The sequence below is a fragment of the Hydra vulgaris genome, chromosome 13 (assembly GCF_038396675.1).
Source record: "Hydra vulgaris chromosome 13, alternate assembly HydraT2T_AEP".
Lineage (NCBI taxonomy): Eukaryota > Metazoa > Cnidaria > Hydrozoa > Anthoathecata > Hydridae > Hydra > Hydra vulgaris.
This window is the reverse complement of record NC_088932.1, coordinates 31671531-31815709: the sequence shown is the minus strand read 5'-3', so window position 1 is coordinate 31815709 and position 144179 is coordinate 31671531. Positions and strand designations below refer to the sequence as shown.

Below are 144179 nucleotides of genomic sequence, written 5' to 3'. Positions count from 1 at the left end.
GCAAAGTTAACTTTTTAATATTCTCTTGAGTACCCTTTTCAATAATAATCATATGGTTAAATCATTTATTAGTATTTTGATATTATTGAGCCAAGTTCAGCTCAATAGTGATGTGTTTTTTGGGGTGCATTAAGCAAATAAACTCAAATAGCACAACCAGAATAATGTTTATTATAACATGAAATTACAAATGAAGCATTATATTTTAAAAGAATGTTTTAGTTATACATAAACGCAATGTTTATAAATTCTTGATTGCTCTCTAAATCACTCTCTTTATTGAATAAGCTATTACTATCTGTATTGAATAAGCTATTTTTTGATTTGTTGCTGTTCTTTGCAAAGCTCATACATTTGTCTTTACATTTGATAAAGACTTTTTTTTCCTCTTTTTTTTCTGCATTTTGCTTTTGTTTTCGAACTTTTGTTCTTTCTTTTCATTCATGCTTTTAACTAAATTCAAAACATCTTTAGCTTTCATGGATCCATGCACTTGTGTTATTCGTCTTGAATTGGTTGAAAGATTTGACTTTACTTTTTTAATGGTTATAAAACCTCGTATCTCCTCTAATTGGATGCTCTTCTCGTGCAACTCTTTAATCGAAGTTTGAGCACCTTCAAACTTTTCTTTCCAATACAATGCTGATCTTTATCAGGGGAGATAACGAAAGAGGAATCAGCGGTCACGATTAATTGTGTGGATGATTTGGGTTGTGTTGATGTGGATAAAACTAATGGCTCTTCAAGAGTCTCCATACAATTATTTGCTCTATAAAATTTGTCCTGTTGCATGAATTCAATGCTCAAAGCTTCATAATCTTTAAAAACCATTTGAAACATACAAACCTCTCCTGGAATTGTATCTATATTAGTAATACCACCATGATAGGTTGAAATTTGGACGGTTTTAAATTTAGAGTTTTCTCAAAAACTACTTAATTAATTAGTATGATTTTTTTATATAATGATGCTAACATAATTAGTTTAACTTGTGTGTGAGTGTAGTTTTGTTTACTCCTCATTAGCTTATGCAATGTTGAGTAAAGAGTCAGAAAATCAAAAAAAAAAATTTGAAATTTTACACAGAAATTCCATCGTTCTCATATTCCATGATTTCAAAAACATGTAAAGTTCCAAAATCAACTGTTGGAATTATCATAAAATGTTAAAACTGTAAAATAAATTTGAGAAGTTTTGGAAAATCAAGATTTTTTTTCATAAAGAAGGCAAAATTAATAGTCGACTCAATTCATCAAAAACCGACTCAGTCGCAACAAGATTTAGCTACGAAGTTTAAATGCAATAAAGCGTTCGTTCAAAGAGTGTTCAAAAAAGAAAATCTGAAAGAATATTACAAGAAAAAAATACCAAAAATGGTCGCTTGATGGAGAAAGCAAGGCAATTGGATTAGCTAAAAATTTGTTTAAACTATTTACGAAAAAAAATTATGCTTTTTAGAAGACGATGAAACTTACTGTAAAAAAGATCACTCAATGCTCTCAGGTAATCAATACTATTATCAGTCAAAACGTTATAAAGCTTCTGACAAACTTAAGTACATTTGAGTAAGAAAATCGCTTTCGAGTTCCTTGTATGACAGGCAATTTGCAGTTGAGGTTTTAAAAGCTCTCCTTTCATAACAAATTAATCTTTGACACCAATTCTATATGTAAGTGAATGCTTGAAAAAACAACTTCTTCCTCTAATTAAAAAGTACAAATAATCATCCTTATTTTAATCAGATCAGGCATCGATCCGCTATTCCAAAAAAGGAATTCAGTGGTATAAGAAAAAAAGAGTCAATTTTGTTCCAAAGGATGCTATTCCGCCAAACTGTCATGAGCAGCGAGTTATCGAATCTTACTGGGAAATTGTGAAGAGAGTATTGAGGAAAAGAGACAAATGTGAAAACATTATTAAAAATTTCCGAGATTTATGTATTAATGCTTCAAAATAAGTGGCGCAAAATAAAATTTTGGAGATGATGGCGGGTACTTTACAAAAAATTAAATTACTTGCACGTCGTAAATTTAAGGCTATGTTTATTTTTATTGAAATAAAAATTATTTATGTAAGCATCATTAATTATGTAAACATCAATAATTTTTTTTTTTTTTTTTTTGCTGTTTAACAATAAATAATCAACATATATATACAAGAAAAAAATAAAAATATGTGCGTAGATACAAAGAAGAAAGTAAAATTTTGTCAACCGTTTTTGTATATACAATAAGAGATAAAAACTGTTCTTTTTTATAAGGATCTTTATAAAATAAAGAGTTAAACAGACAGGGCTCAAAGAAGAGGAAAATGACAATACGTCATCGCAATCTTTTCATAGAGCCCCTTAATACATTTTTAATAGAATATAGATATTAAATTAAAAAACCCTAATGGGCATAAAACTGCTGCGCTAATCAGTAAATCAAAAAAAGATCAAATAAAATAAATACTAAAATAATTGAAATTACTTGGTGATCCCTTTAATCACAAATGATTCTCAAATTTTAAAAATTTCCTTTTTTATTAGAAACTTAAATGAACTTAATGATTTTGCCATACATTTGAATCCTTTTTGATAACTATTCCATATATTTGGTCCTCGATATGCAATGCTATATTCAGCATATTTATTGAAGTTTTGAGGCAGTTTATATGAGTGACTAATATTTGCTCTTAGATAATAGTTTTCATTTATGTTTATTTCAAACTTGTTATTAAAGTTTGCAGGAGAGAGATTATTATTGAATCGATACATAAAAATTAAGTTCTGATAGATATTTATTTCATAAACATCCATCATTTTCATATCTTTCATTATAGGTTTTCACGCTAATTTTTAGAGTAAATGATTCTGCTAGCATGTTTTTGTAGACTATACATTTTTTAAAGTTTTGATGGTTGCGTACTTGCCCATGTTATGTTTGCATAGCTGATGAAGCAATGAATTAGTCCAAAATATATTAGTTTGAGACTTTGTTTATTGATATATATATATATATATATATATATATATATATATATATATATATATATATATATATATATATATATATATTAGAGTGTATCGAAAAACAACTTTTTTTGAGTTTCAAATTGTAATAGAGCGGAAAAGTTGCATTTGGATCTGTTCAAGCTGTCTTTTTGTGTTGAATAAAGGCATTATTTTTCGCAACGCAAGTCTTTTACGAATGAAGCGGTCTCTAATAGTCAAACCACAAACTTGATCTGAAGCTTCGGTTACAAGTTTGATGCACCTCTCTACTCCTTGAGTATGGCATGGAAAATGCTGCCCATCTTTCATTTATTTTTAGAGTAAATGATTCTTCTAGCATGATTTTGTAGACTATAAATATTTTTAAGTTTTGATGGTTGCGTACTTGCCCATGTTATGTTTGCATAGCTGATGAAGCAATGAATTAGTCCAAAATATATTAGTTTGAGACTTTGTTTATTGATATATATATATATATATATATATATATATATATATATATATATATATATATATATATATATATATATATATATATATATATTAGAGTGTATCGAAAAACAACTTTTTTTGAATTTCAAATTGTAATAGAGCGGAAAAGTTGCATTTGGATCTGCTCAAGCTGTCTTTTTGTGTTGAATAAAGGCATTATTTTTCGCAACGCAAGTCTTTTACGAATGAAGCCGTCTCTACTAGTCAAACCACAAACTTGATCTGAAGCTTCGGTTACAAGTTTGATGCATCTCTCTACTCCTTGAGTATGGCATGGAAAATGCTGCCCATCTGGAAAATAAACATTTGTTAACATTTACTGGCATACTGGATAAATTGATGGTTAGCCATAAATGTCTAGCACCTTCCGTGCGTAAGGGATTAGATCTTACATTGAACCACATTTGGCAGTAAACTTTAATAACGAACTCAACTATTTCTCTCAATCGGTGTGACGGTTCGCTACATCCAACATAATACCTTAACATTCTGTTTGCAGTGGTCACCCACCTGGCATGGTTAAGCTTTCCAGGATTTCGGTTAGCCAAAGTGTTTGGATAATAGCCTGTAGATATTGCTTTGCAAATATCAAGTTAGTATTTTTGGTCAGAACTAAGAGATTTTTTTTTATTTTTGGCAATGTGACACTGACAGGAATGTAGTTGAATGTTGGCAAGGTATCACACAATTCAATTTGTCTTCCGATTGGTCCAGACCATCCGTTAGGTCCTGATGTAGGTCCATCTAGTTTTTGAATTAGATGCCGTAGAGGCAATTAATTAGCATGTATTTGACAGATAATCCAATGGACAGGTCTTTTTAATTCTAATTTGAACAAAGTAATAACACCATTAAATAACCCGGTATTGACAACTGTTCCGTCACAGCCCATGGCAACTAATATGGATGTATCAATGTTGTTTTAAGTTGAATAAATGTTTTTATACTTATCTTAATGCTGTATCCATGTCCTGATGTAGTCTTTACATGTCCAAAATACTTTGACCCTGGTTCTTGTACTAAAACAACATGTTCTTCTTTGATAGTTTTTCGTATATTTTTCTCATTGTTTGTATCAATAACTAATGTTGTATCTTTTCTTTCATCAAAATACAAACCTTCTAACATTTGAATTTTTTCATGGTCTAAATATTGCATTTTAAGTCTGTTTTTCTTTCGTACTCTCTAAATCTTATTTTTATCATTTACTTTAGATTGGTCTCCTTTTGAAATTATTTTCATATCTCCCAGCACAGCACATGCTATAAATGCAGCACCTTTGCTTGAAACACCTACTCTATCGCAGGCTTGTACTAAGAATAGTAACGGTTATCTCATTTTTTTAGTTTTATTTTTTCTGTTACATTTTCGTTTGCGGCTTTCAGCTGTGTCTAAATAATCAGCATCTGATTCTGAGTCAGTATTCCAAATCACAGTGTTATCAGAGTCAGAATCTTGAGATATAGAATAAAAACCTTGAATTCTGAATGCGACTTGATGATATTGCTTAAGCTTCAATACCTGTAATAGCACAAGACTGCGTTGATGGGTTAGGCAGTAAGGGGCTATTTACTCTGTTTTTTCTTGCTTCTTTTCGCCGCAATCTTAAAGTAGTTTGAATATCGAGTCTTTTCATATACATAATCCTCATAAATTTCTGATCGCTGAGAACATCATGTTCTTCTTTACTTTTTCACTGATGCATTTAGGAAAAATGAAGGCATTTGCATGCTGCAACGTCAAAGTATTTTCTGCATGCTTTTGAAATGTTATTATTTTGGACTTAAATTTGTCTGTATGTTTCTTTTTTTAACGGACTTCATAATATTTCTATACTTTTGATTGTAATCAAAAAACATTTTTACAATGCGTTTATGAGACGCAGTAGGAATCGAAGCATTTTCCCGCAGATTTTCTATTTTGTGCGTTAAATTTTCAGATATTTCTTTCAAAAAAGGTTGTTTTCCACCACTTTCCACTCTCATTTTCTGTATCGAGAAAAGATAACTTAGCATGACATGTTTGTATGTTGGCAAGACAGTTTCACGTAAGTCTGCTGGGATACCGAAGATAGACAAGTAGACTTTTTACTTGTTGTCACTGCATCAGAAGATTTTGCCATTAAAATTTTGCCATTAAATTTGCCATTAAAATTTTGCCATTAAAATTTTCTTTGATTTCAATTTAATTTATTAATAAATAGATGTAAACCAGAACTAATAAATTATAACCTGTGCTTTTTTCTACTTATCTAAATATTTATTAAATAAATGTTTTGATTATAGACATAAGTTGTGGTAAATAATGCTGATGGTTATGCTAATAAATGACGTAATTAGTGACATTTTACATACTTCAATGTCATTTAAAAATCACCACTGTAACCATTGGCATAGAATGTCTGGTTTATTACATTTTAATTACTTTTATTCCATTATCTCAAAAGTTACGTCAAGCAAAAGCATCAATCATTATTAAAATTTATTTGTTTTAATAAAAATTGTGTTATTTCGTAAAAACTCAGTCTTCTTGCGGCAACTGAAGACTTTAAAATATTTTCTAAAAATTGAAACCATTTCTAACTTAGTCATTGTGTAATGTTTAAACTCTATTACAACTCTAGTATATGCATAGAGTTTGTTATTTTTATTTTGTAAAAAAGGTCAGAAAACGTGTTTTTGTATGAAAATCAAAACCATAGCGCAAACTGAACACATAAAAAAAATTCGGCACAATTACTTTTTTTATAGCATAAAGCAACTTTTTCGCTCTATTACAATTTAAAAATTCAAAAAAAAGCTGTTTTTCGATATTATATATATATATATATATATATATATATATATATATATATATATATATATATATATATATATATATATATATATATATATATATATATATATATATATATATATATATATATATATATATAATATAAAATAACAATTATTTTATAAAAAAATTATTATTTAAGGTTTTTTTAAAATTATAATTAAAAAAAATAAACTTTTTTCATTTTTAGTTTAAAAGGTCATTTTTTCTGCAATAAACTATAAAATAACAATTATTTTTTTTAAATAATTGTTATTTTTGAAATTTTTATAAAATTTTGCTTCTTTTGAGACCCAACATGACATACTTTTGAAAAACTTTTTTTTACATAATATTAGGGACCCATTAAAATTTTAAAGGTCTTGAGGAACCTCAAGATAATTTCCTAGAGCATTGATATTTTTCCAGAGTATTTCTGAAATGAATAGACAACTTTTGCACACCCAGGCTAAACGAATTGTAAAAAAACTAAAATTCACTCCACCCTAATATACATATATACTAGTGGGTTAGTTATTAAGGGTAAACCGTATAATTTAATTTGCATAGTTTTAGTTGTGATGTTCCGGCACATGCATTTTTTAGATGTTACTCAGTTCACACATCAAAAAATGGATGTAATTGGTATACTTCTGTGGCAGATTAAAAAAAGGAGTATTTATACAAATGATAACTGAATTTCGCTAGCGTGTTGTTGAAACATATCTGGCTATGAAAATAGCCGTTTTTCAAACAGGATATTGACGGCTAAGGCAAAAAATAAATGCTCCAAATAAAGAGAAATTTTTAAAACGTTGACATTTTTAAAAATTTCTCTTTATTTGGACGTTGACAAATAAACTCTGGAGATAAAATATAAATAGTAAATAAATCTTCTGATGTACCAAACTGTCGTCGCAATTTACGTTAAACACACCTCGTTAGATTTTTTACATTTTGGGTATGAACTTCATCATCCAGGGAATCAACTAAATGACGCTTATGAATAAAAACTGCATGAGAGTAGATTTCTGTTTTCGATTCCCCCTTACAAGTATATGCACCGTAAAAACTACATCAATAATGTCATACTCATATTTTTTTCTGGATAGGATAAAGACAAAATTTTTTTATATGTTTCATTACTATTACTAAAACTAACTTTTTCCTGGGGGTTGCTAAAATTATTTATAAATGGATACTATTTTTTACTCTGTCAAGAAGTCATTGTTTTTTTACTGCGAACCTCGAAACCACATCGGCAAAAATACAACATGTTCTAAACAAATTTAAGCTTTAGGATTTGATTTTTATTAGTTTTATGATATTCTGAGTGGATTGTCTTTTTTTTGGTTAGAAGAAACAGTAAATTACAAGTTTTTCACTACAAAAACCACATAAGTGTTTCTTTGATATCCAATAATACATCTTGAAATTGCATAAAACTATTTTTCTTTTTATTATTATTATTATTTTTTTTGTTCTTTACTACATGATTTAAAATACAAACGCTTAAGATACCCATTTAAAAGAGAAAATTTCACTTGAAAAAGTTAAGGATAAATATAAAGAAAGTGTATACTCTAAGAAGACCTTAAGGTCATGTCACAGAGAACCGCTGTTGAAACTTAGACATTTCTTTCGTTATAGTTTTAAGTTGTTTGATTAAAGGTGCTTCCAACGAAATAACGTAGCCTTCCCAACGACTCTCTCGTGCGACTTTTGTCTGTGATTTTTAGATAAATTTCACTTTCTCAAAATTAAAATAAATGGTCAAGTAATCTTCATTCAATGAATTTTATTTGATATTTCATTTGAGTTTTTCTACTTCATTTTCTATATTTACAACTAATTTCTCAATGAGTTGCATATTTTGTTTTTTCTTCTTTAAAGTATATGAACAAAGTCGGTAATAAAGTATAAATAATTAGGATGTTACTTTTTTTGTTTTGTAGTATTGATCTTTACTGTATTGATAAATATTGATCTTGATCTTTATTGTATTGACAAATATTGATCAAATACTTGTAATGTAATTTCATGTTTTTTCTTCGTCTGTAATAATGTTACCTCTTTTGTGATACATCTGTACAATGCTACTCTTCTGGTATAAAGGTTTATGAATATGCACATACACATACAAACGCACACATCTATACACATACACACATATACATTTACACATATCCAGATACATACATACATACATACATACATACATACATACATACATACATACATACATACATACATACATACATACATACATACATACATACATACATACATACATACATACATACATACATAAATACATACATACATACATACATACATACATACATACATATATACATACATACATAAAATGCATACATACATACATACATTCATACATACATACATACATACATACATACATACATACATACATACATACATACATACATACATACATACATACATACATACATACATACATACATACATACATACATACATACATACATACATACATACATACATACATACATACATACATACATACATACATACATACATACATAAATACATACATGTAATAATGTTACCTCTTTTGTGAAACATCTGTACAATGCTACTCATCTGGTATAAAGGTTTATGAACATGCACATACACATACAAACGCACACACATATACACATACACACATATACACGTACACATATCCAGATACATACATACATACATACATATATACATACATACATACATACATACATACATACATACATACATACATACATACATACATACATACATACATACATACATACATACATACATACATACATACATACATACATACATACATACATACATATATACATACATACATACATACATACATACATACATATATACATACATACATAAAATGCATACATACATACATTCATACATACATACATACATACATACATACATACATACATACATACATACATACATACATACATACATACATACATACATACATACATACATACATACATACATACATACATACATACATACATACATACATACATACATACATACATACATACATACATACATACATACATACACTTATGTATATATATCCATATACATATAAACATGCATGTATATCCATATACATATAAACTCATACACATAAAAACACATACATATACATTCACACACATATACATACGTATTCATATACTTTTTTATTTTTTTTTACAAGTTAGAGAGTTTGTAGTACATATATAAAATAAGAAATATTTATACATAGATAACAATATAAGTTTAAATAAAGATCAAAAACTAGCGCAGCAGTTGTATTTACATTTAAAGTCGTTCAGTATAATAGTGTAAATAAAATAAAAAATATATATAAATCAAATATCGTAGTCACTGCAACCTTCAATTATATTCAAATAAATGTATATAAATAGTAAATTTAAATTAATATTGAATAAAATAAATCAATATTTAGGTATTTAAGAGCTAAGTATAATTTAAAAGTATGTAAGTATAATATCAATTGAAAAAATTACTTCTTTAAGTTTTCATTTAAATAAAAAATAACTCCACTCATGAGAAAAATCAAAATTATTTAACACAATATTGTTCCATAAGAAAGCTCCACGAAATGAAATACAGGTTTTACCAAAGTTTGTTATATATAGTTTTTGTTTTTACCAGTAATTTGACTTATAATTTGCCACGTACGCTTTGAACTAGATTTATGCTTCTCTAGTAAATCGCAGTAATATGTTTTTTTCGCCTTTTTTATTTGGCTTTCAAATAGTTTAGAGTAATTTTTATAAATTAATTTATTTTCAGATGTTGGTTTTTTTTAAGTATTTTATATATAGTTTTTGCTTTTTTTTTGAGGATTTCTTAAGATCTGTATTGACCCAAGGTGACTTGAAGCTTTTATCGGTTTTTACAAATTGACGTTTTGGAAAATTTACATCGTAAATTTCATAAATGGTTTGAAAGAATCTGTCGTACATTATACTTGCTTCGAATGAACTGTTTACATGCTTTCAATTTATTAGAGAGAGCCGATCTTTAAATGATGCCATATTTTTATCATTGAAAGAGCGCCTGTAAAAGACTTTGTTATACATATACATCTATGCCATGATGACTAAATTAACTACTTTCATCTTTTCCTTGTTTTGAATTATATTGTAGTAACTTGTAAACATATTTTTATTTGTTAGACATGAATAAATATTAAAATCTTCAAAAAATGACAACAAATTTTACCTTACGTTTTGGAACAAGGTCTATCAATCCATATTGTAAAGCAGAAGCAGAAAATGCAAGAAAGTTCACTAGTGCAAAAAACAAACAGTTGATAGCAGTTGTGGCGTGGTGCAAAGGTAAGGGTGTAAAAAGACACTAAGCATTTAAATCAGGACTTTTCCCCTTGATTAAAGATTGAGAAACAATAAACTGAAGCGTGGATGGTAAAATACAGATGAGAAAAGAATATAAATACTGCTAAATATTATTAGAAGAAGAAGAGAATTCAATTTTACGCTTTGTGAAAAGTAAAAATAGATCCTTGCAAGGTATCAATAAAGCACAATAAACCAAATAATGATAGATACATTAAAAATAAGAGATTACACTAACAAGAACATAAAAGGAGGTCAAAAATATCAACCACTATCATCTTCTACAAAATTGGCATTAAAGAATCAACGATATGTTTACAAATGGCTTTAATTTTAAGCACTCGTATAGATAAATTGTATTTATGCAAATTTAAAAAAAAACTTTTTAAAAAAATATTTAGATCTGTTTGCATAATTTTTTTCAGACTTGGCAGTTTATTTCGACCAAGATTTCATGCAAAACATGATAGTTTAACAATCAAACGTCAGGGGCAAGTGTTTTAAATTGTACTAGAAAAATAGCCCACAATCATTTAGGTTTGTTTCTTATTGAAACAATATTATGTCATGTTTCTAGAGAATACATATTTACCTAAAAATTTGTATTATAATAATGCGTCTCCATTTAAAGCTCTTTTCTTCCTTTTAAGTGCAAATAGATATAACTGATTTAATCAGTTATATTGTAGATGTACTAGCAGAGGAACTTATTGCAGCTGGAATTATGACAGAAGCAGAGCAAACTATAGAAGGAATTTTGAAAGGAAACATTGAAACCACAAAAGTTTTTAATAATGGTGAAACTCCTTAATTCACTCATTATGATGTTGATAGAACTTCTTCTGGTTTGGTCTATGCTGCAAAAGAATATCAATGTAAAAAAAATGCGGAAAAAAAAGAGAGAATGTGTTACCATCCATCTCTTCGTGTCATTCACAGGTTTGTTTTTATTTTAGTACTTAATTTAGTACAAAATGGTTCATGATCTTGGACTTGATCCAGCATAGCCAGCGGTAAAACTAGTGTTTTCTTGAGAAAATTTATTTTCATTGAGACTTGATTTAACTTGGATTCACTATTATTTAGTTACATTAAAAGTAAAAGTAACAAAACTGTGTTGCTTAAAAAAATTTTCAACTAACTTATATTAAAATAAGATCACAATGATCGATTGAAATTTGGATGATTTTAAATTGAGTTTTCTCAAAGAACGCTTAACCAATTGTAATGGTTTTCTTTTTATAATGATGCTTACATAATTACATAAAAGGATCTATCCTTGGTCCATTCCTATTTTTAATTTATATAAATGATTTTTGCAATGCATCTTTAAAACTTAATTCAGTCATGTTTGCTGATGATACAAATATCTTTCTTACTAACAATGACATCAAGAAATTATACTTAGATATGAATATTGAACTAAATAAAGTAAGTAATTGGTTTAGGGCTAACAAACTCTCAATTAACTCAGAGAAAACAAACTATATATTATTCCATAAAAAAACACAAGAAGAAAACCTTCCTCTTAAGTTGCCTGACCTTATCTTAAATGATAACTTAATTAAAAAACAAGTCAGTATCAGATTCTTAGGAGTTTTTGTTTATGAGAATTTATCCTGGCTTCCTCAAATAAGATATATTCAATCTAAAATCAATAATATAATTGGTATGATGTATCGAGTTCGCTCATATATCAATAAACAAAGTCACAAACTAATATATTTTGGACTAATTCATTGCTTCATCAGCTATGCAAACATAACATGGGCAAGTACGCAACCATCAAAACTTAAAAATATTTATAGTCTACAAAATCATGCTAGAAGAATCATTTACTCTAAAAATAAATGAAAGATGGGCAGCATTTTCCATGCCATACTCAAGGAGTAGAGAGGTGCATCAAACTTGTAACCGAAGCTTCGGATCAAGTTTGTGGTTTGACTATTAGAGACCGCTTCATTCGTAAAAGACTTGCGTTGCGAAAAATAATGCCTTTATTCAACACAAAAAGACAGCTTGAACAGATCCAAATGCAACTTTTCCGCTCTATTACAATTTGAAACTCAAAAAAAGTTGTTTTTCGATACACTCTAATATATATATATATATATATATATATATATTAGGGATATGACTTTTTTGCAACCTACTAGGCCTGTATCGTAATTCAATGAACTTTTATGTAAAAAGAACGAATAGATGTTTCATTTTGACATATTTTGAAAAAAGGTCACCCCAAAACCAAAAAATCGAATTTTCAATAGGTACACTTTTGTACAGTAAATGAATATTAAAGGCTGAAGATGTTGTAAGAGTCATACTCCTGTTGTTATTTTATTTATTTATGCAACATGTACTGTGATATAACAAAAAACATTATGTGATATATAATTATACAAGTATTACAAAATTAACAGTATCAAAGCGTCTAGTACAACAATATACATAACTGTCTGTGTCTATAGGCCTACTGTGTTTAGTACATGGGTCACATGATGCTCACGTCTCATAAAGAGTCTAGCGCTTATTACTTAGAATGAATCGAAGTTACAGTTTGTCTTTCTTTCTGCAGGAAGCATACAGGTCTTGCATCACCTTGATTGCACGTTCAGCTATCTGATTACTTCGTGGTATGTCGATGACGGATGGCTCTTTCTTCCAGTGACTGCATGCAAGGCTCTTTCTTCCAGTGAATGACTGCAATGCCTTTTTGTAAGGCTTCAATACATCAGATAAATTCTTGAAGTCATTGTCATTGTACTTTTGACTACTAAACCAATGTTCTGCCCACTCATATGAAATGAACCTGCAAACCTTCTCCAAATTCTTTCTCGCTTCAGGCATAAGAATGAACGCCAGAATGGCGAGAATGGCTCTTGAGTTCCATCTGGCATTGCTCATATTAGGAATGTTCTGAAAGTGAATCAGAGGGAAGTTTCTTTGTTAAATGGTACAAAAACTTCATATCGTCTCTCCACCCTGATTTATCAAGAATTTCTACAGTTCCATTCACAAACTTATCCTTCAGTTCATCATACTTATTCAACAGTTCAGACACAAATGGGTATTCAATGTTTGGAGATTTGGTATCACCCCCAAGTTCTTCGTCCATCACCAGACGGAGAATCCTGTCTAGTACGTGATGCTGACAACCGATAAATTGTGGTATTGTGACACCCTTTAATTTAAACATACGTTGCAACTTCACAACAACTCCATTTCTCTTCCCAGTATTGACGTTTGTTGTATCAGTAATGATCATCTTAATTGAATTCCACAAATTGTATTCATCAATAAGTTTGGCAATTTTTTCAGCAACAGTTTCAGCTTTGCCATCTTTTAAACGCAGTGCATCAAGTTTCACGTCAGTTCTTTCATTCTGAAGTACAACTACCTGATATTCCTTATCATCTATTCGTTTGCCGTCAAAGTGTAAGGACCACTGTTCCATTTTAAGTTGTTGTATCATTTCTTTTTTTAATTTACCTGCCTCTTTGAATATGGACTTGTAAATTGCTGATTGACTTGGAGTTGGAATATCAATACCTTGTTGTGATAATACATTGCATATTTTAGCAGCTTTCTTTGTGGAAACTCCACTTGATGTAACCATACTTACAGCAAATTTACTTTTGTAGTGCTTTCTAGTTTTTTTCTGAGTGTCCTCATCATCGTCTTTATCACCGTCGTCGTCTTCATCATCTTCACTCTTACTTTTGCAGTTTTCAGATTCAGTACCACTGTCTGTGGTAGACAGGACTTGTGATGTGGAAGGTATTGCTGTTCCAGACTGGACTTTCCTTCTCTTGGAAGGGTGAATGGTTTCTTTACTTGCCACTTGTCCTGTTGAGTACCCCACCTGTCCTTTACTTTCTTTTTGTAGGTGGTATAGACGTTTATCTTCCGAGGATAACAACTGGCCATTCACTTTCGTAATGTCAAATAATGCATTGAGAACATCATATTTTCCACACTTGACACATTCATCATAGACCTTCAGCACCTTCATAAGCTTTGCTCTTATCACTTGATCAGACACACGTGGAAAATTCAGTTTATTGTCCCACAATTTTGTAATTTCCTTAGAAATTTGGTCTATTCGTTCTTTTCTTCCTTTAACATATGCTCCGAGAAACTGGTATCTTCCTACGATCTGCAATTGAAGTGGTATTCTGGATTTTTCATCGAGTGAATGTTCTTCTACAGCCACGCTTCCTCTTCTTCTGTGTGACTCTTGAAATCTCACCAAATTTTTAGTCCAAGTCTTCTTGTTCTTTGTTACTGTGGTATGACTTTTCTTGTGAGACATCATATAATATTGTTACGACTTTACGGATAGCTGAGCGTAAATATCCGTTTAATAAAGTCGTTTAATTAATAAAATACTTTAACTGTATAGTAATCCAATTATAGTTCGATAATCCAGTCAATGTTGATAACAGTTCGATAATCCAGTCCGTATCCTAACGATAATGCTACAACTACTTATACTTCGTACACTTACAGCGTCTTTAGTTCGCTACAGTAGTTCCTTATTAGCTCAGTTACACGCAGAGTACTTCATAGAACTATTCACATTATCAACACTGAGCTCTGACAGCAGCTCGCTTATATAATTATTTAGAGCTTCCAGAATGTTCTACTAAGTTCTATAATCTTCTACAGTCTGTTACAGTCGTCTATATCACCGTGGTAACACAATGACGTCATCACATAACAATTCCAAGTATTTGCCGGCACACGGCCGTTTCGTTGCCATGGTAACGTGTGGCGTTATATTTATAAATTCATAACAAAATAATGAAATAAATAGAATTAAGCTGAGAATTAAGCTTAAGATTAAAACGGTCAAAAATGAATGTATAAAAATGGTAAATCAAATTTTTATTTTGGGGGTGACCTTTTTTTGTTGCAGAAAGCTATTTGGGCCTTTTTTCATGATTTTAGGTAAAAGTTCATCGATTTATGATACAGGAAACATTTTATTTGAAAAAAAATTAAAAAGTCATATCCCTAATATATATATATATATATATATATATATATATATATATATATATATATATATATATATATATATATATATATATATATATATATATATACTAGCATGAGTTACCCGGCGTTGCCCGGGCCAATATTTAAACTGGCTTACCTGATATCTGTACACAAAAATGGGCCTAAAAAATTGGCCCAAAAAATGGTCCCCCCTGACCCCGGGGTCATGGGGCCCATTTTTGGGCCCCCATGACCCCGGGGATCGGGGTACGGGGTCAAAACCCAGCTAAGAACCTTCTCCCCCTCGAGGACTACCCCCATGCCAAATTTCATCGAGATCGGTCCGGCGGTTTGGATTTCTATAGAGAACAAACACACACACACACATTGCCTTTTATATATATAGAAGATATATATATATATATATATATATATACATATATATATATATATATATATATATATATATATATATATATATATATATGTATATATATATATATATATATATATATATATATATATATATATATATATATATATATATATATATATATATCAATAAACAAAGTCTCAAACTAATATATTTTGGACTAATTCATTGCTTCATCAGCTATGCAAACATAACATGGGCAAGTACGCAACCATCAAAACTTTAAAAAATGTATAGTCTACAAAAACATGCTAGCAGAATCATTTACTCTAAAAATTAGCGTGAAAACCTATAATGAAAGATATGAAAATGATGGATGTTTATGAAATAAATATCTATCAGAACTTAATTTTTATGTATCGATTCAATAATAATCTCTCTCCTGCAAACTTTAATAACAAGTTTGAAATAAACATAAATGAAAACTATTATCTAAGAGCAAATATTAGTCACTCATATAAACTGCCTCAAAACTTCAATAAATATGCTGAATATAGCATTGCATATCGAGGACCAAATATATGGAATAGTTATCAAAAAGGATTCAAATGTATGGCAAAATCATTAAGTTCATTTAAGTTTCTAATAAAAAAGGAAATTTTTAAAATTTGAGAATCATTTGTGATTAAAGGGATCACCAAGTAATTTCAATTATTTTAGTATTTATTTTATTTGATCTTTTTTTGATTTACTGATTAGCGCAGCAGTTTTATGCCCATTAGGGTTTTTTAATTTAATATCTATATTCTATTAAAAATGTATTAAGGGGCTCTATGAAAAGATTGCGATGACGTATTGTCATTTTCATCTTCTTTGAGCCCCTGTCTGTTTTTATATGTTGATTATTTATTGTTAAAAAATATATATATATAATTTTTTTTCCATTGATTTAACATTAAACTTTGCCCTACTGAACCCCAAAAATGGTGGCTTTTTTATATCTGCAATTAGATAGTTCGACATGACATAAAAATGATGTTGTACTAAGTTATAGTAAATCTTATCCTGTTATTACCTTTAGAAATAGAATTAGATTTGGTATGAAAGGCATAAAAGAAATCATAAATATTAAAACATTATTATATAAAACACACCTACTTAGCTAAATATGAAATATGAAATTATAGTATGCCACGGTTTCAAATATATTTAACAAATATTTCTATTTGTAAAAAACAATAATTTTTTAAATATATTTGACAAAATAAGTTTAACAAATAAAAAGTACAAAATAAAACTATATCATCAAAATGTGCCTATGGTGATTTTATTTACTTGTCTATTGCTAATCCCTTCTTTATTGATAATGTGAGAGGAGATAATGTTTCTAATCTTATTAATAATACTCTTAATATCATTAAAAGCTTTGGATAAGCACTTTGTACCCACCGTGTTTTGTAGATTATAATATGCAATGTATTTATGATAATAATTGAACTTATAATATTGCTTTTTTATTACGACATATCACTATCTAGATACAAGGGCGTTTACAATAAATTTTTTGGGTACGTCCAAAAAAAACTATGCTCCCTCCCCCTCCCTATTTTTTTTAGTTTTGACCGGATTGAGTGTATTTTATAAAAATGTTTTTATAATTTTTTAAATGACTTTGCTAAAATGGTCACTAAAGCTGAAAATATGATTTTTGCAAACTAAATAAATTATTTTTTGAAAATACTCAGTTGACATAATGTATAATATATACAGGTTATAATTTTTTAAATACAAGATTTTGTTGTGTAAACTTTTTTATATAACTTTATGAATAACTTTTAATTGTAAAAATACTTCCCAAAAGTCAAAAAACTAATTGTAAAAACTAAACAATGCTAAGTTATGTTTTTACAAAGATGTCTGGCTATGAAAATAGCTGTTTAACTTAAGGTAGCTAAAAGGTAGCTAAAAAGTAACTAAGACATTTTTTGAAATTATACTTTTATAATATTTGAATGATATTTAAAACACAACTCATAAGTATTTATAACACACTAGTTAAAATTTTGTTTACTATCTATGGGCAACTCTGTGTGAAAAGCTAAACTAGATCATTTAGACTTTCTCAACCATTTTGCTTTGCGAATTCTTCTGACAATAGTATTTATAACCTTTTAAACGCCTCAGAAAAGTCATTTAAAATTCTTTCATAAATTAAGAAATAAGACTCTTTGAAAACATAGGGAATCCCCTTTGTCATGATTCTAATAAAGGATAAACAATATGGCAAAATAATATTTTATACTTAATAAGTCTAAAATCTGGATATAGCCATTTTAATTTTTTGCCACAAATGATTGATTATCAAAAAAAACCAAGAAACAAAGACTAGTTTTTATCGATGCAATTATAAACAGCTTTTTCTTGTAATAACTCTCTGTTTTCCTTTCTTTTATCTAAAGGATATCGTGATATCAAAAATCCTACATAATTAATATACTATTTGGTCGCCTAACTTTGAAGGAAATTATGTTTTTCTCCAACGCACTAACTTTTTCTTTGAAATGCTATATAGGCTATATGTGCTACTTGTGAATTAAGCGACATTTTGAACTACTCAACGATTTTATGTTAATAACTTAATAAATTTAATAAAATACAAATTAAGCAGGGTGTATGACAAAAGAAGAATTTTATTTTCCATACTTGAAACTTTTTCTCTCCTTATTTTTTATTTAAAATGCAAGTTATTAAAATGATACTCAGTCTAGTTTAATAAAACTGGGGATGCCCATTGATATATTTTAGTGTATACTCGGGGTTAAAGTAGAATAGTAAATCAAGTGGAACGGTGTTAAAAAGTTCAAATTATTTGTTCAAAGGGATGTGGAACAACCTATTTGGGTGCGGAGTCATTCCTTGCTGTAAGTGTATTTTTGTTAGGTGCACTTTTGCTGTATTTCAAGGTCTCGCGTTATGACCAATACTTCTATCCACAATTATTTGCTTACGTCAACAAAAATTATTTGCTTATGTCAAATGTTTAAATTAAATGGTTATATTAGGAAAAAAACTTTAAAATGAGCTATTTTCTGGTGTTCAAACAGAAATGTAATAGCATAAACAAGGAATAGTTATGTTTATGCAATTTTCTTTAGTAAATTTACAATTTATTAATGAATATTAAGTTAAGGAAAGTAAAAAAATTTTTTTTTATCAACTTGTTGCTTCACATTTGGGGCACAGGCGTCTCAAGTTTTACGGCTTTTTTAGTTCCCAGACTTTAATTATCACAATTTATTGAAAAACATTTTTATTTAACATAAGTATAAACATATAAATATTTGGAGTTTTCTCCATGTTAGCAGCTCATACGAAAAGTTAGCTAAATCAAACACAGAAAAATGCGAATTTTCTTAATTAAAATCTCAACGAAATGTTTTATATTATTACAAGTTCTTTTAAATCATTCATAAATTTAAATTTAATTGTAAGCAAGAAATAAAAAGTTTTTCCTCTCAGAGTCATAAATTTTAGCAAAAATTAAAATAGCTGTTTATCTTCAATAAAAATCAGCGCGCAAATTGAAAATGGCCTACTACCTTAAAGAGATAAATTAGGCGTTGCGTAGTTTATGGACAATCCCATTGTCAAAAAAAAAAAAAAAACTCAAAAACGAGATGGAATGGTTGCAAAGAAATGTTGAGCGAAGCGAAACGGTTTCTTGATTTGTCGGCTTAGCAGGAACGGTGCTCCCCTGCGTTTCCCCCTTCTTTAACCCCTGTGTATACTTGTTGTTACTAACTATTTTTGCCTCCTGATGGTAGTTAAACAATAAAAGTTGATAAAACTATACTTAGGGTGTACGTAAAAAGGGAAGTCCAAAATTTGTTCCAACTAAAATAATCATTTTTGATTTTTTTTAAACTAATGAAAAAAATTATCTAAAAAATTAGGTTCTACATAACGAAATTAAATAAGGTATGTCAATTCAAGTTTTTAATTAGGTTATTTAACTCAAAAGTTAGTTAAACCTCCATCAAAATGTTGTAGTTATTATTTTTTAATAATTGCAAAATTATGAATCCGAAAAACTATTATGTTTTCCGGTTTTTAATTTTTTTTCACCCGTTTTAAAATAACTAACCATGCATAATTTAATTAGTTTTTGCTGTAGTTTCGTTTACTATTTATATATAGTAAAAATTTTTTTTTCAACAATATGATCAAGTTAAAAAACTTTCATTTAATTTTTTCGAGTATGTCCAACAACATAGCAGACATCCTTTAGACACGCCCCTGAGATATCCCAAAATTGCAGTTATTGATATTGTTACGATATAATGTTAGCCACATATTGTAACATTATAGCTAGTTACAAAAAAACGAACATTCTGTAGCTTGCTGATGGCTATATTTCGCAGCTTCGTAGCTAGCAATATTATTACGATAATTCGATGGCCACAGATTGTAAGTAAGTAGCTACCTACATCATAATGCTTAAATGTAACTATAAATCTATAGACATTGCCGTGGTTATTGGGTCGGCAGCCCCTCCCAAAAAAAACAAAAAACAAACTTCCATTAAAAAACATTCCACTTAAAATATTCCATTCCAATTTTTCCATTAGGTATTATCAAAAAATAAAAAAAGCTCCTTAAATTTGCAAAAGGGCTCTAAATTTCCAGATGGGGCTAAAGTTTCCCCTGAAGTTTCTGGCCCCTCCCCCAATTGGGAGGTATGGGGAGCCTAGCTATGGCTCTGTCTATAGGTAGTTGCTATTGCTTGCTAACACAGGTTTTTAGCTATCAATTATTATCATACTATTATAGCTAACTATGACATAATGATATCTATTCGATCAACATGGTTGTTTTAAATAAAACTACTAAAAAAAATAAAAAGCAGAAATTGAAATATGTTTGGGTGGTATTAATAGATATCAAGCGATTTCATATATGAACACGCGTTGTGTAAAGTTGGTTTACGAAGCACAATGGGACGCAGGGTGGCCAAAAATTAAAAAAACATTGGCTTCAATTTGGATAAAACAGCCCAGATTAATTTCTTACACTATAGATTATAAAATTCCAAAATAATATTACATATTTAGATTTGGTTTTGCCTCATTAAAGATGTTTTTTTTATACGTTCTTCTATGGTCATATGATGAAATATGAATATGGTTATGGTAAAGTGATGAGTGGGTTTTATATATATTTTAAAAGCTAATCTACTTTTCAAATCCAATAAAAATAAATTTTAACAAATCTTATAAAAATTTTGAAAATCAGCCATTTGATAAAAATTTTTGTCAACTTTGATGGAGCAACTAAAAGTCAACTTTGATGGAGCCGGTAAAAAACTCTGCCATTCTGCAAAAAATAAAGTTAAATATGTCCTTAATTAACTTAAAAAAAACTTAAACAAAAAAAAAAAAAAAAAAAAAATTTGCTGCCCCGATAAAATATATAGAGGTTTAAAAATGTCTCGTTATACTAAAAATGCAATTTGATAAACTTTTAATACATTAAATAAATGGTCATGACCTTGGAAAATAGGTTGCAAATTATTATGATACTTAAATTCACCGCGTGAAAGATTGTCTATGCACCAAATTTTAAGTCGTTATCAAAAGCTCATTTATAAAAATTAAGTAAAAAAATACGAAAATCAAAAATTTTATACGAAATGTAAAAATTCAAGTGTTTACATGTATTCAAGTGTGACGATTGTAATTATCGTTATTCGTAATTACCTAACTTTGATAAATATCAAAAGTATGTGGTTATGCCTCCTGTGCGTCTATGCAGTTCTGTCCCAGAGGTCAGTTTTTAGAAAGAAAACAGTTTTATAGCTTGCTTATTAGGTTATGCTAATATCAAAAATGGTTTTCAATTGATGAAATAATGCTGATAACGAATATCTTTAACACTAAAATCAAATATTGCTTAATCCTCAACAAAAAGGTCTGGAAAAATATGATGTAAATAAAATATTTTTTATCAAAATAAACATTATTATGCACAACTTCTCAGAAACGTTACAGGCACTCTTTTTGACATAAGCGAAATGAAGGAAACTATTTTACAAACGCATGGTATGTTTTTTGCCAAATTAGATAACATTTTTCAAAGGCAAATGTTAAAAAATGGTTGTGCATCCATATGCGGTTATGCCCCCACTTCCCCTAGTTATTTTTAACTAACTCTGGAAAGCAGGTTACGGTGTTGCGCAATCAGTTGAAATTAGAGAAAGCGTAATTGGATACATGAAGAAGAGCTCGAAACAAAAATTTTCTTGAACTTATCATAAGTAGCATTTTAAATAGTTTTAAAACATATTTAAGATGCTTAAAATTAATTGCTAGTTTTATATAAATTATTCTAATTTACTGAAAATATGACGAATGAATAAATAAAAGCAAACCTGTAACCGGTGCTCTAAAAAAAAAAAGAGGGAGGATTCGTTTTTAACAATAAAATAGCTAATTCTTGAAGATATAAAATAGTTTTTAAAATGATTGCCATCCTAAACCCAAATTCTCATTCGATGCATGTACACTACATGCATTGAAAGAGAGTTTGACTTTGGGCAGTCGTCAATTCCCTGATAGCCAGCCGATATATATACTCGTGACATAAAAAGTTTTGCGTTTAAAAACAAATCTTACCGAATTTGGGTTGCACCGTGTATAAATTTGCCTTTATAAAATACTTTTTCAAGTATGGAGACTACCCAACATGGCCTCTAAGAGGTCATCCTTTAACTACGTTGCGCTCTAAAAGGGGGCAGGGGTGTGTAGTTTTGTGATGACTTGTACGGGCTTCTTTCCTAAAAAGTTACGTTGTTGCTACAAGGGGATCAAAAACGGTCAAAAGTTGCGTGACGCAGTTTGTGAATGAATCCCGACTTGTTTTTCGACTTCAATTTCGAAATTAGAGATGAGCCATCAGTGGTACAGACGGCTATAATTTAAACATAAAAATTGGAACTTCGGCTGCGAAACAAACTGAAATTACTGCCAAATATATCAAAAAATGTGGTTCAAGATTTCGGCCAAAACCGCTGCTCTACTAAATGTTGGGTTTTGATTACGCCTACAACATATAATTTTGACAATTAATATACTTAAAAATATCTTTTATAAAAAGTAAAAAACAATCACGTTTTCCTAAATACGAGAGAGACGACGCTGCCGATGATTTCGTAACTAATGTAATTAACATCAACATAGAAATTTTAAAAAAACACTCCAACTTTTAATAATTTATAGACAATGCTTTTGTCGAAGAAGGGTATAATTTTCATGACTCAAAACGTTTCCTTAAACTTGGACCTGAAATTAGTATAACAAAATATAATTATATATATTTCTTAAAGAACACAATTATTATGATATTTATGTTTGAACTTATTTTATTAATGGTTGTATTGGTTTAGCTAAATCCCCCTTGTACAATGTTAAATTTTTGTATAAAATAAGAAAAAAAAGAAAAGAAAAAAAAAAACAAGAACAAAAAAAAAACAAAATAAAACAAGAACAACAAAACAACAACAACAACAACAAATAAATGATCTATTAAATTGTAGAGAGTTTTTACTTTCCATGTTTTATAAATGTTTATAAATATTAATTTATAATCGTATAAAAACACTCATAAGATTTTGTAAACTTGTGTAAGCTAGTTTATATATATATATATATATATATATATATATATATATATATATATATATATATATATATATATATATATATATATATATATATATATATATATATATATATTGATATATATTTATATATATATATATATATATATATATTTATATATATATTTATATATATATATATATATTTATATATATATATATATATATATATATATATATATATATATATATATATATATATATGTATTGATATTTTAACTATTACTTATTTAAATTGTTATACACTAATTGTTTCTTTATCATTACTTACTTATTTAATTTTTATTTGTTTTCTTAAATTAAGAGTTTGCCTAAAAACATTTTTTTAAATATTTTATTTTTGTGTTTACAAAAAATTTCAATTTGAATTAATAGCAACTATAAAAATTTTGAAAATTTAAATATCAATAGTTTTTGTTAAATAAATTTTCTCTAAAAATGATCAGTTTTGTATTTTTTATTATAATACATTTGAATTTTATATATTATAAATCATAGAATTTCATATTTAAAAATTTCCATCTTAAGTTTATGCTCTTATTATCTTTGGCTTCCTTTGCTGGTGATGCAACTATATATAACAGTCTTGAATTAGAACAATATTATCTTTTTTGGTGTCTGCTTGGGACTTTTAATAGTTGGTTAATTTTGACTCAGATAAGACTCAGTAGTTTTAAAGTTAGTAATCTTATTTTACGAGCTTTCTTCACTTATGTCTTCTCTGATTATCTTTTATCTCTGATTTTCATTGGAAACTATTTATCAAACTTGACTCACTAAACAGAAATAATTTCATCTCTGTTTATTGAGCTTTTCATTTTCTTACTTCTAATTTTATTCTCTATAAATTTCTTTATAAATTATTATTTTTTATATGGAATACTGTTATTTTAATCCATGTTGGTTTCTGATGACTACCCTTCAAAGCTTTTCTGACACTCTTCTGCTTTTCTGAAACTCTGTTTACTAGTTAAGCTTTACTAGTTGTTTGTTTTCTAGTTTTATTTTCTCTTATCAGTACTCTTTTTTGTGCATAATTGGGATGCCAAGTTATCCTATTAAGTTATCTTTTCACAGTGATTTTTAGATTAGAGTTTAAAAAATTGTTTATCTAGCTTTAAACAACACCAGTGCTTTGGAATTCATTATTTTTTCTTACTTTCTATAATCTGCAGCTTTTAAAGTGTTTTAAGCTGTTGACCATTTTTTTCTTTTCAGCTATTTTAGAAGAAACTAAAAATAGAAAATAATGAGATCTTAGAACCTGTTTAAAAATTAAAAAAGATTTGTTTGATTTTTTTTAAACCTTTTTACAACACCATTTTTACAACATCATTTAACTGTAAAAATATCAGTAAACTAGTTTGAATCTGATCTTCCTTATAGATTCAAATCAAGTTGTTAAAATTAGTAAATTTTTTTGATCTAGAACCAGTTTTCTCTGCTTTAGTGTTAAGTTGTTTAACTTGGTGTTAAATTGTTAACTTTAGTGTTATGTTAATTATTAACTTGGTGTTAAATTGGTAACTTTGGTGTTAGGTTAGTTATCTAACTTAACTGCTATTTTAACATTTTGAAAATTAAATGTCTGATTAATAAATAAGTTTGTGAAAATATTTCAGTTAAAGTTTTTATATACAAAACAATTGAAAGTTTGATTTTTTTTTCCTGTAAATAACTTATTTGACCATAGTATATATTTGAATTATTGTTAACATTTAAACATAAATTTAAGCAATTTAATTTTGAGTAGATTAACAATAAAAGACTAAAAACTGATAGAACACTTTACTTTTGATTTTAACTATAAATGTTGTTGAAATAAGTTTTTGTGAAGATTTTGTGCTTTTTAGTTCATTATTAATAGTAAATACTTGAAAGATGATTAGTTATAGCAAGTATTTATGCTTGATTATGGTGGTTATGATGTTTTTTTAAAACAATAATTTTTTTTTGTCAAATTAAAAAAAAAAAAATTGCTTTTTAAATAGATTGAAAAACATCTTGTAATAGTTTATTAAATCTGTTTATATATTATATTACATTGTAAAAATTATCTGCTTTACTTTTTAATAGATTGAAAAATAGTAAATCTAGTAACAATATTTTATCTGGATTCTATGAAGAAACCAAATCAGTATCAATAGTTGTTTTAAAGAAATAAAAAATGGTAAGTTATTTATGCTGATTTATGCTTAGTTATTTATACTCTAATGATTATATATATATATATATATATATATATATATATATATATATATATATATATATATATATATATATATATATATATATATATATATATATACATACATATATATACATATATATATATATATATATATATATATATATATATATATATATATATATATATATATATATATATATATATATATATATATATATATATACATACATATATATACATATATATATATATATATATATATATATATATATATATATATATATATATATATATATATATATATATATTATATATTATACAGCTGATTTAAGTGAGCAGTATGATGTCGTACTGAAACAGCCTGCTGCTGGGGGCTTCAGTACATACAATAACTAACAAATAGCCTGTCTTGCAGTGAAGTGCTGCTACATCGACTGAGGGTTGCAATCTTTTCATTCATTATTCTTTGTTTCTTTTTCTAAAAATGCTGTATCGATTTAGAAAAAAAAAAGTGAGCAAATGCTCACATAAATATGCAAAAGTAGATTTAGATAGTATAGTAGTGCAATTACTATAAAAGTGATCTTAATTCTATGATTAAATATTTTCAAAATTTTGATTGAGTTTAGTAAGTTAAATATAAATGACAGTTACAACTTATTCTTTAATTGTTAAAAACTGGTACAAACAAATTTGTTTGTACCAAAAATGATCCAAAAACCTCGATCGTACACTTTTGATGCTCATAAATAAAAAAATAGATTATGGCATTAGAACTAATCTTTAAGGTAGAAAATACCAGAGCTTGTCAAAGTTTCCAAAAAAATCAAATCTTCTTTACAAATCTAAAAAAGATTAACAATTAAAAAGTTTGAGCATAGTTTAGCTTTCAATACAAAAAATCCCAAACGTTTGTTAAGTTATGTTAATAGTTCATGCAAAATCAAACAAGTTCAAAATAAATTTGAAGTTATTGGGACAGATGTCGGATTTGTTGCTGATGCATTAAATAATCAATTCAAATCATTCTTCAATAATTATTCAGTTAGTAAAGACTTTCCACTACTTCCAGATTGTACAACTGAGCGTTTATCAAGTCTTCATTTTTCAACAGATGACATCAAAAGTAAATTAAAAAAATTTTAACCCAAATTAAACAATTGGATCCGACAATGTCCAACCACTGATATTAAAACAATGTGCTTATATTAGGGTGGAGCTTATAATAAAAAAAATAAAAAACAAGTATTTTTGAAAGTCTTACCCTCCTAAACTGTTCCTTATAATATAGAAACACCACAAAAAAAGTTTGAACAATAAATTCTTGTGTTTAGGGGTAGCTCAAGAGCTTCAAAATTTACGAAAATTATGAAAATTACATGAATTCTTAATTTATTTTTAACAATTCAGTTATTATTTTTCAACACAATTACATTGCAATCTCAGTTCAGTTTTAGACAGACTTCATACTGTCAGTTCAATAATTTCCAAATTTATTGTTTATATGGTACTCCAGACATAGTTTGTTTTCTGCTGTCAGGGTACATTCGACGATGATCTTCGACAACTTGCAGGAGGAATTGTAACTGCAATTTATCACGAGTTAACAAGACGCTGTATTCCTGAATTAATGCAACTCCACGTTCAGCGTGATCATTTACTACTTTCAGTGACTTGACTGTTTCTTTAGCTTGCCTGAAATCATCTCTGTCCTCCCACAAATCCGGATCAACTTCGAGGAACCCATGTGGAAGTTACATCATTTGAAGCAGAGTCATCGACTTAGCTGTGACAAAATCTTCCAAGTTCTTGTCTTTAAAGGAATCGAGAGTTACTGTAATTCTCTTGGAATGGTCCTTATCTTGCTCCTCTTCATTCTGCATTGCACTCACCATCAGTCTCTTGGTTGACGAACTAACCCGATCGTCGAAGAAAGCCAGCGTAACAAGTTCCTCCGACAGGTACCACAAATGGTTGGAAAACTTCTTTGATGTTTGCTTTGAGATTGCAGAATGGATAGAGGAGTATTCAAGCAGAGACTTGAGCAGCAGAAAGTCGCTATAAGGAGCATCGGATGCTTGAGGTGCACAGATCCACCCTTTCAAGTAGATGCGTACTGCAAACACACACACATCGCAAAATCCTCTTTCTTCTGCAGGAGTCAGTTTGAATTGAGCCTTGAACATCCAGATCTTGAGACTGTATATGACCTTACTCATCCAGTGAGCATGATGCATTGCTCTAGGCAACATAAATCGCACTCCTCTGGTAGGAGCAGCGCCGAGAAAAACAATCACGAGTTCCAAGAATTCTTTATAATCATCTCTCGGCTGGTTCTGTTCAAGATGCTTGATGGCAAAATTGATGGTGCTTTGCCTAATGTCTTCCACTAGATTTGGCACATTTTCTGCTGCAATCCCTGGTTCATATTTGGCCGTGTCTTTGAATGCCCAGTATTCCTGGAAGCGCTTGAAGAGTTGAACAACGGGTGAGGAGGTGGCTCCCATACAAACTTGGAAGACTGCACCAGTAATCAGTTCCATAATGTGATTCCTGCAAGCCAGCAACAACAACTCCTTCTTAAGTTTCTGCTCAAGGAGGACATAGGCACCAGCTATCCGGCTAGTGTTAGAGCTGGTTGTGTCAAAACACTTAGCTTGGATACTATCCTGAAACCAACACTGGCAGGCGATCGACTTTCTCTTTTCCAATAAGATCAGGGATAAGCTTCCCGTCCCAGTGAACAACAAGGGGAACGTTGCCCTGAAACTCAGCCTTTATGTTTGCTGATCGCTAGACTCTGTGTCGTCATATCGAATCTCTGTTTAGAGCAAGTTTGTCAATGTTATGTCCCAAGCTTTTGGCAGTCTCTGCTATAACGAAAACAGCCTTGCGGTCTGAAACTTTTGTTCGATCCAGTGCTGCTGCAAATTCAGGAGTGACAACCTTTTATTCGCCCTCTTTTTCTCTTCAGTGTCCTAAATGCTATGTCTCCAACAGCCTCCTCACATGCATTATTCTCAGTTTCCATTTTCTCTGTGTCTTCTGTTGAAATGTTTTCCGAACCAGGTGAAAACAGTTCCACTGAGGAATCTTCAAACTGTTTCATTTGTTGTCGCCTGGCAAGCATTTTCTTTTCTCTGTCTGACACTATTTTCTCCTTTGCAGCAAGCTTTTCATCTACCCCAGCCATCGACTCTCTCCTTCCTTTTTCTCGCTGCGCTGATAAGAAATCTTTATCTTCTAGCAAAACTGATTTCATGTTCAGAGTATCAGCATGAGCGACATCAAAAAGATCATCGAGTGTGGAAACAAAAGCTGACTCTCTTGTGAGTTGAGTTGGTGAAACTCGTGCTTTGTTCTTCTTGATTAGACGCCATTCCTCAAATGACTTCTCTAGCTTGGTTTGACAGTTTTGATGGTTATGTAGGAAGAACCCCAGAGCCATACGCAATGACGGCAACTTGCTGCCTGTTAATACGGTCACAGTGTCCCCAAGAAGATACAAATGGTTTTGAGATCTTGTTGCTTTTGCCACAGACGACATTTTAGAAATTAATCTGGAAAAAAATTAGAAAAGGCATTTTTATCATTTGGCTTTTGGAATCACAAATTTTACTATTTTTAAACTTGAAACATTAAAAATAGTTACTTAGCACTGTTAATTCAGCAACAATTGTACTAAAAAATTAGAGCAATGCCTCAATTAATCAAGCAAATATTTTGAATTTGCCATACTGCCGCAACAATTTTAAAAATATTTAGGCTCAACTAGTCAACCTAAGATAAACCTGTAACCTGTGATACTACTACATTATATAAATTTCAAATTAATTTTATATAAATTTAAAAATAATTTTAAATACCTTGTTTGTTGTAGTCAAGTGTTGATGAAAAAATAATCAAATTTACAAAAATTATCAATATTTCAATCATTAATAAGCAGTATAAACAAAAATTTTATTTCTTATGCTTAAAAGCAAATGGCGGTCAGCTTTGGTAGTCTGTTGCACTGCCTCTGACCTGTGAGTCTGTTGCACTGCTTCTAACCTGTGAGTAAGTAAGCTAACCTTCAGTGTCATGTTAGTTAATTTTATTAGAAAAATAAAAGACACTAAACTGATGAATATTATGATTTTAATGATAATTATGTCACAAGTTTAGTTTATTTTTGTTTGAATGAACGATTCCAGCTATAATTGATTGTTATGATGGAAAGACTAATAAAGGATTAAAACCACACAGCTTGTAAAATAAATTTTAAACTGAAAGAATACAATTATGGCCCATCTGAGTCTCCAAGACTCCGCGAGTCTGATGGCAGAGTGCTGGAAACTTCACCATCATTGAGCTACCTCTAAATATTGTTCAATTGTGCTCATATTTTGTCTGAATTATTATTTCATAAATAGGAACATAATTAAAGGGTAAGAAGATCATATTTCAAAAGTTAAAAAATAAGCTCCACCCTAGCTTATATATTAGCTGAACCTTTAATTTTATTTAATAAATCACTATCAGTAAGATCAATTCCTCATGTATAGCATAATGCAAATGTAACTCCATTATTTAAAAAAGGTGATACTACTGAACAAAGTAATATCTGGACTTTTTAAAAGCATTTGATGCAATCTCTCACACCTTAGTAATCCTCAAGCTGAAAGGTTATGGTATTGTTAAACATTGATTGGATCATAGACTTTCTTACTAATAGAAAACAGAGAGTAGTACTTGAAGAGCGTATATCTGAGGCTCATATATCTGATTGCATATATATCATATATGAGCACATATGAGAACATATATCTGACTGGGCTCATAATACTAGTGGTGTCCCACAAGGCTCTGCTTGTAAAATGTATCCGTAAGCTATATGCAGATGATTTTAAGTTAATGAATGAGCTAAAAAGTATTCTTAATGATACTACTAAAAAGTTATTCATACTAGTAATAAAGCTAACAGAATGCTTAATATGTTAAAAAAAAAACATTTACATAAAGGAATTTAGTGTTATGAATCAAGTTATACAAATAATATGTCAGACCTAACCTGGAATATGCAATCAGTGCTTTGTCTCCTTACACAATGAAAGATATAAAAATTATTGAGAAAATACAAAGATGATCTACAAAAGTATAGACCATATGGAAACATCTTAGTTAACAGAAAGATGTATCTTGTTTCAAATTCAAAAACTGGAGAATCATAGAATGAGAGGAGACTTAATTCAAAAGTTTAAAATCTATAAATCTCATCCTGCATTGGTTAGTGTGAATAAAAAGTGCAAACGCATATACCATAGTACCAGAATCTGAAGGTATCCTTAACAGGCCTAATATTGGTAGGATGAGTGACTGCATCTTTACCGAATATAATGTAAGGAAAAATTTGTCTAAATTAGAATAGATAAAGTAGCTGGAGCTGATGATATAGGGCCAAGGCTACTTTACAATATTCAAAAAAAAAATTTATGTTCCACTTTATTTGTTTCATAAATCACTTGATAATGGGGTGGTACCAGATGATTGGAAAAGTGCTGTTATTCTACTATCAAAAAGCAGAAATAGATCAAATGTAGAAAATTACAGGCCTGTTACCTTGAAATAAATCTAGCAATAGTAGACTCGCAACACGGATTTAGGAAATTGAGATAGTGTAGATGTGATATATTTAGATTTCCCAAAAGCCTTTGACAAGGTTCCTTATCAAAGATTGCTAAAAAAATTGTATAATCATGGAATTGAAGGTAATCTTTTTCAATGGATAAATTCTTAGTTGATCAAATGGGTTCAACAAGTAGTTTTGAATAGAAAAAAACTCTTCTTTTAGGAGAGTACTTGGTGGCATACTACAAGAATCAGTATTAGGTATAATCCTATTTTTGATATATATTAATGATATGGATACCAGTGTGACAAACCATATATTAAAATTTGCTGACATTACCAAAATATTCTCTTAAGTTAATGTCAGAAGTGATGGTTTGTAACTTCATAAAGTTCTGCAAAAGTTTGTTGGCTATTGAATGGCAAATGCAATTTAATGTTATGAAATGCAAAGTTATGCACATTGGAAAAAAGAACATTGGTTATGAATACAGTATAACGAGGTTATTTTATATTTGAGACTAAAAAAATGACCTTGGGATATTGATATCACATCAACCAGTGTATTAGGACAAACAAAACAACCAGTGTATTAGGGCTTATGGCAATGTAAACAAAATTCTGGGAAAGATAAATCGCTCAATTTCCTATAAACAATCTGATATTATGTTAAAACTGTATTAATTGTTAGTTCATCCACACATAAAATATTGTACATCTGTTTGTTCACTTTTTTATGTCAAAGATAAAGAACTAATTGAAAAAATACAACATCGTTTTAGTAAAATGATAATAGAAGTGGAACATCTATTGTATGCAGACAGAATATTTAAACTAAGTCTACAGATACTTGAGGAACGAAAAAACATATTGGATTTAATAGAAGTGTACAAGATATTGCATGGGTTTTCTACTATTTCATTAAAAAAATTTTTGAATTAGCTACAAACAAAAGTACAAGAGGTCACCCACTTACACTGGTTAAGCATAGATTACAACTGTGGTCAGACAATATTTCTTCTCAGAATGATACGCAACAGTCGCTTCCCTAAATTGTTTCAAATCAAAACTTAATAAGTTACGCACAACAAGGATGGGCTTCTTTATGGAATAATGTCTACATAGCTCAATTGGATCATAACTGGATTGCTTTAGCAATACTGGTATGGCCATACCAGGTAAATAACCAGATAAATAAAGGTCTTGCTATCATTAATTGGTACACTAAACCTATTATTCATCCAGCTCAATGTGGTAAAAGAGAACAGTTTGTATGAGAATTCAATTGAGTTGGAACATTGGAATTAAGTTGAAATATTGGAATGCACTCAGTGATGGAATTGTAAACTGTTTGATAATGGACAATATTTCTCTCTCTCTCTCTCTCTCTCTCTCTCTCTCTTTATATATATATATATATATATATATATATATATATATATATATATATATATATATATATATATATATATATATATATATATATATGTATATATACAAAATAAATATATATACAAAAAAAAAAATGAGTAGCCTCCTCGACTGTAGTGGCCCCCTCGGGCCTTGGGGAGGTGAATAATCTGAAAAAAAATTTAAAATATATATATATATATATATATATATATATATATATTTATATATATATATATATATATATATATATATATATATATATATATATATATATATATATACAGGGGCTATTCTAGGAAAATAATTTGAGCAGCTGCACCCCCCGTGCTATAGCCTGCTGTAAAAAAGTTTGGTGGAAACATTGCCGAATTTAGGCATTTTTTCAGGAGAAACGCAATATATATATAATATATATATAGAGGCTATTCAGGTAAAAAATGTGGGCAACAGTACCCCCTGTCCCGGAAAAGTTTACCAAAAAAAAAACAATATTCAGCCTTAAAAATGTCAAAAAAAAAAAGTCCTCAAATTTTAATTTGGGCGGCGCCTAAATATGGTTGGCACTGTCGAAAATGGTCTAGAATAGCCCCTGATATATATATATATATATAAATAAATATATATAAATATATATATATTATATATATATGTTATATATATATAATATATATATTATATATATATTGTATATATAATATATATATATATATACGAATATATATTATATATATACATATATATATATATTATATATATATATATATATTATATATATATATTATATATATATATTTTATATATATATATATATATATATATATATATATGTATATATATATATATATATATATATATATATATATATATGTATATATATATATATATATATATATATATATATATATATATATACACTAATAAATAAGACAATTTTTTAAATTTTTGCTAAAATCATTTATTTTATAAATAGATGTTTCAACTATATCATAGCCATCATCAGTTAAAATATATTAAAATGGTTAAATCAAATTCGTAAAATTAAGTTGAATTAATAGAGACCTTATAATAAAAAATACAATAAAAATGCAATTAAATAATGTAACAAATGATTTGAAAAGACAAAAAACCGGTAATGTTAAAAGGAACTAGATTGAAATTGTCATTTTTACATGGTTCATTTGTTTATTAATAGTGAGTTTTTCCCACTCAATGTACATGCTTTCTTTGAGTTTTAATATAAATTTGTTGGAGGCTGAATCCAAAATTGAAAAATTAGCATGATTAAAACTATGTTATAATATAAATATAATATAAAGCAGCTTTCATTTGAATGAATATGTTTATAAATGTGTGAGTTTTTATCCTTTTTTTGGTGCTCGATTATTTGTGTCTTTAAATGGAGAGTATTTTCGCCAATATAACAGGCATGTATGCATACAGGCCTCAGCAGGAGTAAATGAGCATGAGAGCGGAGAAAAGCTCTCCCTAAAATGAGTATAAACAACTTCTGCTCCTCTAAACAACTTCTTTTTTATTAACTTAAGTTTGTTAGCAAAAGAGTTTTTAAAAACAAAACAAAGCAATAAACTTACAACTAGAAAAATAATATTACTCTAGTCACAAACTGCATTACAAAATTAATAACACTATAATAATGTTATTATAGGAATAGGCTATATAATAGGAAAGGCTATTATAGGAATGGCGGGCGATTTCCCGCCATTCCTATAATAGCCTGTATATATATATATATATCTTATACTGTTGATTTAAGTGAGCAGTATGATGTCATACTGAAATAGCCTGCTGCCGGGGGTTTCAGTACATACATCGACGACAAATAGCCTGCGAAGTGCTGCTACATTGACTGAGGTTTTGGCATGGGGCAGCAGTCTTTTCATTCATTTTTTATTTTTTTTCTTGTTTTTCTAAAAAAGTGAGCAAATGCTCACATAAGTATGCTACAGTAGATACATATATATATATATATATATATATATATATATATATATATATATATATATATATATATATATATATATATATATATATATATATATATATATATATATATGTATATATATATAAATATATATATATATGTATATATATATAAATATATATATATATATAAGTATATATATATATATATATATATATATATATATATATATATAAATATGCTAAAGTATATATAAATTAAGTATGCTATAGTAGATATATATATATATATATATATATATATATATATATATATATATATATATATATATATATATCAGTACAGAGGCTTCCGGAATGGAACGCTTTTTTATAATGAATTTTATAAATAAATTAAAAACAACAAAAAATTGAAAACTAAATCAAACAAATTAACAAAAGAAAAAAAAATGAAAAAAGAAACGAATAAAGAAAAAAGAAAGACAAAATACCAAAGTTAAAAGAAAAAAACATTCAAAAATAGATAGTAGTTAAAAAGAATAAAAATAAAATATAAAGATTGCTCCGTTTTTGAAGAAACAAAAAAGTATAATTTTTAAATTTTATTAATTTTGAGGATATGTGTTTGCTGGGTATTATGATATAATTTCCTTTTTTATTTGAATATTTTCATTTTTTATGAAAACTCTATAATTTTCATGACTAAATGTTTGTATGTGTGTGTTTGTGTGTGACACGTTTTTATTTATGAGTGTTATTGAAATTTTTTTTTTATCTATTTATTGTTATTTTTTAATGAAATATTTATATTACTTTTATTGTTTTTATTATAAATATTGATATTAAGATTATTATATTTATTAAATCGTTATTTTTTTTGCAGTAGTTGTTTTAGTTGCATGTAAGTTGTTAACTTTTGTCAACTGTTTGAAACTTTCCTGTCTGTGCATAATATTCAATTGTTGTTTTAAAATTGATATTGGTTTATTATTATATAATTTTCTTATTATTCTTACATTTGTTAATTTATCATTATCATTATTATCATTATTATTTGTATTATTAATATGATTTGATACTATATGATCTTCTATTGAAATATATATATATATATATATATATATATATATATATATATATATATATACACATATATATATATATATAGAGGCCTCGGCGGTAGTAAATGAGTGCAAGAGCGGAATAAAGCTCTCCTAAAACGAATATGGCAAGCCAAGCAAGCTGCTCCTCTAAACTACTTTTTACAAGAGCTTTTGGTTTTTGCACAAGCTATCTGTTTATTTATATAAAAATTGCTTATTAAATACGAAATTTGGTTTTATACTTGTTACAAGCATATGTTTGTAACATTAATGTTACAATAATATACACATAACAAGCATCATTTATTGCGCCATAAAAAAATTCTAGACTTTTTGCAAAAACCGTGCTTGTTTATTATTGAATGAATTAAATTGATAAAACTTTTGAGAAAAAAAACTTTGGCGAGAGCTGTAAATTTCTCCCGTTTTAGAGAAGTGTAGGCGATAGCTAAAGCTCTCGCTTCCAGCTGAGACCTGTATATACATATATCAGCCCTCGGAATTAGGGTCGGCATTCGGCAATGCTGACCTAACTGCTGACCTTAAAGTGTTTGAGGTCAACAAAAAATTGCAGACCTCGTTTCTATGATTTATGGTAAGACATTTGTATTAAATTTTATTTGCCGACCTCTAAAAAATTAAGGTCCTCAAATAACGACCTCAATTTTCCTAATTTCGAGGGTTGATATATATATATATATATATATATATATATATATATATATATATATATATATATATATATATATATATATATATATATATATATATATATATATATATATATATATATATATATATATATATATAAATTAGAAAAAAACACTTATCTAACTTTTTTTCTAATTTATCATTGCTCGTATTTTTTTCTAATTTATTATTGCTCTGTTCTTTAAGAACATGTATATATATATTTATGAAGTTATTATTTAGTTATATGTTGCTTTAGGTCATATACTAAATTAAGTGCTACTAAACTCCTTAATTTGTTTTTTAAAAGAGGGCTAATTGTAAATTAATGTAGTATTTCTAATAGTTTCTTTTTAAACAATGACCATGTTAGGAATTGTTATGAAATTAAGTATTAAAATATCTTTTGTGTATAATATGTTTTTAGCCAGCATATCATTGGCAAAGTAAGACTGATGTTAAAACAAGTGGTGTTGAGGATATGGTCCTCTTGACCAAGATTCAGGAGCTGACCATTGTTGATAATATAAAAAAACGATATATGGATGATCTTATATATGTATCTTTTCTCATTTTCTTAAATACTATATATTTGTATATTTATGATTATATTGTTATTAAAGTATAATTATTATATTGTATAATATTTATATTAACAACACAATCAACTTCCTTATCATTTGGTTAAAAAAATGTGCCTAAAAGCTAGCGATCTTTTACTAAGAAATTTATTATAACTAGAAAATATTTGCTTTTTTAACAGTATTTTATTATGATTTACTTTGAAACTGTTTTATTATAACATTTTATGTCTGATCAATATTACAACAACAAAAAAATCAAATCAAATGCAACAAAAAAAAAAAGAAGAAAATATTAGGCTGCTGTTATTTATGTCTGGTTTATCAAATGTATCAAATCTGTCTGGTTTATCAAATGTATTAGTTAGTGTTTGTTCATATGCATACAAATCCGCTTTTAGAAAATCAATAATAGATTTAATATCCCGACGGTTTATAATTAATTTTAGCTCTTCTGGTCTAAAGTTTTATGTTATGTAAACTTCAAGTTATTAACTTTAAATTTTTTGTGAGATAAGTAAAAGTGCTTGTAATTTTAGATAATTATTTGTTAGTCAATAATAAAGAAGTTGTGTGAACCTCACTGAGAAATGACAATTGTAATTAGTTTTGCACAATAGTAATTAGTAAATATTAAGTGTTGTGCAATCTCTTACACAATCTGTTATTTGCTAATTTTTTATGGGGGATTATCTATTATTTTGCTAATGTTTTATGGGGGATCTTAAAATTGTCCTAAATTTTTTATATATAATATATTTTAGATCAAATGTAATCATTAGTAAAAACCATAGTAAAAAAAAAAAATACTCAAGAAAAGATTTATTAAAAAAAAAGGCTTATTCTTTATTTAAATTTTGAATTATTTTTAAGAATGTCCATGGTTCCTTGTATGGTTTGAATGGGTTTTTATAATGCTGTATTCTTATTTAAATATAATATTTTGAAAAAATTTTGAAAACTGGGTGCCTTTTCTGGCATTAACCTGTCTTGTAGATCAGGAATCAATATTTGATATATTATATAACTTGAAAAATTACCATCCATGTTTTTAATTTCCTCCTGCTCTTACTAACAACCAAATCGGTTTATATGGGAGTGTTTTTTTTCTTTTAGGTGCATTGCCTTTACCATGGCTAAGAACTTGATCATTAAAATAAAAATATTTTAAGGAACTCTTTCTTAAACTAAACAATGATGCAAATACTTTTAACAACTTTAAAAAAAAAAAATTTGATTTTTTTCTGTATTAAAGGTCAGGCTAAAACTTTATTATTCTTCTTAGTTAAAATAATTTTTGTATGAAAGGTTTAGTTTGGAGCAACAAATGTAGTTATTTAAATTCTCATCTATGATTTAAAATTTTTAGAATCATTTAAAAGAACATTTCAAATTAAGTTTTTTTTTAAATTCTTTTTTTAAATTTTAGAGATTAAATTTTGAAGTTTTTAATATATTTTTTTTTTAATTATATTTAGTTATGTTTTATAATTAGTGGTGATAATATTTAATAATAGTTTAATGTTTCAATTTTCTTTAACACATGCATACAGACTTATATTGGCCCAGTTCTTGTTTCAGTTAATCCTTTTAAGCAGCTTCCATATTTTTCAGAAAAAGAAGTTGAAATGTATCAGGGCGCAGTAAGTATATTATAGTATATTAGTTGCAATAAATTTTAAAGCAATAAATGTTCATGCCTGCAAGTTTATGAAATAAAAAAAAAAAAAAAGTTCATGAAAATTGAGAATTTTATTGATAACTTATTTTGAGTGTAATTTACTGTATAATAATATATTTAGGCTTCTTATGAAAATCCACCTCATATTTATGCATTGACTGACAACATGTACAGGAATATGATCATTGAGCAAGAAAAACAGTGTGTAATTATAAGGTAATTATATAAATATAGAATTTGTAATATATAAGTATATATTTATTGAATTTATAATATATAAATATATAATTTATATAATTTATAATATGTTAATATATAATTATAGAATCTATAAATTTGATGTCTAAAATAAAAATTTTCCAGTCATTTTATGTATATATATTCTCAATGTAAAAGTAACTTTAGGTTATACTAAAATAATGGAGTAAAATAAAAATTGAGTTTTTTGTTATTTTTATTTATCTCTGTAAAAACTAAAATATTTTTTACTAAACATACTTTTTTCCATTATTTTTTATGGTAAATAATATATTAAAAAGTAATAATATATGACCAATCATTTCTAAGAAATAAAGGATTTATTATTTTATTATGCAAGTCTCCGATGCTTTAATTCTATTTACCAAACCATCATTCATAGACCAGAACCACCTATAGACCAGAACCACCTTTTAGACAGAACCATCTATTGAAAAGAACCATCTTTTGGACAGAACCATCTAATAGACAGAACCACCTATTGGACGGAACCATCTATAGACCAGAACCACCTATTGGACAGAAACATCTATTGGACAGAACCATATTTAGACCAGAATCACCTATTGGACAGAACCATCTATAACTAAGCAATTTAATACATTTATAATGAATTAATAAAAATAAGTTTAAAATTAATTTAAAATAAAACAGCTATAATTGTAAGTCTAATAGGATTAGTTGATAGTAAGTAAAGTCTTATAGGATTGGTTGATAGTAAGTAATGTGTAATAGGATTGGTGAATAGAAATTAATGTTTAATTAATGTGAAATTTTGGGGAATCAGCAAAGGGTATTTGCATCAGAGTGGCAAAACAATAAGTACAGCTAAAGATTTGATTAGTTGCTAAAAACTCTGCGCAGAAGTTGATGTCGGCGATTAACTTAAACGTTCGCTTATTTATTCGAAATAATGAAAAGTATTAAAATAAAAAACATCTTCAAGTTCCTTAGATTAAAATAAATATTGAAGTTTTTGCATTAGTTTAATTATTTTATATATTTTTTTTGTTTTTCATCGTTCGGAGTTTAACTGAATATATCATTAAGGTAACAAAAGAGTAACAAGAAAATAATTTATAAACAAATATAAATTAGAAAAAGTATGATCAGTAAACACCATCATTTTATCAATTGTAATTTTTATATCATAAAATAATAAATAATTTATATATGTTTATTTTTCAGAAAATTTAAAACAATTTTATTATTCTTTATCTTAATATTTAATTGTTTTAAAATTATTTTCTAAAATAAGTATTTTTGAAATATTTTCTTTGCAATAAATCTAAATCTATTTAAGAAACTAGTTTTATGTTGAGATCCAAGTATCTCAAAAATATCCTTATGATGAAATGACCAAATGACTCAAAATAAAGTCTAACACTGAATTTATATATAGATGTTTGGGTGGCTGGGGACTGGGGGTGACTGGGGATTGCCACTAAAAATAATATATCAAAAGTCGCTTGACTAAGAATGTGTCCTACCTGCCTAGCTAGAGGCTAACATATCTCAATTTTTTAAAAGTGGTAACATTGTTGAGGCTGCAAATTACAAACCAATTGGTCTAACGTGTTAGTACCTTGCAAAATTTTAGAAAAGGTTTTCAAAGAAAAAGTAATGATTTCCTGAATGAATTAATCTCAAAATTGTATGCAGACAATCGTGATCGGCTGAAATTTTGTTTCAGTATCGATTACTGCAGAAATTTCAATTTGAACTGATACCGATAATTTCGGTTTTGGTACTTTTTATAAATTCGGTAAAAAGCAAAATTTTCATTGAAAAACATTTTTTAGAATCTTTACAAAATATTTTGGATAATTCTAAAAAGTAAATCTTCTAAAAAATTTTCACAAAATACCTCAAAAAATCTGCAGAGAAAATCTGCCAGTTATTAAATTTCACTAATAACTTATATCACTAACTTATGTATTAAATATCAATTTGGGATACACGTGTAATTAATTCTAACATAATATGAGTGTAAAAAAGCAACAAATTTAAAATTGTATTTTTAAATAAATATTTCTAATAAAATAAATTTTGACTAGCCGAAATTTTGGTATTGGTTTCGGTAAAATATTTGTCGAAATGTCAGTTTTGGAACCAAATTTGAGTACCCGAAATTTCGGTTTATTTCAGTTTCGGCTTTTTTTCTGTTTTGGTGATCACTAGCAGGCAACACAAAGTTACCTGCTAGAATTGATAAAAATGTGATATTAAATACAGCCAAATTACAATCAGATATTGATTGTAATTTGGCTGTAAAATTTCTGAGTGGTCATCAAAATGACAAATGACTATTAAAATAGCTCTAACATTCACAGAAATCCAAACACAAAATATTTTTTAAATATATATATTTTAAATATATATATTTTAAATATATATATTTTAAATATATATATTTTAAATATATGTATTTTAAATATATATATTTTAAATATATATTTTTTAAATATATATTTTTTAAATATATATATTTTAAATATATATACTTTAAATATATATATTTTTAAAATAAAAAAATTTTTAAGTTGTTAAGAGTCTAATAAATTTCGTCAAAATATTTCTGAGTAATATTGTGAATGCGATCTTGTTATTTAAATTTAAACTTAAAAAAAAAAAAAAATTTAAAGCATAACTAGATAAACATACTCACTACAGCTAGTCATGTAGTGACTAGCTGTAGTGAGTATGTATATAGTGTATATTGTGAAGCTGGTCAACTATATAGCTTACCAGTATTGCAAGATTTAAAAGTCTTGCTGTATTTTATAATACTAATATTAAAGTAAAACTTGGCTTGATTTTGATTAGTTGATTTTGAATAACCCTGGGTTAAAGGTGAATAAAAATTTGTATAAAAGGGAGAAAAAAATAAAGTTAATACCTCTTAATTCTAATGATTTGATGGTAAACTTAAATAAATTACTTTATTTAATTTTGTATATTACAAATATATTAGGCTGCATACACAAACTTGTATGCAGCCTAATATATTTGTAACAAAGCCCTGCCTCTGTTTAACCATAAAAAGTAATATCCCTCAAAAACATTTGTATAAATATCTCCTTTATTACTCAACTAAATTTTTGCAAAAATACTTTGTTGTTGTTTTTTTGAGTATTGAATACTTAATTTGTCCCTTTGAATTAATTAAAGTATTAATTTTATTAAATATTCATTTTCAATAGTGGTGAATCAGGTGCCGGAAAAACTGTGAATGCTAAATATATCATGAATTACATTGCCAAAGTTTCTGGTGGTGGCGAAAGTGTTCAAAAAGTTAAAGAAGTTATCTTAGAGTCAAATCCGCTGTTGGAAGCTTTTGGAAATGCTAAAACTGTTCGCAACAACAACTCTAGTAGATTTGTAAGTTTTGCTTTGTGAGAGGTATTGAGAAAAATATTTGACAATATTTGATTTAAATATGGAAAATATTTTCTTTGTTTAAACAAAGCTGTAACCTTTAGATAAGTTTTAAAGCTTTAATATTTATGAAAACTATAAAGTCTTTTGAAATCTTTGGTTTTATCAAATTTTGGAGAATAAATACACTTCCTCGTAAAAATGTCATATCAAAAACAAAGGTTATAGCTTCGATGTTCTCTCCCACAACACTTCATTTGGCATTGAAGTTATGCAATATTGAATTATAGTTGAATATTTATTTTTTTATAATAGTTTATATATTTTTTTATAATTTCCATCAGATAGCACAAAAGCTATTTGTTTTTAAAGTTCTCCCCAATTTATTATATTTTTACCCTACCTATCCTCATAAAAACTTCATTAACTTTAAATCAAGACCCAACTTAGTTTCGACCCTGATTTTATTTTTAAAAACTTAGCTTCCTTAAAAATCAATCAACAACCACTATTTGGTTGCTTTGTAACCACTTTATAAATTTAATCATTTCATAAAAAAATGATTTGATAACAGAATATTGCTTAACAGCTAGCGTTAAAAGTTTTTTTGTTTTCTACAAACCCGAAATTAAATGCCTTTTAAGTTTTTTACTTTTGTTATTTTTTATTTGAAATAAACAGGTATGAATAGTTTTTTATTATTAAGAAAATGGTATTTGTATGGAATATTTATTACAAAATCTTTATATAAAAGTTTAATAAACCAAATAATTATATATGTTAGGGGAAGTATGTAGAGATTCAGTTCAGTAGAGGTGGTCAGCCAGAAGGAGGGAAAATATCAAATTTCTTATTAGAAAAGGTTAAACTTTATTCAAAGCTGTTGATTTTTTTATTTTTTTTATTTTTGAGTTATTAAAAATATAATTTTAGATATGAGATATTGTAAGTTTTGTTTTCTATATTTAATAGTTTTTTTTTTTTTTTACTAAGGAGATGCAGAGGTCACAGCAAAAGAATTTACTTTGCTTTTAAAAAGTATTGCAATAATTGACAACATTTCAAATTAAAAAAAAAAAAAAAGATTGTTTTTTCATATAATATAATGTGTTCAACATTTTATATTCTAAACAAACCTGAAAGTGCTATCAAAATGTTGGTTCAGAATATATAAATTTTTTTGTAAAATAATTCTTTAAAAAATATCATCTTGAAAATATTGCTGTTAGTAATTTCCTGTTATATAATTAGTATATGTTTTTAACTTTACAGTCTAGAGTTGTTTGTCAAAATCAAGATGAGCGCAACTTTCATATATTTTATCAACTTATCAGTGGAGCATCACCTGAAGATAAAGGTAGTTTTTAAGTTTTTGCATTTTTCTAATTTTTGACTGTGTTTTTGTGTATTTTAGATGACATTTTTTGCAGATATTATGAACAGTTGTTCATAATAAATGTTTAAAAAAGTTGTTCTTAATAAAATTTTTTGCAGAAACTTTTTCATTGCTTGGTAATGAATTAGCAATAAGAAAACAAGATCTGAATCTAGACTTGAGAACCAGCTGAATAAACATGGGTGTTTGAGAGCTCCTGAGTTTAGACTCCAAAATGCATAAAGAACTTTTTTTATAAGTATTCTTAAAGGGATCCCCAAGTGCAGAGACAAGCTGTGTTCATACAAAAGAGAATGTTAAAAAAAAATTATTTTGTTTTTTTCAATTAAAACAAAATAATAAACATACACCAAGAAAAACTTTTTGTCTAATTTTGTAAAGTGTAGATTGTATAAAATGGCACAAAAAACTTCACAATTTTAATTTGATGGTTATAAAATATTGACTATTAGAGTTAAAATCGAAATTTAAAATGACTATTTGTGGATTTATTGTTGCACTTTTGATCATTAAAAAAGCAACTTGTGTTTACTTTACATTTCATCTTTAAAAAAATATTTAAAGTGTTTTTACTTTTTATTTCAATAATGTACAAAAAATTGGTGTTTTTTATTATTATTTTATTGATAGTTAATAATATAAATATTTACTAATACATTATAATAATTTATTATATTATCTTAGTTTGTATTTAAAAAGCATTTCTTATTTTATAATATCTGTGGCGATATTTGTTGTCTTTATTTCAACTCTACAAAGACATTCCTTTTTAAGTAGGATAGTTTTACAGTATTCACATATACACAATTGTTCGATGTAATTTAAACAATTTGATTTTGAGGCTTTATAATATCAAAATTCAAATTTTTATAGCTGATACCATTGTCAGCTATTTCGTTTTATTTATCCATATAGGTTTTTTTCATCTTTTTTAAGGAGGTTCTAATTAGTATGGAGTTACCGACATTTAAACAGTTCAGTTATTAAAATCTAAATGTAAAGTATAACAAGATTACCTTTATATCCATATGCTAATGATCAAAGTTTGTCAATTTGAACTAAACATGAATTATCAATATTTTTTAATTTAAAGTTAAAGAATTTGTCAAGTATCTCTAATTATTAATTAAAAATTTGTAAAATGTCTTTTCAATAGAAAAACAAAAATGTCATTGCAATAAATGGCCTAGATAAAACTAGAAAAAACATTCTTATATTTAGCATTCTTTCAAACATATAGGAAAGTTATGCGATTGATAACAAATGCTTAGTTTAAAAACAAAAAATATATACATAATGTATATAAACTTATGAGTATATCGAAGATATATACAATTATCCTGATAATCGTTATAAATAAGTTTCACTTATAAAATCTGAAAAACAAAGGTACTAATTTATTTTTAATTTATTTTTAATATATCTATATATATATATATCTATATATATATATATATATACATAAATATTTTGTTTATATATATATATATATATATATATATATATATATATATATATATATATATATATATATATATATATATATACATAAGTATTTATATATATATATATATATATATATATATATATATATATATATATATATATATATATATATATATATATATATATATATATATATATATATATGTATATATATATATATACATAAGTGCAGTGTGCAAGCATTAGTGTCCTTAATTTTGTTGACACATATTGTCCCTTGTCTTGATTGATACCATTTTGTGGTACATAGGTCATATTGTATCTTAATTGCCTCACGAACTCTCCTGTCAAATTTTTAGTATCAATTTTTAAAGTTCTGCAACTGTCCCAGTCAACTTGTATCATGCAATGTCTCTTGTGTGTAGCTAATGCAGACTTTTCTGTGTTACGAATGAAAACAGTTTCTTTGTTTTACAAGGGGTTCGCAAACTTTTTGTTTGTTTGATACATATTTTTAGCAAAAATATTTTTTATTCATACAAAAACATAAGTTGCTTACTACATCAACTTAACACATTCATTGATGGGTTGGTTATGAAATTTACAAAAGTATTAAAGTATATTTATGCTTTGATACTTGTATATGCATGTTGTAAAGTATAGAACATTAAATTTAATTGTTTTTTTATCTTTTTTTTTGTGTATCTATTTTTTTATCTTAAAAGAAACTCATTAATCAGTATAATTTTTTTCTAAATAAAGAACAATTTGGCTTGACTACTGCAGATTATTATTATTATTTAAACCAAAGTGGATGTTATGATGTTGATGGTGTAAACGATGCGAAAGAGTACAATGATACACGGGTAAAACTTTAGAAAACTTGCTTTGTTATTTATATAGTTTAATGTTATAATTTTTATGTTAAAAAATATGTTTCAAATGTATTTTTTTTTTTACATTTTGTAAACAATATCCAGTAAGGAATAATTTTATTTTTTAGTTCAATTTTAATGTCGAATATTTTGACTAAAAACAATGCAAACTTCTAACACAAATGCAAACAATAAAGAAAAAGGTCTGCTAATACAAATGCCAACAAAACATTTATTAAACACCAACAAAACACTTGAGCCAACAGGACAGAAGCAAAATTGCTATAAATTTTTTATAAACAATTTTCTTTTTATCTTTTTTCCTTCTTTAATCATTGAATCTTCTATTTGAAGTTCTTTACCTTTTGTTCATTTGTTTCAAAACTTTTTTGAGTTATTTTTAAATGAATGGTTGAGTTGAAATTCTATAAAGAGTTTTTATAAATAAAAATAGAAACATTAAGTAACTATGCAAATTGATCCTATTTAAAGCATGCAATTTAAACCATGTTTCATGCAACACAAAATATTTTTTAATAATTTTTATTTCTAGTTAGAAATAAAAATTATTGGGTTAGGTGTACTTTTTTATTTCTACTTTTTTCTATCAACCGTGATTTAATTTTAAATAAAAAAAAGGATATAGAAATAAGATTGTAGCAATTATCTCCTAAATGTTAATTCCTGAAATTAATCATCTCCTAAATGTTATCTCCTGAAATTAATCATCTCCTAAATGTTGCAGTTATGAAAATAACATGAGAGTTTATAAAAATATCACAACTTTTATTATCTCTGAGAAGGATAGTGTTCTATATTAAGTTCTATATTAACTAGCCTGTATTTAGTCCATTATATGGACAATACTCAATTTTATTTAAGAAGTGGTTTTCCTGATTATTTGCAAACCTTCCAAAAAGTTGTAAAATAAATTTTAAAAATATTAAATATATGCGGTACTGGTGCACTCATAAGCAAGAAGTCCCAAGTTCGATCCCCACCAAGTCTCTGGTTGTACCGCGCTCAACTTTTTTTCTCTACACAGCTGTCTTGTTCATCAAGGTTCGTGTTTCGGAGTTATATAATTGTAACTGCAACTAAACTAGCCTCCTTGACTGTAATGGTCTTGGGAAGGTTAATTAAAAAAAACAACAACATGTATTTAAAATTTATATTTATATGTTTATATTTTTTATAAAAATTACTCATAAAAGTAAAATACTATAAAATGATTTAAATAATAGGCTAAAACATGTTTATCATAAACAATGAGTTTAAAACATTTTGTAAAACAATGAATTTGTCAAATTTAAAATCAATAGTTAAATTAAATTAATAAAAATAAATGTAAAAGTACTCATAAAAAATTTTATTAAAGATTTTAGATGTATTTCAAATAAAACATTGCTTTTTTGATTTTAATTTAATAAAGCAACTTTCAATTAGTAAAAAAATGTTTACTATTTAAATTCTCTTTTAAATTTGTTTTCATTTTAAAATTTGTCATTTTAAAACTACCTTTCAGATTCTAATTGAAACTAGTTTCCAGATTCTGATTGAAACTAGTTTCCAGATTCTGATTGAAACTAGTTTCCAGATTCTGATTGAAACTAGTTTCCAGATTCTGGTTGAAACTAGTTTTCAGATTCTAATTGAAACTAGTTTTCAGTTTCTAATTGAAACTAGTTTTCCGATATTGATTGAAAAATAAAAAGATAAGATAATGATTTTACTAATTGATAATTAAAATTCATAATTAAATAAATTAAAAATAAATTAAAAATGTATTCATAATAGAAAAAATGTAACCATTTCAGAACAAAACTAAAATATGAAAAAAATTTTATTTACTTTAAACTGAAAATTATAGTTTTTAGTTTTTCAAATTTTTTTTTGCATGGAGCAATTTTTTTTTTTTTTTTCGAAATTAGCTTTTAAACCAGCAATTGACCGACAAATACGGTAACTTAAGTACTTTACCATAACCAAAAATTAATAGAAAAAGATTTTTTAGAAGACAAAAGTTTTTTTTTTTTTTTACAGACTATGAGATATTGTAGTAAATTCTAAATTGATGTGGTGCAATTTTAGATTAATAGTGTTTCTTACTAAACTTTTTTATCTTATCTTTAATTTTAATAGTTAAGCTCTCAAAACTTTAGGAAAATCTTTAAAAGCAATTTTTAAAAGAAGAAAAATCTTTTATTTTATTTCCTTTGCAAGTTATATGAACCAATTTGTTTTAAATAGTTAAATTTTTCTATAAAAAAACAAGAATGGTTCAAGCAAGATATATATATATATATATATATATATATATATATATATATATATATATATATATATATATATATATATATATAATATATATATATATATATATATATATATATATATATATATACTATATATATATACTATATATATATACTATATATACTATATATATATATATATATATATATATATATATACTATATATACTATATATATATATATACTATATATACTATATATATATAAGCTATATTGTATTAGCTTAAAAGCTAATACAAATTTATTTAAAAAAAAATTGTTTTACATAACCAGGAGTTCAGCACAAAATTACGACAACGTTACAAAGTTACTACATCAAGTTAATACAAGGAGTTCTATTTTTTTATGTAAAAGAATAATTTTTATCCAAGAAATATTGTAATCATTTATCTTGATAAACTTTCATTATTTCTTGAAATTTGTAAATTTCATTATTTGTAAATTTCTTTATTTCTTGAAAAAAATAATGAAATGAGTTAGAAGTGTAATTCTGTAATGCTACATTTAATGGAGAAACAGCTGACAGACTAGTGTTTCATCATAGATATTAGCAATTTCTTGAAGAAAAATGAGCCTTATAATGAATAAACCTCCATATAGTCAATAATTTTGCATCAGCTTCACTTATTGCAGGAAAGGCTCCAAGCAAATTTTGAAACAATGAGCAAGCTTATGATTCCCACATCCAATCCAAACTGAAATGGAAATAGCACGCTTTAAAAAGATATTAAAATCAAAAGTTTTTCTAGGAATAAACATTGGTGTTGTTCATACAAGAAAAGGACAGTTGGCAGTCTTTATATTTTGTCTTTTCATAAGCAAAATATATTTTGAGAGTTGACAATCTTTATATTTTGACAACTTAAATATTTTAAAAGAACTCAAAGCACTTTCATGATGTTTGCTCTGCTCAGTGTTGTTCGAATCAAGTTAATAATTAGTAAACTGCTAATAAAATGCTCACTTAAATAATCTATAAATGGCCAACTGTTTAGTGGAGCAGAAATCTTAAGTTTTGTCACTGAAAAAGGTGTACTACCCACTGTGTAATTATGCAGCTTTAAATACTTACTCATTATATGGACATAATTTAGGAAAAATAAGAATGACAAATAATTTGCTTTATTTGGGGTAGTAAACAAACTGTTTTAGATTTGCTTTCTACCACAGAGGCTGATGAGCTGAACTACGATCTGGAAAATAGGCATAATACTTTATAGCATACTACTTTATAATGAAAACCAATGTTACACAGAAGCTTTTCATAACAAAATGATAGAGCTGACTTTATCTCTGGTGACAAGCATACAGCTTACATCATCCCCATACCTTAGTTTTCTTTTTATTTAACTCTTTGTGTGCTGCTTTTTTTTTGATGGCATTGGATGACATGTAGGTAATAAATTTTTTGCAACAGCACAACTAAGATGGTCACCATCCAATACTTTATTTTAAAAATGTATAAAATTAAAAAAGTATAAATTATTACATTTATGCCATCTATGCTCTAATAAGTAGCCAGGGCCCCGGCCCCAGCTAGAAATGAGACTTTTTGCTAACCCGCCCATGGCAAAATTATAAGATATTATAATTTTGCCATGGCCGGGTTAGCAAAATATATTATAGTTTTGTATTTACATTTACTATTTATTACCTACTGGCATATATTTATATATTTTTAAACTCTAATTTACTTTCAACAAGATTGCAAGTAACCACTATTAAGTTATGAGTTACTTTAAAATAGAGGACAGGTTAAAATACTAGAAAATGGTTAACTGAAGACTTTAAAAGTTGCAGGATTTAATAAAAATGAAAACACGAAGATGGGGAAGAGTTAAAAGGCTTTTTTGATGCAAGGACAAAAAACTGAATTAATAAAAATTTTTATAGCATGAAGGGGCAGATACAGTAAAAGGATGCAACTTGTTAAATAAGAAGCCAAGAAAGAATGAGTTTTGGTTTATTGTAATAGTGATGATAGCTTGTTTAAACATTGGCCATGATAGTATTTGTAGAAAAAAGAAAGAAATGTAATCTTACAACAATGGGAGAGTGGTTCAAGATTGGCAGAGAAAGCATGTCTAACTACATTTTTAAAATTTTGTAAAAAATATGAGAAAAAATAGTTACTGTTTAATAAAGCAACTGCTCAAGATGGTGAAAAATGTGGAGTAGAATGAGGCTTGACTTAATATTAAAGAGAAGGAATAGAAGTTTCCAAGCTTTTATTCCAGAAGGAAGAAAAGCTTCCAAAATACGCTTTATGCATACATATTATGGGTATAAACATATTTTTGCTATTTATTTAAATGCTGGTAAACAATATCCTTTCATATTTATATTAACTTAAGTATTTATATGGTGTAGTCTTTGCCAAAATAGAAGATGATCAGATGAATGTGTGGTGTGACTAACACAACAAGAAAAGAAGGCATAGTCTTAGACAGATTAGAAAAAGCGTCTTATCGGACAACGTTTGTGAGAGAAGATTAAAGGGATTAAGGTATCAGCAGGTAAAGAGGTAGAAGATCAGGAGAAAATGGTAGTGGTAGAAGTAAGAAAACTTGAAGAGAGTCCCTCATATTTTATGAATGAGGTTTAGTTAAAGAAATTAAATGCTCTAGATTGTTTATATTAGAGAAACAGCATAAAAGAGGAAAGCTAAAACCTGATGACAACGATGATGATGATGATTATAATAATGATGATGATGATCATGATCATAATGGTAATGATGATTATGATGATCATGTTGATCATAATGTTTATATATGCATATATATACAAAATATCATGAATTTTGAATTAAAAAAATATACTTTAGGATGTATAATTGTTTATGCAGCTCCGGTCCTGACTATATTCTATCAAATCCGGCCCTGGTCAAATATCAACCCTGGTCATTTACAACTATGCTCAACACTGTTTTAGTTTAAAAATTATTATTTGTTAAAGTTTGAAAATGATTCTTTTTATTTCTCCGATATTTTTCTATAATAAATGTTTTCAACTTTCTGATTAGACTTGGTGAGTTTTTAATAACTTACAATGATATTTGGAGCTATGCAAAGAAGACATGTCAACTTGTATGTTTAAATGTTAGTTGTTTTTTAAATTTTGCACTTTTTTGTTGCAAAACCTTTTTCTAAATACAGGTAAGGCCATGAAGGCCACTACAGTCAAGGAGGCTATTTTAGTTGTGGTTACAACCTTCTCTCAACTCTATAATTCTGAAACACAAACCTTGACGAACAAGGCTGCTGCGCGGAGAAACAAGTTGAGATTCTTTTGTTCCTCAAAATCAAGTTCTTTTGTTTGATATAATATGAAGCATTAAATTTAGATAATGAGACATAAATTTTATATAGTGTTGTTAAAAGAAGACAAAAAATGTGTAGTGCTTGATAATATCAAATCATTGCACCTGCGAATGTTGATGAAAAAAATATACATACATGTGTATGTATATAACATTAAATCTTAGCTTTGTGTATGTCATTTGTGTATGTCATTTTCAATAAATCATCGATTTACCTAAAACATACTTAACTGATTCTAAACTTTTGCAAGAGACTGTAAATGTATATATGTAAATACATTATTATAATGATAGTAATAATATATTATACATACTATTGTAAAACATTTTTCAGAATGCCATGTATACTATGGGAATAAGCGAAGCAAATCAATCTAGTATTTTACAGATAGTTGCTGGAATTCTTCATTTAGGAAACATAAATTTCTCTGAAGTCGGAAACTATGCCCAGCCTGAAAATGATGACTGTAAGTATTTATTAAATAAAAAATATGTTTTTAATTTAAATAAAATTATATTATATAGTTCCTTTTATTTGTTTGCTATAATATTTAAAATAGTTTATAGATTTTTAAGTTTTAAAAAGTTAAATGAAATTAAAAAAATGTACTTTCTTTTTGTTGAAAGAATTCATCTTGTCTACAAAAGAATCTAAAAAACTAAGTTGGCTATATTGTGAAAAAAACACAGTAAAAGTGTATTATAAAACTCAGTAGAAGTGTATTATAATACACAGTACAAGTGTATTATAAAACACAGTACAAATGTATTATAAAAAAATATTAAAATAAGTTTAATTTAAACATTTGTTATTATTACTAAATATTAAAAATTAAATTGAATGTTAAAAAATACAACCCAGGCTTTAATGAAAGACTTTGAACAATTATGACTAAGCTAGAGGGGTCAGAGCAATCTCCAGAGTTTTTGAAAATTGAAATCCCAGATGCCATTTTTCAATAAACAGGAAAACATAATTCAGTTTATCACTTGTTAGGAGAGTGGCAGAAATATTACTTTTTATGTTTTTTTATGACTTTGTATTTTTTTTTTTTTTTCAGTTCTTCAATTTCCAGGATTTTTGCTACAAATTGATTCAGGCGCATTAAAAGAAAAACTTATCAGGTAATTAAAAAATATATATAAATATATTTTCTACATTTTTTTTTACATTATAAAAATGTTTTTTGAAAAAAATTTTCGCTTAAGTGTAAGTACCCAAGTTATGTTTAAGTACAAAATTTAATTTATAAGATAACCTAATATCTTTTCCAAATGTTTAAACTTTTGTTAATATATTGTCAATAACACTTTGTCATAATAATCACTATGACATCTTATAACATAGATATTATTATCTATTTGTACTATTAGCTTTTCTAGGATTATATAATTTACTACTATAAATAGCTTCACCCAATTTTCTGCTTAACTATTATTCTTGAAATATGACATTTTTTTATTTGCCTCAAAAAAGAGGTTGCTTTTGCTCATGGCTAATATCAATAGGCGACCAAAATATTCTGCTGTAAGTGATATATATATATACATATATATATATATATATATATATATATATATATACATATATATATATATATATATATATATATATATATATATATATATATATATATATATATATATATATATATATATATATATATATATATATATATATATATATATAAATATACAGGGCTCAATTTAATTTTTAATAAAGTCCTGAACAAAATGTCTGACCTAAACTTGTTTGGGTCAGACTGTCTGATCAAATTTCAAAAATATGATTTTTACGGTTTTATGGAACCGAGTTATGCAATCAAAATCTGTGTCATGTTATTCAGTTTATTTAACGTTAGTCTAGTGAAGTTGTAGTATCTTTCCTTATTATTAAGAATATTTCATTGCAGATTTTTGTTTTTTAATAAAATAGCTATTTAGTAATAATAATAATAGTAATTTAATTTAATGTTTTCTTATGTATGTTTTTTTAGATAGACTTTTCTTTTAAAATTTTCACTCTGTAACTGACAACGCTTATTATTATTTTTTCTTTACGATTTGACAAAGACTTTTACAATGTTTTATTAATTTAAACCATTACGTAAAAGATTAAAAGTTATTCGTAACGTAATGATTTTATAAATAAAATCATTACGTTACAAATAACTTTTAATCTTTGATCTTTTTTAAAGTTTTTATTACGCAAGATTTAAATTAGCATTAAATAAAATAAAAAATTAATTATAATAGTCATTTATCAAAAAATGCATTTTATGTTATATTAAAATTTTTTTAGCGGGTATGTATTTTTTATAATAAATTTAAACATTTGAAACTATTTTTCCATGCCATTCTAAAAATATTTTAAAAGATTATTTTTTTAAGTTACTTTAATTTATGAATAAGTTAAATTAAATTTTCCCATGATTTAATTGCTTAATTTTTTTTTGTTTCTATTTTGACAGAAAATTGTTTATAAGTTTTTTTTTAAACATTAAATCATGAAATAATTTTAAAAAGACTACTTTTTTTTAAACAATTTTTTTTTTTGCAGCTTTTTGAAAAAAATGTTTATACAATTTAAAAATATTATCTTCTTTTCAATAATTTAATTTCGCTTTTCCATAATTTAAAAAAAATTTGTTCGTTTATTAAACAATCATTAAAAGTAATTTGTAAAAGCATTATGCGTAACTTTAAATGTTTTAGAAGATAAGTTTTAAAGTAATTTTTACCAAATGCAATTAAAAACGTAAAAAAAGTAATTTAAACTTTGAGTTTTTTAGTTTTATTTTAAAGCTAATTTACAGGGTGGATGCTCGAAATCCGGAGTTTTTTTACACAAAAAAAAAATACAATAAAAGTATTAGTTTCAAAGCTAAATTTCTGAAATTTCAAACAGTAATGAACACATATAAGAGCTTTTATTTCACTCAATCCAGCTGCCTTTAGCTTCAATGACTTGCTTGATACGCTTCCTGAACCTGGAGCAGGCGTGCTCCACCTCATCGGCCAACATGTTGGCAGCTGCAGTAGTAATTGCTCGCTTTAGAGATTCAACAGTGTTGTGACTTGATTTATTGGTCTCACGTTTCAAAATGCCCCAGACATAATAGTCCAATGGATTGAGATATGGTGAGTTTGAAGGCCAAAAGTGCTTCGACCAGATCATAGGGAGATTCTCTTCAAGCCAACCCTGTACCAAATTGGAGGTATGAGCAGGAGCTGAGACTTGCTGAAACACATATGGCCTACCATTGGAACACTTGTCCATCCAAGGTTTCACCACCTTAATCAGAAGGTCCAAGTAGACTTCTTTGTTGACATTTTGGCCCTTCAGGAAGAAGTGTGGTGGCATGACATGGCCTTTGCTGGAAACAGACATAAAGACATGGACAGAGGCTGGAAATTTCGTCTGACCAATCACTGGGATATCTCCTGGGTCTTAAGCCAACCATCTGTCATTTCTTTTGTTTGGCATCCACAGTAAAAATTTTCTCATCGCTGAAAAAACGAAGTTTACCGGCAGCTTCATGTTTTATTGATGCTAAAGGAACCGAACACTTAGCCACTCTCTTCTCCTTCATTGAAGCAGACAGCATCTGCCTGACTTTCAGGACATAGGACTTGTACCTAAGGTCATCACAGATCACTCTTCTCATGGTGTAATGAGACACATTCATATCTTTGCTCAGTTTCCTGATGGAGGTGCTGGGGTTTTTGTTGATCGACTTCTGTACTCTGCTGATGAAGGCCTTATTCCTGATTGGTTTGTGAGCAGTCTTTTCTTTTCGTTCTACAGACTCTGCACCATCATTAAACTTCTTTGCAGTATCATAAACTGTGCTTTTTGGGAAGCCAAACCATTTTATAATCTCTGGGACAGAGTGCCTGGCGCAGAGGGACTCAACCACTGCAACTCTACAGTCATATTCCTTTGACATGACGTGGTAAATTTGCAATTTTTATTTTTTTTCCCGAGAGTACAATGTTTGTTTTGATTAATGTTTGAATTTCGCAACATAGAATTTAAAAACAAAAAAATGCCGGCAAATTTAAAATTGTCCGGATTTCGAGCATCCACCCTGTATTTTCTTTTTCATAAGGAATTGTTTTGCTTATTCTTTAGTTTTTTCAATTTTTTTTCCTAGTTTAAGTTTAGCTTAAGGTTTCTTTTTTCAGCGGATTTCTACGTTTAAATTATTAAAACATTTAAACAGTCATGGTCAAGTTGTAAACAAAAAAAATTCCTGTCCAAACTTTATTTTGGATAATTCCTGTCGCAATTCCTGTCAAAATGTCTGATTACTTTGTAAATTGATCGGACAATCTGAGGTTTTAGCCGGATAATGTCAGATATCCGACTGTTAAATTGAACCCTGCATATATATATGAAGGGCTCAGTGGAAAAAGTACTTAAGTGTATTTTGAGAGTTTTGAGAAAAAGTAGGTCAAAGTTTTTAAATTGAAGCTGAAATATCTTTTATTCATTTTACTCAACTGTAACATTTTTTTTTATATCCAGCACACACTGCTACATATCTAAACCAAGTTTTATACTTGTTTTGTAAAAAAATAATGATTTTGTGATAAATAAGATGTTTTGCACTTAGGTACTTTTTGCCCTAAATTTTTATTTTTAACTTAATTTTTAAATTTACCAGCAATGTTTTGCACCAATAAATGTTTTTGTCAATCTATAATAGTCCCCTTCTCACACCCTGTTTATTTATAATTCAAGCAGCTGTTAGTATGATGTTTAAATAATTGGCAGATGATCACTGATGAACTTAACAGTGTTAAGTTCATCAGTGATCATCTGCCTATTAGTGTAGGTTACATAAGATGGAACAATCTACGGATACTTGTTATAGTTGCTATTTGAATAATACCTACTGGAAAATCATTTTATTAAAAGACTGCCTTTAAGGTAAACATCTAATGGCAAATAGTAATATTCTTTAACAATAAACACACTTTTTTGACAAGATTCTGTTTATGATTATGTCAAAATGTTTATTTCCATTCAAATTTTAAACAAAAAAGTATAAACACAAAGTGAATTTACACTATTGGTCAACAAAGATAGTAAAACAAATGTGATGTGATAATTATTTACAATCTTGATGGTAACACTATTTACCATAATAATTATCTATACAAATTTAAATTAAATTAATGCCCTATTCAAAATTATCAGCTTGCTCATCCTCTTCTGGAGACATTTCTATAGGTTTGAGGGAAGTGTAAAAAGTTACACTCTGGAAGATAGACATGCGACAAATGTGACATAATGTCATTAAATTTTGCTTTTTTTATTGAAAGAAAACCGTTGAATGCCAAAGGGCAATCTTTAATTGCCGATTTTAGAGTGCTCAGTGATTTTCCCCTTTTTAATAAATTTAAAGTGGAAGTGAGGGGGCCAGTCATTGAGCTTCTGCCTACAGGGTTCTTCAGCCTTTCAAATAAAATCCCTCTGAGACTGGCAATACCCTCTGGCGCTTTAATTACTTTATCCAGGCTAGATTTAAAATCTTTAACCCTTACAACAGGTCTACTGTCCATTTCCAAATTGTCAGTAAATGGATGTTCGACATTTTCCATGAACTATTAATGCTTGATTTGGCAATAAGATTTACCAGGTCAGAAGGCTTATGAAACTTATCTGTTTTTAATTTTTTTTTTCAATCCTGCCAAAATCTCTGTCACATGGCATTCTGCTGTGACCAGGAATAGGGTACTTAATAACAACTTCACTGAGTTTAGTATTACATAAATTTTGCAAAAAAGCAAAAATGTATCGGTTCTTGTTTTGTGAAAAACAATTATCTGTGAAAATGACCAGTTTCCTTATCGACTCTGGCAATTCATCTATATAGTGTTCCAGACATGAAAGAACCTCATTGGGTCCTTTGTGAGCAAAGTTTTCAGCATAAATGTACATTGAAGCATTTCCAGAGCAAACATCATGAATGCCAAGGTTATGCACAGCCAGCTGTCTTTTGTAGTATTCCTGACCAATCCCAGTAATAGGTAGAAGCAGGTTCTTTTGAAAATCCATAGCTATGACTTGAGTATCATCAGTAGAAAGAGCAAGATGCTTGTCCTCTCTTATCTGCTCGTAGAAGGCATCCCCTTTTCTTTTGTGAACTTCATGTTCAGTTCTCAGTTTTAACACCAAATCATTATTTATGTTGACAGTGGCAGATTTAATATCAGCATTAAATTTTTCACATGTGTCACACACATTTGTGCGTGGAAACCCAAAACTAATATTAAATTCATAGTTGAAAATATCTCTGTAGATCCATTCTTTGGCGATAGTTTTCATGTCTGGGTGTTGTTCCAAAAACAACCTAAACATCTCAGAAATGTTAAGGTCAGAGGTTAGGTAGATCCTTTTTCTATTGTCTGCTCGAGAATAGTGGCTTTCTCTTGCAGGAAATGAAGAAATATGTTGACGGATCGCTTGGCGAATCTCATCATTAAGTTTTTTGTGATGGCCATACTTTCCTCTTAAGTCTTGTAGGGGTTCTTCAAAGTCAAGGACTTTTTTTTTCAGGCATGATTTCTTAATACCGTGCAGAGCACAAAAAGCATTTTTGCACACAGGTATAGGAGAGCCAGTTTCTTTTATTGTGTAGCTGTAGCTGCTACGGAATGTTTTGGGGACTGCCTGACTCTGTTTTCGCCTAATAGTGTTTTCTTCTTTTACAGAAATGCAACCCCTTAAATAAATGTTTTGTTTCTCATGTTCAGCAAGCTCATTAAATTCTTTTAAAATATTACTCTTTTCTCCATCGTTAAACTTCTCTAGGCATTTGCACCTGCAGTCCACATAGTGCTGGTTCCTTTCATCAACATCCTTTTCCACGTGGTTTTTGTGCGCATCGCCTGCAAATATAAAGTTTACATTTTACATTAGGCTACAACATAAAATGAGTGAGGTGAAGAGGGCGTAATACTAATAGTATAAATAGGCTAATACTAAATCTAGTAACTAGATCTATAAACTATAAATTAAAAAAAAATCAAATTAAGATAGGGTCTACTATTTAAAAATAGAACTGAGAACTGTTTAATTCAATAGAAATAAATAACTAAGGCTAATATACGTATAATTTAAAACAGACTAGATCTAGATTTTACATAATATTAATAATAAAGTCCTCAAATCGCCGAAATTCTGCAGTGATAACACTACTGTGTACAGTCTGTACAGCATGGAAGCCGAAATTATAGCATCATGCCTCATGGCATGATTTAAAGTAAAGTGATTTTTTTTTTAAAACATAAGTTAGTATACATAGCTATCTTTAATTTCATTATTTTGATTACTCAATAAACAACATACCTGAAGCTTTGGCACGCTTTATTGCAGTCTTTGACCATTTATTTGGTGTAGATTTTCTTTTTTTCCCAGTTTTGTTTTCACTTTTCTCAACTACGGTGTCAGCCATTGTTGTTGAAAGTAACAGGAAGGGTGTGACTCTTTGGTGCATTCTTATTGGCTGGCAGTAATTTTGTGATTGGTTGGTAACAGTTAAGAACTTTTTTCCCTAAAGATCAGCACTTAAGAACTTTTTCTTCAAAATTTTACCAAAACAGCTGATGTATAGTATTCGATTTAAGCTACTTCGGTACTTTTTCCATGGCCCAAATTTACAGGGATGGTTTAGGGGAGTTAATCAAATAATATACCGGTCTTAACTCATTTTTGAAAAAATGTAACTTAAGTACTTTTTCCACTGAGCCCTTCATATATATATATATATATATATACATATATATATATATATATATATATATATATATATATATATATATATATATATATATATATATATATATATATATATATATATATATATATATATATATATAAAATAATAGAAGGGCTATTAGATGCACTTGAAATATATGAAATTGCTGTTTTAGGTCCAAAAAAAATCGTTAAAGTAAAAAAAGTATACTCTAGCTATATATATCTATATATTTATATATATATATATATATATATATATATATATATATATATATGTATATATATATATATATATAGATATAGATATATATATATAGATATATATAGAGATATAGATATATATATATATATATGCGATAGAGTATATATATATATATATATATATATATATATATATATATATATATATATATATATATATATATGTATATATATATATATATATATATATATATATATATATATATATATATATATATATATATATATATATATATATATATATAAATAAACACACACACACTTTTGGGGATATATCATAATATATTTTACATGCTTAAATCCAGACAGACAGATTTTTCAAAACACGAAGAAAAAAACAAATAATAAAAACAAAATATTTTTTCTCATAATAAAATTTCTTTATATCTATATAGTAACTATCGAACCCTTATTTGATATATGTATTGAAGCCCTCTTAAGTTTTTTTTTTATAATTATTATTTCTTGTCTGAAAATTGTTTGGATTAAAGTGGATGCCATTCTCTGCATTTAGATTGCCAGATAAAAAGTCATTTAAATACTTATGGTTTAGTATAACCATTTTAAAATATTGTGCCACTAGGTTCAAGATATCATGTTTTGTATTTTGTTTTTTTATAAGTATTTTAATTTTTTATATGCATATTTATGCATATATATGTTTAAATAACTGCATATCTAAATATTCTTAATTTAAAAGAAAGTTCTACAGATGCAAGTTTAATTTTTTTTTAGATCTTTATAATGATCAGCATTACCAGAGAGTCTTTAACAAGTTTAATTTAAAAATAGTTGTTTAAGTTGTTTAAAGAGTTTTTTAAGCATTGTTTAATATAGTGTACAATGAGGGGCTATCAACAGCAGAGGGATTAGGAATTTAATGATCTCTGGAAAGCTTAGGTTGTTGGTACACTAAATATGCTTAGACTGGATTTAACAAGGCATATATGAAAGGTTATATGAATGTAATAGATTTTTAGTTTTTTCTTTTAGAAGAGGATTTTAAAATATTGCAACCTTGTAGCTCCGGTAGAACTGCACCTTACGATAGGATTTGTGTAATTACTAAAAAGTCTTGTATTGAACTTACGGCCTGGTTTTAATAAGTGATTATATTAAAAAATATTCTTTATAGAGATTACCAAGGGTTGGAATAGTAATAACTTAATTGTTACCATCATCTTGATGAGTTAAGGCTAAATTTGAAATGACAACTATAGCGTCCCTCTCACTTTTCCAGTAAAGTCAAAAAGGTAATTAACCATAGGTTATGTTGACTAATGATATCTCAAATAGTTGTGTGTCCTATACTAATAGGCTGACCCTGACTTTTATTTTAGACCCAAATATCTAACTTCTAATTTAGCACCTAAAGTAGTCAAGAAAAAATAAAATATCTACATGCCATGATCATTTTGATTTTTAAAAACAATTGGCGACAACTATGATTCTTACCATTATACTAAACCATAGTTTATTTGAGTAACACAACTTGAATAAACCGTAGTTTATTTGAGTAACACAACTTGAATAAACCATAGTTTATTTGAGTAACACAACTTCTTTCCTGGAAATCTAAATGAGGGTTACCATCTAAGGTTAGTTAATAAAATTAGTTTATAAATTTTCTTCTCTTGGTATATTGTCTTCACTACAGTTAAAAGGCTTTTATTATCTGAACATTTTCTGTGCAAAGTTTAGTAAAATGCACTTAATGCATAAATATTATTTTTTACATTTAGTTTGTTAATGTGTTCCAAGACGACCTATTGGTCTTGTCGCTTCCTTACTGATGTAAACAAAAATTCCTGTGAATATTTTAATGTTTGCTATAATTTGTATTAAGTTGTTGAATATGCAAGAATTTTCGATACAGCTACACTAATGGCCATAGGAATGGACACCCCTTCAAATTATATGAATACTTCACTTTGGTGTGTTTTTTTAAAGAAAATAACCATATTTATGCGGTTTTCTATATTGATTATTATTTTTTGATGTGTTTAGATTAAAAAAAAACTAAAATTTTGATTAAAATTTAAATTAAATTTTAATATAAAAATATAAAAATTTATTGACAAAGTGGCAAATTATAGTAAATTTATGTTTTACAGCTTACAAAACATGTTATTAAAAAAATGGCTTATAAAAAAAACAACTTAGTATTTTGTTGGATATCAATTATTTTTTATTACTGCAGCAATCCTATGAGGCATTGAGTCCACTAAATTGTCCAAATCTTCAGTGCTGATCACGTGAAACCAGGACTTGATTATGGCCTCTGTTAATTGTTGCTTGTTTTCAGTTTTTTCTTTCCAAGTTTTTTCAGTCGACCCCACAGGTTTTCTATCGGATTCAGGTCCAGACTGTTTCCAGGCCACTTCAAAACGTTTATCTTTTTGGCTTTAAACCACTTTTTGACAGTTTTTGTGGTGTGGCATGTAGCACTGTCCTGCTGGAACACACAGGTTTCTGTTTTGCCCTCAAACAAATCATCAATCGATTTTGGCTTCTAATTTGTTTTCTTGGTATTTTTTGGCGTTTAAAATACCATCCATAATGTGGATACGACCCACAGCATCTCTGGTCATGCATCCCCACACCATTACACTTATTGGATGCTTCATTGTAACCAATGTGCACTCAGGTAAAAGATCTTCACCAGGCCTTCTTCTCACATAATTGATTCCATCACTTCCAAAAATGGAAATCTTGCTTTCATCACTCCAAATAACTCTTGCCCAGTCTTCCTTTGTCCACTCCTTGTATTTTTTTGCCCAAATCAAACGATTCTTTCGTTGTTTTTTGTTTAAATATGGTTTTTTTCTGGGTCTTCTTGCTTTTAAAACATTTTCAAAAAGCCTTCAGCGAATTGTTCTTGAACTAAACAAAACTCCAGCGGCCTCTAAATCATTTTTAATTTCAGCTGAAGTTGCTCTTCAGTTCTTAAGTGCAAGCCTCATTTTCATCCTGTCATCGTTGGCAGTTGTCTTCTTAATTTTTTTTTATTTTTTGGCATATTTTTTAAGGTATTGGTTGCCTTAAACCTTTCGCACACCTTCCTCACTCCAGATTTTGTTGCTCCATTTCCCAACTTTTTGGCGATTTCCATGTACAAATAACTTTCTCCATGTAATGTAACAGTTTTGCATCGCTTTGTAGGTGACCAATATCCTTTCGCCATTGTAAATAAAAGTAAAATTTTAAAAAACACTAAATCTTCAAGAGCACTGTCAACTTTTCACCAGCAATTGTTGAAACTCAACTAAATGACTACAAAACAATGATCTTATATTTATAGCTTAAAAGATTTATGGATAAAAAAATTAATTAATAACGTAATTAACGTAATTAATTAGTCATCACAATAAATAGACTAATTTTCACAAAAGCACAAAAATAATGAGACATTTACCTTTTACTAGAGAAACCCATTAGCAGAGCAATGACTCATTTTTGACACCATTTAACAATAATAATCCATAATTATGTTTAAAATTGATATAAACGATTAAAATTTGCGATTTCCTATAAGCCAAATAATAGATGACGTGGTTTAAATATAAAAATAAATAATTAAATCCACCAAATGCATGGATATGTCAACTTTTCTAAGAAAAATGGTAAAAATTACAGGGGTGTCCATTCCTATGGCCACTAGTGTATTAGTAAATTATTATTTTTATTAATATTTAATACATATGCAAATCAGAATGAATCTTAAAGCATCACTAAGATTAAAGTACTGGATTAAAAAAAAAAAGTTTATAAATATTTTCTTATTAAAGTTATATTTAGGGGTTGAGCACATCTTAAATATAGTAATTAGTGTATACAATATAATAATCATCAGATGTATTTGTTTGTATTCATCAAATGCATTATCAGATGTATACAATATAATCAGATGTATTTGTTTATATTCATCAGATGTATTATCAGATGTATATAATATAAGACATCAGATGTATTTGTTTGTATTCATCAGATGTATTATCAGATGTATACCATATAAGACATTTAACAAGTTTAAGTTTCATAAAAGTATTTAAATGGTTATCCTGTTGTAGATATCCTTATAAGGTAGTGTATGGTTAAGGGACTTGTCTTTAATATCTTTAATATTATCAAAACTCTTTAATATCTTTAATATTATCAAAAAATAAACTTTTTTAAGTTACTTCAACTTCAAATTTTAACTATTCCCAAAAAAGCAAATTTTATAAAAATTTTGAAAATAACGCTTTTGTTTTTAAAATTTATTTTTTCAACTAATTTAGAAATTTTAAAATAATATATTATTACAATAATAAATAAATAATAAAATTTTTTTTTTATAAATAACATATAATATAATGACATTATAACATTTATGTAATATAATATTTATAGTATTTATGATAATATAGTTTTTATGATATTATATTATAATAATATAGTATTTTCATTATAAATATAGTTAAATAAATAAAAATATTTTATTTTGTTAGTTTTATTTTCTTTGAAAAACATTTTTTTTTTTTATTCGTGGTGCTTTTAATAAATATTGATAAATCTAACTTACGGATTACACCCTACCTGCGTAATAAGACTATTAAAAATTCATATCATTTTTAAAAAAGAAATTTTTTTTTTTTGAATTATATTTGTGTGTGTATATATATATATATATATATATATATATATATATATATATATATATATATATATATATATATATATATATATATATATATATATATATATATATATATATATATATATATATATATATATATATATATATATATATATATATATATATATATATATATATATATATATATATATATATTCTAAAAAGTGTGCTTAGATATATATATATATATATATATATATATATATATATATATATATATATATATATATATATATATCTCTAAGCACACTTTTTTTTTCTAAACACATTGGCTCACTTTGATATTAATGTGACCCATAAATATAGTCATAAATCCAAAATTTATTTTTTCTTGTATTTTCAAAAATTTATTTGTACATTTCATAAACTAATGAATTTTTGTCTTTTTTTCTATCTACACAAATTACTTTTAACTGTAAAACTTCTTGACAGTGCATAGTATCAATTGAATTAGCCACAGTGATTACACAGTCAATTTTTTTTTTTTTAGATTTCAATTCATCTCCCCAAAGCCATGAAGGCGTAGGTGTGGTTACAACCCTCTCTTAACTCTATAACCCCAAAAAAACAAATCTTGAAGAACAAGGCTGCTGCGTAGAGGAACAAGTTGAGCGCGGTACTACCAGGGACATGGTGGGGATTGAACTTGGGACACTTTCAGCTGTATCTGAAGTTAAGGATTCAACACTAAAAATTTTATCTGAATCAACTTCTGAAGTTGTTTGAAGATTTCTCTGTCTAATTTGCCTAACAGTAGCCTCTTTTTTCTCTCCAAAAACAATTTTACAACCCTGTTTACAAACCCAATTTAGGTAGTTGCCACTGCTTGGTCCACACTACTTAAATTCCAACTTAATTTTTGTTCTATCTTGCATCATTTGTCCTTTAATATTCTCTTACCATAACAGGGACCTAAAACAAGTAATTATTTTAAAATTGAAAGTGTTTTAATTTAAAGTCGATGAAATATAAAGTCTCGGTCAAATGATTAGAGATAAGCAATTAATGCTCTTTTTTGTTATCTACCATTTTTGTGAAGTGTATTTATAAATGCATAACGAGACTGTTAAAAAAAATTCCATTTATTACTTTTTCACTTTTCTCACAGAGAGAAACTATGTTTCATCATGCACTCACTTTTCTTGACATGAAGCTTGCCTAAATGTTTATTGTTTTACTATCAAATTAAAATCATTTTTAAAAAATTTGTTGCAAAGGTATCTGCAAACCTTAGAAGGTGGCGGTGGTGGGTAGGGCGGGGGTTTCCGGGAGGTTTGGATAGGGTACTGGATTTCTAACTACACATATAAAGTTCTTATCACTCAACATTCAAAAAAATTGTTTTAAGTTATATTCACCTATCTTTACAAATATTAATAATTGGAATATCACACTGACAAGCAAACAGATCAAACAACATTTCCAGTTCTATGCTAGCCAACTTGTAATAGGTATATGGGTACTGCTTGAAATGTTCTGGAAATTTTATTTTTCAATGGGTTATCATTTATCAAAAGTTAAAAAAACTGACTTTTGTCACCTCAGTTTTCAAGTCAAGAGTTGATTTCTGCCCATAAAATAAATCTTTCTCGAACTTGTAATATTGAATGAGCTGTTTGTAAGTTGGCGAATGGCTCATGTGTAAATTATAGGGTTTTCTACTAGATCTTTTTGACTAAATATTCTTTTTACTAAAGCCTTTGTGAGTCTTCTAAGCATTTTTGAGCTCATGTTGGTATCACAATATGAGTTTATTATTTAATTAAAAAATAAAGTGAGAATCTTTCATTTAGTTTATATTTATTTAAGTGAAATATATTTTGGAAATTTAAACATGTTATAAACAAATAATGATTTTATGATTCCACATAAAAACATTATATAAACAACTCATGATGTATTATTGAGTTAGTAGGCTAATTATTAGTTAGTTACCAGTCCAAATGTCCAAAAGTCCTAAAGCATGATATAAGCAAATAATAACTTTATTTATCCAATTTAAAGCATGATACAACTATTAATGTTATTTAATACATAACAGTTGCACAATAGTTAAAAAAGAAACAGCAAATGCGTAACATGCAATACATAATAAGCAAAATAAATTTTTTTTAAGTGTTAACATATTATATATACACTTAATAACAATTAATTAACACATTAGTTAACTAATATCTATCAAATATTTATATAATATTTATCAAATTTGATAGATAATTTTTTTATCAACCATAAAGCGCTGTTGTTTACTGTAAATTTTTCAATATCATGACTTTTAAACGATCTAAAAGCGTTTTTATTTTCGGACCTTAAGTAACTCCACTGTGAAAATTGCAAGCATTTCTTTTGTATTTCCCAAAAAGTTTCAAAATTTAAATTTTTTTTTACGGCAATCAATTAATATATATACAATACATAAACTACACACTGAGCCAAGTAATATTTCATACATGACAGTAGCCTAAAACATATATATATATATATATATATATATATATATATATATATATATATATATATATATATATATATATATATATATATATATATATATATATATATATATATATATATTAGTAGAAAATCACTTAACAAAAATTTTTTTCATTTTACACTGTGTTTCATCAACAAAGATTCATCAGAAATGATGAATCTTTGTTGATGAAACAGATATGAAAGTTATTAAGTTATTATATGAAAGTTATAATTAAGGATTTCTGATGAATCACAGAAATGAGGAATCTTTTTTGATGAAACAGATATGAAAGTTATTAAGTTATTATATGAAAGTTATAATTAAGAATTTCTGATGAATCTGTTGATGAAACACAGTGTAAAATAAAAAAAATTTTTGTGAAGTGATTTTCTACTAATATATAATTGCTCTGTTCTTTTAAGAACATTGAGCACTCTATTGTGTAGAATACATTTTAAAGTTGTTTAAATATATATATATATATATATATATATATATATATATATATATATATAATATATATATATATATATATATATGTACATTTGTCATTTGGTTAACGTGAACCTCTGATAACCTCTGATAAGCTTTGTTATGTAAAACCAATTTTTTTATGCTCTTTTGACAGTTATGTTATACAGTTAAACAATTATGGGTAATTTAAACTTTTTGTATTGATAATAATAAAATTAAAATAACTTGATAAAAAATCTTAAAAAAGTCATTAGACATAAAACATAAATGAAAGCTTAGTAACTATTTTCTTTTATTTGATTTGAACTGAACAGCCCATTATCAGCTGAATAATGCTGATAACTGACTGTTTCTACTCCATTAGGTTTTTTTAAAGCACCTTAACTTAAAAAATAAATAATCTCAGAACTCAAATCATGGAATTTGCTCAGGAAAGTTAAAATAGTTGGAAGAAACGATATAACATTTAAAATTTTTTCTGATGAAGTCAATGCATTCCAAGTTAAACGCTAACACCATAGGGGCAGGATTGAAAAGTCTTTTTTTTCAAAAAAATTGAGGAATGACCTTTGTAAACTAAATTGGAAATTCAAAAAAAAAAAATAGTTTAAAAGGTGGCAAAAATACCTAACATACTACCTATAAATATCTATTTAATTTTGAGAAAAGACAATATTTGTAGAGTTCTAAATTTTTAGTTATAGGCATTAAAAACTTTTGTCACGGAAGGAATGATAGGTTTTTTTAGTGACACAAGTTTCAATGGCTATAAAAAAAATTTAATATTCCACATGCAATTTCTTTACCTGAAATTGAATAGATCTTTATAGGTAGCAAGTTAGATATTATTGCTCTCTTCTAAATGTTTTTATTTTTTTTTGAATTTCCAATTTAGTTTATAAAGGTCATTTCTTTTGAAAACAAAAGACTTCAATTCTGGCCATGTAAATGTTTGTCAAGCACTTGCCATGCTGTTATTGCAGGCTGAAAAAGAGTTCAATAACAAATTGTTGGAGAAATTTGTGATAGGCAACTTATTGTAGAATAAAAGTTGTGAATATTGTAGAAAAGAAAGTTTTATTGGTTGGTGATTATCCATATCACTAATAATTTTGAGTCAATAGAAGGGACAACCATTCACAACCACAAAGCCCCTACTAATGGACCAGGGCATGATCAGGTCTCTTAAAGTTCAAGAGCATTGTTTATTTAATATTTTAAAGATGCAATAGAGAATAAAAAAAGTCTCTTGTAATTCTCTTGTAAATTTTGATTTTAAAGAAGATTGATGTTCATCAAAGCTTCATGATATTTAGTTAGTGTATTAATAAATATATAATTCAAAATAAACTCAATTGTGGAAAAAAGTTTATAAAAAAAACTAAAACAAGCTGATGTAACTTTAATTGCTGAACCTTTTATTGCAATGATTTGTTTATATTTTAGCTTTTAAGTTATAATTATATTATAATTATTTAAGCATTAATATAAAAGTATTAGTTATATTAATAGATTAAAGAAAAATCTAGTTACAGGAATTTAACTATATTTTATATTTTGTGCAATTTTTTACTTTATAGAAACTCTTATATATTTTAGTCGAGTTGTAGAAAGCACTTGGGGCGGAAAGAAAGAAGTAATTAATATGACATTGAATGTTGAACAAGCTAGTTACACAAGAGATGCTTTGTCAAAAGCCCTTTATGCAAGATTGTTTGATTATTTAGTAGAGGTGCTCAAATTTATATTAATTTCCTATACTTATATTTCAATACATTGCATTCTTGCAAATTTAGGTTGGCACTGTTTTTATATATTGTGTTCACTTTATTTTAAAATGCTGGCTTAAATCTAATTAATCCAGGAAGTTTTTAAAACAAAGAAAAAGACAACCAAAAGACAAAAACAAAGACAGTATATATATATATATATATATATATATATATATATATATATATATATATATATATATATATATATATACATATATATATACATATATACATATATACATATACATATATACATTTTATAAATCTAACAATTTAAAGTTTTTTCTTTAAATTGTTAGGTTGCTTATCCAAACTAAAAACCCTCTTACATAAATTGTCTGACTTTCTTGGTAGAACATGCAAGGGATGGGCGCTACATTGACTAAGGGTTTGGGTTGGGGCAGCAATTGTTTTTTTCATTAATCTTTGTTTTTTCTTCTTTTTCTGAAAACTTAAATAGCATTTTTTAAGTATTAAAGCGCACAAAATATATTAGGAAAATGCATTCTTAGATACATCATCTGTTGTATAAATAAATAAAATTATTTTTCAGTTTGGTCATAACATACATTCAAAGTGTAAACAGTTGATATTAACACTCTTAATAATATGTAGAGATGTCATGAATAGTGAATACCGAACATTTGGCAAGGTGCATGGCCAAAGCATTAATTATTTTGCTGCCGAAAATTTGGCGACACTTATTATTATGTTTTTATACTTAGTTATTAAAGATTAAATTGTGAAAAACTATGTTATGTTAAAGTTATGTATAAAAGTATCATACTCATACAAAAATAGCTCATATAAAAAAGGTTTTTCTTGCATTTCTGAGGTATTTTCAGAAGTAGATAGATATAGTACAAAAAACTCCAAACTTATTAAAAATGATATCTACATACTTTACTACAACCTGAACTTGAACTGAAAAGCATGGTTTAACTTTAATGGAAACATCAATTATACTGTTGCTTTTTTTATTGATGCACTTTACAAAACTAATTTCAAAGGGTTAATTAAAACACAATGAGCAAAACAAAAGGAGTAACCTTTCACTGGATTTGCTGATTAAGTGAAAGATTATTCTCTATAAAAAATATACTCTTTGAAGATGTGGAAAAGAAATATCAAATCGCAAATCAAATACGTTTTTACATGAAACTGTTTACTTAAATTGGACAGCAAACATTTGACAGCAAGTTGTGGTCAGCAAAAGCAAAACATTATCCTAACAGAACTTGCTGAAATTTTCCTATAATTTGGTGATTTTACTTCAATATGTACACTATCTACACTGTCATAATGTGCATAGTGAATGGCTATTTTTGGAAGTATATATAGTTTATGAGAAATTTTTAATCATTTGCTATCATCAAGCGATGAAAGTGTTTTTATCATAAATTACCACCTATAGATTATCAAATATGCCAATTATTGGTTAAAATAAAAAATAAAAAAAGTAGTTATATGTAATCCATTTTTATGCATTTTTTTTTTTTGTTACAATCAGGTATTTGGTATTTGGCCAAATAGTTTGCAATATTCAGCCAATTACCGAATAGTAAAAAAGTAACAGAATAGGCTAAATACCCAAGAGTCACCAAATATTCACCAAATATTCGTGACATCTTAAATAATAAGTTTTACTGTTACAGTTTAAAAAAAATGTTTTAACAAAAAGTTGGCATTATATGTTTTTTTCAAAATGTTTACTATTATATTTGCTTAGAACACACTGTGAACACAAGTTAGAACAAACCTGACATAAACAATCTTGAATGAAATGATAAGCTTAGTAGTAAAAAAGCCTTCAAGTCAACCTTTAAGTTGGCCCACTAGTTATTGCTGACAAAATTAACAATCAATATTTGTCTTTACAAAGATATAATGATATTTGGCTGTGGTATAAATGCTTCAGAGTAGCATAGAATCCCCTTATGTGGTTAATTTTTAAATTTGGTGTTGATATATTGGTAATTTAAATCAACAAAAAGAAGTTTAAATAATAATGATTAAAAAAAAACAACTAACTGACCAAGTAAAAAGCCAACAAATGATATCAATAAATATATAAAGAGCTTTAAGAAAAAATCTCATTTTGTTTTTTTTATTTGTTGTTACAACTCTCCCCCTCAATCTTCAAAACTTTGGCAAACAAGACTGCTGCTCAGAGAAACAAGTTGAGCATAATACTAACTAAGGTGTAGTAGGGATTGAACTTGGTACTTTTTGCTTATTAAGCAAATGCTCTACCACTACACCAATACAGCAATAAATAAGTTACTAAAACTAACTAAAGAGTTTATAACTGGAATTCAAGATACTGTTGTTTGTCTTTTGATTATACTTAAAGTTGCTGTAAAGTTACAAAAAGAAAAACAGTTTTTTTTCCATATAAACTCAATGACTTAATTGTTTCCAATGTGGTAATAATAGTTTTATGAATTAAAAAAGTAAATTCAATAATTTAATAATACTTTATATATTGTGTTCTTTTACTGTTGTTAAATACATGTTTTTCTACTAATGCTGAATAAATGATGAGCATATTATGAAAACATGGTTGTTTTTATAAAACATGGGTACATAGTGGGCTTTAAAAAATTTTGAAAGTAGCAAAAAAGATTTGTGTATTTGATGAAAAAGTTTTAATTTTACTTAAAGTGCTGGTTTTGTTTTTGGCATTAAATACTTTTTAAATCAGTGCGACACAGTTGCCAAGCATAGCCTTTACATTTCTACAATTAACATGTGTTGTGTTGCTTGCTGGGGAAAGGGGAGAGAGGTTCTTTGAGAAGACCATAAACGAAGTTTTATGTACAAAGATTTTGATTGAGTCGTTATAAAGAGTTTAATTGGAATTTAATTGTAAAGTAAGAATAAAGTTAATATAGTGAATAAGGTTATCTGCAGTGAATAAGATTAGTAAACTAGTGGAACTGATAATCTGTAGTGAATTGAAGTCATCTGTTCAAATGCTTAGTCAGGCTATTACTTACAGGCAAAGATACTTACAGGCAAAGCTACTTACAGGCAAAGCTACTTACAAAGCTACTGATCTTACTGGTGTGTTGGCTAAGGTATTGAAGGATTTCGGCTTGAGTATTCAGTAGGTGTTAGATTTTTTACAACAATTGTATGTAAGCCAAAGCTTGCATCAAGCTAAAATCTTAAATGATTGGATAAAAAGTTGGATGGTAAATATATTGGTAGTTGTTGTAAGGATAATGGTAATAATAGAGGCAAGTAACCCACTAAAAATGGGTTTATGTTGAGGAATAAAATTGCTCGACCAAATAATGAAGATTTTAGAAAGAATTATTACCAACATAATAAGAAGTATCAATAAAATGCAGTTTTGTTTTGGAAACAACAGGTGCAATATTTAAAATAAGACTAATTCAAGAAAGATCTTCAAAAAAGAAAAAAGATAATAAGATGGGATTAATGGACCTTAAAAATTTTTGAAAGCATACAAGAGGTAGTGCGGTAGACTTGATGGTATTTAGGTGTTAAAGAATGCCTCTTATCAGTTATTAAAGCTATATATGAAAATGTCAATCAAAACATAAGGTAGAGAAGGTGAATAAAGCTTTAGAGATAAGGTTGGTGTTGCATTAGTGCTCAGTTCTTTTGTTTTTATTATTTTTATTTTTGAAGCTCTCTCTCTAAAGAGTTTAGTGTTGGTTTATCATAAGAGCTATTTTATGTATGATTTATGCTTGATTGCAGAGACAATCAAGTAAACATGAATAAAACAAAAGTTGTTTATGCATTGTAATGTTAAAAATGAGCAAGTGTGAAGTAAAGGAGTTGAAGCAGACTTTGTTGTTTATGCAGTTTTTAAACAATTAGTTTACAAAAGATAGTGGTTTACAGGTTGCTTTGAATATTGTTCGTTTTGAGTGTATGAAAAGTCTTTATTTATACAGAGAAGTCAAAATTAAAATTGAAAAGATAGTGATAGAAAAATAAAATGTGTTGGTAAGTCTTTTTTTTTTGAAGACAGAATTGAATCAGCTGGTGAGAAGAAGCATTAAGAGAAAAATGTGTTGGTAAGTCTTTTCTTTTTGAAGACAGAATTGAATCAGCTGGTGAGAAGAAGCATTAAGAGAAAAATGTGTTGGTAAGTCTTTTCTTTTTGAAGACAGAATTGAATCAGCTGGTGGATCAGAAGAAGCATTAAAAGAAAAAGTAGAGTGTACCTAAATGAAGTTTAGAGAACTATCCTTAATCAATTATAACAGCAAGAGGTGCATCATCAAAGATTAATAGAAATTATACACCACTGTGTAGTGAGACTTTAAAAGATAAGAAAAAAAGTGATGATCTTAAACAGAAGTTAGGAGTTTTTCATGGACTTTAAACGTAGTAAAAATATTTGAAAAAAGTTATATAATATTAAAGTTCATATTTTTTGAACTGATGAAAAAATCTTTTATCATAGAATTATTAATAGTTGTTTTTTTTCTATTTGAAAGAATTTTAATAAAATTAAGTTTTTAATAATAGTAAAAATTAATTTTATTTTTAGTAATACTGATATTAGATAAATCCAGTATTATTGAAATATGTTTTGCAAATGCTATTTGTAATATTAAATAATTATTGTATATTTTTAGTCAGTAAACAAGGCTATGCAAAAAGATCGCAGCGACGTTTCTTGTGGTATTTTGGATATCTATGGGTTTGAAATATTTCAGGTAAAGCACATTTAGATATATTTATATCTTGAAGTATTTCGATAAGTTTATTTATTTAAAAGAAAATATCACACGGTTTATTCAAAATAGTTTTTTGTTTATTTTGTCAATAGATACCTGTACAGAAATAATTTTAGATAAGTTTAAATAGCAGTCATTGTCAGTATAAATCAGTAACTATCTTGTTCTGGATATATCTGGAATTCCAGGTCCTTCTGTTTATTTTTAGTCTATCCAGAAATCCAAAAAGTTTTCCAGTGATACTAGTTGTAAAGTATATTTGTTCAATTAAGTCATTAAATGACTGACAGTAAAATACTGTAATAAAATTTAAAAAGGTTAAAATTTTATAAATCAATCTTATTAAAGAAAAGTCACAGCTTCCAGTACATAAACCAAAAAAACACATTTTGAATTTTATTTTATTGTATAACTGTAATATATTGTAACTATATTATATTGTATATAGTTGTAATATATTGTACATAAATGTGAGCGGAATTATGCACGCTCGTCATTAAGTTATCAAGAGCAATCTTTTAGCATTGCAAATTGGTGTTCTTTCGGCTTTGCTAACTTCTTATATATTGTTTGCATCTGATTGCATTTTTTTGATTTGTTTTGTTAATTTAATTTTTCTTATTGGTTTTGTTTTGAAAAATAAATTTCTTAGTTCTTTTCTTTGTTATTGTTTTGATCTATCAACTTAATAATGTTAAAATAATGTTACCCTTACAGTTAACTGTTTTGGTATTTCTTAATTTAATGAATTTTTTAATTATTAAATTGATTTTTTAAAATAAATTTGTATTTAATGCAACCCTCGTTATTGGAGTTGGCATTTGGCAATGCTGACCTAACTGCTGACCTAAAAGTGTTTGAGGTTTCTATGTTTTATGGTAAGACCTTTGTATTTTTTTTGCGGACCTAATGCTAACCTCTAAAAAAGGTCAGCATCAGGTCGGCAAAAAAACCCTCCTAATTAGGAAAAATGAGGTTGGCAATAATTTGCCAACCTCATTTTTTCTAATTTCAAGGGTTGTTTAATGTTTTTTCTGCCAAACATTAGTAGAACTTTTTTAAGTAAAGTAAAAAGTTCTTTAATTGTTTCTTAAAAAAATATTTTTAAGAAACGTATAAAGAATTATGAAACAATAATAATTAATAGTTTACCTCTAAAAATTTCTATTATTTATACTTTAATTACAAACAATGAGTATTACAAACAATAATAAAATAAATTTTACTTGACAAAAGTTGCTATTAAAAATTGTATAATATAATTGTAAATATGTATAAATTTAGAAAAATGGTTTTGAACAATTTTGTATTAACTTTGTCAATGAGAAGCTTCAACAGATTTTTATTGAACTTACACTAAAAGCTGAACAGGTAGTTTTTTTTTAAATTATGTTATCATCATTATCCATATCTATAGCTATCTATCTATATATTTATAGGTATATAAAGTATATAGGTTATTTAAAATATAATGCTCTATTATCTTATGTAGAACAAGTATACCATTTTTTTTTTACAAATTAAGATGACTAAAAGTTACATGAATTGAACCTGTCATTTTGAAAAAGAAACAAGTCCATTTCAAAATGACAAGTAAAATATTTTCAAAATCACCAAAAAAAAAAAATATATGTTTTTAATAAAAAATGCCTAAGGTGCTAAAGTAACTAAATATAAAATGGGAACCTTAATCTAATTGAGTAACTGTGTAAATTGTTTTAAAAAAAACAGCACTAAGTACATTTATTATTTAAACCAGATATTTTTACAACATAAAAACCATGCAGATTTATGAAGTTAATATTAACCTCTCAACCAGAAGTATAATGGCAAAACAACAAATGTTTTATGTTAATTTATCTCAATAAATAATTTGTTTAACAAATTTATTAAACTCAAAATTTATTTTCTGTTTCTTTACAAAATAAAAATAACTTGTTTCGACACTTGAGAACTGCTTTAATTAAAAGATTGTTTTCTTTTATTATTTATTACATTAAATCTCATTCATTAAAAAAGATTTTAAACCGAGTTTGCATATTTAACTAAACTAAATATTTATTTTTGCTGAATTTGCTATTAAACTAAATATTTATTTTTGCTACAAGTTCTTGCTTAATGACTTTTAGTCTTAATGTGTGACTTCCTTGTTAATAAAAAGATTGTATTTACAAGTTTTAACAGTGCGGTTATTTTTTTTATTTATTTTTTAATCTATAATAACAGCATTTCCTTTATAGTTTCATCGCCAAACAGAGGCTACTTTAGAGGTAAGATTGTCATCTTACCTCTAAAGTTCCTCTGTTTCACAAAAACATGTTTTTGAAAAGAAAATAAGAAAAAGAAAAAAAAAAATATGGAAAATGTTTTTGATCACTTAGAAATATGTTTTCAAGCATATTCTTTAGTGGTGGTGAAGTTAACTAACCTAGGAGATGGAGAACTCTGAAATAAAAAGTCACTTTAGTGTAGTTAGCGTAAGAAGAGCTCATTAATCTGGGATGATAATCTTCCCAAGGATGGTGTCACAATAAAATTTCTTGAACTATATAAAATTGATTAATTCTTGGATGGATATCCAGTTGTAAACATTTTAAAAAGAAAATGTTGCATTCCTTGTTTTAAATATTAACAAATGCCACTGAAAAATGTTAAAGAATGAATGAAATGTTAAAGAATGAAATGAATGAAATGTTAAAGAATGAAATGAATGAAATGTTAAAGAATGAAATGAATGAAATGTTAAAGAATGAATGAAAAATGTTAAAGAAAATAGGAATCTTATTGCATGCAGATTTTAAGACATGAATGGACATGTGGTGAAGCCATATTATTTTTCTAATGTTGTTAGAATTTTTAGATGGAAAATCAGACAAAAAGAAAAGTGATCTTCGTGAGAAGTTGCTGAATTTAGAGATTGAAAAAAGATGAATTAGTTAATAATTTTGAAAAGAGTATTTAAGCAAAGATAGATTTTAGATTTGAAAGAAATGTGGACATTTTTTATGTAGTATCTGATGAAGTAATTTGAACTAGAAAGTCAAATTTATTGCTAAATGATAAGTTTAGTTGGAATGCAGAACTGATAACCTGTAGTGAAATGAAGTCAGGTAGTAAGAGAGATCAGTTAGGCAAGACTGCTGGTCTTTCTGGTATATTGGCTGAAATGTTAAAAGGTTCAAAGTTATTTGTATATGATGGGTTTCAGATCTTTGCAATGCTATTCTGCCAATCAAGAATACAATAAGTGCAAAAATTGAATTTTTTGAGTTAGGTGTTGTTTTTTTAGTTAGAATTATAAAAAAGACAGAGACTTATGTACGATTAAAGTTGCTTGATCAAGTAATTTATAGGAAGGATTTAAGGAAGGATTTTAGGCTATGAAAAAAAACAACTAATGCAATATTTTTTATAAGGCAAATTTGAAAAACGATTTTTTGGAAAATAAAAAAAGTCTGTGGATGACATTTGTAGGCTCTAAAAAGTTTTTGACAAAGTACCAAGAGGGATAGTGTGGTGGTCTTTGAGGTTTAGATAATAAGCATAACTGGTAACAGTTATCATTATTAGCTATGTATGAAAACCAGTGTCAAAATTACCTGGATGCTTCATTTTTCATTGAAGATACTAATAATAATACTAAGATTTTATTATTGGAATGCAAGTAAAAAAGGCTAAAGATAAACATGAATTAAACAAATGTTATGTATTGTAAAATCGAGAATAAGCAAATAGAAAATACTGGTAAATGGCAATGTGGAGTGTGTAAGAAATAATTTGAAGCAAACTCTGTTGTTTCTACAGTTTGTAAGCAAAGGTTCACAAGTATTGTAGTGGTATATAAGTTAATATTGTTAGTTTTGAGTAAATGCAGAGTGAGTTTTGATTTTGAGTGAATTTGTTGAATACATAGAAATCAAGAAATAGGTTTAAGTAGATATTGGAAAATAGGGTGTGTTTTTTTTATCTGGGAGATACAGTTGGTTCAGCTTGTCATCTTTTTATCTTTTCTACAAATATGTCCCTAGTTCCTGCTCAAGTTAGCCATTATTTTTAGTTCCATCAACAAATTTATGATAAAAAAATAAGTTCTCCAAAAATTTCTACTCATCTAGTTTTTATTTTCATCTTTAAAATTCTCGTCTTTTTTTTATTTTTTTCTTTAGTTTTTTAGGTTTTTGGGTTTTTCTGTTTTTGCTATTATACAACCTTCTCAGGATGCGTCGAGTCCAGTTTTTTGCCAAACACCAAATTCAAACGTTCAGCAATAATGTTTTGTCTAACACCTTATGGTTCGAGGACCGAACTATTTTTATATAAAATTTATAGTAAAAATTATAAGTTAACTTTGTTTAATTTAATAATTGTTTGTTGTGTAAAAAAGTAAAAGTGTTAACAAGTTTTTTTTGTAAAAAATAAAAATATATTTTTTTTTGAGTATATTTTATACTATTTTTATGTATAGTATATTATTAAATTTAATATTTGTTGCTTATATTTTAAACTAGAAATATAAGAGTTAGGTAAAAAAAAAAAAATGAATAACATTAAACTTAAAATATATAATAACAGAGTAAGTATGTTACATATGTTACATAGTATAAAATAATATGACATTGTTACTACGTTTTAAACTATATTATAATTAATTATAGACAAGTTATATTTAAAAGGGCATTTTTTTTTTTTTTTTAGTTAAACTTCACTTTAGAAATATATTCTAATTTTATATAAATATTTAAAAATAATTATAAAAATAATTTCTAAAATAAAACAATTATTTTTGCATTTGCCTGCTATGTAAAGAATTATTTTCCAGGGATGGGAGTAGTTCAAAAACATTCACCACTAGTGCAATAAGGCACCAATTATTTACATACTTATAATACTTAAAAGTATCATGCAATATTCAAAATTTATTATGTAAGTTGACATTTGGGCGACCAAATGTCAGTCTATAACTGAAATTTGGACAACAAAGGGCAGTACTCAGTGTAATGCATTTTCCAGAAAGACACACTGGAAAAAACATAAATGAGTATTTACATAAAGGTTTACTATATTTTGAATTTCCACACACAAAAATTCACATTTTTTTACATGATAATGTCATCAAAATGGTAGCTGGTGTTACAGACAGTGGTTTTAAGTCAAATCCATGTTTTATACATACAATACAGTTATATATACATGACTCAATTTTGTCAAAAAAATCTGTGAAAGATATTTTAGCTTCTTGCAGGCGTCTGGGAACTTATTTTTAGAACCGATTCAGGAACAACCTAGTAGAGCCGATTCAGGTACAACCTAGTAAAAATAAGCATAGATCCTATTATTAGAACTGATTCAGGAACAACCTAGTAAAAATAAGCATAGATCATTGCAAGATGTTATTACAAGATGGAATAGTTCCTACGATATGAATGAAAGAATGCTCTATCAAAGTTCCTTTTGCAACCTATATAGTTGATCATGCTACCCGATCAACATTAATTTTTTTTGTATGGGGTGTGTTAGATAAAGTTTTTTATATTTTAGAGCCATTTGAAACTTTAACTGTTAATCTAGGCAAGCGTAAAGCATATTTCTCAGATGTTATTTCTTTGATTATGGCTCTAAATAAATTTTTTAATCAAGTATGTGAGGCTTTTTTTGTGTAAATACTTTAGTTGAGCAATTGAATGAGTCGCTAGAGCAGCGCCGGCCAGAATTTTAGACACAAGAGCCGCATATAAATAATGGCGTGTGCCGAAGAGCACACGTCATTATTTATATGCATCATTATTTTTTTTGAGTTAACACAATTACAGCAACCATAAATTTCCTTATAAAAATAATTTTAAGCAAGATATAAAAATCTAAAGATAAAAAGGTTTCTTTGAGAAAAAAAATTATTTGAAAAGTATTTGAATTAAACTTGCTTTTATTCGAATTGAACTTGCTTATAACCACTTAATAACATAAGTTGCTAAAAACTGCAAAATATCAAATAAATAAATGACTACACAATAAAAAAAAAATTCAATAAACTTCAATTAAGTTCAAATTACTTTTATTTTTACAATTGAAAAATATCTTTTCTTCATTCATCAAAAAATTAGACATAACGAGGAGAATTCTTTTTATAGTTATTTTTTGTAAAGGACCATTAGAAAATTCTTCTTGTATAATAACTTGCATAATTTAATATAAATTTATTAGGCACTAAGATTTTCAACACCACTGGTAAGTTTTTTAAAACCTGGTTTCAAGCTTGTAGTTTATATTCTAAGCAGCTGTAACAAATGTTCACTAGTTAGATTGGCACGATACTTTGATTTAATAAATTTCATAGATGAAAATAAAGATTCACCTGTGTATGTGGAACGAAAAATTGAAATAAGTTTTTAATAATCCTTTTTAGTTGAGGATACTTAACTTCAAGGAACCATTTTCCAAAAATCTAATAAAATTAGTGTTTTATGCAGCATTTGAAGATTTTGATCTTCTTGGAGATCTAGTAATTCTATTTCAAATCGAGATCTTTCTTCAAGTATATTTTCTAGTATTGGACAACCATCACTAATAATATCAATTAAAAAAGGGTTTACTAAAAATCCTAATGATGATTTAAGAGCATACAAATCTTTAAAAGTCTTCGAATAAATTCTGTAGTTTTTCCCTATATGATTCATTTTTATGATCATCTGAATTATAGGATTAGGATTATGAATCATCTTCTTCATTTGAGGAAAAAGTTTTTAAGGTATTTTTCTGAAATAGAGCTTTCTGAAATAGAGCAATTTTGTCAGTTTGACTGACTTTCTGACTGACTTTCTGACTGACTTGACTGACTTTCTGAAATAGAGCAATTTTTTTTTTGAAAACTAAATATTAGTCTGAGCAAGATCAGATATATTTTTTTCTTTTCTCTGAAGCGACAAATTCAGATTTTGTAAATGTCAGTTTAAAATCAAAACATCAGTTAAAAATAAAAATTCTTACAAAAAATTCACATTGTCAAAGATTTCAAATGTCTATTGCTTTTCAAGCAAAAAATATTTAATTGGTTCTAATAGTTCTACAAACCTATAAAAAACGTCACTACTTAAAAGCGACCTTACAGCACAGTAAAACATCAAGTCACTTGGTTTGTCAGCAAGATCCAATTCACTAAAGAAACTGTCTGTGATTTTTTGCATTACATCAAATATAATTTACAATCTCCAACACTGATCTAAAAACAATTGGAAAATTAAAATGTTTTGCTACTAAATGTTCTCAATGAATCACACAATGAACTGGGATAAACGTAGGATCACTATTTAGTAAACCCATAAGCCCAATGTGTTTTCCAACCATTGCTGTTGCACCATCTGCAGCAACACTAACAAGCTTGTTCTTAGGAGCATTGACTTTCACCAGAACAGTGTCAAGGGCTTTCTTTAAATCAATTCCAGGAGTTGTCTTTTAGCTCTACTAAATCTAGCAACTCTTCTTTCACAAGTACATCTGATGTTACATATCTAACAAATACTGCCATTTGAGGTTTATCTTGAATATCTGTTGATTCATCCAATGCTAAACTGAATGCTTCACAATTTTTTAAGTCATTTAACAAATGCTGTTCAACTTTGACACTTATCTCAGATATTCTTCTTTCAGTTGTATGTCGAGAAACAGAAATATTTGAAATTAACCTTTGATTTTTGTTATTATTAGGGTCTAAAACTGAGATCACATCAAAAAGATTTCATTTTACAAACTCTTCATCAGTGTAAGGATTTTGCTTTTTGCAATGTTCCAAGCTATAATAAAACTTGCTTCTGTTGTAATATTTGATTCTTTGCTGGAAGTTGAATTATTCATTTGTTGATTTTTAAATATTGTTTTAAGCAACTCGATTTTATTTTTTCTATGATATGAATTTATTGGGTATTCTTCAGAAAAACACATACGTTTTGTTTCATAGTGACGTTTAACATTACATGTCTTATTATGAACAAGTTCAGTATTGCAAATTAAACGTATTTTACTGTCCAATCATAAAGATATGATCTTTTCTCATCTTCAATTTTTCTTTTCTTACTTTTATTGTGAAGAGCTTTATTGTCACCTTTTTCTATATCCATTTTTGCTATATCCATTTTTGAAACAATATGTCTTCCAGCTATGTGTAATTCAAGTTTTTAATATAAGTAAATCAATAAAACTTTTGAAAAGAGCCGTATGCGGCTCGCGAGCCACTATTTGGTCATCCCTGCGCTAGAGGTTTATAGGGTACATTTTTACATGATAAGTATTTGTTTCTCCACTTTTTGTGACCGTATATAAAAATTAACATGTCAAAAGAAAGATGAGGATAAAATTAAAAATTGGATAAATTAGCAGATAAAAGAAATGCAACAACATAATTTAGTGATTAAATCCTTAGATTCAAGTAATAAATTATGTTTTTGATTTTGATTGTGACAAACCCACAGTAACACAAACGAAATAATTGTAAAACCAGTTTATCCAATATTTAAAGAATGTTTCCTGCTAGTTCCCAAACTGACAACTATATATGATTTTAATTTTGTAAATACTGAAAATAGCAAAAGTTTGAAAAGGTTAAACTCCAATATACACATCATAAACAAGGAAATTAAAGAGTACTTAAAGATCCCTCTTGTCATGGAAAAAGAATTCTAATTTATGGTGGAAAAGTTTTGGAAAATTTTAATAGATATGGACTACCACCAGAAAGTGGTGAAAAGTTAATGTATTTATTTATAAATATATATTTATTTATTATATATATATTTATATATATATATTTTTTAAAGTTATATATATATATATATATATATATATATATATATATATATATATATATATATATATATATATATATATATATATATATATATATATAATATATTTATCTAAATAATAATTAATTTAATTTAATGCTTATATATTTTATCTTGAGCAAAAATTGAATTTCACTTCTGTTTTTGATATATTTATTTCTTCACTAAACGATTACTGATTTATGTAAAAAACTAAAACTATTGATTTGTTATTTCTATTACATAGTATGATTATCTAATAATAACTTCATAATAATTTGGAGTCTTTATGAAACTTTATAAGTTATCATAGAGTTAATAACTTATAATGACAACTTTGTTTTTGTTTGTTTTATAAATAGGAAGAGTATGTAGAAGAAGGAATATCTTGGACTCCTATTGATTATTTCAATAACAAGATTGTATGTGATCTTATTGAAGCAAAGGTAAGTTTTATTTCCAAATAAATCTTGAATTGCAAAAGTTAAAATTTTTTAAATTATCGTACTCAAAGAGTGTTCCTACTTTAATATCACTACTTCATCACATATTGTTGAAAAAATCGTTATGTCATGTAGAGATAAAGCTTGATCAATGAGTCTGAAAAACGTTGTTTTTGTATACCTAATAATGTATTAAAGTTTTAAGTTTTTTATTACTTTCTAACTTTCTATTTTATAGAAACCACCTGGTATTATGTGTGTGTTAGATGATGTATGTGCAACAATGCATGCAGTTAGTGAAGGAGCTGATGCAAAACTTTTACAGGTGGGAAAAAGAAATTTAGTTTATTGTATACTATACTATAATACCTTAAGAAAAAAATCTTAAATAGAATGATCACTAATCAATCAGTGAAATAATTACAAAGTATGCTAGTAAATGTATCAAGTTTGTTGTATAAAAAATATTTTGCACAAATTGGTTTAAATGGTAGATTGTTTAAAAGGTAACATGTTAATTGTAAACAAAATGTGTGAAATGAAAAGTAAGTTAATCGAAGTTAGACATATGCTTTTTCATTTCACATTTAAAGCTAAATTCAGTTAAAGTATTTATCAAAATGATCGATATAGGATATTAATGATGAAAACTCAAAACCATTTAAAAAAAATAAACCATTTAAAAAAAACTCAAAACCATTTAAAAAAAATAGCTATGATGATTGCTTTAGATAACCAACAATTAGTATTAGTATATAAGTATTATTAGTATTAGTATTATATCAGTATTAAATGGTTGGTTATCATATACTGTTAAAAGATGTAGCCATATAACTATGTAAATAAATTCATAAATAAGTGATAAAACCTGTGTTTCTTGTGCACAGTTAACTCTTATTTATTTAAGTTCTATAACTTAAACAAAAATTTTTTTGAATCTACAAGCATTAGATTATTTTAAAAGATTTACACTTATTATTAGATTCAAGGTTGGCTGACTGTTCTGAGCGATCAAAAAAAGAAGTTATTTTGTCAAGACAGGAGTATAAAGTTCATCATATATATTGAGTATATCGAGTAAAGTTATCAAGAAGATCATTAATGTAGATAAGAAACAAAACAGGACCAAGGATAGAACCTTGAGGTACCCCAGAAGTTACTAAAAATGAAGAAAAGTGTTGACCTTTGAAGATGACTTTAATAAAGCAGTTAGAAAAAAATGATTTGATAATCTCAAAAACTTTTCCAGATATACCTTATGAAACAAGCTGTTGTAGAAGACCAGCATGCCAAACTTTGACAAAAGCCTTAGATATGTCAAGAGCAATAGCCCTAGCCTCTCCACCTTCATAATGCACAATAAAAGTTTTCAGTCACAGCAGTTAGAAAGTCAGCTGTAGAGCGAGAGGATCGAAAAGCGTATTGATTGTTTGACAGTAAGTTATTTGATTCAAGATGGAATGTGAGAAACTTATTGATCAAAAACTCAAAGACCTTGTTAATAACAGAAAGAAGACGATAATTGGAGGGGTCAGAATAGGACGATAATTGGAGGGGTCAGAATTTCACCGTAGCTGAACATTGGAACAACAGATGCTATTTTCCAGCAGGCAGGATTCATTCAAACACTTATTAAATACTTTAGAGAGAATTGAAGAGAGTTTTGGAGAACAATTTTGTTTGACTATGACGGGAATGTTGTCTGGACTATAAGCCGTAGAAGAGTTTAATTGAGATATGACTTAAACAACGGAAACAACGGAAAAATGGAGTGATTTAAATGTCTAACAATGGTTTGACCTGTTTAATTGGAATGGAAGGAAGAGAATGGCCTTAAGATTCAAGAGTCGAGTTTGAAGAAAAGTTCTTTGCAAATAGAGGTAGTAAGATTAGTCACATGAATGAAAGATGGAATGTTAGACCTACCCTTGTTAATGATGCTGTTAAAGATTTTTCAAAAGTCTCTAGAGCCTAACTCTAAGATGCATGATTTTGTAAACTGAGAATAATTGTGCTTAGCATCTGTCAACACCTTTTGTTCCCAAGAGAGTTGTTCTTTTGAAAAATTGAAAATGATTACTATTAGATGATTCAGCTGCACAAGAAGGTGAAAACCACGAAGTAGAATGGAACTGACAAGAAAAAATAAAATCTTCCATTCATATCTGAATCCAAGAGGTTATATGTGAGGCACATTTATTAGCTAATAGAGAAAAGACACCAACCCAAGGACTGTCGCGAAGAAAATCACAAAAAGAATCCCAGTCAGATTTAGGACAGTAATAAGTAGTGCGATGATAGGGTGAGTCTTAAAAGGAAGTACAAAATGAAAGATTTAAAGAGATCATTGCATGGTCAGCACTACCTAAGGGAGAAAAAGTAGAAACTGAACACAAGCTAGGATCAGAGACAAGACAATCAAGGAGTGAAGGTAAATAGTAGCGCTTGTCAGGAAAACAAGTCACAAAAAATAGTGGCGGAATAGTGTTTCAAAATTTTTATTGTCGCAAATTTTTACTGTCATAAATTTGATTGTCCAAAATGTTAAAAAGGAATAGTGTCGCAAATTGTCGCAAGATTGATTGTCGAATAACAGAAATGAATTTTGGAATAATGTCAAATTTATTAAAAAGGCCTATTGTTGCAATAAAAAGGAATAATGTCGCAAATGAATTTAATGAATAGTGTCGAAAATAGAAAAAGGAGTAATGTCGCAAAGGAGTTTAATGAATAGTGTCGAAAACAAAAAAACGGAATAGTGTCGCAAATTAATTTAATGAATAGTGTCAAAAACAAAAAAACAGAATAGTGTCGCAAGTGAATCTAAAGAATAGTGTTGAAAACATAAAAAAGGAATAGTGTCAAAAATAGTGAAAATGGAATAGTGTTGCAAATAGTAAAAACAGAATAGTGTCGCAAATAGTAAAATCGAAATAGTGTCGCAAATAGTAAAAACCGAGTAGTGTCGCAAATGAATCTTAGGAATAGTAATTACTATTTGTGACACTATTCTGTTTTTACTATTTGCGACACTATTCTGTTTTTACTATTTGCGACACTATTCTGTTTTTACTATTTGCGACACTATTTCTTTTTTTTGTTTTCGACAATATTCATTAAATTCTTTTGCGACACTATTCCTTTTTTTTATTTTCAACACTATTCATGAAATTCATTTGCGACACTATTCCTTTTTATTGCAACATTAGGCCTTTTTAATAAATTCGACATTATTCCGAAATTCATTTTTCAACATTATTCCTGTCACCCATAGAGTGAAGAGGCGCTAAGCAAAACCACATTAAAGAATGGTCCAAGGATTTGAACCTGATTTTATGACAAATAGGTGAATTAATGCGTATGTTTACCCCCCCAGGCTAAGCATGTGACTATTAGAGTCCTTGCGAATCAATGGGTACTACCCATCAACACTGAGATCTGAAGAAGGAATAGCAGACTTTAAATTAGTCTCACTAAGCGCAAGCAAGTCTGGTGAATTCTGGAATAAGTAAGATTCAACTGATGGAAGTTTAAAAAGAACTTGACTCATTTATAGGTAGAGTATGACCTCTTCAGCAATAAGCTATGCAATCATCCCAATCCTGTTAATTAGCCCTAAGTCGTAACAAATAACTCCTTATGCCGCCTCAACAATGCATACCAAAAGCGTTAACAAGGACACCATCCATGCACAACATGGCACTGTTGATGCTCTGATATTTTGCAGCTGTTGATGGGACTAGCCTCTCTGAGAGCTACCACAGAGTTCAGGAGACCTTACTACCAACTGGCCTCAGAACCATTAAACTGAGTTTTAGAGCTGTACCCTCATTAGGAGATAACAGGAAGAGTTGCATTCCCACTATTAAGGAGGTACAAGCAAAAATCTATGAGAAGAGTCAAGAAGATCCAGCATTCATCATCTTTGGCAGAAAACAATGTAACACAGGTTTACAGTTATGCCAGTCTAATAGATAAAAAAGGGGTTCAAGGCTGGTTAACAGAATTTTTCTGTTTACCCCTAAAGTCTTTGTCTAGTAGCCCGTAGCTGGATGCAATTAACATCTGCCCAAGAGCCCATGGCAGAGGATTTTTAAGTTGGAGTTTGTTTCTCGTTGCCTTTAGCTAAAAAACGCACCCTACAAGGCAGCAGGGGATGGGGCAGGTAGTACTAGGTTACATGATAATTCTAGCAAGGTGATCGTGATGATCCTGAACCCGATCTGGAATAACTGAAAGGAGCTACTTCCTGCAAACAATAACTTGAAACTTTTGGCATGATATTTTGAAAATGCACAAGGAAAAACATTACATGTAATAAAATACCAGAAATTAAGGTGAGTGTAGGTTTATAGTTGGAGTAATTATTTAGTTAATGAGCTCACACTGTATCAAAACAGATTTAAACATTTAAACAGAACATTTAAATATTTAAAACAGAACACAAACATATATAAAATAACTTATGGGTGAGTAAACATCGTGCCAGAGATTCAGACAGAACACAAACATACATACATACATTTGATATATATTTATATATATATATATATATATATATATATATATATATATATATATATATATATATATATATATATATATATATATATATATATAAATTAGAAAAAAACACTTATCTAACTTTTATCTTCTACTTGAAGTTTCACCATTGCTGGATCATCAGGAAGAGTCTTCCATCAGAAGAACTCTTCCTGATGATCCAGCAATGGTGAAACTTCAAGTAGAAGATAAAAGTTAGATAAGTGTTTTTTACTAATTTATTATTGCTCTGTTCTTTAAGAACATTGAGCACTCTATTTGTAAAATACACTAACATAATTTACATATATATATATATATATATATATATATATATATATATATATATATATATATATATATATATATATATATATATATATATATATATATATATATATATATATATATATATATATATATATATAGTTATAGTTATATATATATATATATATATTATTTTTTTATTTATGATTAAATCTGATTAATTTAGAAACTAGAAGGTCCTGTTGGTAGTCATGAACATTTCAATGGTTTTAGTCAAGGTTTTATTATACACCATTATGCTGGAAAGGTATTTTTTTACATTAATGTTGTTTAAAGTAAATAAAATAATAAATGACCTTATTTATAACTTACTTAGCTGTCCAGATCTTTAAAATACGGTTCCTTTACGGTTTTTATATTTATTATTCCTTACTTAAAAATTTATTAGTAGGCAGTTGAAAAATTATACATATTGTCTACCTTTTAAATTTTAAAAAAAATTAATTTATAACATAATTAACTTTAAGTTCTAAGCGTTTCGGAAGTTGTGGCTCGAACTGCTATTTATCAGCGGTTTGGATATTAGTACCCAAAGCAGGTATTCTAAAAATATTTAAAATACCTGCTTGAAATGTGTTGATTAACTACAATCGATATAAAAAGTTTACAAAACATTTAGAATTAGACTTGAAAATATGTTGAATAATGAACTTAATCATGACCCATACAATATGGGTCATGGTCTATTCCACCCCAACTATTTCTATCCTTTTTTTTAATATAGTTGTTTTATTTCAATAATTTTTATTAGAAAATAAAAATCTGTCAAATTTTGTTAACTAGGTAACATATGAAGCTAATGGCTTTTGTGAAAGAAACCGGGATGTATTGTTTACTGATTTAATTGTACTTATGAAAAGTAGTCAGAAGTAAGTAAAAAAAAATTTTTTTAATTTCTCATTCAAAAAAATATATACTTTCTTTTGTTTTTATCACCAGTTTCCATTTAAATTAAGGCGGGTATTTTTTATACTTTCATATTTTTATTTCTTTCTAATTTGTTTCTAATTTGCTGCTATTGGTTGTAAAATCTTTTTATTACTAAGAAAATAATTATTACAATTTTTTTTTCTCAAACTTTTAGTGAGTTTATAAGATTATTATTTCCTGATGATATTAGTGAAAGAACAAAACCTACAACTGCAAGTGCAAAAATTAAGGTTTATTTAAATATAATATTAAATTTTCTTTTATTCTCTTTATTGTATGTTAGTTTACCAATTACACATCATTTTAATATTTTATTTGAATGTATATGTATGTATGTGTGTGTGTGTGTGTGTGTGTGTGTGTGTGTGTGTATATATATATATATATATATATATATATATATATATATATATATATATATATATATATATATATATATATATATATGTATATGTATATATATATATATATATATATGTATATGTATATATATATATATATATATATATATATATATATATATATATATATATATATATATATATATATATATATATATATATATATATATATATATATATATATATATATATATATATATATATATATATATATATAGGGGAGAGTGTGTATGAAAGAGCCAGGTTTTGAAGGAGCCAATACCATTATTTCTAACTTACTGACATCCGATTCTAATTGTATTTAACTCTTTGTGTGGCAACACTGGATACCTGTAACCCACAAAAAATGTACAGTTCTACTAAAATAAATAGCGTCGTTAGGGAGCACTAAAGATTTTGAAAATGAAAAGTAATTTTTTGGTGGTTTACTTATTTATTTTTAAGATTAAGCGTAATGTTTTATTTGATAAAAGAAACATGCAGCATTCTTATATATATATTTGCCCTTCATTTACACAAAAAATATTAGATTAAAGCTTTTGTCAAAATTGTTTAATTTAAGGTTATGTATTTAACCAAACAATTTTTTGAAAGAGCCGACTGTTTATGCTATGAATTAGCCAACTTTTTTATTTACCTTTTTTATACTAAATTATCGTTTTGCGCTTTAACGACTTCATAAATTTTTCGTAATGCTTCGTTGAGCTTATTCTATTGAAACTAGTTGTTTTAATGACTTTTCCTGAAGTTGTAAAACGTAGCTCCATTTGAATTAAAAATAATATTTAATGAAATTTTTAAAAGTCAAAGTTCTGATAAAGTCTTTTTTTTTTTAAAGTTTAAATAATTTTTTAAAACTTTTTTTGTATTGTTTGATTCATTTTATTATATTCTGTTATGTATTTATTATATTATTATGTATTTTTATTATTATGTTATTTCATTGTTCTCATTCTCTTTTAATTTTTTGATTTTGAATAATTTCTGAAACTATTATTAAAGCTGTTTTATCATTGATTATCATAGAGTTATAAAACTTTAAGTACAATCTGATTTTTAGAAGTCTATTTAACAGTTTAATATTTTTAAAAGACTTGATAGTGTTCAAAAAAAAGTTACGACTGATAGTCGTTTGAAAAAAGTTACTCTTTTTGAACGACTATCAGTCGACTATCAGGTGGCTCTTTCATTGACACAATGTTATGAAAGAGCTGTTTTCTTTCTTTTTTTAAAACAGGTGTATGATAGATTATTAGCATTGTTATCCGATTTTTTTTAGTTTTTAAATATTACCCCATAATGTAATAATTGAATTAAAAAAAAAAAAAAAAAGTTATTACAATTGAGTTTTGTTCACGCCATTTTAAAACTGGCTCTTTCATACACACTCTCCCCTATATATATATATATATATATATATATATATATATATATATATATATATATATATATATATATATATATATATATATATATATATATATATATATATATATATATATATATATATATATATATATATATATATATATATATATATATATATATATATATATATATATATATATATATATATATATATATATATATATGTATATATATATGTATATATATATATATATATATATATATATATATATATATATATATATATATATATATATATATATATGTATATATATATATATATATATATATATCTTTTTCTATTTTTGATGAACATTGTATTTCAACTATGATATGTGAGAAGTGTGTACTATGGTTCGTAATAAAAATTGTTAAAATAAAAGGAAATTGGAAAAGATATTATCAATGCTGTATCCAAAAGTCAAGTTACTTAAATACTTTGATAAGCCAGATGGTTACTAACCAGACGGTTAAAACACATAAACTGTAGTTTATCATTCCACATTTATATAAATATTTATATTAAGGTGTTTGTTGACTTTTTTTTATAGTTAGTAAATATTTTTGTTTTACAATTTCAAAATAAGTTTTTAAAAATAAAACTGTGGATCATTTAGTTATCCTTTAATAAAAATTTAGATGCCTCTATCTATTCAACTTTATAATTACAATTTTCATATTTTCACCAGCAAAAAACAAAACAAACCTAGTATACAAGATTAGTTTGAACAATAATACTATGTGTGTGCGTGTGTGTGTGTGTGTGTGTGTGTGTGTGTGTGTGTGTGTGTGTGTGTGTGTGTGTGTGTGTGTGTGTGTGTGTATATATATATATATATATGTATTCACATTTTATATCCTATTAAATATATTTCTATATTAAAACTAAATACATTTTAGAAGTCTATTGTTTTTTTAAATTATTTTTTTGTTACTTAGAAACAAGCAAATGAACTAGTTGACAAGCTTATGCGATGTACTCCTCATTATATTCGGTGTATTAAGCCAAATGAAACAAAAAAAGCCAAGGATTGGGAAAATGAAAGGTTATAACTGTTGTAATACTCAAAATGATTTTGCTATTTATTTTTTCTAAAAGGTCTACAAATTACATAAATTTTATTTGTATTTTTGATGAAGTTTAAGTTCTATAAAGTAACTAGGTAACTATAAGGTAACTAGGTAACTATGTGTTAGTAATTGTACATAGTAAAAATTGTAGTGTACAAAAAATAAATACTAAATACCTTTTATAGACTAAATACTAAAATCCAATAAATAGTAAATACTCTGTTAACTTAATGTTTTACTTAACATAATCAGATAATTGGTTATGATTTATTGACTTCATATTATGGCTGGCAGGAGTCACAGTTTCTGAGATAAATATAGTAATGTGTTCTAAATATTATAAATATGTGATATGAATTGTTGATCTTTTCACAGTGTGTGCAAAGGACATGTTTTGAATGTTTGAAAAAGGTATTAAAACGCTTTAATATTTGTTTTGCATGACTTATAACAAACACAATCTTGCATGGGTTTAAAAACACACAGTCTGACACATTTGCTAGATGACACTTATCTGTGAGTGATTTAGCACTTTGAGTTTAGTATATATCAGTCAAAATACATTACTATTGTTGCAATATTCCTGATTCACTGCTTAATTATTCACTTGTTTAGGTTTCACTTCTTAGTCAGTATCCATTCAACTTTTTTTTTTTGTAAATTCCACTCAAATCTTTTTGGGCAGGTTTAGTTTATTGTAAAACTTAACATGAAACGTTCAGTCATTTCATTAACAAGGGTTCACCAGTCATTTCATTACCAGATATGAGAGAATTACTTAATGTTATCAACAAAAATTTCATTATTACTCAAAATTTGAGTAATAATGAAATTTATAATAATGTAAACATTTTTTTAGATTTTTTTTTTCAGCCACCACATTATCATCTGTTGATAATAGCTAAACTGGAGCACCTAATAAAAGAGGTTTATTAAGTTCTAAAAAGACTTTTGAAACTGCTGGTTATAGTAATAACAAAGATAACTCTTTTGACTATAAAATAAAACTCAAACACTTCTATACTTTTAATTAACTTGGTATCCACAGAGAAACAGAAACTTGCTATCTAACTTAGCTTCAGGTAAACAGAATCCAAGTTCCAGAATACAAAGTATCCAAGTTAGTTTCAAATAGCGTTTTAGGGAATACCTAAAGCAGCAGATTAACCCATAGAGGAATAGGGACTTCCTAAGAGCTCCTGATATTTTAGAGTCATTTTAAAAGCGTTTATGGTTATTACGGTGGTGGTATTATGGTAATTCTATCACTGGTGTAGTTATAAAGTTCTTATCATATTTAATTTATTTTTTTTGGAAGTAAAAAAATTTTTTTTAAGTGGAAATCATTAATGTGTTATTAAAGTATGGTAACATTATTGTTGCATTATTTAATTAAAAATATTTGCTTGCATTTGCTGTATTATTATGCTGATGAGTTACTTTATTCAACATAATGAGCTTGATGAATGTAAAAAATGGTCACCTGAGAAAAAAATTATAACATAAAATTATTTAAAATTGATATTTTAGTTGCGTCAAGTTTTATGACGTTAAGTTCAATAGTTATGAGCTTAATCATTGAAATTTAATTGTAACTTTCTTTATAAATAAACCCAAAGCTTAAATAGATAAAAAGTAAAATGTTTAGTAAAACATTAATTCAATGTTGTTGTTTATATATTGCACAATTTCAATAACTGGATTTGTTTTGTATCTAGCTTTTTTAATGTAGGGGAAAGGGGCCTATGATGGCATAGCGCCTATGATGGCATACCGGCCATATTTCCATTAAAATTGTTTTTAGTAAAAAAATGATTAGACCTACATGACTATACTGACTTTACATTAGTTTTAGTGAAAATGTCCCTTGTGCACAAATATTGTTTTAATAATCAACAAAAATCGATTTTGGGATGTGCTGTTGTAGTTTTATTTCTTTCATATATTTAAGATTGTGATTTTACTATTAACTGTGCAGAAATGAAATTTTCATGCATTTTATATTCAAGTTTTGTGCATTTAGTGGAATAGTTACTTTAATTTTATCTTTTGAACAAAGCAGACACAGCTTGTTTTAATGAAAATGATGACTTTTACCCATGATGGCATACTGACGAGTTGGGGGTGTTGAAATATTGACGAGATGGGAAAACCTTTTTTTTTTATAAGAAAAACTTATTTTTAAGTAAAGTTAAAAGAAAGCAATGCTCCAAAATTTTTTTTTGGTCCAAAAAATACGTAAAACGCAATATATCCTATGCGCATGCACAAAATTTTACAATGCTGGTGTGTAGCATGAAATGGTAAATTAGGATGGTTTCAAGTAATTTCTGGCTTTTCTGAGGGAAGACTCTAAGGTTATATGAAATCATTAAGTTACCCTCAATCCTAACTAGCCCCATCCTCCCCTATGCCATCATAGGAGCAGTGGTTGCCTATGATGGCATATTTGTGCTTTTTTTTACAATAAGAATAACTTATAAAAAAAATAAAACTGATGAAAACTCCCAGGGTAATTATTGTTCTAGATGTAACAAGGAATGTATCCATATCAAAACTTTTATTTTTGGTCTTCAGGATACTGAATAATGAAGCTTCAAAGTTAAGTATGCCATCATAGGCGCCTTTCCCCTAGTTTAATTTTTCTTGTTTTCAATTGGATTTAGTTGGTAACATAGGCTGTTTTTTTAACTACATGCAAAACCAAAACTTTTTATTTTTTTAAAGTGTAAAATCAAGAATAAGATTAATTATCATTTTGTAATTAATTGTATTAATCATTACTAAGTAAAATCAACATCATTTTTTTTTCTTTTTCTTTAATCCATGGCTTTTTTTTTCAAGGCAATAAAATAGCATTTTTAATAATTTTTTTGATTTTAAATAGGGGTGTACCAGATTGGGAATTTTGAATTTCAAATTGAAAATTATGTCCAAAAATCCGGCCAGAACGAGATTTGTATTTATATAATTTTTTACCTTTAAGATTGAAACTGAAAGCTCGTCTCAGCATCGTGTATATATATATATATATATATATATATATATATATATATATATATATATATATATATATATATATATATATATATATATATATATATATATATATATATCGTTATATATATATATATATATATATATATATCGTTATATATATATATATATATATATATATATATATATATATATATATATATATATCGTTATATATATATATATATATATATATATATATATATATATATATATATATATATATCTTTATATATATATATATATATATATATATATATATATATATATATATATATATATATATATATATATATATACACTACGACCATTTTCTATAGATGCATGTAGAATATAGCAGATTTACAGTGTTACAGTGGTAATAAAATTGTTATAATGGTACTTTTAAATAAGTATATGTAAGAAAACAATGATCCATTATGCATCATTTAAATAAATTGTCTTGATTGTATTAAAATAATTAAATTTTTAATATTCACGCGGCAATTTTCTATAGACGCACTAAAGTTTTTACGAGTTTTGTCGCAAATTTCTTATATTCTGTAGTATTTTTTATTTTGTGAGTCGAAATTAAGTTGAACTTAACCAAATGCCGAATAGAAAAGTCCTTACCGATATTGAAATAGGTCAAATATTGGCTTATCATCGAGAAAAAGTTCCAAATTAAAAAGTTGCTAGAAGATTGACAAGATCAGATCACGTTATCCGTAATTTCTTGATTAATCCAACAGATTATGCAACAATCAAGAGGAAACCAAAGAAATCTAAGGTTTCAGGCCATGAAAAACGCAAAATTGTTTGACTCGCATCAAGTTCAGATTTGGATTTAAATGTTTGCAAGGAGACGATTAGGAAAGTTCTTAAAGACACATTGTATGATCAAAAATGAATAAAGCACCAAGTTTGAAGCCCATTCACAAACAGAAACTGATGGAATTCGCCCATGAAAACATGGCACGCGATTGGGAACAAGTAAGAAATTTTAGATTAAATTCTCATGAATATGTAAGATGTCTAAATAGCTGAATATTTCTGTTTTCAATACCAGGTGATATTTTCGGACGAGAAAAAGTTTAATTTTGATGGGCCTGATGGTTTTAGTGGCTACTGGCGTGATTTGAGGAGAGAACCCAAATATTTTTTTACAAGGAATTTCGGAGATGGATCTTTGATGGTTTGGCTTGGGTTTTGTGCAACAGAAAAAAGTTTGTTTTTCAACAAGACAACGCCAGCATTCACACTAGTAACGAGACTAAAGCTTGGTTTGAAGCTAAAAAATTGAGCAAATGTGGTGGTCTGCTCGCAGTCCGAATTTGAATCCTTTTGAAAACATCTACTGAATCATTGTTAGACGTATCTATGCTGACGAAAAGCAATATAACTCTTTGGCAGAGCTAAAATTAGTGATATCAGAATGCTGGGAGGACATGGAACCAAAAGTGCTGGAAAACTCGGTGGAAGTATACCAAAACAAATTTATCAAAAAATTGAGCGCAAAGGAGTTCCAATTTAGTACTAAAAATGTGATAAAATCATTTTTTTTTTATAGTTTTGTTAAAAAATGTGAACTGCATCTATAGAAAATAGTCAGCTATCTTTTGAATTTAATTCATTTATGATTGACCTCTTTTTAAATTTGATATTATTTTTTGATAATTTTCATTATTTTTTGATACTTTATTTATAATTTATTGAAATAAAAGTTAAGTACATTTTTAAAACATAATCCACATGCGCCTATAGAAAATGGTCGCAGTGTATATATATATATATATATATATATATATATATATATATATATATATATATATATATATATATATATATATATATATATATATACATATATATATATATATATATATATATATATATATATATATATCTATATAAAACCTATTTCATTAATTTGATTCTTATTTCATTTAAATCTAATGTTGTTTTTATTTGTTTCTTATAATTTTATTTATTGAAAGTTTTAACCTGCATTATATTTATATTTAAAGTTATTTTTTTGTTTTATACTTTCACATTTAGGTTAAAATTGAAATATTTACTGTATTAGGCATCCTATACTTTTCAACTATTTAAAGTTAAGAAACATTAAAAATGAGGCTATTCTCAGAGACAGGTAACATTTTTGATAAAAAAGGGCTTGTTTGTTGCCCAAAACTGGATAGCAACTCTTTTTGCACCACAATATTCCTAAACTTTTAGAAATCTTTACATAAGTGATTACTGCAAATAAAATTAGGCAAAGCTACAGTTAAGCGGTCTGAAATACTTAATAATTCGTATACTCAAAGTGATAACTTTTTAATATAAACATAAAGAATTGGCTTTAGTGCATACATCAACTATCTTATAGCCAGCTGCTACAAGGGAGTGTTGCTACATTGACTGAGGATTTGGCATAGGGCAGTGATCTTTTTTCTTTTATTATTTCAATTAAAATTTCTAATGTTTAAAAACCCTCCACTAACAAGAGCGCAACAAGCGAAAAAATGAAATTGTTTTAGGTCGCTAAACTGTATCTTTACCTAAAATTACATTGTATTTGTCAAGAATTTGGTATTTTTTACCTAGGTTTACCCATAGTTCTTCATTGCCCTGTAGGACGATAATTTTTTTATTTAAATTACACAGTCTGTATCACATGTTTTAAATAAAAAAAGTAAAAATTAAATTCTGGCAATCCGGCCTGAAATATTGTAATTCTGGCCGCAACGACCTAAAAGTCACAAATTCTGGCCAGAACGGAATTCCGGTACATCCCTAATTTTAATTATTATAAAATTAAGTTTTTTTTTTTTAATACAATTTTGAAATAGTTTAAGTAAAAAAGTAAATTTAATTATAAATTTTGAAAATACAACTTTAAAATAAAATCCATTTTTTTTAAGTTTGGGTCATCTCACTTTATTCCCATTCATCTCATTTTATTTTATTTACTTTTATTTAAGCCTAATAAATCTTTGAAATATTTATAGTAAAACACCAAGTCAAGTACCTGGGTGATTCATTTAATTTTTTTTATTGTAGTGCCTTGTTCAATACACTTTTATTTAAGTCTAACGAGTTATTACTTTTCAACACTTAGAGTAAAACACCAAGTCGAGTACCTGGGTTTGAAAGAAAATATCAGAGTGAGAAGAGCAGGTTATGCTTTTCGTCGAGTTTTTGATAAGTTTTTACGCAGGTAATTGTTACAATCTTTGTTTCTTAAATGACTTTAATTAACTCAAAGAGTTAAAGTGTCAATATAAATAAAAATAGTTTACAGTTTTCTCCCAATAAAATTTTATATTCCAATAAAAATAATATAATAAAATTAAAAATTGTACAAATAGGTATAAAATTTTATCAAAAGAGACTTGGCCTGAATGGAAAGGAGATATTAAATCAGGAATAATGCACCTAATGACAACTGTTCATATGGAACCTGATCAATGGCAACTTGGAAAGTCAAAAGTTTTTATCAAAAATCCAGAATCAGTAATTGTTTACTATTGATTGTGATATTTTTATAATAATGACAATTGTAGTAGTAGTTGTAATAGTAATAATAATAATAATAATAAGAATAATAATAATAATAAAAATAATAAAAATAATAATGATAATAACAACAATATATGTGTGTGCATATATATATATATATATATATATATATATATATATATATATATATATATATATATATATATATATATATATATATATATATATGTATGTATTAAGGGTGTTGTGATTAATCATTTTGAGAAATTTTTGATTAACGATTAATTGGTTTAAAAAAAAAACGATTAATCAATTATTAATCGATTAATTTATGAAAAATAAAGTTTCCCTTCTATTACACAAGAAATAGTATTATTTGAGTTTTTTTAAATATAAATTAATTTTGTTTCAAAGTAATAAAACAGTCCACTGTAATAAGAATGGTTATAATATTATTAATAATGGTTAAAAGAGGCAAAGAATTTTAATTTATATAATTATTGAAAACATAATAAGTTTTATAACTAAATCGTAATACATTAATGAAAAACGTTTCAGAAGTTCAAATATAAGTTTTATAAGAAATTTTTAATATAAACAAGTTTAAATAATGTTTATTTCATGTCCATTTTGTTTCTGTAAAAGATATGAGCGAAGAAAGCATAAAGAATCAATAGTTTCATCATTTAAGGATGTTCTCAATTTAGTTACAAAAGCCCTGCTGCACTAAAACATCTTTCAGCTTCAACCGACGATGGTGGAATAGTTAACAAAGCATTGTACATTTGTTCAAATAAATGACTTCCACTTCTTTTGTTAATTTTTTCAAAAATGCTCATATCTTTTTTAATAGATGAAATGTTGTTTTGAAAATTTACTACAGTTGAAACATAGGTGTTTTTTTTTGACAAAATGCAATTCAATTCTTCTTTTTTTGTTATATTTTCAGTACATTCATGAGTAGCCTCATCTTCTTGATTTAAACTATTTTCATTAACATTCTGATCAATGAGAAATAAACGATGAACAATTTCTTTAATTGTTAGAGCAATTTCGTTTTTTGTTGGTTGTTTTAATATTGCATTTTTTTGTGTAAATGCTTTTAGGTAAGTGTTGGGATCATCTAAATATTCTAACAAGCCTTCTACATTAATAATTCTACGTTCAAATATTATTTTACTTACTGCTTCATAGAATTTCATACCAGTTTCACTTGATTGAGTTTTCAATTTAGAAAGTAAAAATTCAAATATTTTTAAAGCATCAATTATATTGCAATCTCGCCTTCCCAATGCAAGTGAACTTACCTCAATGATTTCTAATGATTCTACAATTTCCTCAAACTGCTTAATTTCACAATTTGTTGGATATAAATGAATAACTGACAAATTTATTAGTACTGATTTTATTATTTCTTTTAACTCCAAGAACCGCTTTAACATTGCCAACATTGAGTTCCAGCGTGTACGTACATCAATTATCATCACTTTTTCCTTTCTCAGTTTTTCTTGACACTCTCTTTGCAGGAAATCATTTTTTACAGGTGATTTTTTAAAAAAACGCGCAATTTTTCTAATTTTATTTATTGCTGATGAAAAATCTTGAACAAATTCGATTTCATAATTGAAAGGAGCTACTTCAACCCAACTTTGTCCTTCGCTTTTTTCAAAATCTTCCTCATCATCATCACATTCGTCACTTATCGAAGAGTTATCAAGTTCTGTTTCAAAATATTCGAATTCAGGTTCTACTAAATTTGTATGATTAGCATATAAAACATCTACCACAGCCAAATGTATGCCATGACTATGACAAATTTGATGATAAATACCCATCAATCGTCCCATTTTTTTCATTACAGACGAACCATCTGTTATAACAGCAATTATGTGGTTTTTGAGCTGCAAACCGAATTCGCCTAGTTTTTTAATAACAATCTCAACTGCCTTGGTAGCTGGCATTGTGTCTTTTACTCTTATCATACTAATACTAATCACAATTCCGTTTTTCATGTGGATATTCATACACATATAACGTCTGTTTTTTTTGGTTAGAGAATAGAAGATGATGAGAGATTTTCATTATCATTAGACTCCACTCGTCTAATGATAATGAAAATCTCTCATCATCTTCTATTCTCTTTTTTAAATCACTTTTTAATTTTTCTCTAATCTGGTCAGCATACTCAAGTGTAATACTTTTAATTCCTTGTCTTGTTGATGGCATTTTTAAACCTTGAGCTTTCCATCCTTTGATAATTTCTTCACTATTTGCTAAAGTTGAAAATGGTATTTTATCTAAAGCTGTTAACTTTGCAAGAATTAACCCAGGACAAGAATTTTTTTTTTGAAAATAGGATGAAACTATCTTTTGAGAATTACTTTGTGCAACTAATGAGCTTCCTGAAGCAGGCTCTAATAGAAGGTCGTGTTTGTGTTGCATGTGGTACATTAAGGATGTAGTTGATAAATGCGATTTAAATTTGGTGTCACAATGCTTGCATTTTAAAGTTCGTGAATCGTTAATATTTTCTAATAAATGAACCCAAACCTTAGACTTTCTTTTTTTTGGCTGCACCCATATATCATTGCTGTTGCATATATTGTCAGATAAATCCTAAAATTATAATATAATTTATAAAAATCTTTGTAAGTACATTATAAATCAAAACAGAACACACATTCCCACGAAAATACATTCAAAAAGATTATTATTAACATACCACTATGAAGTAAAACACAAGGAAAAAAGTTTTTCTAAAAGTAATAAATCTAAATATTCAAGATGTTCTTGGAAATTATGACTTATTTAGTTAGTTTAGTGGTTTAACATAAAACAATTACTAAATCCAGTGTCGACGATCCGGTGCTTAAAGACGGAAAAACTCTAAAGTGCTTATTTTTATATAAAACCAAATCCTAATATAAAATGTCGATTAATCGTTCTAATTTTTCGAATAATCGATTAATTAATCAAATCAAAAAAAAACGATTAATCGATTAATCGATAACACCCCTAGTATGTATGTATGTGTGTATGTATGTATGTATGTATGTATGTATGTATGTATGTATGTATGTATGTATGTATGTACACACCTATAACATCACTTACAGGGACAGATTTTACAAAAAAATGAATACTTACAGGGGCATTAGCATTATCAGGAACATTTTTGTGTATCGGTAATTTTTTGTCCCCGTAAGCATTGTCTTTTTTGTAAAAAAATGTCCCCGTAAGCAATTTTTTATAGAGAGCAAAAAGTACATACATCAACTATCAAACAGCCTGACTTGCAATGGAGTGCTGTTACATCGACTAAGGGTTTGGTTTGGGTCAGTATCTAGGTCAGACTTTGGTTTAGGGTTATAACAAGGTTTAAATATAGTTATATTACTGTTTAAAAATTATATAAATATGATAAAAATAGTAGAAAAAAAGTAAAAAAAAAAATGTTATGGGAATAAAACAATATGTCCCTGTAAAGGTCGACTAAGAGTGTAAATACATCGATCGCGCTCGCGCGTTTTATGAGCGAGCGCGATCGCGCTCCGCTCGTAAAACGCGCCCGTAAACGGTATTTTCAAACATTCTAGACGCGATAAACAACGCTCATTCAGCTTATAACGAGCGTATAAAATAACGCTCGTCCAATAGTTCAAGATTATTTTTTTATTTTCATAAAATGTTTAAAAAAGATTTATATTAAAGATATTCTGTTATCAAGCAACTAATATAAAATATAAATAGCACAACGTTGTTCTCTTTTGCACTAACATAATGAATGAGCAGTTTAAAGTCGTTATCGTCACTAATTTCAATAATGGAATGTGCACGTGGAAACACAATGTGAATACAAAAATGCGCAAATAAAATAAGAATAGAAAATTAGAAAACCATTATAAGAAAATTAAAACTGCGGAGTATTTTTAATCTTGTGAAAATATCAAATAAAATTTATTTGATTTATTGTTTGTAATATTCCACACATCGTTTATAATAAAAATAAATATTAATAATAGAGTAATTTTTAAAATTAGTTTTTGTTCATAGTATAGATTTTTTATTAACTATTATTTATTTTAACTCAAATTTAAAACGATTCTGTTGTTTAGAATGTTCGCAATTAAGGACATTCGAAAAGAAAACTAAGTAATGATGTCAATATTTATTAAATGAAAAGTTATTATTCTTATTTATTATTATTTCAAATTATTCTTGTGTTATATTTTTAAGATAAAAAAACGTAATTTAAAAAAGAAATTTTAGAAAAAAATTAAATAATTAATTTGAATAAAAAATGTCAAGAAATATAAAAACCATCAACTGTTAATTAAGTTTACAGAGTATCATTTTAAAATACATATATCAAAAAAACGAAGCAAAACTAAGTCACTAAATTATACTTCAATACTAAATCAATAAGAAGTTGCGTTTTTGTTTGATATTATTTTTTTATAACATAAATAGTTAAAAATAAAATCGCAATCTGACAATATACAAGAAGTTTGGAAGTATAAAAATCTCTTTCGTTGAAGTAGTTTCATAACTGTGATACTAATTAAAACATTTTTTGACGAAAGAATTATGTAACAAATAAAAAAAGATATAAAAAAGAAAAAGCTTTTTATGAGTATCGCCTTCAGCAATTTTCATGATCGCGCTCGCCGACGTTATCTCGAGCGCACATAATCACGCCCAATGAAAACATATTCTAATTTTACGAGCGCGATATAACACGCTTGACGATTTTCTTCATCACAAGCCCTGATATATATATATATATATTATTTTAAAACATCAAGAAATACAGTTTCTCTCAATACAAATAATATTATTATATAAGAAATTTTTGCTGGGTTATGGATACCAGCATCATCAGCTTGTAAAATATTAATATTTTACAAGCTGATGATGCTGGTATCCATAACCCAGCGAAAACTTATTATATAATAATATTATTTGTACTGAGAGAAACTGTATTTCTTAATGTTTTAAAATAATATATAATATACTCTCATACAAAATGTCATCTTTCAAATATATATATATATATATATATATATATATATATATATATATATATATATATATATATATATATATATATATATATATATATGTGTGTGTGTATATATATATATATGTATGTATGTATGTATGTATGTATGTATGTATATTAGGGTGGTCATTAAAACAACATTTTTTTAAATTTTCTGCTCTCACCCTCTAATTGTGTTCTATATAATAAAATAATACTAGAATTTAAAAAAATTTATTTTTAGGGTTAGCTCAAGACCCTTAAATATCAGACTGGTCTCTGTAATTATCAACAAAATAGTTGTTCAAAAGTATATCATGTTGGGTCTCAAAAGAAGCGAAATTGTATAAAAGTTTAAATGAATAATTATCAGTTTATAAAAACATTATTATTTTAGATTTCACTACCAACTGAAAATAAAATTTTAAAACTAAAAGTATGCATTTTTACAAAAACAATTTTATTCTTAATGTTTTTTATAAAATTATATTCCTAATTATTTTTTTTGCTCTGTACTTAATCTATAAGTGACCGAAGTTAGAGTATTTAAAAATTTTACTGATTTTAAACAAAAAGAGTACTTAATAATTGAAAATATTATTTTTTCAAATACTGTTAACATGTTGACTCTTAATAATACTAGTACTAAATTGCATAATTTCAAAATGCATAATTTAAAAAATCAAATTTTGCAAATAAATTTTTTTTATAATAGATTTCAAATAAACATTTTTTTTAATGATTCACAAAGTTCAAAAAAATATTATTAGAGAAAAGCAAGTTTGTAAAAATTGAAATATGCATGCATTTTTGTTATTTACTTTTAAATGACCAAAGTTACACGGTGACCGAATGTAGGGGATTTTATGATGTATATATACATACATACATAAATACATACATACATACATACATGCATACATGCATACATTCAAACATATATGCACACACATATATGTGCTTTTAAAAAAAATAGACAGTAAAATATTGAGTTCATTTTCTTTTTCAAAACATCATAAAAACCCCAATATTTGCTGCAGACTTAATTTTTTTTTTGAATGACATGAAAAGTATTTCTCTAAAACTTGTCAATAACAAGTTCACTTTTTTTAAATAATTTTCTTATATTAAAGGAATACCACAAATAATTTGCTTATATTAAAGGAATACCACAAATAATTTACTTATATTAAAGGAATACCACAAATAATTTGCTTATATTAAAGGAATACCACAAAAGGTTGCAAAAAAAAAAACACACACACATGCAAACTTTTTAATTCTGTTCTCAACTCAACTGTTATTATTTTATTTATTCATTTTAACTTAATTTATATGATAATTTGACAATTTTCTATGAAAGAATGGTTGAATTCACTTATGATGACCAGTTTAGTTGCATTTTTTAGAGGCTTTTTAAATATTTTGATAAAACCTAAAAGTTAAATAGAAATAGGTGAAAAAGTAGTAATCAAAGAAACAAAGTAGCAAATAATAGGTATAAAGGATAAATATATATATATATATATATATATATATTTATGTTGGAACCATATATATATATTATATTTATGGTTCCATCAGCGGACATTAAGGTGATATTTATTTTAAATCTTGTATGGCCATGGTGCCACACAATGAATTTTGTACTAAAAATAAATGATATCTTAATTATATCTTAAAAAAATTAAAAAACTTCCCCATAACACAAAAAAATGTTTTTAATGATTTTAGACCTTTTCAATATAAAGTCATGTATTTCTAATAAATTCTAGATGCTAAAAAAATTAGTACCAGTGTAACTTTAAAATTTTATTACAAAAAATTAGTTTTTTATTGATTATTTTTCCGTTTTTGCATTAGGCATAATTTCTTGTTTTTACTGCACGTTTTGCACAAATATTGGATTTTGCAGTGTTTATAACAGTTTTTGATAACACCAGTTTCTTAAAAAAGATTTTTTTGCTTTTGCATACTGGTTAACTGCAGCTAATAAAACTTCATAGTTTGTTCTATTATAATAATGATTGGAAAACCAGATATTCATCCATTTACCAGTAATAAAATCTCGTGCTGGTTGCAGTTGCTACTGATGTTCTGGTAATAAAATAAATGCCAGTAAAACTTTCTCTTGAATTCCATCTAGCATTACTAATATTTGGAATAACCTTTTAATTAATTTTGGTAAAATCTTTTTTTCCTCATAATATCTGTAATGATGCCCTAGCTCACACAAAAACTTCATCTCAAAAAAATGTCATCTTGCCATACCACTGCTGACATGCTGATGATTGATATTGACTGTTTGTTTTTAACCAAGACATCATAATTTTGTATCAGTTCATCAACAAAAAAATGGTTTATATTTGGTGACAATGTTTTGCCTCCAAAAATTTCATCCATAACATGCTTCAATAAAAAATCTAACACATGATGCTGGCAACCAATATGTTGTGGAACTTCCAAATTCAAGATGATATTGTTGTTATGAGTATAACTTTTGTATAAATAGATATATATATTAAATATTACAATTAATTAAAAAATCCAACTTTTATCCTAATTTTATATAATCTATGATTTATCTGTTGTTTCTCTTCAATCAACTCTTTGTTAAGTTTAGCACAACAGTTTTTAATTGCATTCCCAAGAGAATTTTCCTTGGAAAATAATGTTCAATCGGACAACTACTTCAATTGGACAATAATTTCAACACTATAATTTCCTTAATGGAATTGTCGTGTTCAAATGGTTAATATTTATCCAAAGAGAGCATATTGTTAATTATTTTCCAAAGGGAATTTTTGTTTAGCAATCATTACAATAAATATTGGAAATACAAAAAACTTGTCAATTATATTTTTAACATTTGTATTTGACGCAAACCAGCAAGATTGAAAAACCATCTTATATTTCATTCTAACAAAATGAATTCAAAAAGAAAAACAAGTTTACCATGGAAATACTTCATAATTGAAGCAAACAATCCAAGAATAGTTCAGTGCAAAATATGCAACAGCAAAGTTTCAAGAGCATCAGACGACCCCAAAAAACAAGGATTATATGAACTAACATCACACCTAAAAAATCATCATCATGACATCCAAACTTACGCCAGAAAGTACAGGAAATCCTAAAGCCAACTAAGAAGCTGAATTGAAATTAAACAAGAGAGAGACAGTTCCAAACTTCAATATATGATTAAAAAAACAAAGAATTGACATGTTAAAATCTACTATTCCAAACTGGGTTCAGGCCTCTTCAAAATTTAACCATAATTCTGAAAAAGGCTAATAATTTCACAATTTAACATTTGAAATGATGGTTCTTATCATGTTCCAAATGGACAACTTTGAACCTCTAGATGAATTGGCTCCTGCAACTCAAATTCATCTGGCAACTGAAAAAAACGCATCGTTTGTTCATATGTCAAAAATTATTGTGCAATCTCAAACTCAAATAAGACCAAATGCACGTTCATCTTCCAAAATGATAAAGGAAGCGTTGAATGATTTTTTAGATGGAGTCCAATGGCTTCTCAATGCCTTGAGTTTTTAAAAAGCTATGAAAAAAATGCAAATTCCAAAATCAAGTTAGTGTTGACTAAGGTGGCAAAAAAGTACCTCACACCACATCCAACATTTACAGATGTTGAAAGACATTTTCTAAAGATGTTTTCTACAGCTGGAGATATTCTCTCAAACGAAAGAAACAGAATCCATCCAAAAAATTTGGAACAACTTCTTTTTTGTCAAGAAAATCTTCCAGTTGTTTGATTCTGTTATTAGTTATTTTTATTTATTAAATATATTTTGTTTAAATTAAAACTAACTTTAATATATTACAATATATATTATATCCCTACCTAAAAAGATTTAAATAATGAAATATTCTTTATAATTTTAAACATTATAAAAAATGGACTTACACGTTGAAAAATAACTTAAGCAAGGTTTTGTATAACAAAAGAAAAACTAAAAAATGCCGAAGTTATATGAATAGTAAACTAGCTAGTTTTAAAAAAGTGTTTATTGGAGACATTTTTAAAGCTAATTATCAAGTTATATATAATTTCACAGTTCCTTAAAAAAGTTTCATCTCTTAATGTTAAGGCTATTTAAAAAAATTGAAAAATTTGAATAAGTTATCAGCCAAGTGGACATGCTGATTCATTAAAACAAATGATGGCAATTTAAACAAGATCGGTGCCTGCCCACACAGCTACTACAGTAAAAACATGGATGAAAAAATAATGTAGATTTTTTGCCCTTACCAGGTGGATCACCAGATTTAAATCCAATCTATTTTTGGGCTTATATGGGCAAAGAATTAGTTAAGGAACAAATAAGATCCAAATATAGCTTAAAGCAAAAATTAGATACCATTTGGAGAAGAATTCTAAACAAAGTTTGCAACAATCTTGTTAAATCGATGCAAAAATAATGTGTTGCTTGCAAAAAAAGCTCATATTTTAAATACTAATATAAATGTTATTTTTGTTGCCTTAATTTTTTATATATCACAGTTTTTTTTATTGATATTTTTTGTAATTATGTTCGATAACGTTTTTATATACAGTTTTATGTTTAAGTATCTCATCCAAGATGCAACATTTGTTTTAAAAAGATTTTTTTTGCAAAAAGGAAAAAAATTTAATGCTAGTTTATATATGCTTTAAGCATTAAAATTTTGATGCATCTATTTTTTTTTTTTTTTTTTTTTTTGGTATAGTAACTACATATATATATATATATATATATATATATATATATATATATATATATATATATATATATATATATATATATATATATATATATAAATATATATGTAAGTATATTAGGGTGCATCCAATGCCCCATACATTCAAAAATTGATCTGTCCCTATTCTTAAAACTTTCTATTCTACAAAACACTCTTAAATTTTTTCAAAATTGAATGGGATTTAGGGGTGCCACCTCAAGTCTGAAACTTGCAACGAGACCCTTAACAGAAGAATAAAAAGTTTTTTAAATGAATGTTATGTTGGGACTCAAAAGTTTCAAAAATAATTACCTAATTAAAATTTTTTTTATTTTTGAAATTTTTTATAAAAATTTCAAAAATAAAAATAATTTTACACAAGAATTATTATTTTAAGTTTTATTGCATAAAAATTATTATTTTTTAACAAAAAATAAAAAAACAAACATTTTTTTATGGTTTTTGGTTGAAACTTTTTTTCAAGATATTTTTAACAAAAATAGTAATTATTTTTGAAATGTTGTTAAAGTTTCGCTTCTTTTGAGACCCAACATGACATACATTTGAAAACTTTTTTTTTTTTGCGTTTAGAGCTCGTTGCAATTTTAAGACTTGAGGTGCCCCCCTCCCTCCCCTCCTAAATCTTATTTAACTTGGAAAAAATTTAACAGAGTTTCTTATGAGAACCAATAGAAAGTTTTAAGAATAGGGTCAGATCAATTTTTGAAAGTATGGGGCATTGGATGCACCCTAACGTATATACATTTTGTATATATATATATTAGGGTGCTTCACAAAATAACAATTTAAAAAATTGATTTTGTCTGACACCTAATTGTGTTCTATATATCAAAAAAACAATGACTTTTAAAAATTTTAGAATAAGAAATATTTTTAGAGGTCCCCCGACACTCTTGAATATTTGACCAGTCCCTAATATTTATAAAATATATAGTTTTTTATAAGTAGGTCGTGTTGGGTCTCAAATTAAGCAAAATTTTATAAAAATTTCAAAAATAATAATTAAAAAAAAAAAAACATTTTATATTTCACTGCTATGTATATATAAAACTACAAAAAATGCACCTTTTTCATTTTTATTTTAAAAATGTCATATTTATTGCAGTAAAATATAATGTGAATTTATTTTAATAAAATGATGATTATTTTTAAAATTTTTATAAAATATCACTTAATTTGAAACCCAACATGACCTACTTTTAAAAAACTATTTTTTTGAAATCATTAGGGACTGGTCAAATATTCAAGGGTGTCGGGGTCCTCTAAAAATATTTCTTATTCTAAAATTTTTGAAAGTCATTGTTTTTTTGATATATAGAACACAATTAGGTGTCAGACAAAATCTATTTTTTAAATTGTAATTTTGTGATGCACCCTAATATCTATATATCTATATATATATATATCATATATATATATATATATATATATATATATATATATATATATATATATATATATATATATATATATATATATCTATCTATATATATATATATATATATATATATATTTATATATATATATATATATATATATATATATATATATATATCATATCATATATAAACACACACAATTGTTTTTTAACTTTTAGTTATTTTTACTTGAAGAACTTAGAGAACGTAAGTTTGATGGGTTTGCTCGTACAATTCAAAAGTGTTATAGGCGATATAAATCTCGACAAATGTTTGTTCAACTAAAAGAACAAGCATGTAGCATTCTTGGAAATCGCAAGGAGAGGCGAAAGTTTAGTATTAATAGAAATTTTGTTGGAGACTATATTGGTCTGGATGACAATCCTGCATTAAGAAGTTTAATTGAAAAAAGGGAGCGCGTTGAATTTGCACACACTGTTTTTAAGTATGACAGAAGATTTAAGGTAACTGTTCTAATGTTTTAGATATTTTTATCAATGAACTATAGATTTATATTAACTTGTATATATTAAAGTAATAATGAAACTTTCTTGAGTTTTATTAAGAATATTATTTCTGAAAATAAATTAAAAATCTGTTTATGGTTAATAAACTTTTTCTAATTTAATAAATTTTTATAATATTTCTAGAGACTATATATACCCTTATTATTCTAGTTATAAAAAGATGTTAAAAAAATAAAAAAATTTCAACGCAAGGTGTTCTTACATTTTAAATAGAAAAATAAGATTTCTAAAGCAACATTGTGGCGTAATTACTGTTCTCTTCATTTAAACCACCGTTATTCAGAGAACACTTGTGATATCTCTAAAGATTCTCTATTTTTCTCCAAAAATAATTACCTTTAACTTCGTTATTTTCAATAATTGCACACTTTAACAATTACACACCATGGCAAAATCTTAAATGCTTTGCCACAGTCAATTTTTTTTCCACTTTCGATCAAAAGTATGCTTTTTAAGTTGGACAATACATGTTTAAACTTTAGGCTTTGTTTTACCAACTTGAAAATTTGCTGCAAGAACCCAATTTTGTAGATTCCAAGATTTATTGGGAAGTTGAGGCTTGTTTTTGTAGTTATTAACTTTAGGGTCAATGATTTGAAAACTGGAGTATATCCTGCATTTTTAAATATCTTTTTTAGTTAAATACTTGATTTGATTACCCATGATAGAGAAATATAATTAAGTTCCTGTTTTTTGATATTGTTATGCAGATTGTTTTTCATTTTTTTGACAATGAGTTATTATTATCATTTTTCAAGAAATTTTAATTCTTAATTAATATAATCTGTGCTGCATAATGCAAAAGCTCTTGGGAAAAAATCTTTTAATACATCATAAGTATTTTTTGGATTGTGGCAAGAATGAGGCTTTTATTGCACATATGATAAATATTAAAGAGGTATGTTCTGGATATGTTATTTGCTACTGAGAGATCTAGTAAATTTATTGTGTGTGAATCATTTTTTTAAGTTGTATATTTTATACAATTGTTGATTGTTTGATAACTCAAGAAAACGTTCTGATTCTGTCTCATTATTAAAGTAGGGATGGATATTGTCAACATACCTTTGAAATGTTTTAAAATAAATTGGTGGTGTAAGAAATTGTGCCTGCATTAATGATTATTAAAAAGTTGTGCCTGCATAATGTTGCAAAAACCTCTCCAACATTAATTAATTTACCATTAATGGTAAATCCTTAGGATCATTTAGCACAGCAACTTCTAATGTGCGTATGTTGTTTTCATGTAAAAAATAACATTTTGACAAGCACAAATCTTAAGGTATTTTTGTTTCAGAAAACAATAACTTTGAGTTAAAGACAGAGTTGTTCTAATAAAATATTAACTGATTTTTTAACTTGTAATGAATGGCAAAAATTACCAGTATATAAAACAAAAAAGAGACTTGAAATTCATCAGGATCTAACATTCTTGATGAAGTTTTGTTTTGTTAAGATTGGAGATAAATTGAGTGGATTAAATAGATAATTGGAAAATTTATAAGTTTGTGACCCTATTGTAATTACTTTAATTTGTATTTTTATTAGCTTGTTTATCTGCTTTAATGACACGATATAAGCATGGAGGAGTGGGTTAATTGGGTTAATTGATCTTTTTTATAATTTATAATTGGGTAATACTTGGGTTAATTGATCTATATTTTTTTAATAATCTTTTATTAGTTTGCAAATCTCAGTTGCTCCTAAATAACAGTATTAGCCCTACCTAGAAAATCTCAGTTTCACTTACATAACGATATTCCCCTAATTCAATATATAGTCTCTACTTTGAAAGTTAATTTTTTTTCTTTCATTTTTTAAATTTGTTCAATAATTTTGAACACCTTTGAAACTGTATTTCTCTATAAACCAGTATTTTTTAAACAACTACTCTTACTTTCTACAACTATGCTCTTGTACTGCTTGCGGAAATGTTGAAAGCGGAAACAAAACTTCATTCCTATTACAGCAATATAAAATTGCTTTGTATAAACCATGGTAAAAACCTTCTTTTTTTTTAAAATAATGAAGACCTAAAAGAAATTCTTAAAAAAAAAACTATCAATATTATATAAGTAACTGACTGTTGACTTATTTCTTTACCTGATAAGATGAAAAATTGAGAATAATATTTATTTAAAAATTAAATCTTATTAAGTTATCTTATATAACACTAATACATATAAACCAAAAGTGTAATATTTTTTTATTTTACTTATAAAAATATTTATAATATTAATTTAAAAGAATTAAAATGCATTTAAAATGTAATTTCTAGCTTTTTTGTTATCATATAAGACATTCCAAGTCAAATCAGCAGGCACATATCATCCTACATTTTGGATTTTGTTAATATATGTGTTAAAAAGTGAAAATTAGGAAAACCTGAAAGTTTGAGTATCCAACTCTTTACTGTTCTTGAGCATGATTTATTGTCATTAAATAGCAATATTTAATATCAACCTAGAATATCATGCATATACAGTATTCCACTTGGCTGACTTAATATAAATCAGCAAAATTGAAACCTAAAAAATCTCTGAACTGTTGGCATTTGTAGAGAATTGTAGAGATTTGGCTACTTAAACTTTCAGATTTTCCTATTTAATATGAACCCTTTAACATACAGGGTTAGTCAAAAGTTTTGTCTCCCCCACTGGTCTAACAATTTCAACTTTAATACAAAAACAAGTAATGATTTGCAAGAAATACATATTTATTAAACACAACAATACATAAACCAATAAAATAAAAATATAATTCATGCTTAGTACTTAGTATGTCCTCCATTTGCAGCTCGAACAGCCGCAACACGACTCGGCAGAGATTCCGCCAGAGCCTTTAGATAATCACCATCCATCGATTTCCAAGTTTTTTGAACACGGCGTACCAGTTCTTCCCTATTTTTTGGCCGTGGTTCAAGCAGCACACTGTCTTAAGTTTTGCCCACAAGTGTTCGATACAGGTCATGTCAGGGCTGTTACCTGGCCACCGACCTTTTGGGATAAAGGCGGCAAAATTTTACGACAAAATTCCTGGGTCTTCTTCGCAGAATGTGCTGGAGCACCATCTTGCTGAAATAACACATGTTGAGGGCTAAACACAAGTTGGCGACAGTCAGCATCATCATGACAGACAGACAGGCATCATTACCGGCTTGTTTTCCTACACAAGCTTCTTTATAAACTGGAAGAATATTATTTATGTAATAATCAGCATTGATCGTAACTTTTTCTGGGACAATTATTAATTTTGTCAAACCATACCCTGACATTCCACCGGCAACCATAATTTTAAGTCCATTTTTTGGCTTCTGCGCCGGGATAATTTTAGTTTTGTCGTCAGTGCGAATGCGGACATTTTGTCGGTTCGGAGTCGGGAAAAGTTCGATGGGCGACTCATCTGTCCAAAGAATGTGACTCCTCTTGATACGCCCCAAATGGTTATCGTCCAGATACCCGTTTTCGTCTAACCACTGGCACAGCTTTAAGCGATCGTCTTTATTTTTTGCAGTTAGTAGGGGTTTTATTGGCTGTTTATAAGCAGTTTTACCCCACGGTTGTTCGCGAACGAATCTTCGTACAGTTGACTCTGATACGATTTTATTTTTTTCCCGATATCGATGCGACATGTTCAGCTTTCTTGCGCAAGCACCTGGAGATGAACCCCACTTATTTTTTATAGTTTCGGTGATGATTTTTTTTGACGCTGGTGACAAAGCCTTCGGACGACCAGAACGAAACTTGTCGTTAAACTTTGACGATGGTGATTTTGTCCAGTACCGCTGAACCGTTCGTGGATGACACCCCAACACTTTGGCAATTTGTGTCTTCGTCATGCCGGCTATCTGCAGTTCCGCCATTCTTTTTCTTAAAGCAGGAGCTGTATTTGTGACACCAGCTATTTTTCCCATCTAAAATAATAATACAAAACATAAGTTTTCCAGAATACTTCGCTTGTAATTGAAATTTAATTTTAGGGTGGGGGGAGACAAAACTTTTGACATGCATGATGAAAATTTCACCTTTAAAATTTTGAACACTAAACTAAACCCTAACAATCCGTGTTTTCATTTTATAATAATATAGACAAAATACTATCTATTAATCATGCTCATTATAAAATAACTACGTTTATTTAATAACAGCACCTTATTAAATATTCTTACCTTCCTGCTTTATAATATAATCTTCGTATATTAAATTAAATAGTTTTTATGTCAAAAACATATTTTTAAAAATAACATCAGTAAACAAAAGTATTAAGGTCAAGGTTAGATACTGAAAATAATTATCTATAAATTACAACGCTGACAAGAGATAAAATGTACTTCAAAAAAAGTGCCACTAAGGGGAGACAAAACTTTTGACTAACCCTGTATATAAAAATTAGCAAAATCTAAAACATAGGGTGAAAATATTTTTGATTTTTTTCTGTTCATTCAACATGTCTTGTCAATAAACAATATAAACAGATCCAAAAGTTCAGCTCCTACTCTAAAAAGATAAAGTAAATTGTTGCGTAAATTAAGTTAAAAAAAGCCTAGTGATTTTTAACAATGTTTCAGAAAAGTCTTTAGAATGTGCATAAAAAGGCTGTAGAACATTCTTAAAACTTGAAAGTCTAAGAAATGTGCTCTAAAAATTTAAGTCTAAAAATATGCAATAGGATATTAAATTTTAAAAAAGTAACAGTATTATATTTGGTAAATTATATTTAATTGTAGTTGTTGTTATTTATGTCATTGTTGGTTATTATGTATTTTTAGTTATTACTTGTTTGTAACTTGTGTCTAATATATGTATTTATAGAAGTGAGTTGTTGTTATTATTGTTGTTGTTGTTGCTGTTGTTGTTGTTGTTAGTAGTAGTAGTAGTAGTAGTAGTAGTAGTAGTAGTAGTAGTAGTAGTAGTAGTAGTAGTAGTAGTAGTAGTAGTAGTAGTAGTAGTAGTAGTAGTAGTTGTATTTATATTACCTTTTTTTCCTTATTTGTATTTTTATTGCTTTTTTTTATTATTTGTTTTAATCTTTTTCTTTCTTTTAAAAGCACCCGGCTACTGACTTGTAGAAGGCCTCCTAGGCAAAGACTTAAGGGGTAAACAGATTCTATCTGTTGACCAGCCTCGCACCCCTTCTTCATCTATTAGGCTGGCGCAGATGTATTTTTAATACATTGTTTTCAGTTTAGGATGTTGAATGCTGGATCTTCTTGACTCAATGCATGGGTTTTGCTTGTGTCTCTGTTTTTATGATTAGGCAACTCATTCTATTATCTCCTAATGAGGGTACAGCTCTAAAACTCAGTTTTATGGTTCTGAGGCCGGCTGGTAGTCAGGTTTCCCGAACTCTGTGGTAGCTCTCAGAGAGGCTGATTCCATCAACAGCTGAAAAATATCAAAGTATTAACAGTGCCATGTTGCGCAAGGATGGTGTCCCTGTTTGTACTTTTGGTGTGCATTGCGGAGGCCACATTTGGAGCCCTTTGTTACGGCTTAGGGTTTATTAGTAGTAATGAGGCAATTGCTTGGGCTATTAAACGGTGTTCTGAGTACTATCTATGCTTTGAGTCAAGTTCTTCAATCTAATTTTAAAATGAATAAAGTACCAAAAACTGTAAAACACAAAAAACCATCATCATCACCAAGTTCTCTAAACCTATCATTCACTAATATTCATGGCCTTCGAAGTAACTTTTCTTCTGTTGAGTCTTATCTCTTGCAAAGTTCACCAGACCTACTTGCTCTTTGTGAGACTAATTTGAGTTCGGCTGTCTCATCTTGTGATCTTAGTGTTGATTGTTATCTTTCTCTGATTCATCAAGACTCTAATAGTCACATGCTTGGCCTGGGCATTTACATTCGTAAGAATTCACCTGTTTGTCGTGAAACTAGGTTTGAATCCACAGATTATTCTTTCATGTGTTTTCATTTAGCACCACTTCACTCTATTGTCTTTCTCTTTGTTCTATACCGCTCTCCCTTATCTCAAGACTGCACTCTTTTTGACGTTATTTCTGATCATATTGACCACGCCCTCTCTCTTTATCCATCAGCTAATATAATTGTTGTCGGTGACTTGAATGCTCACCACTCTGAATGGCTTGGCTCTAGTGTCAGTGACTCTGCAGGCATTAAAGCCCACAACTTTTGCCTTTCTCAATCCCTAACTCAAATAGTCAACTTTCTAACTCGTTTTTCTGACAACCCAAATCATCTACCTTCTCTACTCTACTTATGTCTTGTTTATTACTGCTAGAAACCATTTTAAAAAGGTTTTGTCTAACGCCAAAGCCCGCTATTCACAGGTCATGAAATCTCGTATCTCATCTCAAAAATTAGGCTCTCGTGACTTCTGGAGAATCTTTAATAATACCAATAATAAGGGCAAATCTATAGTTTCACCTCTCTTGTATGGTTCAGACTTTGTCACCTCACCTAAAGACAAAGCTGAATTGTTTGCTAAAAACTTTTCATCAATATCATCACTTGATTCCACTAGTTGTGTTCTACCTGATATTGCCAACAAACAGGTTGATCCATTGCTTGACATTCATATCACTCCAGCATCTGTATCTAAAGTGATTTCCTGCCTAGACTCTTCTACAGCTTGTGGCCCAGACAACATACCTGTTATTGTCTTGCAGAAGTGTTCTCCAGAGCTGTCGTCTACACTCTCAAAACTATTCAACAAGTGCTTATCAAAATCATGTTTTCCAGCCTGCTGGAAAGCGGGATCTGCTGGAAAGCGGCATCCCTATCTTCAAAAATTCTGGAGAGCGATCTGATTCGTCTAGCTACCATCCCATAAGTCTTCTTCCTATCATAAGCAAGGTTTTTGAATCTTTAATTAACAAACACTTAATTTCTCATCTTGAATCTAATAACTTACTTTCTGACCATCCATATGGATTTCGAGCTTCTCGTTCTACAGCTGATTTGCTAACAGTAAAAACTGACAGGTTTTATTGTGCATTAAATGAAGGTGGAGAGGTTAAGGCCATCGCTCTTGACATTTCAAAAGCTTTTGATAAAGTTTGGCATGCTGGTCTTCTCCATAAGCTTTCTTCTTATGGTGTATCCGGCAACATCTTTAAGATCATTGAATCCTTCCTTTCCGTAGCATAAAAGTTGTCCTCGATGGACAACACTCTTATGGACAACACTCTTCTTCTTATTCTGTAACTTTAGGGGTTCCTCAAGATTCTATCTTTGGCCCTATACTCTTTATAATTTACATTAACGATCTTTCAGATATTCTCACATCTAAGAAGGCATTGTTTGCTGATGATACTACTATTTATTATTGTCATGATAAGAAACCAACACCCTCTGATTGCTTGGAGGGGGCATTTGAGCTTGAAAAGGATCTCACTTCTGCTACAGCATGGGGCTCACAGTGGCTGGTGAACTTTAATTCAGATAAAACTCAATTTTTTTCAGCCAATCATTATCGCAATAATCTAGATCTTCCTATATTTATGAACGGTGATGTACTCGATGAGTCGCCTACTCTTCATCTTCTAGGATTAACTCTTACTTCCAATCTTTCTTGGAAACCATATATCAAATCAGTTTCAAAATTTGCATCTGCTAAGGTTGCATCTCTTTATCGAGCTCGTCACTTTCTTACTTCGGATTCTATTCTCTATGTCTATAAATCTCAAATCCGGCCTTGTATGGAACACTGTTGCCATATCTGGGGCGGGTCTTCTAATGATGCCCTTTCTCTTTTAGACAACGTGCAAAAACGCATTGTAAACATAGTTGGACCTGCTCTTGCAGCCAACCTCCAACCATTATCACATCGTCGTAATGTTGCTTCTCTTTCTCTTTTCTACAAATACTCTAATGGGCACTGCTCTAAAGAGCTAGCGTCTCTTGTGCCATCTACTAAAATTCATTCTCGTGTTACTCGTCATTCAATTAAGTCTCATCCTTTTTCTGTGACTGTTCCTAAGTGCTCCATTAAACGTTTATTCGTCTAGTTTTTTTCCTCGAACATCATTTCTTTGGAATTTGTTTCCTTCATCTTGCTTTCCTGATTCATATAATTTGCAAACTTTTAAGTCATCTGTCAATCGTTATTTTGCTCTACAATCTTCATCTTTTCTTTTTCAGTAACTTTCAACTTTAATTAGTGGTTGCTTGCAGCCTCGTTGGAGGGGAAGATGTTACAAAAAAAAAAAAAAAAAGTGTTGCGATGAGAACAAATTTTTTCTTAAGAAACACAAACCAAAAGATTAGACTTTTCTAATGCATTTTTTTCTTTTACTGAATTTTTTTTCCACAAGAAAAAAATATATTTTTACCTGACGATAGTCGTAAAAAAAATGTAGTTTTATTTATTTATATATATATATATATATATATATATATATATATATATATATATATATATATATATATATATATATATATATATATTCTCAATTTATTCATATGTAAAACTAGTAAATTTAATTTTTTTATTTTTTTATAGGCAGCTAAAAGAGATTTACTATTGACACCTAAACATATTTATCTTATTGGTAGAGAAAAGGTATTTTTATATCAACATAGTTAGGCTTGATTTTTTGATCACAGAAAATAAGTTTTGTTTTAAATATCTAATGTTTAAAACAACTGCATATTTTTTATGTTTAAGTCAACTTTACATTACAGACACATGAATAATGTAGTTTTTTACATTTTTTTCAGAATAATAAACTGTTGTTCAAACTTAATTTTGTAAAAAAAAAAAATTTGTATTTTATCTTTTAGAGCTAAAAGTTGTTCGAAATAAAACTTCAAAAATTTTTTTTAATTTTTTTAGCTCATACTGTTCTCATGAATTGAAAAAATTATTGAAAAAATTGAAAAATAAATCTTATTATTATGTGAAAAAATATTTTTAAAAAAATTTGATATTTTTCAAAGATATTTTATTTTTATTTGTAGATTAAGAAAGGTCCTGAAAAGGGTAAAGTGATTGAAGTTATAAAGCGAAAGCTCTTCATGAAAGATATAATTAGTATATCACTAAGGTAAAATATTTTTAATAATATTACAATGAACAAAGGGTAATATTAAATATGATGTCAAATAATTTTAGTATAACGGAAAGATATTGTGTCATCTTTATCACTAGACATTTTGGCTATCTACCACAAACTCTGATTAGTAATTATTATTTTTACATCACTAGTATTTTTATAAAAGTGTTAAAATTTAACAAGTTCATAGTAAATTTTTCATCAAATAAACAAGATATAAATAAAATCTTAATATACTTTCACATTATTTTAATTGTTTTAACTTTTGAATGACATTAAAATGTCATTAAATTTTGAATGACATTAAAATGTCACTTAAATGTTGGTGTCGCTTAAATGTTAAAACATAGTATTGAAAGAGACTTTTTTTTAATCGTAAAAGTCTCTTTCGACTAGGATATAAGGATATATTATATATATACAGGCCCAGTGCGAGTAGGTGTCACGTGGGGGGTGCCATTACAATTTTTGTCGACTTAAAAAAACCCTCATTTTTTGAAATTTGCCAACATACTTTCTAAATGTTCTGACTGACTTGTTTAAAGTGTCAAATTTGCCAATTAAATGAACAAAATATTCATTGATGAGGGAGGGGGGGGAGGAGGGGTGTCACAATCCCCTCCCCTCCTTTGCGCCAGCCTTGTGTGTGTGTGTATAATTTGTGATCGCTTTATGAACTTTTACTAAGTTTTTTTTTTAAAGTTTTCTATGTTTTTTAATGTATTTTAAAAAAGGTTACTCAAAAATTTCTGACAACAATGCTTTTAGAAAATGTTTATCATTAACACTTTTGCAACAGTTTATCATTAACACTTTTGCACTTTTTTCATACATTAAAAAAGTGAAAAATCAATTAAAATCAAGATAAACTATTCTAATTTTCTACTAAATATTTTTCTTTTAAAATTAATCTGGAATATAGATTTAAATATAAAATTTAGTAATTAAAAAAAAAGTCTGTAAAAGTTTTATTAAACTAAGTTTTATTTTTCTCACATTTTTTATTAAAAAATGTTTTGAATAAACTATAATTGATATTTTTAATTACATCTAAAGCATATTTGCCAAAGATTTAAAAAGTGAGCTGAAATCTAATAAACATATTAAAATCTATTCTTGCGCTTCTGATTGTTTCTTGTGCTTGTTTTTCTACTTATGATTGTGCTGATATTTTTGTGATTTAGTTTATATATATAATATATCTTTATTTCATATCAGGATTTCAGATTTATACTATTTATAAATCAACTTGTAAAACAGAACTTAAAAATTGGTATTGACAAAAATGCTTGATTATTTAATCAATTAGTGTTCTAAAATGTTGTTTTTAAATTGGTAAACATGAATAATCTCATAAATGTTATTTTATAGTGAAAATAGTTACAAAATGTAGTATATAACATATGCTTTTGCAATTAATACGACCACCCCCACTCCCACCTCACCTTTCTCTTATCTGTAAAAGTTTTTTATTCTCCTCCCTTCCCTGCTGCATGATTGAAATTACATAGTTTTGCTGCAACCGGTACAAAATGGCTCTTATGTTGTTTTCAATTTAAGTTGATAAAAGTAAAATCACTTAAAGAAAAAATCAATCAATTAATCACAAAACCACAAAAACACAACTTAATTGATGTGAAACTACCACAAACTCTGGTTAATAATTATTATTTTTACATCACTAATATTTTTATAAAAGTATTAAGGTTTAACAATTTCATAGTGAGATCTAGAGCCCCTCTAGATCTCTAGGCAAGTAAGTAAGTTCAGTCATTGCTTTTTACAATGATTTATTTATATTAATGAAACAGGTGTTATTTATTTTTCAGTGCTCTGCAAGATGATTTTATAATTATGCATATTCAAAATGACTATGACAGCATTTTTGAATCTGTTTTCAAAACAGAGTTTCTCACTCTTCTTGCTGCTCACTATGAAGATGAAACCTCTAAAAAACTTAAAGTTGAAGTCAATAACAAGTAGTTTTACTTTCTTTTTACAATTTTGTATTATGATATTATTAATTTTAAAAAGTGTTTTCAAAATTTATTACTTCTATAAAAATATTTCCATTGAAATTCTAATATTTCAACAAAATTTTAATAATAAAAGTAAATAAAGATGACTTTAAAAATAACATAAATTTAATTCAGCACATACAATCTTCCTAGAATTACTATTGATACAGAATTTTTTAACAGATTATTGTTAATTGATAAGAAAGAACACGGTAACAACAATACTATTCATTATTATTTTTTTGACCTGAGTAAGAACACCGTATGTGATCTCTAAGTATCTGTTTTAGATGTTTTAATTTCACAGTATCTGCAGAAATGCTTATAAGAATGTTTACTATATTGCAAGTTGCGCAAAATGAATGTTTTGCAGATACTCTGTTCTTTTTTATCACAGCAGAGTAATACAAGAATGTTTATTAGTTATTACAGTTTTTTGATGATAATAACTTTTAATAATATTTAAAAAAATTTAGAATAACTGTTTCTGTGAAGATGGATCGTCTAGAAAAATTACAACGGGGCGGAACAAGGACACTTCAGTTCATTAAGGGAAATGGTGATATTCCTGTTCTAAAACCAAGTGGAAAAATATTAAATATTACAATAGGACCAGGATTGCCCCCTGAAACAAGTTAGGATTGTTTACTTTTACATAATTTTTTAACACACACAAAATAAATTGAATTAATTTTTATATTGGTAATTATCATTTTTAAAGCTTTATATTATAAAGCGTTCTATTTTTTATGACAAGTAGTTTATAATAAAAAGTTAATTAAAAGTTATAATTGAAACAAATCATCATTTTAATCTAATGTTTGATCTTTATTTGCAGTCACATGTAAGGTATCATCATTTTTCTTGCTCTTTTTATTAATTACATTGTTTTAAATTCTTATGAGAGTAAATTATAGATTTAAAAAGATTTTCATCAAATGAAAATTTAAAATGGTGAAAATTTAAGAGAAAAAAAACTTAAAATTAACAATTGAAATAAAGTTAAACAACAGTTAATAACAAATAATTTTATAATTGAATTATTAACTCTAATATAGGTAATACAAAATATTATTATTAAAAGTAAATTTGGAAATGGCATAGAATTGTCATTGATACAAAACTCTTTAATACATTAATAATATAAATACAAATTATATTATATTGATCACCAAGTAAGAGAGAATCTGAATGAAAACTTGATACACTAGGTAAAGGATGGTTATTAATAATTAGGCGCTTTTAACAACAATTTTCAATTTAATTTGAATTTGTTAAAAAAAATATTCAAGTGTTGATAAACAATGAACAAAAAATAGACATAATCAAATGTGTCTAGATAAAGATTTTTTGAAAACTGAAAAGTTTTAATATATATAAAAAGAAAACATATTTTAGTACTCTAAAAGTTTATAAAGTAAAAAGTTTAAAAGCGCAAAAATCTTATTTGGAAATTTCAACCTTAGGAATGAATTGTACACGATTTTTATGTTATTTTGAAAGATAACATAAATTTTTTTTGATTCCTTTTGATATAGAATTTCAGTGTATCAAGAAAAAAAATTTCTCGATACATGGTTGACTCGATTTTTTTAATTTGTTTATATGTTACTTTGGCTGATTAAACTGTACAAAATGTTTTTATTTTTGAAATATTAAAACTTTAAAATTAAAAAAAATTAAAATTGAAAAAAATTAAAGTTTTTAATTTTTTAATTAAAAGTTTAAAAAGCTGAAAATTGATTGTAAAAACTTTAAAAAGCTTTTAAAAACATAAAAGTTTTAAAAGCAAAGTAATGATTTTATACCATGGCATTATATGCATACTATTACAATTTTCTTACTATTATGAAATTTTCAACTTTCGTGCTTGACCATACATGACCTGCATTTAAACGATTGCTGTGACTCAATGATACAAAATGCAATCCTGTAACTTTCTGGAAATTTTAACTAAAATTTAAAGTGTTATTTTAAAAAAAGTATACTGCTGGAACTTATATTTTGAGGAATTAAAGTTTATTTGTCTAGTAATTAAAATTTACTTTTTTTTATTCCGTGCAAGATTCCGCTTCAAATTTAATTTATTCTAATTAATACCAATCATTATAAACAAAATATTTATATAAATTAGAATCAAATAAGAGTAAATTAGAAATGGCCAGTTTTATTATTATGAAAATAATAGACAAAATATATGCGAGTTTGTATGATTTTTTTGTTAAATAACCAGCACCAATGATATATTATATAAATATATAATATATCCAGATGTGGACAGGAAAGACGTGCGATCGCTCTCTATCCCTGACCACGCTTGCTATTATTTTTTTTGAAAGATTGACCACGGGTTTTAAGTTTTTTGATAACGCGCTGAAAAAACCCGACAAAAGGAAGAAAATTATAAACAAGCTCAACTATAAAAATGAAAGAAATCTTAAAAAGAAATTTAAAAAAATAAAATTACTCAACTAATCTAACCCGAAAAAAACTAAAACTCTATTAGAAAGTTATTTTTAATTATGTTTATATTTACGTTAAGGTTGACAAACTTTAAAACTTTAATATTTTCTAATGTTTTTTACATCTGTTAATTAAAAGCAAACTTTAATACAAATTATAGGCCTAAACTAAACAAATTGTAAAGCGATAAAATTTTAAATATTTTAATTTACACAATTAAGACTTATCAAAGATGATATTTAATTGCATTCAAACATAGTAACAAAATACACAAACTTTAAATAAAATATAATTTTTTAATAATATTCTTTGTTAATTAATGTATAATTCTTTTTATTAATAACAATGGTTAAAATTTGTAAATTTTATAAGAAGTGCTTAGGGTAGTAAAAAAATATTTAAGTAGAAAGTTTACAAAACAGCAACAAAAAAAAAAGACTTTAGAATGTTTTTGATGATATTAACTTAATGCATTCTTTATAAAAAGTTTATTGAAACACATTGATAGTCATTGTTGTTCATAAATTAAGATTACAAATTGTTTTTAAAAAAATTTGTTGTCGTCGTTGTTTATAAAATTAAGAATACAAATTGGTTTAGAAAAACTACATTCATCGTTGAAACAAAAATACTTTTGAAATAAATAAAAGTTTCATTTGATATTCTTTGATAATTTATTTGTAAAAACATTTCAAAAAAGAAAGTTTACTCTCTAATGAAATGTTTTTAAACAATGCATAACAACAACAAAAAAATAACTTTTCAATGTTTTCGACTATTCAATTTATGGTTTCATCAAAAAGTTTATTAAAACAATCATTTTCGTTGTTGTTTATAAAATTAACCATACAAGTTGTTTTAAAAACATTTACATCGTAAAAAATGCACTTGTTAACTATATAGTATCTTTTAGTAATTTAAATAAAAAAAATTTTTATAGTATACAATTGTTAAAAGCGATTTCTTGCTTTATTACCTTAGACTCTAGGTCGGGTGAATAAAAAAAAGCAATTGCTTTTACTCAGTAGTTGGTCAGCTTTACGCGAATAAAAATTTTAACAATTTTGGTTTTTATTCAAGCAAAGCTTAGCAATTACTGAGTAAATTGCTCAACTTTACGGGAATAAAATTAGTGAAAAACTCCTAAAGTTTTTATTCACGTAAAACTGACCAATTACTGAGTAAAAGCAATTGCTTTTTTTTATTCACCCGGCCTTTTATTTTGCAAGTTTTTGAAACGTTTTCAAAAATCTAAAGTGCCGTGGTTAAGTTGTCGCAAAAAAGAAATAAATGCGTGGTCAGGAATAGAGTGCGATTGTACGCCTTTCCTGTCCACGTCTGAATATATCATTTATAATATATTATATAGTTTATGTAATATATCATTGCCCAGCACTGATTTAAAATATAGCATTACATCACTTGCTGTAACATAGAACCCATGTTTAAGAGAAAACAAATTCAATACCGGTGTTTTTATTGGTATTGAAATTATTCAATACTGAAATACCAGTATTGAAAAATGATTTCGGTATTGGAGGCTTTAGCTATTATATGACATTCATTCACCTGGCATTTTCTTTTTGTAAAACTTTAATTAAGCCAGTTTACTATTTTAACATGAAACATAAATTACAGAATGAAATTGTTACTGTTAACGTGACAATAAGATTCTACACCATTGTCAAATACAATGGTGTAGAAAGTTTAGAAATGTTTAGCTGTGCTTTTCCATTTGTATATCTGGTTTTTTTAACTTCCCTCAAATTGTCATGAAGAAAAGGTAGTAGTGGAAAAATAAAGCATGAGTGACCATGGTAGAATCATCAGATATAAAAGCTAACATATTTGAGGTTATGCATGGAATATTTTATCTTGTTTGTACTCAACTTGGGAAACTTTTGGGTGATATGCTTAAAGAGTTAAAATTTGTGGTTCAACCATTTGAGCAGGCCTAGCTTGATATGCAATGGCAGCACAATGATTTTGTCTCTGTTGATCAAAAGGAGGTTATAAGTATTGTTTATACCAGGCTAAGAGGTTGTTAACATTTTGAACGTGCTTAACTTTTCCAGAGACATAAAAAACAACAGTGCTTTGTGTATCTACACTGAAATCCTATATGCAAAGCAACTACTTTTAGATCAGCATCTATTTATCACATGAATAGCTGGTGTAATTAATAAAATGTAGAATTTGTTCAAGATTTCTGCAAAGATTTCTTTTATTAATGCAGAGTATTCAGCATTAATAAAAGAAATTTTATTTACTAGACAAGGTAAAGATGGAAATAAATTTCTATTGGCAAAACGGATTCAGGACAATTGACAGATAAATCAATAAAAAGTCTCCAGTTTTTAGCCTTATACTAAAAAACCAAAAGCATCAATTAAACTGTTGATGTGATTACAATAGCAAAGTTCTTTCTCATTATAAAAGTATTGTCATAAAAAGATTTCACAGCTTGATTGTTTGCTTGCCATGGGAATATTTGTATCTGCAGCTTACACATTCCATTCGTTTAATTGAGATGCAAGCAGTTTACTTTAACCTTTTGTTAAGGTAAGGTCTTGTACCTGGTTGTTTAGGTTAAACTGTAAGATGGAGGGACTTGGTTGTTAGTGAAGACAAGTTGGAACTCTTCCTCATTAGAGCTAGAAGGTTCACTGTCTGAATTAGGTTGAGGTAATGATTCTAGAATTTTGGGACAGGAAGTAGCTAACAATACATTTGGATATTCAGTTCTGTGCTTTTTCATGTTAATCAAGCCTTTAGTGACAGTCAAGCAAAAGTAACAGTCTGTAAATTGATCAAAATGCTCTTACTATACGATTGGCACTCCAAACAGTAATCTTAGAATAAAATGAATGCCATTTAGACATTAACCTGGAGAATAAAAACTGGTTCTACTTCTCTTCCAGGCTTTTCTTTTTGTTTCAAAAGCATTGGAAAATAATTTAGGGGGTAAATACTGCATTTTGTTTTTTTTAATTATTATCAAGGTGCTCCAAGAAGAATCAAGGCCTTATGTTTTTATCACAAAAGACTGTGGAAGAGCATTTAATCAGGAAGTTCACACATTCTTATCATCGTTAGCTTATCTGCAATAATTAAGATAAATCAATTAAAAAGTATGCAGTATTTGAAAAGCTAAATTTGTTGTTGTTTGCTTCACAAATATATAATCTCTCTTGTGTAATAGGATCAAACACACAAAATAAGTAATTATAAAATAAAAAACTGTACTCAGAAATTTTATTTGTCAAAAAAATATAAATAAAATAAAGGATCTTACTGTGACTAAAAGAGTTTTTTTTTTGATTTATTAAAAGTGACTTTACATAAGACAATTTGAAAAGCTGGTTGAAAATCATAAAACTGGGAATAGTTTGCATCAATCTTTGCTTAATCTTTAATCATCCTAATCCTTTTCTTTTCTTGTAAATTATTGTTAAAAATCTTAATTGTAATCTTGAATTGTTGCCCAACTTAAAAAGCACAGAGTGCTTTTTAAGTTGGGCAACAATTGACAACAAATAACGATTGACGGATGACTTAAAGGATTGCAAATTATATGAATCAGGAAAGCAAGATGAAGGAAACAAATTCCAAAGAAATGATGTTCGAGGAAAAAAACTAGACGAATAAGCGTTTAATGGAGCACTTAGAAACAGTCACAGAAAAAGAATGAGACTTGATTGAATGACGAGTAACACGAGAATGAATTTTAGTAGATGGCACAAGAGATGCTAGCTCTTTAGAGCAGTGCCTATTATAGTATTTTAGAAAAGAGAAAGAGAAGCAACATTACGACGATGTGATAATGGTTGGAGGTTGGCTGCAAGAGCAGGTTCAACTATGTTTACAATGCGTTTTTTCACCTTGTCTAAAAGATAAAGGATATTGTTAAAAGATTCACCCCAGATATGGCAACAGTATTCCATACAAGGCCGGATTTGAGATTTATAGAGTTAGAGAATAGAATCCGAAATAAAAAAGTGTCGAGCTCAATAAAGAGTTGCAACCTTAGCAGATGCAAATTTTGAAACTGATTTGATATATGGTTTCCAAGAAAGATTGGAAGTAAGAGTTAATCCTAGAAGATGAAGAGTAGATGACTCATTGAGTACATCACCTTTCATAAAAATAGGATGATCTAAATCATTGCAATAACTATTGGCTGAAAAGAATTGAGTTTTATCTGTATTGAAGTTCACCAGCCACTGTGGGGCCCATGTTGTAGCAGAGGTGAGTTCCTTTTCAAGCTCAAATGCCCCCTCCAAGCAATCAGAGGGTGTTGGTTTCTTATCATGACAAGAATAAATGGTAGTATCATCAACAAACAATGCCACCTTAGATGTGAGAATATCTGGGAGATCGTTAATGTAAATTAAAAAGAGTATAGGGCCAAGGATTGAACCTTGAGGAACCCCTGATGTTACAGAATAAGAAGAGTGTTGTCCATCGAGGACAACTTTGATACTACGATTGGAAAGGAAGGATTCAATGATCTTAAAGATGTTGCCGGATACACCATAAGAAAAAAGCTTATGAAGAAGACCAGCATGCCAAACTTTATCAAAAGTTTTTAAAATGTCAAGAGTGATGGCCTTAACCTCTCCACCTTTATTTAATGCACGGTAAAACCTATAAGTTATTACTGTTAGCAAATCAGCTGTAGAACAAGAAGATCGAAATCCATATTGATGGTCAGGAAGTAAGTTATTAGATTCAAGATGAGAGATTAAGTGTTTGTTAATTAAAGATTTAAAAAGGAAGAAGACTAATGGGACGGTAGTTAGACGAATCAGATCGCTCTCCAGAATTTTTGAAGATAGGGATAACAGATGCCGCTTTCCAGCAGGCTGGAAAACAAGACTTTGATAAGCACTTGTTGAATAGTTTTGAGAGTATAGACGACAGCTCCGGAGAACACTTCTGCAAGACAATAACAGGTATGTTGTCCGGGCCACAAGTTGTAGAAGAGTCTAGGCAGGAAATCACTTTAGATACAGAAGCTGGAGTGATATGAAAGTCAAGCAATGGATCAACCTGTTTGTTGGCAATATCAGGTAGAACGCAACTAGTGTAATCAAGAGATGATATTGATGAAAAGTTTTTCGCAAACAATTTAGCTTTGTCCTTGGTGAGGTGAGGTGACAAAGTCTGAATCATACAAGAGAGGTGGAATTAAAGATTTGCCCTTATTATTAATACTATTAAAGATTCTCCAGAAGTCTCGAGGGCCTAATTTTTGAGATGAGATACGAGATTTCATGACCTGTGAATAGCGGGCTTTGGCGTTAGACAAAACCTTTTTAAAATGGTTTCTAGCAGTAATAAACAGACGTCTGTTTTCTGGAGAATTGTCTTGCTGATAAAATATGGAAGTAACGGTTTCGATTATAATTTAAATTCTTTTGTGCAATTTTAACTATGGTGTGTGCCTCTGTTTGTATTTCTATAATGCATCTATTTAGCATTTTAAGTGTGTTTTAAATGTCGTGCTAATAATTTGAATAAAAGATATTTTTTTCTATTCAGTCACATTAAAGATTAAGTAAAACTTATCCAATCTTGAATAAAATAAGATTGGAATGAGCTACAAAGATGTGGAGTTTTACACAAGGTGATGTATATACACAAGTTGATATATATATACTCTGGTGGTTTTTTCCCACTTTACTAAAATTTACTACATGATTTTGCTTCCCTAATCTTCCTACGTAACTTGGCTTCAATAATCGTCCAATAAAGCATGCACAGCATGCGCATGGTTTTTTAATATAAGAACTCAATCTGTGTTAATATAAAAACTCAATATTAATATAAAAACTCAATCTCCTTAACTGTAGAGGTGAATTAAAGTTAAAAAAAAAAGAAGAATATTTTTATTAAATTTTCAGTCTAGTTTTTTAATTAGTCTTTTTTTCAATCTTCCACAAATCGTAAATTCTTATACATATCTTTGGAAAGTTTCTTTCTAAAGGGTTTTAAATAAAGTTAACGTAAAATAAAATAATTACAAAATAATATTAAACTTCATCGACATAACGGCAACCATTTAACGATATCATTATTAAAAAAGTGTATAAAAGTAAAATGTATTACTAAAAATGTCTTTTAACAAATATGATTTATTTTACTTTGAGTCTAAGGTGTTATTTTGTTTACTTCAATGTTTGTATTGAATGTGACATGCTTTAAATTTAACGGTTTTCAGTGTTGTGTAATTATTTATTACTGTATTCATAACTTATATTTATTTATAATTTATAGTATGAATTTCTTCTTTGTATTTTTCATGTTATTAATTAGAACCTAGTCGTAATTATGGAAAATCTACACAGTCTAATAAGAAAACGTCAGTCTCTAAACACCGGTCGCAACAACAGAGCAACACCAAATCAACTTCTAGGCGTGAATCTTTAAGTAAAGTATCATCTGCTAGTGGTCGTCACCCAAGTCTGCCTAAGTCAGGTGCACAGCGAATGGCAAGACAATCCTCCAAAGTTAATGAAAAAGAAGAGTTCATGAAACCTCCTGATCCGGGACAGAGTGGGTATGGTTTGTTTGCTGTTTATTTGTTGTTGACTGTTTATCATATTACTATTGTAAAAAATTTAACATTTTTAATGTTCTAAAATAGTTGTTTTTTAATTTTTTTATCTAATAGTAAACAAAGAGGTAGTACTGTTAAACGTGTAGCACCATCACCTCCTACCAGTCAACCTCCAAAACCTGTACCTGCACCAAAGCCTCGTTTACCCATGGCAAAAACATTGTATACTTACGACCCTCAAGAAGCAGACGAGTTAAAATTTGTAGAAGGAGATATGATTGAAATAATTAAAGAAGGTAATAAATTAAAAGAAAGATTTAAAAAGAGTATTAATTTGTTGAAATAGTTTAGCAATTATATACAAATATAACGCTAAATTTATTAAATTATATATAATTAATAAGACATACGATTTAAATGATATATTTTAGCTATAAGTTTTTTTTTTTTAATATAGACCCTTCAGGATGGTGGACTGGACGTCTTCGTGGGAAGGAGGGGTTGTTCCCAAGTAATTATGTAGAGAAGGTTAATTAGTCTTTGTTTTTATACTATTGCAAAACTTTTGTTAACCCTGAAGAGAAACTTAAAAGAAATTTTTAAATATAAATAAATGTCCTGTGTAGAATCATTTTTTTTTTTTTTTTTATGTTTCGATTTGTTCATTTTTTGCTACTATTTATTTTTATACGTTTTTTGTCCCGCTTGTTACAATATATGGTCAGTTTTATAACGTTTTTATGTTTTTATAAGAAGTTTTTTGCTGTAATTTTGTTGTAATCGTTTTCTGTATTCTAACGATTTACGTTATGTTTTATGTCAGTTTTCTAACGTTCACGTTGTGTTTTACGTCAGTTTTCTATAGTTTTACGTCGTGCTTTACGTCAGTTTTCTATCGTTTTACATTTTTAAACATGTTTAATGTTGTAATTTTGTTGTATATCTATAGAAAAAAACATTTTATTTATATCTTTTTGTGTGAAATCAATTAGTAATTTTGTAATATTCTTCTTAAAGTTTTTATTTTATATTGGAATTTATTTGATTTTCTAATTTACCTCGGGCATGATTACATTAAATATATGCGTTTTATTTATTTATTTTTTATTATTATAATGTATTAAAAAAATCGCTATCATTTTGCCAAATTTTAATTTTTTATGCTGTGATTTTTTGTTTTTAACAAAATCAGGATATAATCATGTGCTTTTCTTTATTAGAGTTAATATAGTTTCTATTCTTATTAGAGAAATTTATTAGCTATAAATAAGATAAAAAATCATTTTTAACTGACGTATAACTATAATTATTGAAAAGTTTAGTAGATACAACGAAAAATAACTTTTAGACAAAAGAAACGTTCGAAATCCATCGAAATTATGACGAGCAAATTAAACTGATAAAACAATTCTAGCTTGTTTTATTTAACCAAAGTTGATAAAAAATATATAACAGAAACAAAGTTGAAATTTTTAAAACTGAAAGATAAAAAAATGCTTTTATACATTTTTATTCTAACAGACTATCCATTTTATAATTTTAATACAGTGACCAATTCAGATTACAAAACTGTTCATTCAATAAATGCAGTTCATCCGATGTCCATTGATTGCTTCATATTTTGTGTTTGCTGGTATAGAACTAAACATCTCATTAAAAGTGTTCTCTGTGCGGGGTTTTACATTCCCTCTTGAGCATCCAATAGTATTTGCCCATCATTCCGGGGTCCCATTATCTCTGGTAGTGCTCCTCCATAGTGTCATTGCCTTGGTGAAAGCGTTCTCCATGCTCGTCCGAGACCGCACTAAGATTCTCTGGAAAAAAATCGAGATGGCTATGCAAGAAATGCACTTTTAAAGACATCCTAGCATCTAGATCTTGATATGCACTCGACAGTTCTCCAACTTTATCATCAAAGCTGGGAGCTTTGTGTGATCCTAGAAAATTTTTGCAGATATCTCTAAAAGTATTCCATGCTCTGTTTATTTAGCATTTAGTTATTATTAAACTCTGTGTCATTCAGGAGAACTCAAATTTGTGGGCCAACGAGTATTCTCTTCTTTACTTTTACTTAGAGAAACTTTTACTTGGAAAACTTTGACGCACATATCCATGGCTTTTTTTATGAGTCCTAGTTTTATATGAAGTGGTGGCAGGAGAATTCTTCCTTGATCTACCAGCGGGTTGCATTTAACACTGTGCTGTCCTGGAGTAATTTTTTCACGCGGGGTCAGTTCTTTTTCATGTGCTCCTTGTTACCTGGCGCCCCACAAACATAAAAAGCACATGTATTTTGTGAAGCCACTCTGTATGCCTAACAGTAAACCAATTATTTTAATATTTTCCTTTTGTAGTGATCATACTTAATTGCATTCAGCAGTATAAACATGTTTTCGTAAGATTCCTTCAAGTGTACAACTGGAATGCTTGGATATGTATTTCCATAATGCAATAGCACGGCCTTTCGACTACCTTTACTGGAATCAATAAGCAGACGTCAATAATCACGGTTATGTTCAACATCAAAAAGTGAAAATAGTCTTTCAAGATCTGAACAAAAGCACAGCTGATTAACTGTCTGAAAACAGCCTGACAATTCAGAACTTTGGCTACGAAAGGAGGTAATTCGCACATCACCAGCAACTAAATTCCATTGTTTAAGTCTTAATGCTAACAGTTCTGCCTTGTCTGTCTGTCTTATATCTGTCTTCGTACAGATATAAGTCCCTTACCAAACCATTTAAATCTTGCTGTTTGAGTAGATGAGGCCCAGTCGTACATTCTTCAGGCTGGTTTTTAGTATCAGATGAAGGATTTTCTTGTTCTGATTTCTTTTCTTCTGAAATGCTATAATTTGCTTGTCTACGGGTGGCATGTGAACTGGCAACTCGGAACTGGTTTTATAGTCGATGCTACAGTGAGCCACTCTGTTTCGTTTCTTGTTTTAAAGCTTAGTCCAGTAATTTTACTCATGCAAAAATAGCAGTCGTTCACATGATTTTATTGTTCCAGCCATACCAAAGGCACACCAAATGTCAGATGCTTTTTCTTATCAATAAATCACGATACCTGCACCAAAGAACAGTTACTACAGCATGTATTTTGTCCTGATCACCAATGGGGCATCCAAAATAATAAAAATATGCGGTCTTTATTAAAGGTTTCATTGTTTTGCGATGTCTTATAGGAGTAAAAAGTCCACAAATATAGCAGAACAAGTCTGGATTGATTACACATCCTCTGGAGCTCATGGTGAATTAGTATATAACAACGATAGCAACAAATAACAATTGTTTGTTTACTTTGAAATGATTCAAATAACCTCTTTGTAGATTTTCAAAATTTTTTTCAAAAATATCTAAGCTGTACCAATTCAAGTGCACACAAGATATTTTTAATTGTTATATTTATTCTATATCAAACACTGTTTAAAGATAAGTGCAATAAATACAGTGTATACCCAATTAATACAAATAATATGAAATTTACACTAATGACATATATGCATTTGTATTACATATGTATGCAACATCATAATTGGTTTTTTTTCAACATTGTATTTTTGGTTGATTGTATTTTCCTCTCCAACAGTAAATCATAGAATCTGTTTTATTAGCTTTTGTTTAGATTAAGATTATTGGGTAATGAATACACTCATCATAATTACGGGGAAACTGTATATCTGTAAGATCCAGGGGTCATTTTCTAGTGTATATTAGTCAAAAAAGTGATTGTGTAGCAGAGAAACTTGGCTTAATAGAAAGAAACGAATGGTATTTTTGGATTCAGCACCCTCAAATTAAAAAAAACGAATGATATTTTTGGATTCAGCACCCTCAAAAGAAAAAAAAATCTCGGAAACCTTGCTTCCGAGATTTTTTTTTCTTGACCAGTGCTATCAGTTTATTTCATTAATAAATTTCCTTTTAACAATCCTTTATTAAAATGCCTTTTTGCAAACGACCCAATGTCTCAAGGTCATAAAATTACACAGAGCATGCTTAAAAAGCTCCCTGCTTTCTTTTCCACTGTAAATATAAATAAAGTAGTATTTAATTGAAAAGTTATGTAGCTTCAGATAGATGAAACGCTTCCTGTATTTTCTGATGGAAAGTTTGACTATTAGTGGGTAAAAGTTTTTAGGTGTAAAAAATATTTAGAGCTTAGTAAAGTTATTAAGGCATGCCTAAGTATATTTAGTTGTCCTTATTTTGAACAATCACTCAGCGTGATGAACACCATAGTTAACTGAAGCTATAGCATAGTACGTTGAAGTATCAAAGCGATTTGTCTTTTGTTAAGTATTAATTAGCAAACTAGACCACAGCGCCTATGTACTTTAAGAAACGAGATATATTGGATAACTCAGTTAACAAAAACATATGTGGTCATTTTCAAACTGCAAGCTAAGGCTATAAAAAAATTGGAACTGCAACGAAAAAGCAGAAAAGTTGAAGAACGTTTTTTTAAATATAAACTCAATGCGGAAAAAAAATTCGCGTTAATGCTTCAAAATAGTTAAAGAATTTATTACTGATCATACAAAAAAAGGTGCATAAAAAAGCAAAATGAAGCCTTTGCAATAGAAAATAACAAGAATAAAAAGTATTTCTGAACCATTGTCTGACATTTTATGTTTAAAAAATAAAAAATAATCACGTTTTGCAGGTTGTTTACGGTAAAATGAGATGGTTCATTTTATTTTAGAGAATTTTAGACAAGATAAATTCAGTATTTTTTAGTTAATTTACTTGTCCCTTTACCAACTGTACATAATTTACCCACATGTCTTTGTCAATTTGTTGACCTCAAATTTTTGGGGGATTTTTTATAAAAATAATTTTCGGGGATTTTCATGAACTAAATATTCCGAGATTTTTATAAAGTTAAAAAAAACTCTTCTATTTAATACTGTTAACAACCCTTTGACATCATTCGACGTTTTTACAGACCTTGCAGTATGCTTTGGATACACCAGGACATAGTTTCTCTAACTTTAATATTACCCCAACCGCGCTTCATTGTCTTTGGAGTATACAAAGCGTTGTTTTCTAGCTTCTTAGGAGGCCTAGCAAAAATGTACCTAAATAAAAATATTTTTTTTTGGAAAAGCGTTTTATAGACCAATGAATCCAAGTTTAATTGCTTTCAATCTGATGGAAAAGTATTTGTTAGGCGTCATATAAAGCAAGAAAACAACTTATATAGCTAAGACTATCAAGCAAGTGTAAATCTTATAGCTAAGGCTAGAAATATTGTCACACACTTTCACTATTCTTTGTACGCTTTAGACTTGCTAAATGAAATTCAACATCAGCTAAATTTACGCCAACATTCACTTAAACAAAATTTATTAACCAAATGGAACTCAACATTTTACATGCTAGAAAGGCTAGTAAAACAAAAAACCTCTCTGGTATTATTTTTTTATTAGAAATTGAAATGTAATGCAATCTACAGAAAACCAATGGTTTTCTGTAAGATTTTCTGAATGAGCACTTGTGATGATTAAAAATACGTCATCGATGTCTTAAACTGCTGCATTCATAATTTCAATGAAAGTGTACCTAACCTATGCTTCAGAAAATGCTGTTGAAATAAAAAATATAATAGGAGAGATGAAAGAGGATTTTATCTCAAGGTTTCCCAGCTTTAAATATTACAAAAACTTAAATATTTCTACATTTTATTTGAAATTATTATCAATTTTGTCATATCAGATGAGGAGAAAGATTAACTTATATTTCTAAATAGCCTTTAGAATAATATAGAGAGAAATACATGAATAAAACTGATATTAGGATTACCTTCTCACTACCGTCAACTTGACTCAATCAGATAATGAAGCAACCAATTCATTTGAATCAACCCAAGAATCTAGCACTAAAAAATTGAAATGACAGAAAGCAAAAAAGCAACTTTTCTAATTCTATTTGAAAAGTCACATTTTAAAAACCGCGGGTTTATTTGAAACTTTTAAAAGTTTCAAATAAACCCGCGGACTGATTCGAACAATTAGTATTCGGTACGAATATCTGTTCGTTTTCATTTTAATCGTTGAGCAATTATTGAACGAATAGTATTTGTTCGCTAAATAGATGTTTAACGAATGAATAAATATGTCTATTCCGGTTTATTCCTTTAACAAATAAATAATCGCTAAGCAAAATAATTGGGAGCGAATACAGCCTTTTTTTAAAAGAAATAATACCTAAAAAAATATTTTTACTGATTAGTTGATATTTTTTTTTTAATATTAAAAAGTTTATATTAGTAGAAAAGGGTTTTTTTAATTTTTTAGTTATGAAATTTTGCTAGAATATTGGTCACTAAATCTACAAAATGTTGTAAGTCACATCGCCGATGTCAAGACTATAGTCATTATGCGTTCTTTTTAAATTTTTTTTTTTTTTTTGTAATGTTTTATTTATACATTTATAGATATTCCTTATTTTTCATTGTTATTTTCTTCATACACATCTTCATACAAGGTAAATGTAACACGGTAAGCCTTGAGAAGCGTGATTATTTATTTTTATTATTTTTATGACTTCAAGTGCAAAAATGGCTCCCGACAGTCTTGGATTGGAACTAAGAAAGAAAATTATTGGCGATTACGTAAGTGGAATGTCATAAAAACGTATTTGTGATAAATATCGCGTGAAAAAATGGACCGTATCAAGACTATGTTCCAAATATCGTTCTACGGGGAAGTTGGCAGCAGATAACATAGGTGGAAGACCGCGTTCCACCACTTCTAGAGAGGATTCTATGATCGTCAGATCCGTCAAGAAGGATCCCTGGATATCATCAGTCGAGATACAAAAGCAATTAGAGCTGTCTGTATCGGACCGAACAATCAGACAACGTGCTGTTGAAGCCGGATTGTTTTCTCGATGCCCTGCAAAGAAACCGCTGATTTCACTAAAAAACCAGAAGAAAAGACTCCTGTTTGCTACATCTCATATTGACAGGAATGTGCAGAAATGGCGAACTGTCCTGTTCAGTGATGAATCGAAGTTCAACATCATTGGGAGCGATGGCATTTGCCGTGTACGTCGACTGGCCGGAAAACGCCTCGATTTACATTACTGCCATAAAACCGTGAAGCATGGTGGAGGCAATGTAATGGTTGGGGGTGTTTTTCTGCTAACGTTATATGTCCAATACATCGAAACGATGGAATAATGGACCGTTTAATGTATAAAAATATCCTGAATGATGTTATGTTACCTCATGCTGAATAGAATATGCCAATAAAATGGGTTTTTCAGCAAGACAACGATCCGAAACACACTGCAAAAGTAGTCAAGCAGTGGTTTCAAGACAACCACCTATCGGTGATGGATTGGCCGCCTCAATCTCCGGATCTCAACCCTATCGAGAACCTGTGGGAGATCGTCAACCGCAGAATTATTCGTGAAGGTGTTCGTAATAAGGATCAACTGTTTGAACAAATCCAAAAGGCCTGGGCAGCAATTCCACAAAGTTTCATTGATCACCTGATCGAATCTATGCCTCGAAGATGCAAGGCTGTGATCGACAACAAAGGATTCGCCACGAAATATTGATAGCGAAATACAGCTTGGTCAACATTTTGTCGAGTTGCACTTGTTTTGTCCAGAAGGAAATCAACTTTTTTTTAATACTTTTGATTAATTTATTAATTTTCGTGTACAAATAATGAACTTTGTGATGAATAAAACTTGAAGAACTTTGTCTCTAAACAGTTACATAGTTATTTCTCTAAATTGAAAAAATGCAGCACTTTTATATAAAGAAACTAAATTAGCATTATTTGGTTGCACTCGTTTTTTCCGATACTGTATATACTTATATATATATATATATATATATATATATATATATATATATATATATATATATATATATATATATATATATATATATATATATATATATATATATATATATATATATATATATATATATATATATATAACACATCGCTCAATAAGTCCGTAGGATGACATATAGATGGCAACACAAATACCGAATCCGTATTGTTTTTAGAAAGTACCAACCTTCAAACGATATCTGTCAAAGTTTCATGACAATCGGACCATTATTTACCAAGTTAGTGTGTGAACGATTGAATCAACTTTTGTGAATTGAAAAAAATGGAAAAATCAGAATTTCGTGTGCTCATTAAGCATTGCTTTTTGATGGGAAAAAACACAGTGCAGACCAAACAATGGCTTGATAAGTGTTATTCGGACTCCTCTCCATCGAGGCAAATGGTTGAAAAGTGGTTTGCTGACTTTAAACGTGGTCGTACAAACACCGATGATGCTGAACGCTCCGGTCGCCCAAATTCGGCAGTTACTGAGGAAAACATCAAAAAAATCCATAAAATCGTCTTATCCGACCGCAAATTGAAATTGAAGGAGATTGCCGAGGCCATAAAGATATCAGAAGTCAGTGTGTTTACAATATTACACGAACATTTGGGTATGAGAAAGCTTTGTTCGAAATGGGTGCCGCGTTTGCTAACACCGGACCAAAAACAACAACAAATCGATGATTCTAAAGCATGTCTGGCACTATTTCACCGAGATAAAAAGGATTTTTTGCGTCGCTACGTCACAATGGATGAAACATGGATCCACCATTTCACTCCTGAGTAAAATCGACAGTCGGCTGAGTGGACACCAGCGGGTGAAAGCCGCCCAAAGCGCCCAAAGGCTCAAACTTCTGCTGGCAAGGTTATGGCCTCCATATTTTGGGATAGCCATGGTATATTGTTCATTGATTATCTTGAGAAAGGTAAAACGATCAACAGCGAATATTACATGGCATTATTCGAACGATTGAAGGCTGTAATTGACGAAAAGCGACCGCACATGAAGAAGAAAGAAATTCTCTTTCATCAAGACAATGCACCGTGTCACAAGTCAATGAAAACAATGGTAAAAATGAATGAATTACACTTCGAATTGTTGCCCCATCCACCATACTCGCCTGATTTGGCCTCCAGCGATTATTGGCTGTTCTCAGATCTCAAAAGGATGCTCCAGGGAAAGAGATTTGGATCGAATGAGGAGGTCATCGCCGAAACTGAAGCATATTTTGAAGGAAAAGATAAATCGTTCTACAAACATGGTATCGAAAAGTTAGAGAAGCGCTGGAATGACTGTATCGCCTTAAAAGGAGACTATGTTGATGAATAAAATCAAATTATGTCAAAATGTTGTTGTTTTATTAGCTATCCTACGGACTTATTGAGCGATGTGTTATATATATATATATATATATATATATATATATATATATATATATATATATATATATATATATATATATATATGTATATATATATATATATATATATATATATATATATATATATATATATATATATATATACTTATATATATATATATATATATATATATATATATATATATATATATTTATATTTATACATATATATATATATATATATATATATATATATATATATATATATACATACATATATATATATATATATATATATATATATATATATATATATATAATACATACATACATATATATATATATATATATATATATATATATATATATATATATATATATATATATATATATATATATATATATATATACATACACCCTACTGCCCATGTATAAGATTTTTTTCGAAATTAAAGCATTTTATTAATTGATCTAGTTTTTTTACAATATTTTCGGCATCTTGTGTATCAGGAAAAAGTTTAACAAGAAATTAAAAAAATTTTTTTGTAATGAAATAAAAAGAAAGAAATTGCAATATTATTATAAGAAATCAGTAATAAAGTAGCAAGCGTCAAAATCATTCTTCTCATCGTCAATAATTTTTTCATGTAGTCACTGGTGAATTTATACAACTTAAGGTTTCTGTTCCAAAAAAGTGATTTTAAACTTTTTTCCGATCAAAATTTCCGACTTTATACGAAAAAAACAACTTAATTGCCGTAATAATGACTTGAAAAAAGAAATTTGCGAAATGATTCGTTTCGAAAAAAGACTTTTTCAATTGTCCCTCACGAAAGCGACTATTAAAAAAAAAAAAATTTTTTTTTTTGCGCTTGTCACAATTACGTTTAAAATAATGCACCCATCTACATATTTAAAAAATAGATCCAGTGAGGGCAAGGTTTACGGAAATATAGGTCATATATTGGGTCAGGGATAGGGTTATGGCTGTACCAAATAGAGGTAAGGTATGGATTCGGTTGTTCTAATTTGTAAAATTAACTCTAAACTCTAACCCTGACCTTCAAATAAATATTTTTTTATCTGTGGAAGAGAGCGTAAGACATACTTATTAGAGATATATCACCCAATTCAGGTTCTGATGTTCAGTAGCCGTATTCTCATCTCTCCGTTAAGCTTAACAGAGCGTTAGTCAAAAATTTCTTTTAAATTACATTAAAAAAAAGTTTATTTAAAATTATAATTTTTTAAACATAAATGTTTTATTTTGGTATAAGTTTTATTTTAACGAACTTATATAAATTTTCGTCATTTCTTTACTTAGAAATAATGTAATGAAATTTCAGACAAAAGCTCCGTTAAGCTTTTTTTTTTTTTTTTTAGATTATTTTTTAGATTATTACACCTCCCCAAGGCCCGAGGGGGGCCATTACAGTCGAGGAGGCTACTCATTTTTTTGTGTTTTTTATTTTTTTAGTTATTATTCGTGGTGCAACCCTCTCTCAACTCTTTAACTCCGAAACACGAACCTTGCCGAGCAAGGCCGCTGCGCAGAGAAACTAAGCTGAGCGTGGTACTTCCAGGGACGTGGCGGGAGTCGAACTCTGAACCCCTCGCTTACAAAGCGAGCGCTCTTACCACTACACCACTACCGCATGAGCTTAACGGAGAGATGAGAATACGGCTGCAGAATCCATGTTCAGACGTTATATACTTCATAGTCATAAATTAAATAGAATGAAAATATCTTGGCGTGTTAAACCTACAGTTTCCTTAAAGGCTTATTAAGTGTGATTTCTCAGATTTTTATGATTTCTTATTTTATCATTATTATTATTATTAAAAGTTATGTTATTATTAACTTTTTTTTTTTAATTTTTTATTTTTGGTGCCACAAGAAGTCCTAACGGTCTTGTCACTGAGCACCGCGGTAGTGCATTCAACCAGGAAGTTCACGCCTCCTTCCATACCGTGACGCGAAAATATGTCCAAAGCTCGATTCAAACCTGGATCTCCTGCTTATAAAGCAAGCGCTCTAACTACTGCGCCACGGCTGCATAATGGCGTTATAAATGTTTCATAAAAATATGCTTAAAAACACTTAATGGCGTTATTAATATTTCATAAAAATATGCTTAAATTAGAAAGTTTCCGTCATCACGGACGCTTTTTACGGGTTGAGAATATATTCTTAATTTCAAAAAAAACACCGTAACCACAGTGTCAAGGATTCTGTCATATATTTTTCCATTTTACAATATATGAGACTTTTTAATGCAATAAAGTAAATCTCGCATAATATATATATATATATATATATATATATATATATATATATATATATATATATATATATATATATATATATATATATATATATATATATATATATATATATATATATATATATATATATATATATATATATATATATATATATTATTTTTTATTTCTATATATATACACACACACAATATGCGTTCTAGTTTTCATTGCTAATTAACGGATTTCTGATTACAAACAATTCTGCAATATACTGTCCATACCCGTCAGGAGCAATTTTTTTCAATAACTTATCAATGTCAGAAGTAACTTTTTGGGTTTCATAACTATGCATTTCTTTTAAGGTACCAACATCAAGGTTTTGTAGATTCATTATGCACTTGTACTTGTATTCTGGATGAATAACTAGGTTCAAAGATCGTATTTCTTCTTTAAGCTCTTTTGCTTCAAGCAAAAGGCTCCATCCTTCCATTTCTCTATATATCATCTGCATAACGTTAACTTTTTCCACCTCGTCATCGCTCATGTGTATTACAACAACAACCCCGGTTGAAGGTTTTAGCCAATTCTGAAAACATTTTTGCATTAGATTTATTCTGTCTTCCTTGCTAAGATCGTACAACATGTGAAATATTAGGATGACATCAATTTCATTTTTTGGACCATCCCAGTTTTGAATTGACTCTTGATAAACAGTTTTGTCGATATGTGGTAGTTGAGCTTGTATGTTTGAATTTAATTCCTTGGCGCAAAACTCGTTGCTTTCGATTGCGATAAACTTTTTAAGATTTGGCATACATAGTTTTATAAATTGAATATCGTATTCTCCAAGTCCGGCTCCAATACTAAGACAACTTTCAGCATGCTCTAAATTCAGTTCAGATTTTTTCTCATTCATTAGTGAATATAAAACATCGCTTTCATTGCGACGCTTCCGAAAGTTTTTTAAAAGTTCTGGGTATGCTTTTCCTACTTCACGATCAGCCATTGAAAAATAGTCTAAAACAAAAAAGTTTTTTGTATTAAATTTAAGTTATTAAGATGTTATTATTGTTTTATATCTTAATGTAGAAGAGAATCATAATTTATATAGTATTATATCATAAAAAGTTTTATTAGACTTCTAAATTATATTTGCCGACATTTTATTTTTATATATAAAAATAAAATTTAAAAAAATAATCAACATATTTAATAAAGTGATTAGGCTGATTAAGTGACTTTTATTTTTGATGAAAATCTAAATTACGCTAATGTTGCTTATTGCATCAACAATAAAAAATGAATGAAAAACTTTTTAATAAGCAAACACATGCAACTAAAATAACACTCAATGTTGAGTCAAGCAAGGCTAGTTAAGAAATTATTACTAAATCTAACAGAGTTCTTGAATAGTGCGGCGGATTCACATAATTATGTAAATAGTTAACTTTCACAATTAGAAAAATAATTTTACCTAACAAAATTTGGTTAATCTTTTTTGGATTTGTTTTAAAAGTCACTACCTAAAGTTTACCAAGCTGCTCAACCTGCCCCAGCAGGACAATTTGACAATAAAATTGTAATAAACAAACTAATGCATCATATATAAATTCTCAACAACAACAAAAAATACTGTTAAAAGTAAGTGCAGTACGTATTATTAACATACATTTAAGTTAATTTACCTCCTATAGTTGCAAGTGTCTTATTCGTAGTATACATTAAATACTATACAATAATTGTATATATAAGTGAAAATAAGTAATATACTAATGTCCATTTATATAAGGTTATTTACAACCTTAAATAAATAGACATTAGTATATTACTTTACTTATTTACAATTAGTAAATTAATATACATTAGTATATTAATTTACTAATTGTTTAAATGAATATTTAAATAACGAAACTAAGACTTGAATTTAACTATTTAGTCCTACACATATGTAAAGAAAAAAAAACATCATAAATTATCAAAGCGTAAAAAGCAATTTTTTGTCTTGAATTTCGAAGCATTTAAAAGCTACTAATAAAGTAAATATATTCGAACGTAAACTGTTTGTTTATATATATATATATATATATATATATATATATATATATATATATATATATATATATATATATAATATATATATATATATATATATATATATATATATATATATATATATATATATATATATATATATATATATATATATATATATATATATATATATATATATTAAACA

The 144179-nt window shown here is 27.6% G+C and overlaps 2 protein-coding genes across 2 annotated transcripts in view; one reads left to right on the top strand and one right to left on the bottom strand.

Annotated features, from left to right (window-relative positions):
- The first annotated feature begins 25868 nt into the window (after positions 1-25868).
- On the top strand, positions 25869-131552 carry LOC100211911 (unconventional myosin-Ie). The gene is made up of 29 exons (XM_065816593.1): positions 25869-25977; positions 37180-37311; positions 38887-38976; positions 39136-39230; positions 42476-42653; positions 43435-43512; positions 43923-44007; positions 46255-46358; positions 52340-52472; positions 53067-53130; positions 69265-69397; positions 74060-74140; positions 75446-75532; positions 83337-83420; positions 83656-83742; positions 88453-88533; positions 89070-89155; positions 89371-89446; positions 91964-92070; positions 98232-98330; positions 98482-98626; positions 110035-110319; positions 118861-118920; positions 119319-119404; positions 121243-121392; positions 121908-122065; positions 130213-130456; positions 130571-130752; positions 130914-131552. Exons 1-29 carry the CDS (start codon positions 25975-25977, stop codon positions 130991-130993), a joined length of 3273 nt encoding a protein of 1090 aa, XP_065672665.1. The 5' UTR covers positions 25869-25974; the 3' UTR covers positions 130994-131552.
- Positions 131553-142154: 10602 nt separating this feature from the next.
- LOC100200013 (uncharacterized) overlaps positions 142155-144179 on the bottom strand; it is a 12440-nt gene continuing 10415 nt past the window's right edge. The window contains exon 2 of the mRNA XM_065816814.1: positions 142155-142960. Coding sequence (XP_065672886.1) covers positions 142161-142949 — 789 coding nt within the window. The 5' untranslated portion in view covers positions 142950-142960 and the 3' untranslated portion in view covers positions 142155-142160. The remainder of the gene's footprint in view (positions 142961-144179) is intronic.

Coding starts and splice junctions, on each gene's coding strand:
- LOC100211911 (XM_065816593.1), top strand. Junction 43,513..43,922: donor CAAATTTCTTATTAGAAAAG/GTTAAACTTTAT, acceptor TTAACTTTACAG/TCTAGAGTTGTTTGTCAAAA. Junction 92,071..98,231: donor AAGGATTGGGAAAATGAAAG/GTTATAACTGTT, acceptor TTCAACACTTAG/AGTAAAACACCAAGTCGAGT.